We start from the raw sequence: 141,981 nt of genomic DNA, 5'->3' as shown, positions 1-141,981 counted from the left end.
ATGGGCAGAAGGATTATGTTTGGCCTTAACAAAGACTGAACTTCACAGACTGAACAAACTGAGCGATTTGCTTGTTGGTGGAGCTTTTAATCATCGGAACGAGCCATAGATTCATATTTAGGTGGAAGAGGCCTCTTTAAAATTAAAGTCTATTCTTTGTGCCTGAAACTGTGTTAAGATAAAAGTCGGTACTTAAGCTCTTCGGCAGTGGTGTGCACAGATTCTCCGGATGTCAAACATCCCAAGGGTTTGCAAAGTTGAGTCAAACCAACAAAGCAGCAATAGGTGGAATTAGTGTCCTTCCTTTCAAAATCTAATTGTGTGTGTGTTTTTTTCACTATCTCTGGTGAATACAATGCTTTGTTTTATCTTTTAAGGATGGCTGGGAGTACCAGTATGAAGGCAGGGAGTCCTTTGTCACAGAGGTGAGGAGAGAAATTGAATTCATTCGTGTTGCAAGTTTCAAAAGAAAAGAAACGTGTTGGTCAAGTCACAGTTCAGCAATGAAATCATTCAATATTGAATAGTCCAGACACAAAGATATCTCGCATAAAGACATGGAACTGTTATGCGTTTGGTCCCAGTTTAACTTGGTGTGCTCAGATGGATGGTTTGTGGACTTGAACCAGTCCGCTCTCAATCTGGGCTTCCTCATTGGCAGCTTTGCTTTTGGTTTCCTTGCTGACAGGTAAGGCGCTGAATTATTTCCATAACCACCCATGGTCAATTAATTCAATTAAACTTAGATCTGTTTTACAAATAGCAGTCAGGTTGGTCCGGATTTATTCCTAACGGACTTGTCTCGCTGAAGTTGCATCCAAAGCTTTTAATACAAAATGGAGTGAACAGGTAAAACATGACTTATATGGCAAGGAGATTTTGGACATGCAGTGAGGATTTTCTGATGTCATCTTCACAGCTTTTGGGGAGAAATCCTCATGCACGGATTTCACGTTACACATTTATGTGTTTACAACTACTACTTTATGGATTTGCATTTATCAATTTTCCTAAATACACCAGTTAGGCATAGCCTCAATTGCATATATTTTCAAAGAAATAATCATCTTGCTATAAATAATGACTGCAGTTACATGGCACCATCACCATCAGTGGCATTTTTTCACATTATTGTGTTCAATCAAGTTTTATCTTATTTTGAAAGGAATCGTGTCTTTGCAGGTTTGGCCGCAAGCTGAGTTTCCTGATGTCCAACGCACTGAATGCGATCGCAGGGATTGCCGTAGCTTTTGCTCCAAACTACATCTCCATCCTGGTTTTGAGGTCCATCTTAGGCTTCGGCGCTAAAGGAGGCTGGATGTCCTCATACGTGCTGCGTAATGACGACTTTCCGTGTTTCCTAACACTGAACAAACGTTTCCAAGTCATCTTCATCTCTTTTGTTTTGGTGCCATATAGTTCTGTTCTAACGTGCATCCCGTCTTCCTGTTAGTCACAGAGATAGTTGGAGTGCAGTACAGGCGGACGGTCAGTATTTTGTTCCAGATGTTCTTCAGCGGGGGCGTCCTCGTCCTCCCTCTGCTGGCCTACTTCATCCATGACTGGCGCTGGCTGCAGGTCGTCATCAGCGTCCCTTACATCTTCTTCCTGTTCTACTACTGGTGAGAAAGCTCACATTGGTTCCACAATCAAACAGTTTTCTTTGCAGTCACATTGATGACCTTCACGCTCTTTAATTACTTTTTTGTGGACTAAAGGAAGTCATGAAAAGGTTTTGGTCAGTTGCAACCCAGTCTCACAGCAAAAATTTGGTTATTGTATAACTATATCCAGCTATATATCCAAGAGCTGCTGTGAATGAGAATGCAAATTTAGCTTAGTTGTAGATCTGATGAATAGGTCCTCTGATAAGTGAAAAAAATATGCACAAACATACGGACAGTTATTCTTTGGTTATGCATATTTGATAGATTTGGACATTTTTTAAAGAATCATGTTCTTCCTAGAAGATTATACAAATTTACCGCAAAAAAGGGAAAGGGTTAGAAAAAACTAGAAACAAATCTTTCTTCTCATGAAAACGCGGCAGTTACTTATTACTTAAAGGGAAGAAGGAAGCTGTGTTCGTTGTGTTAGATGCGAGGTCGGGGTTACGGGTGAGAGCCGCCCTTCCCCGAGAGGGAACGGTGCATTGATTCAGTGCATTCTCGTGAAATTCACCTCAATAGTGACAGTGCACTGATGTTTGTGCATTTCACTTAATTCATATAATTACTGATGTATTTTTTCTTTCAATTAAATTTAAATTTAATCAATATGCTATTTTTTTTTAAATGTTATGTCTCATAACAACCCAGTCTCACCGCAAAACGTGTAATAGCTACGTTGTGGAACGTGGTATTCTCACGCTTTCTCCCCAAAATCGTGACAATACTACGTTTTATTTCGGCCCATTCATTTACATTGCCTTGCATAAACGGAAGGTCTTCTACATTCTCTGATAGAAGATTATGAAAATAAAACGCATACTTCTCGAAATGCATACAAATTCTTAAAACATTGTCTCCCCATTACACGTTTTTCTGTGAGACTGGGTTGCTATTGCTCACCTGCTCCTATTAAATATCTAAATATTAAATATGTCTTTGTTAGAAAAATTCTCACTCGACGCCGGTGTAAAATCATCAAAAACAGGACATTTAATGTTTGCAAACAGGAGACAGAGTGGACACACATACAAGTCATGCGCCAAGCCTGCTACAATATATACTTGAGATTTGGTACCATAAACACAGACAGAGGTCTGATTGTTCCAGACCTCCTGTTATCTCAGCTGACACGTCATACGCCCAACTTATTGTACAAACGTTACATTATTACATTACAGGTCATTTAGCAGACGCTTTTATCCAAAGCGACTTACATTACACTTTAAACCCATGGCTTTAATACATTTTGCCCGGGGAGCAATTAGGCGTTAGGTGTCTTGCTCAGGGACACTTCGACTTGAGACATGGGGCAGCCGGGGTTCAACCTTGCGGTTCCCAGCGCGCCCGCTCTACCCCCTGCGCCACGACGACCCAGACACAGACGTCTTGTTTTGTCTAAACTCCCCTTCTTGACATGACATTTATGTCGCTGGCATTTGATCACTCAAGTTTCTGGCAGCCGTAGTGTCCCTGGAGTCTGAGAAAGAGGCCGAGCTCAGAGTGTCTGTTAAAAGCAGGCGTGCAGGTGAACAGTTTGTGAGTCGTTTGCAGACGTCAAACGTTTTGTGTCTCAAGGTTTATCCCCGAGTCTCCGAGGTGGCTCGTCTCTCAGAACCAGTCGGCCAAAGCTCTGGAGGTCATCGAAGCCATGGCCAAGGAGAACAAGAGGAAACTCAAGAACTCTGCGGTAAAAATCGATGTATCTCGATCCTCCAGAGAGGAAACACGAATCCTTCTGCGAATGCACGTCCTCATCTAACGCCACAACTGGGCGAAGTTGTTTCAGACTCTGGCTGACGAGGAGGGCGACTCTTCCTCCGCCTCTCTGTCGGACCTGATCAGGACTCCAAACATGAGAAAACACACTTTCATCCTCATGTTCAACTGGTGAGAGTCCTCGTGGGTTTTGTCCCAAACTGCACATTGACCATTGACTCTTCTGGGGTTGCTGATCTCTTGCAGGTTCACCACCGCTCTGGTTTACCAAGGCCTCATCATGCGGGTGGGGATCACGGGCAAAAACGTCTACATCGACTTCTTCATCTCCGGCCTGGTGGAGTTCCCGGCCGCCTTCCTCATCCTCTTCACCATCGAACGCGTCGGCCGGCGCGTTCCCTTCGCCTCCGCCAACATCGTTGCCGGCGCCGCCTGCTTTATCACCGCCTTCGTCCCCGACAGTGAGAGTGTTATTTGTCAGAATAAAGAAGTACTAGATGATAACAAAGCATCTTCATGAAAAGAAAGAGAGTTTAAAGTGTAGATCTGCACGCCATTCTGTAACGGCTCTTTTGTCTCCGTCCCTCAGGCATGATGTGGCTGAAGACGGTGTTGGCCTGCGTCGGTCGACTGGGAATCACCATGGCCTTCGAGATGGTGGTGTTTGTGAACACGGAGCTCTACCCGACGTACATCAGGTGAGGTCCGACTGACGCACTTTGGCGTTCACTGCACAGCGCCGCTGCTGTCTCACTCCCGACTCGTCGTCTGCTGTCCGATTTGGACGTTTGGGGGGGTTGGCAAGTTTTCTCTACTTTGCAAATGAATGCATTTCTAAACTACTTGGTTAGGTTATTATCGGACATAAGTAGGCGTTTTACACAACTGTCAAAGAACGGAAGTTACTTCATCCAAAACTCCAAAGAAGTAAGCATTGACTTGGTTTCACATGGGACACAAATGTGTGTCTCCTGGTGAAAATCCACGTCTTTTATGACCCGTGCTCCACTCCACTACGCTACCTCATCGCTCTAAGAGGCTTATGATGTACAGCTTATGATGTAAAGCCTGAAGCGTCCCACGCAGAGGAAGAAGCTTTGGTGTTTGACCCATCAAAGTTGTGAGTGCGTCCGGGTTTCTGGAACTTGCAGTGTAATTGCTGAACGTTGGTTGTTGATAACTAAACACAGGAACCTGGGCGTGTCCGTCTGTTCCACGCTGTGTGACGTCGGAGGCATGGTGTCTCCCTTCCTGCTCTACAGACTCGCCGCCATCTGGCTGGAGCTGCCACTCCTCGTCTTCGGTAGGCTGCGACCCAAACGTGAAGGGAGGGGGAAATAGATGGTGGTGTGTTTTATCTTTGTCCCCCATGCTTTTACTGACGTATGGTCTCACTCATTGTCAGGTGATCATTGGCTCTCGGATCACAGGTGTCATTTATCAGTGTTGTCAGTTCTACCAAATCGTTATAGATAGGACACATTATTTCTCTAATTATAATTGCATTCAGGCTTATAAGTTAAGTAGTTTGAAGGAAACGTTTTTGAAGACATTCATGCAAAAAGGTACAAGACTTTCACTGCAGCTGTTAAAGAAATGTAGGATTTAATGTAGGATTTGAATTGGTCTTTGAAATTATCTTGTTTTTTTCCAAACTGAAGTGTGCAGCATTTAAAAAATGTTCTGAGATAAAATAACTAAATATATATTATGATATTTACTAGGGAGGCCCAATGTTTGTAAATTTAGGCTGGGTCGCACCAGCAAAAAGTTTTATAATATATGATTATATATAATTAAAATTGAGAAAATCTAGGTTTACAATGAATAAATCCAGATTTGAAATGTTTCCAGAGGTCAATAGCTTGATTAAAACTAATCACCAAATCCATATTTAATCCAAAATTAACAGATTTAATCAATATGGAGATGCAAGCTTAGCCAGATTTAATCATTTAATTTAGTAAATAAATAAAAATAGCTAAAAAGTAAAACGTAATTACGTCCTTGTAATGGTTAAGCATAAAAGCTTTGTTTTTTCATCCTTCAAAAAACCCTGACTGAATTAAAGAAGCTCTGGGCCAAAATCATAACCTCGTAATATCTCAGTTGGATTTGATTATTTGGCTCAATCCATCTCAGAAAGGCAGTAATTTCACTGCGCTAAGCCTCCTCAATTAGAAGTTCAGACTTTGCAACCCAAATAACTGTTTAAATTACAGTTCAAAGTTTTGACAAGTTTAAGCTACTTTTAAAGTTTGAATAATGTCTCGAAATGAATCCCTGTTGCATCCTAAAGGTTTTCATTTCTACAGGGGGGGTCGCGCTCATAGCTGGAGGTTTGGTGTTGTTCCTTCCTGAAACCAGAGGAGTTCCTCTGCCTGAGACCATTGATGATGTTGAGTTTCCTAACAGGTGAGAAATCTCTTCCAACGCTCACTCAACACATCGAGGGAACTGATGCTCGGAGTGAAATTGCAAATGGTTTGCACGCGTTTCATGTACAGCTACTAATTCAACATTCTTATTATTTCAATAGCGTGTGTTTTTGTTCCCAGGAAAAAAAAGAATGGAGCCGAGAACCAACAAATTGAGGAAACTTTAAAAACGGACCTGACAAACAACAAGGAGGAAACAACAGTGTGATGATGCATGTGTGCGTGTGGACTTCCTCACTGTGATACAACAAGGACGTTTGTGTTCATGAACATTTTCTATAAAATCACCACTTCCCCAAATTCCTTTGCGTTCACTTTTATTGTTGAACTCTGACAGAAAAAAAAAAAAAAGTCCACTATATCAAAAGCAGGAACGTGATCTACCTGTTATATTTTCTCCTCCAAACCCCTGCTAACATCAGATTATACCAGAATAACGTACGTAGTCGCTTTGGAGCACAACAACTGTGGAATATAAAGTATCTTCAAGGAGCACAATGAACCATCACTCTCTGACTAATTCTCCTTGATGGTTCTTTCGATCCAATCAACGAACTTGGAGACTCGGGCGTAGACGCCGGGCTTCATGGCGTTGGCGCATCCCAGGCCCCATGAGGTCACACCCTGCAGGACGTACCTGTTCTGGGAGTAACACACCAGAGGGCCGCCGCTGTCGCCCTGCAGGGAGAACAAACGTCACGGGTCCTCAGGTCAACTGCTGCCGAAACGTATCGATCTACAGTACAAGATGTTTCTTTGCTAAAGCAGCTGTGCGCTGCATCGCATCCATAAAGCTTCATAGAAGGTCTTTATATGGTCGTCATCGTCTGGATTTCTAAATACCGAGCTGTGTGGAAACAAACTTAGTTTGGCCGTTTGGTACCTGGCAGCTGTCAGACCCTCCCGCGATGTTACCGGCACACAGCTCGTGATCTTTGACTCTGCCGTTCAGGTACGACGGACGATTGCAGACCTTGTTTTCGATCACGGGGAAACCGGTTTCCTTCAGAACGCCATCACCGCCGGTACCTGCGACGCACCACCTCACATTTATTCATTTAATCTCTGAATTTAAACCAGAAATACTGTCTTTAGTCTACTTGTAGATTATAAGCAACAAAAAAACTGTACTCATGAATGCAGTTACTTACCTTGAGTCTCACCCCATCCGGTCACATAACACTCAGCTCCACTGGGAAGAATGTAATCCTTTTCTGGCAGACAAACTGTGAGGACTTTGTCATTTATTAGTGCGGGGCTGAAAGAAAAGAAGTACTCAGATCTTCTACTTGAAAACAGCAATACCACAGCGTTAAAATACACTGTCACGACCAAAAGAAACGTTTTCAAAATGACATTTTATTATTTTAAGGGGTGTTAACAGTGATGAATAAAATGAATATTCAGATGTTAATTGAAAAGTGATAATTTTATGTGAATTATCCAGCCCCTCTTGAAGGATTTAATACAGTTGAGGTAACTAACTAACTTTAATTGTATTTTTTAAGTGTAATATTTTTTCAAAAAAAATGAGAAAAGTCACAGCAATATTATATATATTTTTTTCAAATTTCCTACAGATATTGCATCAATATCAATACCGTGAATTATTTTCTTGTGGAACCAAAAGTACAACATCTTCCTATGAACTGTTATGGTGTAGAAATACAAAACGTCAAATGACGGCCAAAAACTCCACTTACGTTCCACCACTGCGTGGCAACAGTGAGTAAAGTCAGACTCACCTCTCCAGTTTGAGTAGAGCGATGTCGGCTCTATTGGGTCCCAGGACCAGTTTGTTGAGGTTCCTCTCTTGTTTGGACGGCTCATTGGCTCTCTCCGTGTTGATGCCCAGGAGCACCTTGTAGGCTGAAGGCCGTTTGGACCTAAAGCACACAGCGCATTCATAAATATTACCACTTGTGATCCAGTGGTTGTATCATTGACTGATGTGTTTTCTTCTGACCTCTCCAGGCAGTGTGCCGCGGTAAGGACCCACTGGGGGTGAATGAGGCTTCCTCCACAGAAATGTATTCCCGTGCTGGTAGAAAGAGACGCACAGGAATGTAGTCAAGTGGGACAAAGAGATTTTTTTGAATACCTGATTTTATTTAATCTAGTTTTCAAGGCGGGGATACAAAACATGAACTTTAACAGACATTTAAAGTTAAGAAAACAATGAATTCAAAATACTGCAACATACCAGTCTTAGACCAATGCCAATATAAGGCCAATATAATATTTTATTCATTCAAAAACTGTAACTTATCAATGCTGGTTTCTACCCTTCAATAGGCTTTTGCATCAACCTGTCCTTGAAGGGATATTATAAAGTGGGGTTGTACGACGTAGGCTACTGATCCATCGTCAGTGGAGAGTGGACAAAAGACGTAATTTTACTTAACAGAATACCAGAGTTGCTCTTTAACCCTCGGCTCACTCCGTGACTCACTGCTTGTGTTAGTTTGTGGTTTTAAAACACCAACGTCACCTCATGCTACAAACTATGTTAAGACTGGTAAACCCACAGGGACAAACTGGACTTGTATCTGTCTATATATATATATATATATATATATATATATATATATATATATATATATATATATATATATATATATATATATATATATATTGTTAGCACCAGTTTGCGCCTTTCATGTATTTGCATACATTCCGGTCACAGAGTTTAACTTCCACTTCTCTAAAAGGAAACATTTTCTGTGTGTATTTCAAAAAGACTGAACTCTGAAGACTGAAGACAAAAAATTTCAATTTCAATTTTCCCAGTTTTCTGAATTACATTTGGCAAAATGGCTGCATATGTGACCCCTGAAACATTGAGTCAGCCTTTGCAAAGTTTTTGCGTCAATACAAAGTTGTATCTTAAAGAAAAAAAGAAAAAAATCACATGAACGTTTCTGATATTTTGCAAATATCGCACATCCATTGGAATAATATCTTAATATTATTCTATGTCACGATTTCTCCGTCTTATTAGTTTTCATCCTGCCTGCTTGTTTAATTAACTCTCCTGTCATCAAACACAAGATCATCTCATTCCCTTTACCTGGTCCTCATGCCCTTCTCAAGTGCAACCCACCCCCTCATTACTCCCTCACTATTCAGGTCCCCGTACTTACACCTGCCCTCTGCCAGGTTGTCTTGTGTTTTATTGCCAAGCTCTCCCGCGTATCCTGATTTAAATCCTGTTCCGACCCTGTTTTTTCACGCCCCCTTTGTGGACTTGTTTTCCTTTTGGACTGATCTCCCAGTTTTGACCCTGGCTGAACACGAGCAGAGGACTTGACTTTGCATTTCTGTTTCTGGGTTGGGCTTTTGGGTTCAAGTATCTGTCATCCTTACATACTCACTTGGTCCGGAGGCTAATTTGCCAGGGCCACGAGTAAGCTGTGGACACGCAGCCTCCCACGATCCGACCAAAACAACGCCTTGGTTTGGTGACTGGCGTCCCGCATTTCAATAGATCTGCTAAAACAAAATTCATAATCAAAAAGACCAAAAGTTTACTTTTATTTTATTAGATTTCATATGGAGGTGTTCCTGGGAAAGCCTCAGGGTTCCCCAGGAACAGCTGGAAAGCTTTTCCCCGCGAGAAGGACATCTGGAGTACGTTGCTAAGCCTGGTGCCCCCCCGGATCCCGGTCCGGGATAAGTGGAAGCTAATGAATGAGTGGACTACTGACACGTTTCTACCGACACACCAACCGACCGCCATTCACGTACCACAGTCGGGGATCTGGCAGTGGTCCCATTTCTGGTTCCTGTCAGTAGTGTAGCACCACGGCCCGTTAACGTCGCCATCTGGGTTTCTGCATTGCTGACGGTGTCAAACAAGGAGAGAAACTAGACAGTTATTTCATTCATCTTCATTTAAGCTTCCACGACCAACACGGGATTCCCTGCAGACCAGGGAGGTCACCGATGACAGCCATAAAGAACCATGACATAGCAACAGTCAATGTTCTTGGCCTTGTTTCCTTATATAAGTCGTGTAGAGGCATCCTCCCGGTGTGATCACAGCGAGAGCTGAGGGTTCACAGAGGAACACACACACACACTTACATTGCCGTCCAGACCGCGACTGGGGTGACTTAGTTGGGTGAAGCTCGTGTGTTGGTGAGGGCTCTGAGCATTCCAGGCCTGGCAGGTCACACCCAGATTGGTGATGGAGGTTGGGCCCCGGTACGTTTCTCCATTTCCAGTCTTACAGTCTAACACAGCAAGTAGACCATTTCATGTAAGGACCAAAATCAAACAAAACACGCAGAAAACTCAGACAAATGAGTGGGCGTTTACCAATCTCTGGTGGGACCTCGGTGGGGTTTGGAGTGCTCTCGGGACTCGGAGGTCTGCGTTCGGGATTAGTGGAGCATTTCTCCAAGTTGCAGTACTCCCAGCGGACTCCGGGGTCTGTAGTGTAACACCAGGGAGCTCTGTCTCCGTCAGGGTTCCTGCACAGATTCCTCCTGAGGTCCCTGTTCAAATACAAAACCTGGGAGTTCAGCTGGCCAGTGACCAATATCCTACAAGGTTCTATATTTTACTCCTAGATTACAAATGTCTTGCGGGAAACCTGGAAATGAGTTATGCACTTCGGACTCTAGTCTAAAAGTTGATGTGTTATTTTGAAATGGGTTTTTGTTCAGAAGCCTTAAATAAGGTCTGTGCTCGCTAAATTGAAATACCACTTGAAAGATTCAAAAAGATGTTTGCTAACGTGGGGCTAAATGAGACTACTAAACCTCATCACTTGAACACGTTGCCCCCCTTTAGTTTAACAGTGTCGATGTAAAGTCACGGGACTGTGGTGTCCTTTAACTTTCACGTCCATGCTTCGAAAACATTTAAGCGGGTGTTCATTTGTGTAGATCGTCTTGTTGGACAAAACCTGTAAGGATCAGAGATTGTTTGCTCGAGATCTTATTGTTGGCAACATGTGAAAATGTAACACATATCCCATTGGCTTTTTCTTTTTTGTCAGAACCATGCCGACAGAAACTACAAAAAACACATTATTCCTGCCGCTCTCAGCAGTGAGGTAAAGGTTTACAGATGCATTGTGAGATCTGAATTTGTGGATATAAAATGCATCTGTAAAATCCCGAGTCTTTATTGTTACGCTCACGCTTGGGGATAGATCTGTGGAGTTTTTTGGTGCTTGTGAGGAGTCATGGCACTCCAGCTTTGACATTTTTTCCCGCTGACGGTCTCTGTTGTTACGCCGCGGTAACTTGTTCCGTCCCCCTTGTAGCAGTCCTCCTCCTCCGGGGGGATCACTGGCTCACCTGCAGCAAGAAGCGCAGCAAAAGTCGTTAACATCACCGCAAAAGAGAACACAGAACAGCAATGAGCCTTTACATAAATCATGCCAACACACAACATGATCCACGATCCGTGTCGTACCTGGTCCGGCGGCGTCCCCACAGCTGGGCACCCTGCAGTACTCCCAGCGGGTCTCAGGGTCAGTGGTGTAACACCAGGGCGTCCTCTCGTTGTCGGGGTTCCGACAGTAGTTGCTGTCCAGTCCTCTGACAAGCAGATGGGAAGACGATGAAAGCAACGTGCCGAAGGTCCCACTCTCATGGAAAAACTGTTTTCCCATCGCGGCTCTTACTTGCAGGGGTAGTTGTCTGGCGAGCGGTTGTGTTTATGTGGCGTCTGGGCGGACCAGCTCTGGCACCTTTTGCCAGATTCCGTCACGGCGATGGTGCCTCGGTACGCTCCACCCTCGCCGGTGGCACAGGTGAGCTCTGGGACGATGGTGGGAGGCTCGGACGCTGAACAAAGGAGGTGAGATGGACTGGTTAGGACTTGTAAATGCTTGTAAACGTATTCCTGTATTGTAGTTGTTACAATGGTGAAGGAGGTCATGTATTAAACAGGAGGAATTACTGCAACGGGGTATGGAGCAGAAGTCCCAAGCTTTGGAGGGGCTGGTGGTGAAGCACCACGGTTTGGTCTCTCCATCTGGGTTTCGGCAGTAGTTCTCCTCAAGATACTTCTCTGGAAGACTAGAGGAAGCGACAATGGAAACATGGAACAAATGCGCTGAGGTCCTTCTTGTGGCACATCGATGGGTAGATGTGCTGATCTGAGCGGCCTTACGCGCTGGGGATGTAGCCGTGGTTGTGAGGCTTCTGGGAGTCCCAGCGCTGGCAGGTGTAGCCGTTTGCCGTGGTTGAGATCTTGCCCCTGTAGTTCTCCCCGCTGCATTGCATACACTCCTCTGTAATGGACAAGCGGAGACACGTCACACTACCTCTTTTGCGGTTTCGTTTGAGGACACTCAAAAAGAACCAAAAGGGTTCCTACAATACAATTTTACACTCCAGAATAATATTGACAATCATTTTATGTATGTGCCTGGGCATCATTGACATCCCAGACAAACAGACAATAGATAAGAAGATGGATGTTACCAGTGCAGCTGGCAATTTCGCAGTTTTCCCAGCGGGTGTTGGGGTCGGTGGTGTAACACCAGGGTCCCCCGCTGTCTCCATCGGGATTCCTGCAGAAGTTAGACTCCAGGTCTGCTAGTGGATGTTCTTCCGGTGTGAAGCTGCAGCAGATACATTGAAAAAATGTGCAGTAAAAGAGATGAAAGGAGACATCGTGATCGTGCAAAGTGACCGGATAATAAATGCATACTTGGGTTTGTGTGGGTATCTTCCTGCCCATCTCTGACATGTCTTCTTTGTTTTTGTTTGGCTCTTTGTTCCTCTGTAGTCTGTTCCTAATCCATTTACACACTCCATGAGGTATCCTAGGCAAAATTAAAAAAAAAGACAATCAACTGACACTATCAGCATCGTATTGAACAGTGTTACTGCAATAAGCCAGGAAAACATTTGAATTAAATTAATGCATTTTTAGCATTTCTAAAATGAACTCAAAACGTTTAAAAAAAATGTCACAAAAAAAGTCAAAATAGTATTTCGTATAAGACGAAACCTTGAGAATAACCTGAGAAGAAAACTAACTCCTGTTAACACCCATATTGAAATCAGGACCGACCCTGTTACTCTTCCATAGCATTCACTGTATAACGGACAGCTGGATCAATAATTAAATCCTCATCACGTTTATTTATCAGATTTCACTGATATTGTTTTTTTGTTGTTGAAATAGTGTTCATGACACCTTCATTAATCGCACAGTATAAATATCATGTCAGTCTACCTTGACTAACAAATTGTTGCACTTAAATTGTACTTATAACGCCAGTTAACTAAAGCAAATTGTAAATTGGCTTATTTGATGAAATTGCCCTTTCTTGTTTCTTGTTCTTCTGAGTTTGTACCCCTGTGGTTGAATGCACTTATTGTAAGTTACTTTGGATAAAAGTGTCAGCTAAATGACATGTAATCTAATGTTGAATGTAGACTGAAGCAGCGACTGGACCTTTCAAGATCTCAATCAAATAAAAATAAAAGGTAATAGGACTTACCTTTTTTTTCATACAATGCTGCGCTACTTCTTCGTAGGATAGTCTCTGTTTTAGAGTTTGCTGCTGCTGTCCAACACTCTTGATCCTTTTCAATGTACATGAAAGACCTGTCGAAACACAGCAGGTGTCACGTCAGGACAACAAGCCCCAAATCGAAAAGTTATATTTCGAGTTAAAGGTATGATTCTTTAAAGGTTCGCTCTTACCTGCATGTGAAGGACGTTTCAGCTTCACACTTGGCGGCACACTCAACCACATTGTTTGATGAATACTCTCTTCTATGCAGCGCGATGATCCATGCGCCTTCAGTTTTAGCGTAGCCTTCCACCTCAGTGCCACCAACTGAAATCAGAGAGCAAAATACACGCTTACTTTCAGGTGTACAGCCTGTAATTTAATGAATGAGTCTTGAATATTATAACAATCATGTAATTATTATATATCAATACATTTGGCAATGACATGATTATTACAAGACTGACGTGTTAGATGAGATTAGAAAGGATGAGTTGTAATCCAAACTTTCAACTGGTACTGTTATATATATATATATATATATATATATATATATATATATATATATATATATATATATATATGTATATAATATATATATATATATATATATATATAATGTCCACGCTCACCAAGCTCTACGGTGCCGGTGAAGGGTTTTTATTTCTGCCTTTGTTTGGAAGGCAGAAAGGCATTTACCATCGAGTCATCAACAAGAATTTGATTCATCCAATTTGTGTTCTGGAAAATACGGTGTTGACTGAAATACCAGTATTGGAATTGCGACATTAAACTGTCAAACGACGTGGTAGGAAAACACCAAAGTCATAGAATGCGTTCCTGTGAGGTGCGTACATTCCTCTCAGAATCCAATGTAAACATCTAACAGTAGCTAGTTTTACCATTTAATTCTTATGAAGAAATTTGTAATAAAAAATGCATTTAGGTTTGCATTAGGTTTCTGGGAAGGACATTTAACACGAGTAGGTCCACGCTCTAGAGTTCACCAGTGTCAGGGTCATAACTTTTGAACTGTGTAAGAACACATTTTGTCCTGATGACAAAACAAATCTCATATTCCTGCTGCTGTGATGGTTTGACCTAAAGCAGAAATATGTGACATTTGACAAGTTTAATTCTTAATCTGACTTTGGTAAACGGCAGAATATGCGTTTAAAGTTTAATGTTTAAAGTTATAGTTTTGACAACAGCGTTTGTCTTCATAAGTAAGTATATCCGTGCATCAAAGGCATAACAGTTGTAGTGTTTAGAAAAATAGTTTCTATAATCCATTTACCTTAAAAAAAAACATTTCAAATGGACTTCATTGCGCAATTGAATCCATGTTCTTCAGAGACAAGTGGTGATCGGATTTTATTATGACTGATTTCCATGTCGATCGAATCACTTAAAAATCACCTAAAATTTGAATTAGATCAGCCACTGTTGTTGAGTTGTCTTAAATTATTGTAATGTTATTTCCAATTCATTTTAATGTCATTTAAACACATGTAAACACCACATTTATCTAAACTCTTCATGAAGCTATTCACTGTACTGTTGTTGGTGTGATCACAACTCCAGACTAAATTTTAAATAAACGTGAAAGTTGGTGTGAATTGAGAAAATTGTGTTATAATCCAAGCTGATATATCTTACCAGAGCATATGAGGGCACCCAGGAGTAAAGCTAAGTTGCACAGTCCCATGGTGAGGCCCTAATACTAAGAACTCGACGATCTCCCAGGTATCTCCGGGGATGTTGTTGGGCTCCTTTCAGCATATCAGGAAGATAAAGAGGATCCCCAAATCACTAGTCAATCATTGGCTACAAGGAGTAAAGGTCGAAAGACTTGTTTATGGGAGATTTTGGACCATTGAATCAAACATTGTATCACCCTTTCTGCAATTTGTTGCACATATTGAACGTGCATCAACTCTTCGTTGATTGCAGTTATGACACACACAAGTTGGAGAGTAGGGAGAGATGCACGGCCTCACTACCTGCTGCATTTATGCAACTAATATGAAAGACATTTTTGGAGACTGCTCATGACCTTTCACCTTTTACTCTTTTACTGCATCTGTTCTGTGCACGCTTATATTTCTTTGCATAATATAATATAATGTTTTTATAACATTAGTAGAAGGTTGCATGCTCTTTAATTGTGTAGCGCGTGTGTGAGTCATCACGTCATAATGTAAAACCATTACCTGGTAAAAATAATTTAAAACGACGAGTTCAAATCCGATCGATATTCATAGTTAATCTTCTGCTGAAACAGGGACCAATGTCCTCAACGGCAAACATGTGGTTACAACACAGGCTACTTTCAGTGAGTTCTGGGGCAAAGTAACTACTGCTCAAATCTGGGAATTTGGGAATCTGTGCCATGTGTTTTTACAAAACAAATTGTAAGGCCAATTTCCGTCAGAACTTTTGACTAAGTTAATAGCGAAAGATTTCTTGGTGTTTAGGAATAATTTTAATCTGCTGTTGTTTTTAAGAAAAGGAGCTGGGGGATGTTTGCCTTTAGAAGAATATTAAAACAAACTAAAAAAAAGAAAAGAAAAACACAACCTGCCAGGATCTTATCTTCTCAACGATACCGTCTCAGCTCATTTTCATCCATCCCCCCTTAAACACATCAGCATCCGTCTGCTTCACACACACAAACTCCTGGAAAATTAAATCGTAAAAGCACCACACATGTACATGATGTTCTGCACAGAAAACCAGCCTGACTGAGACATGCTCTACATTACAAAAACTTTACAAAGATCAACCTTTCATCTGTCTCGTTTCTATCACCTTTTGTGTTGTGTTGATACTTTATGATACTGATAAAATGGCAGCGTTACCACATCGGTTTCCTTGAACTGTCATGCAGAGACTTCCATTGTTGACCGACACCTCATTGTAACTGCATCTGAAGAGAAAGTGAGGCCAAATCGATGCAACTGTGGAGGTTCACAGTGGCAAGAATGGTTATAATATACTGTAGTTCTATTATATACTGGAAGTACAATAGAGCTATTCACAATGAAATCCACAACTCCAATCAACTTTAGATTTACTTTAATTTGAATTCATTGAACATTATTTGTCATTGGTGAACCGTTTAAAAATGAATTACATTTAATTTACAATTCATTAATTTACTTTACAATAAAGCTCATCCAACATTTATAAATTACCAAAGGTGAAATCATTTTAAGAAAATAGTAGTGTGTGATTGTTTCTGTACAGAATGCATACCGGTGTTCATCTCTGTGCAAAAATAGAGTCATTTCTTCCATTAATACAAGCTGACGCTTTTATCCAAAGCGGCTCACAATAAGTGTAAGTTCAACCATACGGATACAAACTCAGAGGAACAAGAAACAAAGTGCAATTTCATCAAATAAGCCAATTTACAATTTGCTATAGATGAGTGGCGTTATAAGTACAATTTAAGTGCTACAATTTGTTAGTCTTTAGTCGAGGTAGAGTCTGAAGAGGGGTGTCTTTAGTTTGCGGCGGAAGATGTGAAGGCTCTATGTGGTCGTGGTGTCTTCAGAGAGCTCGTTCCACCATTTATGAGCCAGGACAGCAAAGAGTCGTGATCTAGTCGAGTGTTTTGCTCTCAGTGAGGGAGGAACAAGCAGTTTATCAGATGCAGAGCGGAGAGTGCGGGTTGGGATGGAGGGTTTGACCATGTCCTGGATGTAAGCTGGACCCGATCCATTCACAGCATGGTACATAAGCACCAATGTTTTGAAGTGGATGCGGGCGGCCACCAGTAGCCAGTGAAGAGAGCGGAGGAGTTGAGTAGTGCGGGAGAATTTCGGAAGGTTGAAGACCAGTCGAGCTGCAGCATTCTGGATGAGCTGCAGAGGTCGAATGGCGGTAGCAGAGAGACCTGCCAGGAGAGAGTCACGGTAGTCCAGGCGGGAGATGACAAGAGCCTGAGCAGGGGATCCCAAACCTCCCCTTTCTGGGGCCGCATCTACCAGCTCCTGATGAAAGGCTGAGTGTCTCACCCTCTCTCTAAGGGAGACGCCAGCCACCCTCCTGAGGAAACCCATTTCGGCCTTTGGAACCTGTGACCTCTTTCTATCGGTCATCACCCGTCCTTTATGACCATAGGGGAGGTAGGAACGAAGATTGACCGGTAGATCGAGAACTTTTCCTATCCGGCTTAGCCCCGCTGCTCCAATTGTCCGGCCAAATTCACACTCTGTCCAGGTGTGCAGGTGTGTCCATTAAGATGTACAAACAATACCCATGACGTGTGGATTCAAAGGTAAAACGACATCGAAGATAAGTTCTCTTTTAAAATCCTGCTGACTGGGACAATCTCATGAATATGTGCATGATCTCCAATCACACTCACAAAGCCTCTTTTTGGTGAATCTAAAAAATACTTAATTTTCCAGTCAAACTTACTTACTTAAGTTGGACTATTTGTGATCCTAACCTCATTAGATCAACAAGCAAGCTATCAGAAAATGTTTGCATAAGGGCACTTATCACCTTTACGAGGCCAGTCGGGAAATGAGCCAATTAAGAAGAATCCTTCATTGCTGAATGTTGCTCCATCAACAAAAAAATACTCTCTAGTTGTGATTCAACTGATGCTATTTGCGCAGTTTTGTTGTCATAGATTTTGGTTAATGACCAAATAACTGCAAAACGAATAGTATCCATTAGCACCGTAAGCCGTAAACCGCTTTGTACATATTCCTTAAAAAATGTTGTTCTTGAAATGCTTGATGCATACAAATGGAGCAAGAGTAGAACAAGATATGTCTGGTCAAACTATTTTGACATGTGTAGACAGTGACAAACAGGCATATACATATAGGCTGGTATCACAAAATAAGAATATAATAATAGTTTAGATTTAGAGCATTTGTGTGGAAATACTTACCTTGTTTGAAATTGGGTTCCAGATTTTGGTTCAAAAGGGTCTTTAAACTGCAATCAAATCATTTCTGCTGAATATTGAATCCTTGTAATGGACTTCAGTTAAAATAATATTTTAAACCAACAATTCCATTAAAGTGCCATTTCTCTGCACCAAAGCAGATGGACGTTCTGAGAAATGACCGTTGATGAGCAACGATAACAACATCTTATTGTTTCACCACGAGACGCAGTGCGTCTGTTCTGTAGTGATGAAGGTCAGCCTGTTCAATGCAGGGGGACCACAACAATACTTTGCACAGGACATGGCGAGCACGAGGCGTGGGCTCTGTGATGTCCAAGGAGGTTTGCTTCCCAATCAATACCCCACTGTCAGACCTCAATCACGGAATGTCCCTCTCGCTTTAGAAAAGGGAGGAACAGCTGCTTTATTTTGTCCGATCAAAAGAATCCATTTTTCTTAATTCACATACTTTGTGTATTACAGCTGGATGTGTTGAAATGCCCATTGTGTTTCCTTTTTCCTTTTACTCCTTTTTCTTCTACAGTTGTTGGTTTTATAAAGGTTTGTCTAATTTTGTCTTGGTTGAAATTCCCCTGAAAAACAAATTTATTTTAAGGAATTTTTAAGAAAGGCCAAACAAAAACTCAACATGCACTTAAGGAAGTAGTAAGACAGACGGTTGATTGACAAGTGACTAGTGACAACATATAAATTGTCAAGGATGCGTGGGAAGGCAGGACTCAAACGCAGACTTAAACGCAAAAGACTTTAATAGTCAAAAACGCCAACAAAGTAAAAAGGCCAACGGGCAAAAACGGGAAAAGAAAAATGGCAGGCAGGAACGAGGAACATCCAGACGGTAGACAGGGACATCCGTGACAAAAGACAATGACGCGACGCGTGACACAAGAGACACACGGCTTAAATACACTAGGGAGGTGCAGGTGATTGGAAACAGGTGGAAACTATCAGACGATCACAGGGGATGACGGGACAAGGCAGGAAGTGAAGTTACCCGGGGACACGAGTGGCAGAAAACTACAAAATAAGACAGGACGTGAACCACACCGTGACATAAATACTGCAATCCTCGTTTGGGGTGAAGATAGAACTCTTTTTCTCCTTCTTGCTTATCGGCAGAGATGTAAAATGCCATGAGAAACGCTCAGTTAACTCATCAAAGCAGCTTATACAGCGGAAAGTAAGCGAATTATAGCTGTTAATGGAAAAATAAGCTATAACAAAAGGACGTGGAATAATTACGGATATTCAAATCAGTCACAATAAGTTCATTTCTTCAATTGGAAACAAGCATGTATCAAGCCAACTCTGTCTCCAGTATAACTCACAAAATGTAAGCAAACAATATGATTGAGTTAATGTAATATATGCTTAATTTAAAGTACAGTGAACAGCATATTAAGACGTTATGCGCACGTAACGTACAGTATATTGGTCACTATGAGAACTATGCGTTGTAATATACATTTATCATCAACTGGATTTCGTTCCTGAATTTTTTTAACCATGTTTTTTGATTAAATCTTCCCAACTCCTACCTGGACACCAGGTTTGAAAGTTCCACAAACTTACTTTTTCGCCCAAAACACCCTAGTTTGGATTAAAATCATAGACGGCACATTAGAAGTGGTGAAGACCACCGTGTTGTCACACATTGGTTTGTTGAATATAGTTTTGAAATCTAGAGTTTTTTGATGGTTGGAGCTTGCAGAACTAAGCGTGTAAAAATGCAAAATTTAGTCAAAATTTACTTTCATGCACTGAAAACACACTGAAATGACTACGGATCTAATAACAAACACACAAAGGACAGACAACAATGGACATTTGCTGCATGGAAGAAGATGATCGAATAACGGGGGCGCTGAGGTCGAGCCAAGCGTCTGTATTTGATTCAGCCATGGAAAGTCGTCTCTGTATTTAATGGTGTTTCAAGGATTCACTCAAAAATAATTTAAACATAACTTCAAATTCAACTCATTACAGCTTTTTTTGACTTGTGAAAATACTACAAATTTTATCATGAGATCATCTCAGAACTCAACCTGCTGTAACTTAAAACATCTTAAATCAATGAAGAAACCGCACAAATATTCCATTTGGAGAATTCACTGCATTTAATGGAACAAAGAAGTGACGACACGCAGAAAGAAATGGACTTCAGATGCAGAAAACACGCAAATAAGCAGTGTAAGTCACAACAAAAAGTGTACAAGGTACAAGGATGGGTTACCGCAGACCGCAAATTACCTTCACCATAATCCTTTGCAAAAAAATATTGTAAAACTAATATAAAACGTTATCTTCATTATTATGCAATTGATATATGTGTTTTTTGTGATTTTATATCACTTATTTTCAGGGTTTCTTTTTCTGCATGATACCCATGTGTTGTCAAATTGGTGATCTTTGGTGATCTTTAATCATCTTTATTTGCTTGTATCTTTGATAAGTTGCAAGTGATTGAGTCTTTTCTTCTGACCAACAACCCGATCAAACACCAGAAACATCTCACGGTCATTTTTAAAGACGGACATGAAAAAACTAATTCATTTCTCCCCCAGCTCTTTGTGTGTTTTCAATTACGGTCTCTTCGGACAGAAGGTCCCGGCAGATGGACACAGAATGATGGTCCATTAGAGCCAGCTATGGTAAATCACCCAACCCGTTGATAAAACTCCTTGTTCCGTAAATTGAATGCATTTTTCCTTTTATTAAAGCATCGCTTAAGTGACTTGCCCTTGACTGGACCATTCTACAGCACTGTGGTTTGGAAGAATGTGTGATTAACACATGCTTCTAAAACTACACACTGTATAGGTATTTTATCCTCGGTGTACCAATGGATTTTTTAAAGCTGTTGCACCGCTTTCAAGCCTCCGCATCCCACAGCTTGTTCTTGTCTTTGCTGTTTTGTCTCCTGCGTGGATAAGAGAAGCACCGCCGAGTCTTCTTGACTGAGAAGGCCAATATTTCCTCTTTTGTTGAAGGTCTGTTAGAGAAACCTTTTCTCTATGTTCTGGACACACGTCACAGAATAACGATACAAAGCTGTGCAGCTAAAAGAGAGACGATCGGGTGATGTTCAACAAGCTCATAGGCAAAGCAGGTCCATTTGCATTAAACCTTTAAAGAACGAGGAAAATCATGAGATAAAACACCAGAAGATATAAATATCACTCATGACTTGTGTTTTAAAATGTAAAAGAAGAGTAGTTAGTAGTCAGCAGCTACAGTGCAGTGTAATTTTGGACTGTATGTAAGAAGTGGACGGCTAGCAGCTAGCAGCCTGTGATGGCATGCAGCTGTCACTCAAAGAAACCACTCCCTTAATCAGGCATAACTTTAAGACTTAACCTCATTTAACTCGCGTGGTCTTTCCTGATCTCCAGGACGACTCTTGCAGCATTGACTCGCAACCATCATCTGCATAATTATGGGAAGACGTTTTGTTGTTTTCCATAATCGAAGGAAACTTCACTTCATGTTTCGGCCGTGGCCATGTGAAGGTTTTGGGACTGGGGATGTTGCGTGTGTACAGACTGCGAGGCAAATTTGTAATTTTGCGATTTGGGGCTGTACAAAATAAAATGAATTGAGTAGAATTGAATGTGTCAAATGCAGCACGGAGATCGAAGAATAACACGCCTGAAAATGTTCCCACTGTCCTCGTTGGTACTTCACATCTTCTGTTGTTTCAGGAATAACACAATGCATCTTCTTATAGACGAGCGCACACACACGGCGTTGCACAAATATGCACACACACACACACACACACACACACACACACAGAGTCGAGTGTACAGCGTCCAGCTGTCTCTTTCTCGGCCATTGCTGTAAGAGAACACCCGCGACCGGCGCTCTAACCCACTCCATCAATCTCTCTGTGTTTGACAGAAACTATGCCCACCTGTTCTCCCACACTCCACATGCAGAGGCTCAGAGGCGGAAGCTCAACGTGGGACTTCAGGCTCCAGGTTCGAGTTGATGGAGACCAAATGTGATCAGCGTTGATCAGCGCGTTGTGCTCACTTTTATGGGAAATTTACTTAAATTATTAGTTTATTAATTGTATTTAATTTCTGTAATTACTTTAAACATCAGACAACAGTTTCTTAACATTTCAATGAATCCATTCGGTAGCTGTTTTATATTTAATGTGGAATTAACATTGTCGTCAGCCACCTTTTCCAAAACCTCAAACTGAACAATCCTTTTACTGACAGTAACTGGATCTTCTTTTCTCCAACTTTGAGAAAACATTTTACACAATCCATTTGTTTTTACATTACCAGTTTTTGCGTTCGTAAAGTTACATTATCTACATGTTGTTACATGTCTACATGTGAATGTTTTGAATGGGCAACTGATATTTTGGCCACTTGGGGCAGCAGGGACCAGCAGCAGAATTAGCTCCTAACACACATTTGCAAGATGTGTGGAGGAATCTCCTTAATTATAGATTTGCTTTAAAGCCACATTCAGTCTTCCAAATATTCACATGCAATTGCTGTGAACTTTGTAAATAACTAACTGAAGATAACAGAGAAATAAATGAATGCGTTACACACCGGCTGAAACCAATCTAAGGTGGACAAGGTGTATCGGATATTATTCAACAGCATCTATTTCTATAAAGTCGTCAGAGCTTAAATGTTTTTTTTATCTCCTGATGCAAGAACATTTAGATTAATGCACCTTACGAATCCTTTAAAAGAATTCCCATAGGATGTTAATTCCTGACACAAACATTCTTCACAGGTAGTGGGATTTGTGAGATTTGAACCAATCCTGTGATCTCCGACCTTTAGGCTCTTGCTGCCCCCCCGTCTAAGTTAAAAAATACTTCAGACAAAGAGTGACGAAATCCTTTGAAAGAACTCTTTTTAAAAGGCTTTTCCTGTGACCAGAGATCACCTGTCCAACCAGATTTCGGGTTGCCTTCACACCTCACCAATCACTTTTCATCCCCTCGGCCTCTTTTCTCTACCTGTTGGGTCCTCTGCTCCATCAAGAACACACACACACACACACACACTCACACACACACACAGACACACCCACCCCCCCGAGGCCCCGTGGTGGTGCTCACTAATGCTTGTGGGTGGGGAGAAGGGTCATGGAGGAAGGGGGTTGAAGGTGGGTTTCCTCTCAGGTTACCTGTCCAGGTAAGTCTGTGTTTGTTTAGTGTTACCTCCCAGTAGTCCGGAGGTCCAGGCGGAGGCGCGGCGAGCTCTCTGTTCGAGTGTGTGCGTGGTTTTTGTTGTGCGAGGCTCTGTTGACGTTGGAAGGAGGTGATACTTAATCCGACTGTCGCGGGAGACTCTGCGGATCGTCCTCGCTCGCTTTCTTTCTCTCTCTCTCTCTCTCACTCGCACACAGACAGAGCTGCAACAGTGGGCTTTGTGATATTATAAGAACAGTCATACAATGTATGCATATATAGACATTCAAACTGGAGAAATTATGCTTGGATAAGGTCTTAATGCCGTCAAAAGATTATCATGTTGTTTTAATTGTCTTTCATTAGAAGAGACGCAGTGAAAATGCTGCAGGCGAGAATCGGCGGTGAAGCAAAAAACAACAAGTTTCCAAGTTTCCCGGCCCTTCAAATATCCACGAAAGACATTCGTTCAGCCAGCGGCTTTGGTTTTCTTATCGTTATGGATTTTAATCTCTAAGGTGTCTGGGAACTTGCATGTTCATGCTGAGTAAAGCTTCCACACGGCCCGTAGGCACCAATCAACAGAAACAACACATTTCTATCACTCTTTTTTAACTTCAAAAGCAGGTTCATCATCAAATAGTAGTTTTTTTTCCTACCAGAGAACCAATGCTACAGATGGAGAGCAATCTTTGTATTATTATTGAAAAATGTGTGCACGAATTGGATTACCCCAATTTAGATATGTACACACATATTCTCTCAGATAACCACCACAATACTTTATATAATACTTTTATTTTACCATTTTATCAGGGATGCATATGAATCTTTGGGAATTAAACTTGCGGCTCTATACTTTTTGTCCAGAGAAGCTATTTTTTGCGAGTTTGTCCAAGCTGTTACACGTTTCTTCTCCAGTTGAAATCGATGGAAATCGAGCGGGAGGTAAACAAACCTCAATAAAAGTCACTCGGTGTGTATTCAGCACCAGGATTTGTTTGAGCCCACAGCCGACAGTTCTGGCGGTCGGAACCACAGCTGTGTTTCCACTTGACTCCGGCCTCTCCAATTAAATGGAAAACGCATTCCGTCGGTTCATTATGGGTCCATGACGAGCAGATCAACCATTTGAAATGATTTTCTTTCAATGCTGCGCATTGTTTGTTGACGCAAGGTGTTTGCTTTGACATCCTGAGACAGAAAAGGACAAACTTTGACTTTGTTATTCCAACATTCCAACACACATCTAAACATATTAATTCAGGTGTCGTATTGATGTTTTGGGATTTATGTTGCTGATGGATGAAAGTTTTCCACATCAAATTCCTCCTTATTTTTGTTGGGAATTAGTTGGAGAGCAATCCCAAGACATGGTTGTGTCAATAACTGCCGCAGCGGAGGGGGCGACGGGGGATTTCAAATGCTCAGCGGAGTCTTTGCCCTCGTGGGCCTCTGCAACAATACAACTGCGGCTGTCGGATGCACTGACTCTTCCTCACTCCCCCCGTGTCAATGAGCGATGAGCGGTTTGCGACCACGCGGCGAGCGGCGGGTCCAACGGCCAACAGACCGACCCTGCACCAAACGGGCGCCCCGTCCAGTAGCCGATTGGTGTTGTGTTCACGACTTGGTATCCATGCCGAGTGGTGTGAGAAAATTGGTCATCGTCATCCACAGAGCTATTTAATGCTGTGATGACATTTATCTTTGTTCTTAGCTTCTCTCTCAGTGAGTCACACTCTCTCTCCATTTGTTTGTAACACGAAGTCCGTCGTTCCCTCGTGTCCTTCTTCTGGCCACAAGAACTGTCGCACCGTCCGGGGGAGAAGTTTGGGGAATGTTGCAGCGCAGAGCAGGAGGATTCACTCGGCTTTGTTAAAGGGCTGTTCCGCACCGTCTGTCCTGTAAACGCCCGTCGAGGGAGGAGAAACCCGATAGCTTCACTTAGCTGTGATGGGCTCTGAAGGCAGAGATCACAGGTGAAAGGATGGAGCGGTGGAGGGCGAGTGGGACGGAGGCGCAAGGCGAGGCCGGGAAGCAGAAGAAGAGCCTTTCCTTCACATCATTTTAGATGTTGACCGATTTATCTTGTCGTTGAACGAATGTCAAGCACTTTGCCAGAGTTGCCGGAAAGATTTCTTGCTCATTCATTTTGGCGAATGTCAAATTCATCCTCTTACTCGATTAATAATGTCTTTAATTTGTGTTTCCGTCCTTCGAAGCGACCACTCAACAAGCCATAAGTTGTTGCATTGAACGACAGGGTTTTAGGAGGAGAAGCAGAAGAACAGCGGCCTGCTGCTGGTGCTGCAGAGATGCTCGAAACAAGACTTATTAATGAAGTAAATGTGGCCTAAAAGCCATAACATGAAGCTAAAAGAAGCTTTAAAAGAGCACAGTGTTGTTTTTTTACGTGTCTATTATTCAGTGTTGCATTAAGTAATTTCATTGACCTTTACAAAGAAAGAAATTGATTATTATAGCCTCATATTTCTTGACCAACTAATATGGCCTGATGAAAAGCAACAAGAACGGGCTGAATATTTGCATGCAAATGTTTTTTGTCTCAGAACTATTCATAGTGACAGCGATGGTGATTTATAACAGCTACAACAGTCAGAGGTCAAACTACCGGATCCAGCGTCCAGCAGTCTGAGGTCAATTTATTTATAGGCAAAGCTACGTTAGGCTATTTTGTTAAGTTTTCCCCCTGTGAGGTCTTCTGGTTAACACACAGCGCATGTATTTTATTAGTTGACACATCAGCTTGTCGTTTTACTGGCCGATGCACAGCTTTGGATCTCGGCTTAGAGACAAAGAGTGTTGTGTAACATTAATGTTTCACTTGTTGCTGCTGTGTCTGATAGTGTGTTACACTGCTGAGCTTTGTTGTGTTTAAATCTGCCACAACGGGTAAACTTTATCTTTATTAGTTCAAGGTGCAGTGTCGTGACTTCAGAGAGCGAGTCCACCATCTGGGCTTCTGTAGGATCGGGTTACAGTTACTGTGTTATACTGAAGATTAGAATTGAATGAATTCTTCTTTTCCTTTCTGTTTCAACAACCGCCTCCCCAACACACACACACACACACACACACACACACACTCACATGCCAGGAGGACGATCGACTCGTGTGCCTTTTTTATGTCGTATGTCTTATTATATGTATATATATATTATACTCGCAGCCATTGTGTAGCATTGCGTGATTTATCCCCTTTGGTTACGCGCGCCATCTTTCTCCTCTTCTCTCTCCTCCGCCCTCGTTAAGGCTCGCGAGTCATTATCACTTACGAGATCTTTTTTTGTTTGTTGGAAAGCCTGTTTTCATTATAATGACAGACCCTATCATTATCACGATGTAGTAACTTAGCATCTCATAATAATGAGATGTTGTCTCATAATTATGAGCTGGAGAAAGCGTGAGAGTACCACGTTTTGTTTGCAACTAGGTCACGTGACCATCAACTTCCTGTCAGCTAAAAGAAGAAAATGGCGGACTTTGAAAAACACAATATTTTCAGAAGGCATCAGCATTTGTATGCATTTCGATGTCATTTCTAGCGAGAAGTATGCGTTATATTTTCATAATCTTCTATCAGGGAATGTAGCAGACCTCCCGTTTATTAGTTTCTAGTGACGTAGTTGCAAAGCGATGTAAGTGAATGTCACGATTTTGGGGAGAAAGCGTGAGAATACCACGTTCCACAACGTAGCTATTACACGTTTTGCGGTGAGACTGGGTTGTTATGAGACATAACATTTAAAAAAAATAGCATATCGATTAAATTTAAATTTAATTGAAAGAAAAAATACATCAGTAATTGTATGAATTAAGTGAAATGCACAAACATCAGTGAACTTTTACTATTGAGCTGAATTTCACGGGAATGCACTGAATCAATGCACCGTTCCCTCTCTGTGCTTTGACTAAAGGGCGGCTCTCACCCGTAACCCCGGCCTCGCATTTAACACACAACGAACACAGCTTCCACTAAATTCCTGGGGGTCCTCATTGACGACTCTCTTAGCTTTAAATGTCATATCGAGTATCTTGTAAATAAATTGTCTAAGTATGTTGGCTTGTTTTATAAGATCAGACATTTTCTACCTCGGCCTGCACTTCTCACTTTATATAAAACTCTCTTCGAACCACACATAACTATTGCAATGTGATATGGTGTAACACTTTCACCAGCCATCTCAAAAAACGTATATCCTTGCAAAAGAAAGTCATACGAGATCAATTCCCCCACTAAACCTCTATTCCACCGTTTTGAGGTACTAAGACTAACTGAGCTAAACGCATCCCATAATGCTTGCCTTATGTTCCAAATTGTCAACGGACTGAACTCTAGATTGAGTCGTCTTGTTTCCATCACCAGCCCCCAGCACACATACCATACGAGAATCAAACCACGTATATCAGGAAAATGCCGCCGACATGTGCGTGCTAGTATGAGTGTGGTCTGTAGGGCCGCAAAACGGGATTGACGATGGCCTCAAGGTGTTGCCCGATATCTCCAACTTTAAAAGACAACTAAAACAATATTTCTTATCAACCTACATCTAATATAAAACTGTTTTTTCATGGACTACTGGGATGTATGATTGTATGTGTATGTAATGTTTTGTACTGGTGTGTCTGTCGTGAGCAACTAGTCATTATAATTTGTGGTAATTGTGTACTTTACAGTTTTGTGCTACCACTATGAATTGAATCATGGGCCCCCACCTATAAGCCTTTCTTTAGCTTCTTCGGGGGACCCATTCACCTTACCCAATTAATCTTGTACCTCCCCAGCTGTATTATGTTTCAAGTGGTATTGTGTGAATAAATAAAATTCATTCATTCATTCCTACTTCCCTTTAAGTAATAAGTAACTGCCGCGTTTTCATGAGAAGAAAGATTTGTTTTTAGTTTTTTCTCACCCTTTCCAGAGAGCGAAAAGCGAAGAGAAAGTGATGTGTTGGAGAGTATTGACCGCGACAGAGAAACAGCACCTCTCCACCCGTCTCCTGTCCGTCATCGCTCAAGTCAGAAGTCGGCATTAATCCACAGCTGTGTCGCTCTCAGCTGAAACGTATTCAAACACACGCCTTCAGCTCCTGAGAAAGAGAACAGAAAAACCAGAAGAAATGAGTCTTGTGTTTGACTGCATCTCAAACAAAAGGAGACGCTCCGATCAATCAATCAGAAACATTGATTACCAAGAGGAATTTGACTTGGCGGCTGGTGCATAACATCAGGCAGTAAGACGATGGACAACAAGACAGATAAGACAACATAGTGCAAGAAAATGCCGTGTTAAATTGACAAATTGACAAATTTGACTTTACGGTATAAAATATAAGGCTATGGGCTATAAATAATCATATCAGCTTTCTATAAGGTTTTGAACATGTTTTTGCATAAAGGAGGAATGATTTTAGCAAGCACACACTTGTTTCAGTGTTACATCTAATTAGTTAACATTAAGCAGGAGCGACACTCATTGGATAACGAGATGCTCGGTGGAATCAAGTGTATGAAGTGTTAAGCCTCGACCGCCTGTTACCATATACCTCCATCCTGGTTGTGGCTCAACTAAATGCAAAGCAGGTGGTTTACTGTGAGCGCTTTTCCTCTTATGACAAACAGAATGGTCTGCTGGGAAAAGGGTCTCTTGCCCTTGATCCTAGTGAAAAAACATGCTTCGGGTAAAACGTTTTTTATTAGATTATTTATATTTCTTGGCTTTGTGCTGCGCTGCTGTCATAATCTCAGAAGGATGCTCAATATCAAAATCCAAACACCACTCACTTCATTTAGGAGATTATGCGCCTACATCACAACGGTATTTTACACTAATTTTGTTTCACGTACATTTCAGTACAGGAATTCAAAGTTGCATTCAGGCAAAAGCTTTACAACTAGCGCGTAGTGACATATGACGAATATAACTAGAATATAAAGAGGTCCAGTTAGAGAAGTTTTCAAGAAGCAACGGTCTGGGAAATCATAATGTAACAATTTAGTGTCATTTAATAGGGATTTAATAGGGACAGAGTTGTATCAATATCTGCATGTAATCAATCCACAACTAACAAATGGCATGAATTCAATACAATTCAAAACTCTAAATATTTTCGCGTAAATTACCAATCACTTAAAGCCAAAGTGTCATAACATGCAACTGATCGAATGTCATCTGGTGAATACAGGTTTATTTTGTGAGGTATTTGGCAAACAACTTTTCAACTTGTGCATTTTCACTAGTTGTGATGATGTAAAATGCTGCAATATTGTCACAATGTGAAACTCTAGTCTTCTCTAAAGAGCAATTTGTGATTTGTTGTGTTGGAATTTCCAGGATGCAAATAAACAACCTCCAAAATAATGGGCAACCAATCAAAGCAACGCTACTTAATGCACTCATGTCGGATAAAACGGCACCAACTAGAAGTCAGTGGTTGAATGTAACATTCAATTATTCAAGCACTTTTTTGCAGCTCAAACTTGGTCAATCTGCCGCTGTGACGTGACTTCTTACCTGTCTGCTTATTTTTGTTCCCCTCCGCTCAACCGTCCAGTGTGTCTCTTGCTGTTTTTCTTCTTCAAGGAGCCTCCAAAGGAAAGAGGCCAAAGTGGGTTTTTCCAGGTATGAAAATAACTTGAGGTTAATTACAATCGCATTGTGGTATGATGCGTAAGTATATGTTAGTACATCTGTCAGTTTGATAATAATAATTGTTGTTATAATCATATTATTTTCATTACATGTCATTTAGCTGACGTCTTTATCCAACTTACATTGCGTTTTTAACCCACGGTCATACATCTTGTTCAGGGAGCAATTAAGGGTCAGGTGTCTCGCTCGGGGACACTTTGACATGGGACATGGAGCAGTGACGTGGAGTCTCTGCTCCGTGCGTCACCGTCTCCCAAAGCGACTCATCATCCATACTTTAATCTGAATTGAATTTTAATAAAGTAGATAGATGGCAGAAGAAGAAAGGACACGTTATCCAAAATGTAAAGCAAGAATTCTCTGTGACGCTTGACAAGATCGCTGGAGGAGAGACTCAACTGGCTGCAGGGTGCAGAGAACATTGTTCCGTGCACCGATTGATATCGTGCTCCAATTCGGCCTTGAATCCCCTATCCTGCCGAATGACCGCAGACATGATGATTTGTTGTTTAAAACGAGTTGTTAGATATCATAAAAAGGTACAAACCTATGCATACAAATAAAAATCGGAGTGATCAATAGTAAGGATGTCGGTCCCCTTTTACGTTATGTTTCAGTGTAGGTCAAAGTAAATGTCATAGCATGCCTCGCCGTTCAATCAAAGAACTATGCTTTTAAGCGTTTGAAGCAGAACGAGAGCTCCGTGTTGTTCCCTGGAAAGATCTTAAGAACCAATTCTACAATCACATCTTGCCAAAAGAAACAAGCGTTCTTAATTTTTCGTGTACGATTATAAGCAGCTGGGTAAGTGTTGTGTTATGAAAGTCCCAGATCCAGCTCTTAGTAAAGTGCAGTTACACAAGTAGAAATGTCAGATCAGCTGCTGTGAGCTCTGCAAACTTAAGTCACTTTCATACATCGGCTCTCGTTATAACAGCAGCCGGATCGCCGTAATCTGGAATTTAAAAACCTGTTCAGAGCTGGCGGAGGACACATTTATTTCTTTAAACAAAGCCAGCCAGCAGCTCTTGTTTATTTGCCATTTTGCGTAATGAACACGCTTAGTATGTCATTGCTTTAACACTTATGACAAAATACTTGCTCGTGTTTGAAGCACTATGCAGGAATATTTTAAACAAATAAATTCACAATGTATGTGGTTTGTGGGTGGCTAAATTGAATTTTGAATTTTTGAATTTGAATTTCAGCCTTTTGGAGGTTAATGTTACTAACAGGATACTTGCTTAGTCTATTTAATCAGTTTTGGTCAAAACAGTTTGGATTTTAAATCATATCAAAGGCAAATTATGTGAACGCTTTGACATTAGAAATAAGTTTCAAACAGGAGAAATAAAAACCTCCCGTCCAAACGAGTCGATGATGAGTTGCTTTGAGCTCACTAAAACTGAAACCCTTTTATTAACAGAAAAACATTTAAAAAAGAACCAAATTTGCTTAGCAACAGGGAGCGGTCCCCACAACTAGAGCCACACAATCTATTTGTTCTTTTTGGTTTCATTCTAGCTTCATTGGCCCTCACAAAGAACTCAAAAATCACGGTGTGTGCTCGGCTGTGTGTGTGTGTGTGTGTGTGTGCGTGTGTTCACTGAGTCAAAGAGCAGTTGTCGTTGACAGCTGCACGGGAGCAGAGAGGGAAAGAGTCAAGCGGCTTCAAATAGCCGTCGTTCTCCTCATTCGTCGGGGGAACGCCTCCCTTCTCCCTCAGACGCCGCCAGTGAGAGGTTTGCATTTCTTTGTTGACACAGTCAGCGTGATGTTTCACGTCTAATGGCGGCTGCTCCAGTGAGAACGGTTCTCCATAAAAATCCCTCATCCGGTCTGCGGCAGGTAGATGGGCTCAGCCACGGCAGCCTCAGACACGGCTGCTTGCAAGGTTTTTCAAAAGTGAGCTTAAACAAAAATCCCACCACATAAAAATATCTTTACAGTTTACACCTGACAGTGTCTTTGAAAGAAAGAAATGTTGAGGTACAACTGGTCTCATCCCTCCTGTGATACGACAAGCAGGTGTCCCCATTCGGCAGAGAGCGTATATACAGTTTAAACAATATTTAAATAAGGGCAAAAGTGATGTCATATCCAGAATCGTACCTATGCATTAATCTGTTGTTATCCAACGGATTCATTGATAGTTTATTGTATAAAATGTCAAAAAAAGAGGGTGAACTTAAAACAGAGCGAAGCAGCAAACGTTGTGTTTGATCTAATTCAAATCAGTAAGATTATCTGTGTGCTCTATGGTACAAATCAATTAGTAGTCTGTGAACGTTTGCACGTTGCATTACAGGACAATAGTCTGATGTCACCTGCTCACAATGGTGTATGCATGCGGAATTATTTCCTTCTATGTGCTTAAAACGTGCCCAGAGTTTGCACACCGTCCGTCATTTGGACACAGCCGTGGTTGTTTGCAGCTGTTGTTTCAAACACTTTGTGAAATCATTACTTAAATAACGTTTGTCATCGGTCAAAACTGTTTAATTTAACTTTTACAGTGCCACAGAATGCTGAGCTTTTCGGTCGACATTGAACCAACGGACTCCGTGTAAACCAAAGCTTTTGGCCTCCTGCTCTCGCAGTCCCCCAAATCCCTGCTGTGCGGCCTCCTCGACACCAGCGCGGCCTTTTCCTCCAGCCACAACACTCCCAGTGTCTGTTGCCCAGTTGTCCCGGCGAGACAAGTCCTGCCAAGTCTTCAAGCGCTTGCCTTTGGGAGGTTGACAACACATGTTTCTGTCCGTCTGTCCCCAGACCTTTTCTTTTTTTTTCTTTTTTTCCATTAAAGGAATGTTGTCCCTGCACAAAGAGTCTTGTCTTTCTCCACATCCGTCAAGAGCAGATTCTCTGTCTCTCCACTTTTGTCTCCGCGCTCGTGTCTTTTTGCATCCACCCGGTGGGCGATCAGCTCAGCAGGGCTGCGCTGCCGCTGCACAGACCTCCGTGACACCGAGCTGCAAGTAGACCAGAAGCAGTTACGCCACAAAACTGTCAGTTTGTCTGTCAGTCGTCCCGTAACCTCAGCGCAGCGACAACAGGAGTGGAGGAAAGAGGCTAAAGCTGAAGTGGGTGAAGTGTAGGGGGGGAGGGAGGGGGTCGGGGTAGAGTCTCAGCAGTCTCTAAAACCAATACAAGTCCTTGCTCTTGTCTTGTCCCTGCAGACCTGAGAGAGGAGGACAGAAAGGAGGAAAAGAAAAAAGGCAGTGGAAGGAAAGAAAAGGCAAGAGAGGGGAGATTAGAACGAGAAGCGCAAATATTCCCGTCGATGAAAGCGGGAGGAGCTGCCCCGAGGCAGAGAGGGGATGAAAGCAGGACGGCAACAGAGGAAAGGAAGTTTACAGCTGGTGTTAAAGTGCTGATTGAGCGTCAGTTTGTTGGTTCAAACCACTCGCGGTAAGTCGATCTGAGGGCACGTGGGGATCTTCATTTAAATCTTAAAAAATATGCTTTCAAGTTGCTTATTGCTGCTTCCATTGAAAAGCTGCAGGAACAATGCCTTTTCCTGCTGAATGCTGAGCGTTTAACAGACAGGTTTTGGCCCAAAACAAGCGGGACATTTGGAACGTTGAATTTGCAGCCAAATCTGGCTGTTATCAATGATGACAGGTGTCAGCTTGACTTTAGCGCAAGCGTTTGTAAAGCTTTGGGCCGCTTTCAGTGGCGGCGTTTCACATGTGTTGCAGATGTAACGAGCTTCAATAATTCCAATGTTTCCACCACATTGTGCGGTTCGCCTGAGAATTGTACATATGTACAAACGTTTGGTTACACTTCAATGTCACTGGCGTTTTTTTTAAATTTTGGGCTTTAAGTTTACATATCCCAAAAAAAGAACTAGTGGCAAAGAAAGTTGCGAGGAGGGAACTTGTGCTCTGCTGCACAAATGCGGTCATGTGAGCGCGAGGCTTCGATCAGGGAGAGCAGGTCAGGTTTACTTTTGATGTAATTTTGTAATGCTGACAGTTACTGACGCCTCGGCTCCTTTGAACGCACTCCACCAGTTGCCAATGGATACGTTCAGGTGACCATTAACATGAACAAGAATACATTCCTGTTCTGTCGCTTGACTTTCTAAGCTCCAATAAAATGCTGCATATCTTGTTGTTATTGTCCGTCAATTCAAGATTGACAGACAGACAATTCCACGTTGACACAACGTGGCCTAGTAGACAGCGCTGACTGAGCCCAGCTAAAAGCGCTTCAGACAAATAAGGATTCGGATCATTTTTCCAATATTTATCCAAAAGAAGAGGCATATGACCTCAAAAGATATGTTCATTGTCGTCTATTGCAGAGAAGAGGGATTTTAATGGGAGGATAATACTTCTTTCCATTTTTTCTACGCAGTTCATCTTCAAGCAACGAAAGTACCTGTGTCCATGTTGAGTCCAATCTCGGTTCCGGTGAAGGCGCCACTCCAGGCCGCTCCCGTCCCCGACTCCCCCTTCCCTCCCAGGTCACAGGGCGAGCTGCTGGGCCCCGGGACCGAGCTGCCGGACGCCAGGCGGTGATGAGGCCTCACCGACGGCACCAGCAGGGAGCTGTAACGGGGGTCGAACGCTGTGCCGTACATCTCGTGGACCCCCGGGCGCGGATAGGCCGAGCCCTGGCCGCCTATCGAGCCCCCTAGGGAGTACGGATGGTGGTGGTGGTGGTGGTGGTGGTGGGACGGGTGCCAGGAGTCGGGGCTCGGCTGGTGGAGGTGGCTGTGCAAGGAGGCGGAGGAGTACGGGTCTCCGGGGAACGGAAGCTCCGCGTGCGCAGCCGACAGAGCGCCGCCCAATGCGGAGGAGACGGGCGGCTGATGGGAGCTGTTCCAGAAGGACGGAGGGAAACTTCTCTGGCTCATTGGGAATGGTCCATCTACGAGGACGGGAGGCCACACGGGGAACGTTATGAAGGAAGCACGTTCACTGAGGCTGAAGCTTCAGTCGACTTGCTGTTTTTTATGAAGAGCACCGACAACATTTAGTAACTCTTCCTCTTGATGTGACTTCCGGTGATAACGGATGAAAAAAGAAGATTATAATAGTTGATTCCTCATTTTCAAGGCAACAATGTGAGTGACCCCTAATTTTCTGCTTTTCTCTTTTTGTCGTATCATTTTAAATGAATTATCTTGGGTATGTTGGTGGAAAGAATACGTACAATAAATAATGAATTTATTTATGGGTGGTAAAATAAACTACTTGCTACACCCCCAGAAATAGTTACCACAACTTTGAGGTTGTTATTTTGTAATATAATGTTATTATTTGTGATAGAAACACTGACACTTAAAGCAATATAAAAATACCAACAAATTCCCTGAAAATACTTTTTTTTAAAATACGGTTGTTGATTAAAATTGTTAAAATCCATATCACATGTAACTTAGCACATGCAGCCGTCCAAATGATGGTAGTATATTTGCTATATGAGTTGTTTCCACCATCTCACTGATTTAACTTCCTATTTGACTTTAACATGAATTCAGAGCACAAGACAACTGCCGGCTCAGTAACAGCCGGGATAATAAACAAAAGCTATGGCAGCTGTTATACTTATAGATAGAATATAGTTTCCAGCCGATACATAATCTAACACTATGAAAATAGAATTTAATTAACCACTTCTTTATGGGTAACCCTCAACTTTAACTCAATCCAATTTTGATTACATTTTAAAACAAATCTAAATGGTTTTATACAGAATTCTGGTTTGGGGGAGTTTTAATTTACACGAATAATGTAAAACTGCTTTGAGTTAATATTAAAACACACAGAAGAACAGAGCAAGATTAAAATCAACAGCTTCAACTCTGGAGTGCAACACCAACATCACTGCAGCTCCTCACATTGTCATTCAGATCAATACTGGAAACTCTATCTTTACAAGTAAATGTTGAGTCAGATGTTACCTGGTGGAAACCTACAAGACGCATTTAAAGCTACTGAAACCTGGGAGACAATATTGGCTTCAGCCTCAGTCCCACAATATCAAATGTGAAAAAAAATAATAAAACACACAATGACAAATTCATACCGCAAACACACTAGAATTTCTCAAAAACCATGAAAAGCATTTTAAGTGATTTGGTGAAACTGAATGTCCCGGTGATGGTCAAAAAACAGACACGCACACACACCCACAGACACACACACACACCCAGAGACACGCACCTCTCCCGGCCTTGTGGCTGCTCGAGTACACGGTTGTGTGGCTCAGGGCTCGGCTGAAGTGCTCGTCCACTACGGCGCTGATGTCTCCCTGGAAGTAAGTGAAGAGGACGCAGCGGGAGCTCAGGTACTCTGCTCCGGGGGGCAGCTCCTTGTCCTCCTCTTTGATGGCCGGGGGGCCCGAGGGGCCGAGCCGGCTCACGCTGTCCTGGGGGTCTTGCATTTTGGAATACAAGGCCAGTTTCTGAGAAGGACATGCAGATGCATATATGTGTGTGTGTCATGAAAGTGAGTTTCTTCGGGTGTCCTATTGTCACACTATCATTTTGGATAGATTTGCTGCCGGGCTTTTTATGGTTTGACCTCTAAATCTCGTGGAAATCTTTTTATATCAACACAAAAGATGAGGAATGGATTTGTTGCCACAAAACAGGTTATTATTTCAAAATGAACAGTGCTCCCATCTTTTAATTTACCACTATATCACTGTTTTAACTGCGGTTCACATATTCGATATCATGTAGAGTACAATCTCTTTCCGACTTCTCACCTCATTGCTTCTGCTCACAGTGACTGGAAAACTCTCTCCAAATGTTTTACTCCCTTTTACGTTTATGTTTCAGTAAGATGGAATAAAATAAAAAAAAGTTTAAAAAGGATATGATCATACAAAATGAGGGGTCATGAAAATCGTGCTAAACCTGAAACTGATCCTGACTCAGTTCGGGTGACAGACAAGGTAAGTTTTGGCACTATGTGAAAAATGCCTGGATGTTGACTGAGAGATTTTAAGCGAGTGGGAAAAGCCCTTTAACTGTTTTAGAAAGGATTCACAAAATCTGCCTTCCTCGAACTGTTCTCAGTCTTTATGGACGAGGTCTGCTGAAATGTCACGTGAGGGGAAATAATTACGTGAACAGTTTATGTGGCGACTAATGCTGTGAATCAACGGACAAACCAGATCAATCATTGGGTTTAATTCTAAATGACGTTTTCAAATCATGCAACATCGTTACGCATCGATGGGAATAAGGTTTAAAGACGCCTGTTGTCCATTTATTGTATAAGTTATATTGTTAAACCTCTGCGCAACTCTTCTAAAACTTGTCAGGGAACAATATGACGCACGGAACCGTTAGTGTCGACTTGAAAACAGATCAACAGCGTTTGTTTCTTTATTTTCTTAAAAGTAAAAAATAAATACATCATTTTTGTCTATACTTTCTCCTTTAAACCGCCGTAGAAGACTCGCAAAAGGAAGTGGAAAGTTTTAGATTCGCTTTAATTATTAAGCTTTGCGCGCTGGATCTATTTTTTTTTTTTTTGGAGACACCCAGTGTGTTTACGTTTTATAAATCATACATTGTTTCCAACGCTAATCCCTGCACGGCAACAGTATCCCGTCTGGCACAGAATTGCTTGAAATGAAATGACTGAAGTTAGAGTTTTCTTTCCATTATAACAGCGCGGAGATAAGAGCTATTCTAAAACTTGACATGATCCATACCTGGTGGTGATAAGGGCTGTAGGAGGTGAAATAGGGCTGAGGACCAAACACTTTGTACATCACATCCAGGCAGCTCATGGCGAAGAAATCACGTCGAAGAAGCAAGCTTCATTGAGAGAGCGCGTCGTGTTCAGCAGGAGAGGAAACGGTAATCCCGGCGACGGGGGTCTGTGCGCTGGAGAGGGTCTCTCTGCTGTGCTGCTCTGCGCTCTTTACGCACTCGACTGCGGGGGGGCGCACAGAGGGGGGACACCCCCCCCCCCCCCCCCTTTCCATCCTCCACTCTCCACACCCCCACCCTGTCGGCTCCCTCCCGCCAATCAGGGGTCAGAGCTCCACCTCTGCCTTAATGGGCTCTTAATTACGCGGCACGAACGCGCAGCATCCATAAAGCCGTTTGGCTCAGAAAGGTCGGTGGCTTACAAAGTGTTTCGTAATGTAGCATTTCTTTTTTACTTTGGCCAATTCCACCTGAATTCGGCTGCCTTTGTGTTTCTGTATAAATTATTGTGTTTCCGGACAAAACCAATGTCGATGGATAAATTGATTTCTTAATTGACTCACTGAAGAGGTCACGTGTAATCTACTGCATATTCATGACAATCTCAGAGGTCCAATATTCCCAGTCGTTTGACACACTAAACTGTGTGTATTTGCCTTTAACTTTATCAAATATAACAAACGATAAATACCTGCTTTCAATTCTGGATTCATTTGATATCTTATTCATTTTCAAGGTCATTAGATACTTAGATACAGGTGACGGACAAATATGCTCTTGGCAGGAGATACATCAGAGCTCCTCGGAGCTACAGGTGTTTCCTCTTTTTTTGGAACATTATTTTAAAAGTTGTAAAATGTTACTGGATCCACGATGGGCAGTAAAATAAAGGGAGGCTGTTCATAAATGGTGACAAGTAGTCCGTTGCTGCTGTTCATCAACACCACCACCCTGTTCCAAAGAGGTCCCCTCTCGAATAACAGAGGTCAGGATGACCAAACTGATATTTCCCCGTGAAGGAGAGCTATTGCAGCCGAAACGAAAAAACGTGAAAAGCCCTGAAGCTCTAGAGCTATAGTGCATGGTTTGCTGGCCGCCTGCTCCGTTGGAGGACCGACCCCTTAGATATGAACGTCTAATTCTCAACTAACGTAATTCCTTTCAGGTTATCAAACCGGAAAAAATAATACTCTACTTCTTCTGTCTGCTACACACTTTTTCTTTAAGCTCTGAACGTATTGGGTGGACGTGGCGCAGCGGTAGAGAGGATGAGCTGGGAACTGCGCGGTTGGGGGTTTGAGCCCCCGGCTGCCCCATGTCGAAGTGTCCCTGAGCAAGACGCCTAACCCCTAATTGCTCCCCGGGCCTGTATTGCTTTTTATTGTGATCAATCTTTTCCATAATCACAAATCAACCCACTGCTGTGACATGAACAGAGCAGTGGCACAGGAGGAACTCGGATACTTTCCTCGAGTACAAGTGCGAGTGCATCATTGCAATAGTACTACAGTAAGGGTAGTATTGACATCTAGAGAATGCATCGTTTTTCTCCCCTTTGACAGCACAGTTCAGAATCTAACAACTGGCACTCGTTACTAATTGAAATGAGTAAACAAATCCAGCCGACCAATGAGAGGAATGTTATGCCATCGAGTCCCACAATCCCTCAGTGGCCTCCCAAATTCTGGAGGTCAAAGGTCAAATAGTTTGCTCCCAGTTTGGTGCTATTACTTGCGGTCGGAGGTCACCGGCAGCTTACTCAACAATGATTATCAAGCCACAGTACAGGCAGTGGTGGACAGAATGTATGTCCGTTTTGTCCTACTTTATACTTCCACGTTATCACATCTCTGGCAGAATTATGGCACGTTTACTGCATTAGATTGCAAATTTTTCATTTAATACGTGTTTTAATGAACTTTGGAAATGTGGACTTTTTGGAGTTCTTCAAATACAGTGCGGTTTGTCCCCGAAGAAATTGAAGTAACCAAGCAATGCAATTACAGAGTGAAATACTATATGAACAGCATAATATTTGGTGAAGCAGAGAATCCCCTGGACGAGTCTATCATGAGCATCAATAATGGTTCTCAGGAGGCTTCTGTCCGCCTCTTCTGGCTTCATCTGCTGGCCGAATCTGATCCTCACCAATCCTTATTCACTTAATATTACAATGCATTCAGTGACCTGTGGTGGCTCTGTGTAAACATGACATGTGCATTCTCATCATCCCCTCTAGCTAATGCGATCTAATCATAACCTCAACATTTCACAACACCATAACCATTATGTTTGACCCGCATTATATAATCCAAAATCAAAATATTTGTCCTACATCCTTTGCTCACAAACGGCCTGACGGGAAAAACCTGCATCTGGGAGAAAATATGGAAGAAATCCATCCAAGGAGCTTGAAGCATCCTTCCCCCAGGCTTTAGCTGTACATGTCGGCTGGATGTCAGGTGTACAGTAACTAAATTACATAGACATTGTGTTTAATTCATATTGCAGTTATTGATCTGTAATAACTAACATCCAATAACACACACACTGTAATTCTAACACTAATCGGTATCAAACACATTATAAAGTCTACACTAGCGTGCTCTTCTGCTTAAACCCCCAAACATAGCTGTAAGATTAAACCATGTGTTTCTACAAACGTAACTTGAAGAGCCTTGAAGGCCAAACCCAACCAAAAAACAGTCATTATACGCAGATATTGTGAACAAAACATTACAAAACATTTTCATCATTTCTATCGTTTTTTTTTTTAAATGACAAGAATGTTCGGAAAACATTTTGCAACTTTGCAGGAACATCACAATAATGAGCAATAACTTTGGCCCGTGTGACAAATGTCTGTAACAGAGCAGTCGCCACGCGTTATCGATGAACATCACCGCGAGTGCACTTGCACATTGATATAACGTGTGAACAATCTGCTGTAGCCATTGGTGTCGTCGTGGCACTTGGCGGTCCACTTGGCTGACCCCTCCAACGACCAGCACACCTGTTCCCCGCCGCAAGTGGCACAGAGACGCTATAAAAACCCTAAATATCCGCCATTGAAGGGCAGTGCAGCTCATCTCCGCGGCACTATTCAACCATCGATCTGTTTGCACTGTGGACCTCAAACCGCCTCCTGTCGGATCAGCGAGTGTGAATGTTTCACATCTCCTCTCTGCTGCCATGCAGGGTTGATGGATTTCAGAGACGCTTACTGCAATAATCCCGTTTCAATGCTTGTTGAATTAATATTTTCTTGCAACAAACCAAAAAGGTTATTGTTATGATATATTATCAAATGGTCATTTGCGCCCATGAATACAATTGGCTGAATCAAACCCGATGTAAAATACTAGGATTGCACAATTAGTTGTCTATGGTTACAGCTGAAATGCAAAACAAATTAAAGAGCTGAAAAAGTGAAACAATTCAGTTGCTTTTGTGTTGTGGTCTATTCACCCAGCTAATAGTGCTTCCCTGATTCGGGTAAATTGTTTCGTCACGGCACCAGAGGGTTAAAAACCAATGAATTCTTATGCTTATACAGGTATATCGAGTCCTCCTCCAATTGCAATTTTGAGAGAATTGATCCACGGCCCTCGAGTTCACAAGTTGAATAGTTGCTTCTCTATCTACGTTGTTCAGTGATATCATTTTCTTACAGTAGAAGTGTAGACTTTATTAAAAATGATATTTAACTGATGATAAAAACTACATTTAACCGATAACTACGAGGGAAATGAGACAGTTGCTCATCGTAGCTCTACGTGGTTCCAATGCAACGTGTTTAGAAAAAGGATTTCATTCTTTGGCTTCTGTGTGGTACATGCAACCGTTTGATGAAAGCCAATTAATTCTGTGACTTACATCCGTTTTACAACCGCAAAGAGGATTCCGAGTGCTCTTCGACACAGTATTAGCTGCTCAGGCCTGAGTGGAAAACTGACTTACGCTTAACAAATGTGCAAAAACTCACACACACAGTGGTCACATTGCAATGCGTTCAAAACCACATTCTTTTGGCTGATCCTTTTGTTATGTCTACCCAAAGAAAAGAGTACGCTTTCACTTTTGTCAACACTGGAGAGGAACAGCTCCCGTTAATTTGACTCTAGCTTTGAAATTTCAAAATTGAAAAGACCAAAGATTCCTGGGTGAGTTTGACCCCCTTTCTGTGCAACAAAGAGTTATTCCAACAACACTAAACAACTGGAAACATTCCGACATCCCTGTGAGGCCATAACACTCTCCACAAACCAGAGGTGAATGGTGGATGGATTCGGAAATGTAAAGTTTGAGTTGGGGGCAAAACATTTGGGTTTTTTCTCAATATCCACGCAACATGATTTTTCTTGAAAACTGTATAAAAACACTCAACTCAATATTAATTTCTGGCACATTCCTTGATTGTCAGTCAGCTTTTAAAATCATCCCCTGTGTTTGTCAGTGTGCACAGGCGCAGGCTGGCGGCTAAATGGTTAAACGTGACACATTATCTGACTGATAATGTACGGCGCTATCGGGCTGTGTTCTAACATCTTTTATGGCATCTATTTACACTTTTTGGGGGGATTGCGTATCTTACACTTGCAGTTTGTGAAGAAAGCAGCATTTTCATTGCCGGGTACTTGATGAAGGAAGGCGTCAGCCTCCCAGAATTCCTTTTGAAAACTTTCTCTTTGATAAGACACCTTATTGTTTTCACACTGACGGGTTCTGTCAGAATGAGGGAGAACAGCAATGACAAACATAAACACAAAACACTGCTGAATTCAGTGCATGCTGCATGTTTTCATATACTGTGTTAGGTAATAATGACTTTACTAGAACATGATGAATACATTCAGATAAGGGTTCAGCTAAGTGTTAATCATATATTAAGTCTTAATAGCCATACTATATAGTATAGGCATACACATTGGAAGGGCTGAGCAGATGTGTGTAATTGTTAAAGTGCATCCTGTTGGAGCCCATTCATCCTTCTCCATTTGCCTTTTCCCCTCTTGATGGAGGAGTGTGCAGGTTTTGTTTGGCCAAATGATGAGGAAGACCTGAACATGACCCTCTATTTCTCACTAGTCTTCCAATGTCCCACCAAGGACAGTGCTCTGTGTGTGTGTGTGTGTGTGTGTGTGTGTGTGTGTGTGTGTGTGTGTGTGTGTGTGTGTGTGTGTATTTGAGAGCATGTCTCATCATCCGTTGTGCAATTCGATGTTTCTAAATCCCTGTTTGTGTGCAAATGCATGGACAGTGTTGGCAAAGATTTACTGCTAAATGGTGTCCACTTGACAGCTTGTATTTCATCCAGTATAAACAATAAAGCACACGCATGCATGCACATACTAAGAAAGATGCAAAAATGTGATCCATTTAAAATGCAATTCGTCTTAATATACTATGGACATCTACCGCTATCTACAAGCAATACACGTAAAAAGGGAGAGAAGTAATATTAGCAGAAAAATAAAAAATAAAATACATTATAATAATATAAAATGCTCACCCTATTACAATAATCACAGGCTCTCCAAATATCACAAAGGGAGAAACAGCAAGACTCATTTTTCAATTTGTGGAAAAAACATTAGAGGAAGTTGAATTCAATTGTGATTAAACTTTCAACTCATCATCTGTCAAATCTCTAATAGGGTGTAAATAAATATTACAATCAATCTATAAATAAATATAAAGTAGAATTATCGCATTTCTTTTAATGTAAATGTAAAGAAAATTCATGGCAGAGCTGTTGCATTTGTATACAGGTGTATATCATCATAGCATTAAGACTCGATGATTCTAACTTTGCAAGATGAAAGTGTGAGTACGAGAGTAGTTCTTGCAGATGTTTTTAAATCTGCTGGTCATAGTTTTAGAGCCTACGTATATTCCACATGTGTGAAAGTCTTTATGTAAACGCAGTTTTTCCACCTTTGTTCTCAGAAGAAATCCACATAAGCACTTAATAAAAGACTCCCTCTGCAGATAAAAACATAGTTGATGCGTTGTCAAGGCCAATGACAAGGTTGAGCCATTCACACACACACACACACACACACACACACCAGCACGTTGGCAGTGTGGTCTAAGTCATATAATTCCATTGGGCTAAGTATTAATGACCTCTGTAGCCCATTCTGACACTGTTTCTCAATATAGTGGAAAAGTGACTCTACATCTATGTGTAGAGATTTAAAAAGTAATCTTAGTACACATTGTGGACAAAAACGCAGAGAAAAAAATGTTTTTCCTCAATTGCTTACGCACAATATTGATGGTTTTGTATGTTTTATTTAAATGGTACACACAATTAGCACACCCACAAACCCAATTACCAAAACACCTCAGACCCTTTGCAAAATGAAACACTAATTCATCAAAACATTTGCACCACTAAGCACAATGTCTGCTCACACTTTATGCAAAACAATACACACAGAAATGTGCAAATAAACACAAATGAATACGTTAGACACCACACAAGACCAATGCTGCAGATGATGAAAATATCATTTTTTATTCTTCATATCCTCAAATTAATCGAGCTCTACCTCCTTCTCCTCCTCTGACCCTCACTCCTCCCCTTCCTTCCATTTTGGTTTGCAAATCATGGTGCTTAAACATTTTATGCCATTGATGAATGATTTTTATATAAACTTAACCAGCACTTTCGTTGGACAAATTGTTATGTTTTTGTGTATATTCACATTATTTTAAAACACTCACTACAGTAAGCAGTCCATCGTATGCGGTTAAGACTGACGGCTGTAAATCCCTTTCAGCCCACAGTGGTAAAATCAGAAACACTTGTTGGATGGATATAGCTATTCAAATTATATTAAAAAAAACTCTAAATGTAAGCACATCTTAAGCATTCAACAGTTTGTGAGCCACTGCCATAAGAAAGCCTGAAACATACAATACTAAACGTACAACACACAAAAAACTCTGAAACACAACTGTGGCGCAGTGGTGGGACAGCTGGAGTCTCCCCAGTGAAACGAGTCTTTAACTCCACAGCTAACTTCTCTCAGCTGTGTGTGCGTGTGTGTGCGTGTGTGTGTGTGTGTGTGTGTGTGTGAGTGACTTCCTACTTCTTCCTTACACTACTCCATTCATCCAACCTGTCAGCTCTTTAGACACGCCTGACATCCAACTCACAGGATTTATTGGTATATAACAACCAACATGAGTACATTACAGATTACTGTGTTGTTTCTCTATACTTATACATATACAACTACACGTGCTACTCTATTTTTTATAAAAAAAATACTAAAGATGCCATCCATACATTGTTTATATATGTGTTCAAATTAGCATTCTAAAAAAACTTTAAAACATCTTGATCCACATCGAAACTATTCTTGACGCAACTAGAAGCAACTTTTACTAAACCCTTCACAACCTAAAACCTATTCAAGACAGACAGAGAATGTGAGCAAGAGAAAAGAACAACTTGAACATTAGAAAAATAGGAGCAATAAGAAGAAAAAGATCTAGCACACGAGCAAGATGACAAGAACAAGATCGAGGGCAACCACAAACAAGAACTTAAACAAGAACATGTCAAAACTAAAACATGGGCCAAGAAGAACCAGAGGAAGGAGAGCAGGAAGGACATCGTGCACATCTCCTTTCAACAAATGACCAGAGCGTCTCAGAACTCACTGCAGTCCTCCTGCGTCTCTCTTTTACTCATGTGTCTGAAAATGGGATTTCACTTCATTTCAAAGAAAATCTGAATACAAAGATAACAAAGAACAATCAATTTAATCAAGTGCCCAGATATTCAAACATCATTTAGTCAAATACGCTTCATTTAATAAAAAAAAAACAATTTCTATATTTCTATTTTTTAATTTTAGGCTGGTCAAAATGAAAAGGTAACTTTTTTTCACCTTTACTCAATTTAAAAGCAGTTCATTTTAAATTAATTTAGATTAACACACTGGGTACAGAAAGGGCAATGTTTTGAAAGTGTGTCTGAATATGAAAAATGTGTATTCATCATGTAGTTTTGAAAGAAAAACTTCTATGATGAAAAGAAAACCTTGGAGGTTCAGGGTCTATTTGCTTTTGTGAGATTGTTACAAATCCATTGTCAAGCAATGTGGGTGTTAATTATTTGTAGAAACCAATCATGTGCACATTGAAAATACCATTCTGGCTCCTTCTTTCACCAAACATCAACCTATCAATCTTTTCCTCTTTCTCCAGCTTTTTTCATATTTTGCATGGGCACAATTTCTTGCATTTAAACTATGTATGAACACCATTTTACAGGTGTGTCAAGTATGAACCATTATAGAGTGAGAACTGTGGGTGAAGTTTGTGGTGTGTGTGTGTCTTTCAAATAACTGTAGATCTTAGGTTGAATGGTCTCATTGCTGGATGTGAAATGCGTTACACATTGTGGCAGACCGGGGGATGTGGAGGCGAGATTTCAGGAACAGTAATACACCCCCTCTATCACCTCCCCCAACCTGATCCACCGTCTTGGCTCGGCCCCTCCTCCTGGTTTGCCACAACATGTATAACATTGAAATGTGCAGAATCTTTGGCGATTGGACGCCATCCTAAACCGGGATAATCAAGGGGCTGTGATGCCGAGTTCTGCTTGACAGAATCCCCCCCTGTAGTCCAGACACTGGTGGTGGTGGTGAAGAAGACAGTTGATGAAAACCAAGGACAAGTGAACAATCCCTGATAGCTGCTGGCGGTGCATCGGGTGGAGGAGGGTTGCATCCGGTTTCACACTGAAATGACCCCTGACAGCAACACAGAGAGAACCCCTCAAAAAAGGTTTGACGGCAACTATATGATTGGTTTAGAGCCACAGCGTCGACTCTGTTGGCCGCATACACCTGGGTGCAGCCAATCTCCGCTGATTGGATAATTCTGGGAGACCAGCTGAAGCATATCTAAATTACGTGTGGATAAAGGGGGTCTTCATTCTAGAACTAGAACCGCTTAAGCGCAATTTCAATTCAATGCATTTTTTTTTGTATTGCCCAAAATCGCAAATTCCAAATTTGCCTCAGAGGGCTTTACAGTATGTACATATGCAACATCCTCTGTCCTGAAACCCTCACATCGCCACAGGAAAAACCCTTCCATGGGGAAGAAAGGGAAGAAACCTTAGGGAGAACGTCAGAGGGATGGACAGATAACAACAACAACGTAGATTAAAGAAAGGCAGTCCTTGAAGTCTTCTTTATATGAGAGTTAAAGTAAATATCCTGGTCGAAGAGAACTCTTGACGGTGTTACTGGAGCAATTCCATCCATAGAAACTGTATCACGTGACAGCTGACTTCAGTATAACCAACTTTCTGAGTTTAGCATCAAGAAGTTTCCGGTCATCCAAGTTTTGATGTCTCCAAGACATTCTTGAAGCTGGTCGGTCTCTGGCTGATCAACAGATACAGTTGAGTGTCGTCTGCATAACAACGGAAGTTTATGCAGTGTTTTCTGATAACGTCGCCCAAAGAAAGCATATATAGGGTAAATAAAATCGGTCCAAGCACAGAACCTTGTGGGACTCCCTGACCAATATTGGTGGTTATCGAGGATTCACAGTTTACAAGCACAAACTGGGATTGATCCGATAAATAGGATTTAAACCAGCTGAGTGCAGTTCCTTTAATACCAATCAAATGTTCTAGTCTCTGCAACAGGATCATGATCAATAGTGTCAAATGCGGCACTGAGGTCCAGCAAGACAAGAAAAAGAGAGTCCTTGGTCCGATGCAAGAAGATCATTCGTAATTTTCCCCAGTGCTGTTTCTGTGCTACGATGCGCTCGAAATCCTCAAACAAAGCATTGTTTTGTAGAAAGTCACATAATTGATTTCTCAAGGATCTTAGACGAGGAAGGGAACATCAATTTTCTCTCTGTTAGTCAGAATCTTATCCTTGGAGAAATTTAGGAAATAAGTTAATGCACTTGAGTCAATCAGAGAGTTGTTTTTGTTAACCATAAGAATTGTTTTTTTCTGCCTGCACAATGCATCATAGGGGCGTTCAAGTGGCATTTTGATTTTAAAAGGCATTAATTCCTTCCTGGTTCTTAGACTTGTGACCTGCAGGTAAATCCTGGGTGTCTTTGCTCTGGTCCCCACTCCAAACGGTCCAGTGTCTAATTATACACCTACTCAATGTAAAGCCATTAGCATCAACACAAACACAGGCGCACGGTGCGGATAACAGCTTAAGTATTTTTCTCTCTATTTAAATCCTTTCTTCCATCTTTCTTCAGGCTACTCACTTTTTACATTAAGTGTTCACATTTGCTCCTCACCCCACCCCTTAGGTCTTTACAACTCAGTGCAGTTGACATTAAACAAAACTTTAAAAACACTTATTGCGCCCTAGCAGCTTTAATGTATCACCAAACCTGACACACGGCTATGAAAATATTTATCAATCGCCCTTTGTTTTAGATGATTGCGCACAGCTAAACGCCAATTTAGATTACAAACAATCTTTGGTTAATATCCTGATGAATAATAAGATAACTATTGAATATAAATGGTCTGAATAGAAATAGGACTATTGACAGAGACAGTGACTGATTAAGGGTCAGCAGCTTGATGGTGAGAGGTGTAATCGAGATAAGTGCACATGAAAGTGGTGCTTTGCAATACATTAATAAACGTGTTTATTCATTTTATTTATTTAGGTTTCATATGTGTCACATGTGTCACAACCAAGGACCTTCATGATGAGTCCGGTGTTTTTGTACCAAATCCCCCGACTCACCACACTCAGCTACAAAAAGCTACAAACAGTTCATGAGACCAGCCGGAACTAATCAGTTGATTCATGTTCAATCAATTTCATACTGCAGCTATTTTGATACTTTAAGACATGCTTTTATAGATGGACAGTTCTGCCGCCAACACAATAAAACAATATTGTCTCTGTTATCTCCATTAGTAGTAGTGGGGCTAATATTTTTTAATGTTATATATATATATATATATAATAAGTATTTTGAGGCGACTGACCCTAATGTTTTCTGCAATTTTTCATTCAAGGGTACACAAAATAATTGTGTTTACATCAATACTATACAGTTGCATCATTCTCCCTTCATATTGTATTTTTAGATGTATTTCTCTTGAAGAATAACATTTTCAAAATTCCCCCCTGGGATGAATACAGGCCATGAATGCGTTACCCCTTCTCTACATGCCGAGGGTCCTCTGTCCTCTCACTCCACTCCCTCGCCTCCACACCGGGGCCCCGGGTGCTCGCTGCTCCTGTTCTGGGTGCTGACAGGCCCAGCTGTCTCCTCTTTTTTGCCCTTGGCTGTCGCTCATTAATTTCCACCAAAGGCCCCTAAGCGACAGCTCTGCCTCATAGTGACCATACTTGGAAAAGAGGTGCTCAGAGGACAAACATACACACATACCTCGCACAAACACACGAAAATAAAGGCACACGCAAGTTACACCGCGGATACGAATGGATGCAGAGCATGTGCATGACAATGTTTAGTACATAGAGGAAAAATAGGATCACGTGAAGCATCACACTAAAGTTACTAAACATGAAATGCCACCTGATGCAGATATGAACGTGTACACTGCACGTACAGTACTGTAATATATTACAGCACAAGCTATTTATATATAAATACAAACTTCCACAAAGTCTTAAAGGGCAGGTACTTGAAATCAGTATTAAATTCTGCCAATTTATTGTTTAAAACTAGTGCGCGTGTGTGTGTGTGTGTGTGCGTCTGTGTGTGCGTGTTTGTTGGTGTTAATCAGCCCCTCTGCAGAGCCACGCGCCCATCACTGCGCAGCTATGTAAATTAGATCTGTTAATGAATGTTTTCTCTCATCACGAACAAGTGCAAAGTAAGTATGCCATCTATGCCCACCTTGCCTCTCCGTTTACCGCCATAGTGTGCCAAGTATTCAGACTAAATGAAAATATACACAGACGCAACCATGCCCGGCATCCCCTTTTAACAAGCTGCAGAAACACTGCGAAGCACGGCTGCTATGCTGCAGGGAATCTTGAGAATCTCCCTGCTTAGAGCTGCGAGCTTCTCCTGTCATGATGCTGATCACCTGGTTTGTATCACGCAGCAATTTAAGTAAAATGTCAACAACAAAAAATGAAGCAAATGACCTTTTCAATCAGATTCATGAACATCAAGAGACACCCGTGAACGTGAAAAATGAAAGACGAACAAATTATTTTCATTAAACTTTAGAAGCTATTTCAAAATATGCAAAATCAGCGGGATTTGTTGCTCGATTGTAGTCTTCAACATCGTATCGAACTTTCCTCGATATTTATTCCATAAATCCTACATAATAATTGCTTCACAAATTCTGCTTTCCTTTCAGCAGTCTTGCCTTTTGTACAGTATTACACACATTTTATTTTCTAAATTTGCTAAACTAAAGTTTCCAACAGACTTTGAATCGGAACACAACAAAATTAGTTGAGGAGGGTTTACAGTGAGTGGGAAGAAGAATAGAAGGTGAGAACAATATTCTAGAGGACAATGTTGATAATCCATGACTCGCAGGGATCAGTCAGGAATAGTACTTAAACAAATAATAACTTCTGATCAAGATGAGGCGACAGACATTTAGGGGCCGTTTAGGTTTAGTTTAATTGTTTATATGTGTATGTATATTATGAGGCTTGTTGAGTGCACTTACAGAGACTATATAACTGAGAGACTAATAGCTTCACATGGATTTAACAGCAGTAGGAGTAACAGAATGCAGACATGCGTGGAGACTGGGATGGACAGAAACCTTAGCAGCAGTTAAAACTGTGCCGCATTCATCGGATTGTGTCCTGCGTGACACAGATTCCTGACACAAATCCTCTGTGGGTGTCTCCATAAAAAGTCCACAGCCTGGTCTGCAAACTAGGAATCTGAAGTTGCGTCGAACAGGAGGAATTCACGGCTTGTCACATTTAATTTCTGCACGAGAATATGAGACGCTGAATATTCCACGCTCACTTGTTCCAGATCCGTTTGATTGTGTGGAGAGATGCGACAACGCTGAGGAAATATTCCCCTCGTATTTGCATTCATGTCTCAAAATTACCACACATAACTTGTGCACTTAACGTGCATGAAATTCCAAAGCTAAAAAAAATGTGTATAATTTCCTGTCAAAATCGTCGAAAAATCATTTTGAGAATGTGTCTTATTTTAATTACATATAACCTCGACATACAAAATACAAACGTCGTGCAGTGCAGCATAAAAGAGAGTTAACTCCAGTCCCATATGGTGCTACTTCCTGTGTGTAATTAAGTATACCGAAATTAATTTAAGTTAGTTTAGATGTATTTACTTTAAGTTGTGTTTAGTTAATTTACCTAACACTAAATTAAGTAGATTAAGTTGTGAAAATTAAGATGCGTTTGATTATTTTGTAAATTTAAAATTAGATAAGTATGTTTATTTGAGCTCTGTTTAAAGGTTTAATTGAGTCAACAACAAAAAACAATTAGGATTTCATTGAGGTTTAGAACATTTATTTACAAAGGAACTTCAAACAGACAGCATTTATAGGGATGTTTTGTAAAACACAAAAAGGCATTTAAACATAATAACTGAATTAAAATTGACATGAGACATGAAGGTGATTTGCATTCAGGAAACTACTGGTCACTTGGCTTAGAAGATCTTCACTGCTGCTTCTATTATTACCAACAGCCTTGTTTGTTTGTATAAGTCAGCTCATCAAGACCAACACTTTATAAATAATCTCCTTAACCACATAAGCCCATAGCTAAACACAGAGACACGATACTCGCTGCTTGCAAAATCAAAGCACAACAACAAATTATTTTTCTATCTTTGCTTTTGATATTACAATTTCTTTAGTTACGTTGGATACGCTTTGTTAGCCATTGATGCTAACAGCTTGATTTAGAACAAATGTAACGTTTGTATTGTTGGTCAAGTCTTTACTGTTTGGGGGGGTTCTGCTATTATTATTATTATTAATTGATTGAATCTTTTTGACTTTTGTGTATCTGAAAGCTCTTTTTAAAGGTGCCGCGCTGCCAGGGAGCGAATGGTGCAGCAGAGGAGCCATCATTCAACAGGAGGGCCATAACTTTTAATATGATATCGTAGCTTCGCCAGCTGCATCAGGTTTCAACTCACTGTTTAGAAAAGACCTTCTATGTCAGCGTGTGTGCGTCTGTGTGTGTGTGTGTGTGTGTGTGTGTGTGTGTGTGTGTGTGTGTGTGTGTAAAGCTGAGATCCTGTGACTCTTCTGCCAGTCATCCAACCACCATCTTGCAGCGTTTAGAGATGAGGTCAGACTCCGCTTTTCTCTATTGTGTGTGTGTGTGTGTGTGTGTGTGTGTGTATGTGTAAAGCTGAGATCCTGTGACTCTTCTGCCAGTCATCCAACCACCATCTTGCAGCGTTTAGAGATGAGGTCAGACTCCGCTTTTCTCTATTGTGTGTGTGTGTGTGTGTGTGTGTGTGTGTGTGTGTCTGTGTGTGTGTGTGTGTGTGTGTGTGTGTGTGTGTGTGACAGACGGGGAGAGAGGGAGAGAGAGAGAGAGACACCTGCCTCCAGTGTGACAGCTCTATGCGCGTCCTCATGAATCACGAGTCATGTGCATGTGGCTGCCCTCATCTCATGTAGCCGAGTTAGAAATGTTCCTGAAATCTGGCCCTCCATGCGGGCATGTTTGTGTGTGTCTGTGTGTGTGTGCGCTCAAGAGACTGCGCTAGAGCCAGAAAGGGACACAAGCACTAAGGCAGAAGCAGGGTTTTAACCCTAGTGAAGCAGCAGAGGAGCGCGGGAGGGAAAGGGAAGTGGTTTGGGGGTATTTATGTGTGTGTGTGAGTGTGTGTGTGTGTTTCTGTGTTTCTGTGTACATTTGTGTGTGTGAGAGAGACAGATAGTGAGGCTGAGGTCATGTGAAGGTTTACAGTGAAACCAGGAGAAATCAGTGGTTACTCGTATGTATTCTGTCTACCATGACATGCAACATTTGAGAAACTCACATGTTTTGCTTGATAAAATTAAAACAATAATAATAATCGATGACGTGAATAGTTTAGTTCTCTGTCAATTAGTTTTGCTCTAATCGAAATCCCCAACTAGTTAGTAAGTAAGAAAAATCTTGCACTTCTCAAAGTGTAATAAAAAACGTTAAGTGCTTAACAGGAGAGGAAACATAAATGACACAAAGGGGCCATGCAGGGCCGATAGTGGAATGGAACAAACAGATAGATATAGATTAGACTCCTGACTTGGCATTGTACTGTTTAAGGGCCAGTAATGTCTCCTTGGTTGTTTTCCTCTTTCTGCCATTCTTTTACAATTTGTGCTTTTATCTGACTTTTAATGCTTTGCCTACATCCTCATTCATTTACTAATTTTTGCATTCACATTTTTTGTATCTTTATTATCATACAGTGCCATCTATATAACTACAACTTGTTAAATCACAACGCAAACCAGCTATGCTGCAAATGCAGTAAACAAACAGGCCCATTAGGATGGTCTTTTTTTTGTTGCTGTGCAGATGCCTGATCACATCAATGTCAAGTATTCTTCCTGCTCTACATCTCCTCAGCCCGCCCCTTGTCTTTTCTTGCTTTCACACGCGTCTACCTGCCGTTGATTAGCTGAATGCTTCCCCGGGATAAAGGCAGAAGGGGCAGCAGCTGCATTCTTGTTACTAGGTGTCGGGCTCTGGGGCTTCGGCAGGAGGAGAAAAAGGCTCATCGCTTGTCGGTGGAAATATATTCCATCACCCGGGAGTCTTGCTTTGGCAATTGGCGCCGAGAAGTCATTTTGAAAACTGGTAATTAAGGCAAAAGCAAAGCATTTGATGAGCATTTCTTGCATTTCAGCTCTCGGCTCCTAGCAGTGTGGTATGCTTAACTGAAAACATTTCTTTGTTTCTCCCGAGTTGCGCTTCGCAGCATCACCTCGTCCCCCTTGCAGGATGCTTTTAATTAGAGCCGCCTTGTTAGCTATATTTTCATGGCTCCTTAATTAAAATAAATCTTCACTTTGCCTTTCTTGCCATTTACCCCTTTTTTCTTTATGATAAGGATTTTTTCCTCTGTTGACGGTTTTCTTTGAATTAGCAGATAAAGGGGGGGGAGGCCGGCTAATGAAAAGACCCCCGTTCACCGAGGATCCAGGAGCCACCTGATAAATTGGCTTGTTAAGAGGAGAAAGATCACTATGTGGCATATTCTCCCCCATTCACTCCCAGCAACACAGGTGCAAAGCAGACAACAGACAAATGCGAGTCAATCACGACGCGCTATTGCTGGTGCTTGTGCTGATGGACATTCAGCTGGGGGGGTGAGGTGGGGGGGGGGGGGGTTGATCAAGTCTGTTTTTCTTGTATAGACTCAATTCAAGATATTCTCACATGTGCATAAACACAGCAGCGGGAAGACGGCTCAAATCAAATGTTCGGAGGGCAAAGGGGGCCTGACGCGCATCCATCCCAAGGCCAACGTGTCGCGCCGTGTGAATGAGAGAGTGGGGACAATGAGAAGCTGTGAATAAAGAGTGTGCGTGCGTGTGTGTGTGTGTGTGTCTGCACACCCTATTACCCAGACACAACCAACATTGTATGGGAGGATGACTTGGTGCTCTGAATACTGGGGGACACTGAGAGCATGTTTGATATCTGAAGGGACGGACAGCAACAAAGACGGCGGGACGCGAGGGGGAGGATTTGGCAAAATGGAGGTAAATTGGGGGGATGGATGATGGGTGTATGAAGCGGAGGCGGGGGAGGGCGGGGGGGAGGGGGCGGGGTATATAAAGGGTCGGACAGTGCTTCTTTTCTGTCAGTCTCTAAGCAACTCACAATAGAAGGTCAGAGAAGATGAAGGGGAGGGAGACAACAATACGGAACTACAGAATACTCCTTTATTCCTCCACAGATGGACAGGTAGACTCAACACACACACACATGTCCAAGTGTGTGTGTGTGTGTGTGTGTGTGTGTGTGTGTGTGTGTGTGTGTTTGACCAGTCCTGCCATTAAAAAAGAAGGTTGGATGACATATCTCTTATCAAAAATTCAAATCCAGAATTTGTAACTCTTTTTTACTCTATTTCACAACACTGATACTTACAAGCTTAAGATGGAAAATGACCAAAACCGTCAACCACATTAAAAGAATTGAAAGTACACAATTTGATCACAGTATGCTATATCATCAAAGCATCTGGAATTTTTTTTGTTCCACTAATATGACATGAAAGGCATTATTTTACTTTTCATAGGTGACTCTATAACCAAATGCTGCTGCCTGTGGTCTCCGTGGGGGGTGTTGGTAATCTCTGTTCTTCCTTATTGTCGCCCAAACATGTCGGGGTTTTTTTATGAGGAAAATATGATTAAAAAAAGAGTCAAACAGCCCAACGTCAACCTCTGATTGATAAAAAGAAAAGCATGGATGTTTTACTCTGGTTAATAATTTAAGGTCAATCTCCCACCTTTGTCTGCAGCGGGCTGAAGCAGCTTGAGCGAGGCAGAGGCTGTGGGGAGCCTTGAATTTGTTTTGCCCAAAGAAGGTGAAATTCATACATTCATTCATCAAAAGGCAAATATATTCTCAAGGACCTTAGCCGAGGAGCGCAAAGGTGTAAGAGTGTAATTATGGAGATAAAGGAACCACCCAACACAGTTAATAGAAAAAAGTGTTCATATTCCCAATCAAATCAGAGTTGTACGGCACTGCTGATGTGTGACCACTAAGTATGAATTACGTTCGTTACGAGGTTCTTTTCCCTGAATCTTCATTTGTTACTTCTACACCACTTAATTTCAAGTGGAAATACTGTTATCGTTTTGTCTTACATTTCTTCCTCTGATAGCCTTGGTTATTTTTTGAATTGAATGTTTCCATAAATCACACGTGGACAGCTTTCAAAGCAGGGTGTTTTGTTATAAATTAAACTTCCCAACAGTTTCTACGAGTACATTAAAATGATTTCTTGATTATTCAACTATTCGAGGGAAAGAAATTAAATCAGTAACACTTTTGATAACCAGCCTTTTTCATGTAAATACACTTCATGGTTGCAACTCATCAACAATCTGTTGATGAGTTGGTTGGTGGTTTTCACATCTTTATTTCACTGAAACTCAAAATCTGCCCTTAAGTGCCCCATTGCTCTGCTTAAACAGGGCTGTTGTTTGCTGAAGGACAAATAATGAATAATGTAATCAATGGTACTATTGTATAGGTCTTTGAAAAAGTATGATTTTTGTAATTCCCTTTCACCGGTCGTCTGGTTTAATTTCCAAAGCTGAAATGTATTTCCGATGCATTTAGTGGAATTCTGAATTGTAAACAATTTGCTCGAGGTTGACGGGGAGAAGGTTTGTCAAAAGAAAAGAACCACCATTCATGCAAAAAGCCCAGTAGACAACAGGACTATGTGCCCTTGGGCCAAATATTATCTTCCGTGAATTTGTTCTCATTTTTCATTGTCGCTTTCATGGTAGAAGTGACACATCAATCGTTCAGTTGCTCTTAGCTTTTGTGGTGGCTCATCTATTCGGGAGCACTTTGGATTTTCAGAGCCTGGCCTAGAGTCGACCTACCTGTTAGGTGATGAACAAAAATGAGACTGCCAAAATTTAAGTGGAATATGAAAAGGTCTCAAATGTATTTGACACAATTTCTTTGAAAAAAAATTAACAGGCAAACAAATTTGAACATATCAGTGTCACACTTTCCCTGTGGCCACATGTTTGTATCAAGCGACTGAGAAAATGAGTAAAAGTGTTTGACAATTGTTTTTTGGAGATTTGTTTTTTGTTGATGATGAAAGTTCAGTGTCTCTTTGAAATCGTGTTTCTGCAACAGAAAATATATTTTTGGCGTAAAGTAAGAAAAATGTATGTTTTCGGCTGCACAAATGGGAATATTTGCTGCAAAATATGCTGCAATTACTTTTCATATGCACACTAGAACAGTTTGTTAATGCATAACTGTCCCATGAGATTTTTCCGTAATGAGTTATTTTATTTTTAAGTACATTTTCTTGATTATATTTACATACTTTTACATTTTGAATGTTGTACTTTTACTTTGCATAAAAGTGTCTTATTCTATTATTGGTAATATACTTGTGTAAATTAGCATTGTGCAAGATTTAGTGGCATCTAGTGGTGACTGACTTAATACTTAATACTACAAGAAGCTATCAATAATCTTTTTTTTTATTTTCACAACAAAGTCTTAGCTTTTCTGCATTTTCATGATGTTGATCCATTCTGATTCAGCATGTGTGAGCAGTGAAGTCTTTTATGCATCTTTTCTGTCTTTCTATGAAGGATGGGGCTTCTCTTTACTGGAGCTCACACCCTCACTCAAGTGCACCTGCTGTGTCAGACACAAGCCCTCGTTACTTTAACTCAAACTATGAGAAAAATGTGCGTCAAACTGTCTCAAAAGAAGATATGTCACTCCATGAAAGTAAGCGATCAAATTAAACAATGGCTTTTTTGTATATTAAATAAAATGTGGACCAATTCAAAAGTTATGTTCAGGGAAGTCATCGACCTGGAGGTGGAAGTTTTATAAGTTGGTTTCATTTGTACGTTATCTTTCATTTTCAGTGAAGGTATTGCAATATTTCATATATGTTCTTGTTTAAATCAGGAAATGAAAAACACAATACATCATTCCTGCAAGAGTTCAGATATTATCATTAACTGAGCATCACCTTTTTAATTAAATACAAGCTTTTAGTGGCCTACAGCGCATCAAACTATTAATAAAAAAAACTATTTAATGGATATTATTTCACCAGGACAAAGAATAAAGGTCTACCGGATGTGCTGAGGATGCATGTAGTAACTGTCACTGCACACAAAACAAAAAAATCTCAAACACATAGACACACAGTTGTGAGGACATCAAATTGATTTACTTTCATTTCCTGGAGACTTATCTTAACCCTAACTCAACCTAAACCATAAACCTCACTGAAACTTAAACATTACTCACTCGTAATGTAGTTATGTGCTTTTTAGGAACTTTCAGCTGAGTTACATACCCCCCCACATGAACACGTACGTACCCACAGTTTCCTTATAGCTCCTTCTGCTGGTGATGTGTATTCAGTGTTTGCATATTCCTCCCAGTTATTCACCACCAGGGAGAGAAATACTTGCAGAAGCTGTCAGACGTTGCAGAAGTTGTGTGTGTCTGCACACACACACACAGTTAGGCACTGGGACAGTCTGACACATGGTAGTTTGATCTATACGATATGATGTAGCATAAAGATTGGGTTACACTATACTTATTGAACAAGACAAAATCAAACAATATGCTAACCTTTAATACTTTGTGAACTCGCTACAATGTGATTCCCTCAGTTGTGATGTATGAAGGATTCCATCAGAGGGTCACGTTCGTCATGTTTTAACAACGGATTCGTTTGTTGTTTAGACTGGCACCGTCTTGTGACAACGGTTCATTCGCGTTTGACCTACTCTGTAGGACGATTAAAAGCAACAAGTGGATAATACAAGCCACAGTCTGTCTAACTGTCCTCGATCCTGGGAGATCATCTACTCTGCTAAACTGTTGCGTCTCAACGAATGGCGGTAGGAATAAAGTAATAGAACGCTGCGGTGGATGAAAACATTGATCTTTGGCCTCCAATTCCAGTTGAAACGTCTACCTGATTGTGGAGACAGACAATGGAAGCTGCCTAGTTTCAGAGAAGTATCTTGCCAGTGAATTAACTAATGGAGCGTTGATATTGTGGGTTGTCGTGAACAAAGCATAGAAAGTGGCAGCTGAAATACCTGTAACTTACAGAGAAAAGATAGCTGACTGAGGTAAGAAAGGGTCACTTATTTTTGATTTGTGGTAACTAAGTAAGACTTACTCAAGCACCGCTCATCGTGACAATTCTGAGGTATTTATGCACAGTACATTTACTTCATTACAATTATCTGACAGATACATGGCTGTGTCAGCTTGTTTTGTTGCACACAAACCAAACCATCATAATTATAAATCGCATGTTGACAGACCAAGCTACCCACTATACACAGTACAGTGAGGTTATGGTGTTAAAGCTTACCTTGTTTAACCCGTCGCAAAACCGACGTGCTGTTTACACAATAATTAATGAAATTTGTCAATTTAATATCACAGTGCAAGCTCTACTTATACACTGTTCACAGGTACAGTATACCTAGATGGGTAGGTAGGCTACTGGAGCTGAACCCAGCTGACATTGGGCAAAGACAGGATACACTTGGATAGATTATCACATAAACCTAGACGCTGACATTCACAATGTAGAGTCTGGACTGTGGGTCAAACCTGGATGAGACCCAAGCTGGACCGGCCAGAACATGCATCAACCCCCTTGGGCACAGTGGAGTCATTACTCCACCGTGCAGCCAAAACGTTTGCTTTTTTGCAAATCAAGACATTGAGTATTCTGCACTGAAAGACATTTTGAAGGACATTTATTAAAATGAAATCAATTCAAAAATCAAAAGTTTGTGACCCCTCTTTCACTCCTCAGCAAACACACACACCTTCATCACTGGTACGCGTATCCGACCGCAGAGACTCTTTACATCTTCCGCCGCAAACTAAAGACAAACCTCTTCAGACTCTACCGACTAAAAACACTAAACGGATTTTAGCACTCAAATTGTAGTTATAATGGCTTTATCTATAGCAAGTTATTTGATGAAATTGCACTTTCTTGTGTGTTCTTCTTCTTGGTTTGTATCCCTATGGTTGAAATTTGGATAAATGTGTCAGCTAAATCACATGTAATGTAATTTAATGTACACGTAATAACAATAAATATGTGAGTTTGTCGCTGCCTAGTGGATTTTTTGAGAACTACATGTAATGGTCGCCCCATGGAAAGACGCATAGGAACGAGAGAATACACTAAAATCTGGTGCATATCAGTAAAAGGGCATGCATTTTTGAATATTTTTGTTTCAATATAAGTGACTTTCTGTCTTTCGCTATATATGCTTATCCAATATTTTACATTATTTGGTCAGATAAAGCAACATCAAAATTACAAATAACTGAACAAACTCCTATTTAACCACACATTGAACAATGTGACATCATACAGATCAGCTTATTGTACATATTGTATAATGTACGTAAATTATTTTGTGCTGTTCATCTGTCCATCCCCTTTATCAGTAGAAAATAATAATAATTAAAATTAAAATAATATAATAATGGTGTAGTTTTTATAATTTATTTTTTAATTTAATACTTATATATAATACATTTTATAGATATAAATATATAAAATTCAAAATATGACAATTAAATATGAACATTCAACAATCAAATTGGTAAATTAATATAACTTTTCCTTGATATTGTTTTAAAATGTTAATTTAAAGTTAAATTAACAGCAACATGATTTCAATCATCCCTTTTTTAAATTCTTGACCACAATAGCAGATACATATTTCATCAGAAAATTAATTTAAATTTAAATTCCAATATTCCATTTGAAAAAAAACACAAATGACTTCCATCATTTGTAGAATGATAAAAATCTACCAATGTAACATCCACAAGTCTCTTGGAACGGTAAAATAGAAATATATATTTGTATTGTTTTCCATTTGATATTTGAAATTTAGGGTGATACTCCCCATGCAGATACTCCAGGTTTGTAACAGCTCTGCAGTCTGTGTGAGATATAGAGGCTGTCTCGTTCGCCTCTAATGCAAAGTTCTGGTTAAACATTGGCCCAAAGTTTGCCTTCCGCCTTCTGTTGTTTTTACGCTAAAGGTCCAGCAATTGTTGCAGCCATTATTGACTTAGTAATTAAAGTATTTTAACGTGGGGATTCTGTAATCATTACATATGCCACCATCTGTCCCTACGCCGCTGCATGAGCACCTGAAATGGATTTTTCCTCCTGAGTAGATAACATATAAAAAACGATGAAGGAGGGAGGGAGCAAGGCCACGTCACCATTCATCCATAACAGTCTGACTTGTATTCATTGAGTTTTAATTAGATATAACAGTCATCTGTTATTTGTTATTATTTACTTTCTCATGAAAGTGAACCACATCAAGTTTATAAAGGTTAAAATTATGTCTTATATAAGTTTTGTCCTACTGTTTAGTAGGAAAAGAAACATATTGATTACATAGAATTACTGTATCCACAGGCCAAATTGGACCAAAATGAATATAAAAATGGAAATCTAAGACAATACGTATACAAGTTAAGACATTAGAAAGTCTTCAATTATTGAAATATGGGTGATTTTAGTAAAATGCCATCTCCATTCATCAAAAGAGGATTCCAGGTGTGTTTTGAGGAAACAACCTGTCCTGTGTCAGTTTCTTTTGATGCTATGGTTTTATGATGTCCCATCTGCTGTACTATACAGACAAACTCAAGGGGAGACATGCGTCTACCATTTACTGAGGTCACCACGGTGTGATATTAACAGCTTCACTCTCATCCCCTCCCTCCCTCCCTCTCTCCCTCTCTCTGTGTGTTCTCATAACATTTTGGTCAACACGTTTATCTGACCCGTATCTCCCCTCCATTGTGCTGCAGAGAAAGCAAATAATTACGAATGAAAAGCTCCCAACTTTGATCCGCAGTCTTCGATTGTGATCCCTTCCTGTAATCTCAGAGTTTGACCATTAAAGAGTCATGGCTTTGGGGCTTTGACACATGGTCTGAAGCGGAGGAGATAAGCACTCTATTGGGCTCTGTTAATGACTGGAAGTCAATCTGCTGCAGGAACAGACAAAAGAGAGGAACACAAACTGTGTTCTGTTCTTTCCAGTCTCTTCATTATTACAGCTAATAAATAAATGGACACACATGCAACTAGAAAAAAAAAACAGTCATATGTACTTTGGTCAGTGGAGCTTGTGTTTTCAGTGACGTTGCTGTGTCCTGCGCTTCGGCCCAGACTTTATCTCAGCAATTACTGGATGGATTTTCTGGAAATTCTGTACCAACATTTATGATGGCAATCCTCTGACTTCCCCTCCAGCGCCACAATGAGGTTGAAAATGTTTGCCTTCAAGTGAAATGTCTCAAAAGCTGGTATTTCGGATGGACGTTCCTGAAATGCAAATCCTCAAGCAAATCCCCCTGCGTAAAAACGATAAATTGGATCCGTCGTTTGCGGCTCTTAAACACACCATCTAAAGTTGGCACCTCCCCACAGAGTTGGCACGAGTCAGGGTTCTGCTCAGTGTGTGACAGGAAAGCCCAGATTCATGGTTGATCTGGAACCAGCTTTGTCTGCCCGGCGTTTGGCTTTACTTTATTGTCGTTATTTCTTCATAGCCTCCTCCTTAATGCAGGCTTTCCATCTGGCACCTTGTTGCAGCAGCGCAACATGCCCGTCGTATCCCGTGGGGCAAAAAAGTGTCCTGGGCCGTCGCGTTAACAGGGGGCACGCTTGTGTGCACAATTGCTATGCTATTAGAGGATCACCTCAAGAACCAGCGATTGATCAGCACCTTGGACAGCGGACGAAGCCTTCAAGTTATCAGAGTCTGTAAAGCATCATTTTCATTGTGCCTTTGTACAAAACAAAAAGGAAGATGGAGAACATTGCAAGCATTATTGCTGCTGAAAATCTGCATGTTAGCATTGTCATTGTGATCATGTTAGCATTTAGCTGCTGTTGCTCAAACCACCACTAAACACAGGGATTGACATTCAGCATCCACATAGACGATTATTTATATTATCAGTAATTAGTTTTTCTGGAAACTATTGAGGCCAAATATCAAAGATCTAAAATGACGCAAAGCAGGAGGGAAACCCGGAAAATATTCACATTACCGTTGTCTCAATGTAGCGGTTTTGTTTTTTTTCCAAAAAGGTTGGAGTTTCAGACAAATATACGCAGTTTGTTGTTTGCTGGTTTAAGTGAAGCTCAATAGGTGTGTTACGCACTTAAGCAAAATAAATTGCATAAGCTAACGTGTTACGTAAGTGACGTTAGTAAAGAATGCATGTGAATTATTAAGTTAACATTAGACAGATCAAGTTAAATGTCAAGTCCTGTGATTCCTTCCGTCTCTCCTTATACTACGTCACCTCATATTCAGCCACTGGAGATCACCTTCTGACAATAAATGCATGGGTTGTAATAATCTGCTTGTACAAAACACATAATTCATGAAAGTGTTTCTAAAAGCCCTCAAAAAGAAATCTAAACATTAAATAGTTTCATCCTATATAGATTAGGATTATTCTCTGATCTGACACAAAAGCACATACAGTTCGATGGCAGTCGGAATGGAAACGTTTCTTAATGAACAAAATCTGACGAAAGTCCGGCTCGCCTTTATTTCATAATAAAAAGCGGCGTTGTGAGGATAAGTTTCACTTGCTGTCTTGCCAAAGATTGATTTACAACAATTTTCACACAGAAGAAGTGGAAGCCCTCAGGCGTCATTTATCTGGGAACAAAAGTTTGGCTGCAACAAAAATTACTAATTGACAAATACAGTTGTGGATAGATATTTGTATCATAGTGACTGCTGATATATTATTTATATCTATAAATATATAGTTATATATAATCCACATTTTCACACAAATAAATATCCTGACGTTGCTCCTCTCTAACTGGTACGAATACAAACAACTGGCAGCCGGTGCCCTGTCCTGGCTCCGTGGTCACACAGTCGGGACAGTTGCAGTTGGGATATTCTGGGTTTGATTGGGGCGGAGGGCTCACTTATCCAGATCGCAGCCTTAGTGCATGTGTACGTGTTGGATCTGGTCAGCTATGGGGACTGGACTCCAAACATCAGGACAGGTCTCTAGTTTGTGCTTTCTGCTGTCATTGTACTCCGGCTGCTCCCATGAAGACGGTGTTGATGGGAGGAAGTGAAGACACCACGTCCTGCACTTCCGATGACGAAGGCCCTCGCTGCTGAGAGAGCAGTGCATCCTGGGACGAGAACGGAGAGGAAACTCCAAACATGCAAGGAGCAGATCCCGATAAGGGGAGCGCGTGATCTGAGGGGAAAGAGCAGTAATGTGTGAGATTAAACTGCCTTACAACAATTCAACATGGAATGGAATCTTTCTCTGGTCTTCTTAAACATTTCTGAGTTTTGCCCATATTGACGTTTGAGGAGTACAAACCTGCTCCGGTGTTAGCCTCAGTGAAGTAAGCTCCCGTTGTTTTCCTTCCCGGTTCGTCCAGGATGTTGAGTGGATCGTGGACTTCAGAGTACGTTGACTGGAACGGGCGTAAACTGCTGATGGTGCTGATGACGGACACATGCTGGTCCACAAGTGATGTCATCCGCTGGCTGTCAAGGTAACTGCTGTTGCTGTAGTAACCTGCCTCAGGGGGAAAGTTTGCCATTGAGTTTCTGTTGTCTACGAACCACGTTAATAATTCGGTGCGATTGGGTTTGTGCATCGAACGGTGGTCAAGGCCCCTCAAAATGAAAGGGTCACAAGAAAAATCAGGAAGGTCACCAGATGATTAAATGATAAATTAACAGATTTTTCTTTGCAGAACTGTATTCTTTCACCTCTGAACATCTCAAACGGCCTTCAAATCCGACAGGCAGACATTTGTTTTTTCTGTGTTGAAAATAAAGTTCTGTGAGTTGACACCAGATGACACCTTAATGCCAGTGGAATTTGTCCTTACCACTGTGTCCTGTGTACGTCTGTCCCGGACACCCACTGCCCGCAGAGTTAAGTCCAGACCCAACAAAGCCGAACCCCTCCCCTGAATCCAGAATCTGAGCTGCTGTCTGAGCGTCCAGTCCCTGTTCAGTCTGAACTGGATCCGAGCCCGAAGTGTAGCTGGGTGCGGGTCGGACTCCAGAACCGTAAGACGTCATGGAGCAGTTTGTGCTGTTAGGCGGCTGATGAAGGCTGTAGAGGACGTCTTTGCTCAGGTGTGGGTCATTGAAGGAGGGGTACCGGGAGAGATGGTAGGCGAGGGTTGACGCTTGAGACTGAACCGAAGCCAAACACTGACTCTGGGCCTGAGGCCTGAAACAAAAATGAAACAATTAATCTTCTGACTTAATAATGACAACAATAGATCTGTACGACACACTATATGTCTCTATTTTTAGCGAGTCTTAATGTTTTGAATATTATGAAAACTGCGATTTTAGTCTTTGTGATCTTCGTTCAGAAGAATAGAACAGAATTAGATTTTAACGACCATATTTTACTGAATTCATGCCAAAAAGGAATCCCCGTCATTTACCGTATTATAAGAATGTCCCAAAATATATCAAGGAAAAACAAAGATAAACATCTGTGCCTTTACGCAGCGAGACTCTAATCAAAAGGACGCACTGTGGATGCACTAAATGAAGCTGACCTCAGTGCAGCCTGGTAGCTCGAGGCCGAGGAGTGTCCCGTCTGGGGGAAGTAACCGGAGCCGTTCTGAGGTAGACAGTGGTACAGGGTCTCCGGGTATGAAGAGCAGGGGCCGGGTTGGGTCATTGCGCTGAGAGAGGACGGGCAGGAAGAAGAGGACGAGGAGGAGCACGTGGAGGAAGACGAGGCGGGCAGAGGTCTCCCCGTCATGGGCGTCTGGTTGATGACGGAGCCCCTGTGGACTAACGCTGCTGGAGAGACGGGGGGCGTCATCAGGGGGCCGCTGGCCTGGGAGTAGTGCATCTGACCTCCTGTGAAGAGGGCAAAGACCGGGGACAAGATGGTTCGTTTAAAGCTGCACTGCTCTTCAGCATCCTTTCCAGCAGCTTATTAAATCCATCGTTCTTATTCTTCGCTCAAACTTGGTGATCATATGTGGGCGTCTAGTGAAATGACTCAATGTGATTTAGTTCCGTTTTACCTGAGACCGTAAAACCAGCAGACTCTGTCCCCTGGTAGAGGACGCCGCTCGGCTGCAGACTTTGCTGATGGTTGTTGGACAGAGACATGTAGGCGTGTTCTCCCAGGGACTCGTTCTTCACCGATTGGTCGATGGGAGCGCTGGCTTTGTTGCGATTTGCTAGGAAGCAGGAACTAGGAGAAGCCATGAAAGCCGCTTTACTCGCATCTGAAAGTTGACATCACAACATCAACAAGTACATCTGATGAAAGTCATTAAACCAGAGAAGGATATTCATCATTATTGTTGCATCCATTGTGTTGACATTAGACCCCAAAGGTTTAAATGTTAATTTAAACTGCTGTTAATGCACAGAAATGCACAATTGCTTCTTAACATTTTTTTCTGATATCCTAATATAATCATTTTTTCCTACTCTGATTTTTAAATTATGCTTTAATAACTTTGTATTGTAATTTAACAACTGTTATGTAAAACTGCACTTATCATGGTATTTGATTATATGTAAACTACCCATTCACTTTGTACATTTTATAACAAAAGAACGATTCTGATACTTTTTCTTCCAAAAATGATTTAGTTTATTGTATTTCTTATTCATCATCTTGGTTTTATGGCTCTTTGTAAAGCAAGTGTTGTCAAATTCTCTAAATTGCTGTGTAAATAGAATATCCTACTACAAAGTTTGTAAATGGTATTACGTGGCAGTGATGAAATGAAGATCTTTACACAGACTACAGACCTGCTGTAGTTTCGACAATAGTCCATGTATGTCAGCAGCAGAACGTCTGTTTTGATGCTTCATACCTGCATTTTTCATGTATTTGTCCAGCAGGTTCTGCAGATCCTGCTCCTTGTCGTTGTTGAACTGAGTCTCCAGGGCCAACAGAATGTATTCATCTAACAGCATCCTGATCAGATGGAAGGAACCTTCCAGTTCCCGAAATTCAGGTGACAAAAAAAGGAGGAATTAAACCTTCAAATACGAGGTAAGAAGTTCTTCTTCTTTATCTACAGTCTGACCTTTAGGATCAAGCTGCTCTTTGTTTGACCTGCTGGCTCGCAGCTTTAGGACCTTCTGTGTGTGTGTGTGTGTGTGTGTGTGTGTGTTTGAGCTCCACTGGGACTCCTCAGACCAAATGGTTAGTGTTTATTCACGTACACGCACGTACCCTGCGTGTGTGCGTGTGTTTGCACAGAGAGCACGCGACCCGCTGATAAGACTTTGTTTAATCAAGGCGAGCCTGGCCATTACAATTTATAGCGCTATTGTAGCAATCTGCTCTGAGCTGGCTTGTACTGTATAAGACTTGCGTGTGTGTGTGTGTCTGTGTGTGTGTATGCGTGTGCGTGTGTGTGTATGCGTGTGCGTGTGTAGACTAAGTACTGGAAAAGAAAGGAGCATCAAAATGAATTAGCTGGGTGACAGTGTTTCATTTCTCAAAACAAGAAATCACCATGTTGTTACTGTGTACATACTTTTATAAATTGTCTTTTAATTAAATTATTTTAGCACCAGTCAGACTACATTTCCTATAAATTTGGTAGCTTCCTTTCCTCGTTTTTGCAATATTTGATTGGAAAAACAGTTGTGAACAGAATGTGACCTGATGGCAAACAAGATGGATAGTTTTGTATAACACTATAACTCTGAATGGTACTAATTGCTAAGATCTGAGTGCTTATTTCATCACCACCGCTTCTTACTGCAGGAGTCTAATAATGGTGTTCCTGTAGAAGAGAACATCTCTCTCTCTCTCTCTATAAAATGTACTTGAATACAAAAAAAGACAAATAACTTGTAAGGTTTCATACCAAAGCTGGACGCATTGTTGAGCGTGAGGTTGTGCATCACTCTGGCACCAAAGAAACTCCACCTGAGGAGGAAATCCTGAGCTCTCTTCTTCACCGATCGACCGCTCTGCTTACCGGGCTGATCGGGTACGGAAGACGGAAAAGAAAAGGCTGCTTGGTGGCACAACAGGACCCTTTTCATGTCAAATACACTCATCCACACAGTATATCCGGTGGAGCAGCTGTTACCTTGATGACTTTATGCTCCACCACCGAGTCCAGCCACTCAATGAAGGACTCTACTGTGGCGTTCTTCCTCAGCAGCTCCTTCAGCTCCTGAAAGACTGTGATGGAGTCATCTGGACAAAACAAGGCAAAGATACTTTGAGGAACCGACGGGTTGCTTCATGGTCGACACAACAGATTCTCATTTGTATACTAGAGCAACAGAAACAGCTGCTGGATATAACTAAAAAACATTTTTCACACGTCAGTCTATGGGTCTACTGACGCTAATCACACATATCATTATGTGAATTAAAAGATCAAATTCAACATTGCTTTCTTTCTTAGTTGGGACAATTCATTGAAATATGAAAATATTACATTTTCATCTGGTGAATTTGAGAACACGTGAGTTAGTTGATCAGCAGTAGTGAAATGTAACACTATATTTCTTTAAAAAATGCACTGAATTAAAATGTTGAGGTGCTATTTGACAGTGTATAAAAAATAAATACAGATAAAATGTTACTCATGGGTCATGTATGTGATTCCAAACTGGACTACCCTTTTCTGCCCTTTAGTATTAGCGTTTTAAGAGATTTAGATGCTAATACTTTTGTACTTTTTACATATTTTTAATGCAGCTCTTCCTACGTTGTAGTAATTCTGCTTTTGCTTTTTAAAAGTTGTACCCCTTTGTCTTACACTCCGAGTAGACGTCCGGGTCCTGGTCTCCGGCAGAGTTTATGCTGAGCAGCGGCTGCGAGCTGATGCTGCTGAGATCCACATTGTCGATGTCCAACACCATGCTGGTCACTACCGCCTGGTCGAACAGCGCCGGGCGCGCTATCTGCAACACAGAGCATCATGGGAATCCTTATTGTGTTTATTTGGAAACATTAGAGTAGAAGGTAACGTGTGGACATACCTGGGCCAGGTGTAAGAACGAGGTCTGTCTCTTAAGGGAGGAAACAAAGTGGCGTGCTATGGGAAGCTTCTTGGCCGCAAGGCATTCTGGGAGGTTCTCCAGGGAGGAGGCCAGCCAGTGCTCCCAGTGTTTGGCAAAGTTACGGATATCAGCCAAAAGACTGTTGGAGAAATGAGTTCAGGACAGCGTGAAGGTTTGCTTTGAATATCTTGATACCACATTGAGGTTCTTAATTCTGCTCTTGGGTTCCACCTGTTCTCAAGAGTCAAATCGTGATCTATCCAATGGCAGTGATGGTCAGAAATACAACATTGGCCTTCACGCATCTCCAACTGGACAAAAGCTTTCTGTCAGGAAAGTTCCTCCCAACATGCTATTCCCTTTCCATGAGGAACGCTTTGAAACTTTGAAGATTCAGATTGTCTCATGGTTTGTGTACCAGGTGAGCAGCATTACTAATTAGACAATAATAAAGACAAACCTTTCAGGCATTTCCTGCATTGTAGCAGGAATCAGAACATCAGTCAACACCTGACAAAAGAAGAAGAAACAGTGTTTACAAACCAGAATCTGGGTTCTGCAGGTTCTACAGGTTTAGCAATATCAAAAATAAAAGGTGCAAGGCAGCAGTGCATCATCTGCGATATGGTTTTTTATGTATATGATGTCATTTAGTTGTTGTTTTTTTAATATGTGAAGATTTCAAGACTACTGCTAAATTATATTCTGTATATCAGTAATAAAAGCCACGCATTTGACAATAAACCTTATAGAGGATGGAGTCGCAGACGCAGAAGATGTCGACTATAACGGGGTTCTCCAGCAGTGGCAGCAGGTGGTCGGGCATTCCCTGCCAGAAATGGAGCAGAAAATTCTGGATCTGAAACAAAGCATCTGAAGAGTTACATCTGGTTTGCGTGGATGACTGTGCTGTTTTCAGTCCCTTCAGCAGTATAAGAAAAACGAAATGATCTCGGGTGGTTTTAATCACCTCCTCAAAGCTGACGTTAATGGCATTGTCCAGGATGCATTGGCAGTGTGTTTTATACATCATGATAAGAGTGTCAACCTGTGAGGGGCAAAGCAAGATCAGACATTAACTTAACTTACAAACAAACTATGATTAAAGCCAATGTAATATTGTAAAGACTTATTAAAACTGATGATTATAGCATTTCTTATACATATCTCAAAATGTAAAGAATTCATGCATAACATTAGTATGAAATTGATTTTTTTTTTTACCATCGGAAGGTGTGCATACACTGTCCAGCATTTATGCTGTATATTAGTTTAGCACTTAATCAATCAATCAATTTGTATCACTAACCTTTTCTCTGGAGATATTTCCCTGCAGCAGAAGATGCTGAGCATTTGGAAAGTCTGGGAGCAATGTACCAGTTTTAGAGCTCAAAGAATATTTCCTGGTGAAACCTCCCTGGAAAATAAAACAAAGTGAGGCCACATTCTCTTTTATTTATCTGAAATCTTCATTTTAAGAGTAAATTAATAATCTCTGAAAATCTTGTTTCTGCGCAACTTGCTTCAGTGTAATAACGCATTGCGAGAAAACACCACACATTTTTCATACTATATGTAATAAAACCAGCCTCTTATTAAGCTTTAATGCAATACACATAATACATAAATATGTTTAATTGACTTATAATTTTGAGTCAAAATGATTCATAATAGAATGCAAAAATGAACATTAAGGCAAATGTATGAATGACAACGGGTATTTTGGTTGGAATAAATTAAAAGCGTCTTACATCTTGTTTAGTTATTATATAGCTGTATGTGCTGTTGCACGCAGTGATGCAGAGGTATACTCTAGGACTCTGCGGCATCACCTTCGGCTGTGGTTACAGGTGCAACAGAACATTTTAGAAAGTAGTTTTTATGACTAACCTCATTCTTCAGCTTGCTCCCGGAAAATCTGTCATTAAAGAGAAACAGATTTCATATTTTAAATCTGCAAATACTGAGACAGATAAATATAACTGACCACAAAACCAACACCAACGATACCACATAATGATCAACAAACAAACGAATAAAGAGGAATCATTTAATATACAAGAATAAGTCATGTAAAATGTTATTTTACCTCGTCAAACCTTTTCCAGAATACACAGAGTGATAGTAAGCGCTGCTCTCTTTGATGCCGATGCCATAGTAATGATATCTGCGTGATGTAAAGGGATCAATATTCAATAAGTCCAACAATATTTTGGAGCATGAGCTTGCCTGACACCTTCTTTGCAAATAGTCAGAGAGAATGTTTTTTGCTTTTACTTGGAGTGTCCTCTGGTGCCCAGTCGTCTTGTTGTTAAAAGAGGAAACTTCTGTCGAATTGTCTGATGAGAAATGATTGTATGAAGCCCTGGTTAGATCGGTCATGCTTCATGTTATGCCAATTAATCAATGGTAGAAATATACAGTATCGTCAAAATGGAAACTATTACATTTTATTACATATTATAACATTACATATTACAAGCTTTAAGCTTTGAACTTAAGATTTCAAGGAATAAACTAATATCCACGAAGGCACATGTAATTGAAAGCGTTGCACCTTTAACTACGAGAAAAAAAAACGATAAGTAAATTAAATCTGCATATAGATATTTTTTGGGGGGGATTTTAAAGAACACATTTTTGGTGTGCAAACACATACGCGCACTCACACACACAAACCTTTCCAAATGTAGCAGCGCAGGCCGGCTCCAGTTTCTCCTTCCTGCAGAAGTCCAGGTAGTGAGCGTAGAGGATACATCGAGGCAAACACACTCCTTCACACACAATATAATTCTCCTCCAGCCTGTTGACACACATCAGTGAGAAAGAGATTAGCAGTGAAAACCATTGCAGAGAGGAAATGCAAAAACCCACAACAAAGACAAAGCCGATGCACATATTTCATATATCTAACAGAAAATGCACATATAAAAGCAAAATAAAAACACAATAGCAAAAATAGAGTTTGCAAATACACAGATTGGAACAACAACACCCATACAACCTAATTAATTAGAAACAATTAAAATCAGAAAAGGTAGAGCAATAACAGTGTTAATTTTACTGAGATTTAAAATAGGTCACTGAGTCAAACATGTACTGAAGAACAGAACCACAGCTTTGGGAAGTTTTCTAAAGTAAATGTCCATTTGCCAAAAAGAGGAGGACGTATTCACCTCTGGTTGGCATTTTTTCTTCATTTAGAATCAGGAGGCGGAAAAGCCGGTTCAAAATATCTTTTAGGTTGCAAACCACAGAATAATACATTTTTTTGTAGTCTGAAACATATATTAGTAAAATATGAGTATTGACAAACGATCTGTACATTTTGTCCAAAATGTTGACTTGTAAGTTTTTATGTCATTGTGTATCCAACATTCAATTCATACAGAGCACTTTCTATTCCGCTTGGTTTTCTTACACCACCCTCAAGCTTCTTGTGGGTTGGAGGAAGGAGGATATCTGCGATGCAGAATGATGTTGTGGAGACATTAGATGTGTCCCCACCCCTCACATACACACCTGTTAATGTGGATTTTACTGTCACTCGTGCGGAGGATAGTACATCTTACCACTGCAGGGTGAGTTGGGTCTGCTTCTTCTTGTCCTTGATGATCTGACTGATGGTCTTCCTGGAGGACGCGATGCTCTGTTCCATGGTCAGATCCGAGTTTATGTCCATCAGGTCCTGGTCTTCCTCAGAGGATGGTGTGTCATTACTGTCCTCTGCTTCTGAGAATACACAGAGATAAATATAGTTAATAGCTCCAAAAATGTCTATTTTCAACATAACTCTTGCATTGACTCTTGCATAATTTTCAGCTAATACCTTCTTCCTCTTGGATTGGTTCTGCCCTGCACTGATCTTCCCTTACCGTTCCAAATGGAATATTTTGGATGTAATCTTACAGTTATTTCTGTTTCCGTGGCTCAAACAACCTGTACGGGAGTGAAGCTCCGCCTCGTGAGATCTGCAGCTTTCACTTACAATCCAAACATTTGTTTTGAGGGGAAATTAGTTTGCGGTTTTGTTTTCTCTGCTTGATGAACCTCATGTGTTTGTATGAAGCTTAATAAGGAGATTTGAGCTTTCGTTTGTCATTTAGACTGCCCTCACAGTTAGAAATGGACAGGATATAATATATTATACTCTTTATGTATTCATATATTGCGCATTTGAAATGCTCTTGTGTTCAAAGGGAATGCTTTAACTGCAAACTAAATCAAATGACTCTTTACCGCGAGAATAGATTCCAACCTGAACACTATTAATGTCGTGTCATAATGATAATATCTAACAAAAATATTACTGCAATTATAAATTCCAACACGGCAATGATGAACTATAAAATTGCAAACTACCAATTTAATTAGAATAAATGTGCTGATACTCATTTCAAAATAGCACATAAATATATTTATAAAATTACATTATATATATGGTAACCTGTTGTGTTGTGTGAACATGTACACAATATCTATCCACTGTAATATTATAAAATAATATATTGCCTGAGCTATAATATATAGCCAAAGAAAAAATATTCTTCCACTTCAAAAGATACGAAGTTGTCTGTGACGGCTCAACAAGATTTTTGCATATGTTTCCAAACTTTGTGAAACAATATTCAAACGTATCAGGTGAACTGAACTGAAATAAAGGAAACAATTGTGGAAGATGAAAACTGTACAACTTAATAAAACGATTACAATTTCGATTGTGACCTCATGTGACTTCAATCCTGAAAGAGCTCTCAAGCAAAATAGGAGCTTTTAAAGCGAAGTAGGTTCTGATGATCTGATTCATTGTTATGAAAAACGTTTAGGGATTTCGAGTTGAAATATTTTTGCTGAAATATTCCCTAATATTGCTATTAGGAAAAAATCCCTTTGTGATAATCCTGAATCTAGTCTAGATATTTACCAGCTCTAATAACAACAATATTGTGAATTCAGGCCTTTCTTTTTATTCATGGTAAAACGTGTCGTTGAAAACAGTGAAAACCTGTTTCAATTTAGCTAAATAATTGTACTAAAAATGGTGCAGAACTTTTGACATTAGGATTCATTCTAAACTACATAATATATATAGTTATGCTGTAGATGTGAAGCTGTATTTCGAGTTCCACCACAGTTCCGTCTAACTTTGTTGTATTTATTAACTCATCTTCTTCACTGATTCCTCCATCACTTTAGTCATGTACAATTCACAGCCTCCCCCCCCCCCCCCCCCGTTTGTGTGTCTTCACTATCACTCTTATTCTCATGTTTGAGGGCCAAGAAGTTATTGAAAAAAGTGCATGGGATCTTTTCGTTGTAGCGCCACCATGTGGTCCGTTTGTGTCACTTATCGCTTTTACCTGCGCATGTTTGAAATGTTAGCACAGAAAACGTTCCCATTCAATGACTGTGAGTGAAGATTAACTCGAGAAAATCGAAGAAAAGGATGAAGACGAAGACGAAGATGCAGATACAGTATTAATATAAAAACAGTGACTCTTCACTTTTAATGATCTGAACTACCAGCAGCAATTTGTTTGATTACCTGATTTGATCCCGGAATCTTCCTCCTGATGAAAATGTGTCCGTCCCATAAAGTCTGTGCGTGTTTCCTCTGGTGAGCTGCACAAAGTCCTGGTCAGAGAGTGTATAAGAAACACTCCATCTCTGGCTGAACTCTCACTGCTGCGTTTCATTGGCATGGTCAAATGGAATAAATGTTCAAAAACAAATCAACCAAAGACAGTTAAAAAAAAAAAACTGAAGTGAGCCTGCCGGGAAAACAACACTCCACTGCAACTCATTTGTCCTTAAGAATGAATCTCCAAGCACCGTCTGGCATTCCCAAATTCACTCAGATCCAAGAGACGGTCAAAAATGATCACAGAATAAAAAGCAGCTCCAGCAATTATTTTGTCCAACCGACAATTCTGAAGCTAAAGAAAAGAAACGAGTGCACTCTGGTTTATCCTCACAGAGCAACTTCAGACTAATAAAGCTGAGCTGTGGAAAGGCAGAGCTAATGAACCTGTGGCTGCATTCATCATATTTACAGAGGACTGGGGCTAATCCAGGTCACTAATGATTAACAGAAAAACCCCTCATCCATCTGTCCATCCATCCATCCTCCCTCACACACTCAGCTGGTCCATTAGGTAAAGACATACATGGATAAAAGCAATTGTCTTTTCTTATTTTTCCTTCAGATAGCTTGGTCATAGTTCCAAGTACGTGCAGGGTATAACTCTAATGTACTTTTACCTACTTAAATTACGGCAGCAGCATCCCCACAACTGCAACTAATAATTGTTTTTGTGATCAAGTAACCCTTTGATTTATTTTTATTCATCCTGCAGAATGCCTTCACTGCTACTGTGACCTTTAACGTTTAAACTGGTAAATCCGAAGCCAATTTGTAAACTACTATACATGGGTAACTTTTCCACACAGATCAATAACATTTCTTATCTTGACCCGTAATAATACGTAATCATCATGCACGTCCGTATTATATTTGTTGTTATTAATCCGAATCTGAAAAAAATGACTTGTGAAAAGTGGGTTAAAGACTAATCTGTAGGATTGTGGCAGAAGTATAAACTATAGCAGAAACATATTCAAGCATAGGCCTGCCTCAAAATATGTAATGTGCTTCAGTCACTCCCCCCCCCCCCCCCCGTTCTGGAGTGTGAATATGGTTTTAATTACGTTTTTATTTAAGACAGAAATACAAATTAAAAGCCCGTTTATCACATTAAAATACATTTAACGTGACCCGCAGTGTCTCTCCGTGTCCCATTTGCATTTCAGATCAATATTCATGTTGAAAACATTAAACAAAGGAGCTCGAGGGGAACCTTTAATACGGAGGAGAAACCGGAAGTGAGGTCACACTGTGATTCTCAACGAGGGTCGATGACGTGACGTGCGGCTGCGCGACAGGTGAGAACCACCTAAGAATGTGCCTCTGATCTGAAAGATTTTACTATTTGCAAATATTGACGGTAATCTTACATAAAAAAGAACATGACGTAAGCTAACCTTTGAGGTGAACCGTGACGTAAGCTTCAGCCTCGTGTAGCGTTAGCATAGCGGACGTTGTTCTCGGCTAGTTTTTGCCGCTAACTCGTGCTGAATGTCATCGGAAATCGCCATGAAAAACTCTTTTGGTTTCTACATTTAGAATTTGGTCAGTAGCATTTGTGAATAATAACGTTATAAGCTAGCCAATGTAACAATGACAGCTAATATTATCACCAAACGAACAGAAAGAAAACCGCACATGCGTTTTTAGTCCTTTACGTCGTGCTATTTAGATCGAGCCCGCCTGCCAAGGTGAGCACCTGCTAACGTTAGTTTAAAACAAATATAAATATAAGTGACTAACTTAAGTTATTTTTCGATCATGTGTTAATGAAACGTTTGATAGTCTTTGCAGTAAAGCTCAGAACTCTTTGCTAAATAAATTCTGACAACTTCTGATACCTGACATAGTGGGAATTTCCCTTTTTATGAGATAAAAAAATATGAGAACAACACAAAAAAAACAAGCAGAAATAAAATCTTTCACCAGATATTTCTAAATCAGGCCACGATTGACTTTACATAATTGGAAGTTTAAAAAAGCCAACACCATAATTTGAATTATAATAATGATCTTTTTGGCTTTGTTTCTGTTTGCGTCTGAAGATATAAAATACTCTTTGAGCTCTGTTTCTCCTCCAAAACTCATTTTGATTCATGTTGATGTGCCCTTGGGCAACACACTTTGTGTGGGTATGAATGATTTGTTAGTCCTGATGGTTTTTGACTTCAGCATACCAGATATTTGAATGCACCTAAGAAACATTGCGGCGCGGCTCTAGATTGATTTTTATTGTCCCGAAGGGAATTTGTCATAAGAGCATACACACAGGCAGATGGTTTGAATAATTAACCATTGTATGAAATAATTCCTAAATAAATAATGTTAAAGCAGAGATGTTCAGGAGCTAACATTGTAGTGTAGAAAACATTTAACACTCAAATACTGTAATAATATTTGCCCTAGAATTATGCAGGAACATATTCAATAGAGTGGAAGAGAAGTAATGTTGATTTACATTCGTGATCATCAATGTCCTTTCGACATTAAATAGTGATTGAAAACATTCATGTGGTGCAGAAAATAATTCTGTTTCTTCAAAAAACTTGGAACACCCACAGACGGTCGTCCCAATTAAAGCTTGTCCAGCAAGTCTCGACAAAGCTCTGGCAGGAGTCTTCATGGCAACTAATAATTAATAACTAGCTCGGTGGGTTTCTGTCATTTGTGATTGCGCCAAAGTGGCGTCACTGTGTCTTTATCGCAGGCCGAGAAAGGAGATTCGGAAACTTCTAAAGAGGAATTTAAGAGCCATCATTTTTTGGCTGCTCTTCAGTAAATCAGGAGCCAGCAGCATAAACCACAAATGTAGTTGATCAACTGTTTACCGTGTGCTTGAACAACATTTTGTACCGTGGCTACAATGCCAGCGAGCATCTGTTTACACTGATGAAATATAAGGAAATAAAGCCCTTTATCTATTTCTATAGCCAGACATCTGTAGAACCCAATGTTGCTTACTTTACAATTCACCAGAGATGAGCACTGACACAAACAGGCCCACTGATAAGAGTAAAGAATTTTAATTAGTAATTAAAATAATCCAAATAAATTACATTAAAAATGGTCTGTGTGTTATAAAAGTGTGAGTATTTTCAAATGCTTCAAAAACAATTGGGGATGCACCTTTTTATTATTTATATTTTTCCAGCAGAATAAAATAGATGCAAGATTTTTAGTACATCAGCATTTGTGGTCATACCCTCAGTCTTGAACATACATTAACCATATGTTGCTAAATGTACCGTCAAGGACAGTTCTGTACCGCCATATGTGCACATGATCAGGATGGTACTCCGACATTCAACATTTTGTCACTAGGTAAAGTCATCTCAGTTTAATTTATCCGCAAAGGGTTTACATTTTCTATACCTTCCATCTGGGAAGGAAAAACATTGCAAAGAAACCATGTTTTCAAATGGAAAAATGCATCTTTTAAAGTTGAGCCTTGTTTTCAGGTGATAAAGCTGTAGTGTAAAGGTGTCGTTTCTGTTCTTGTATGTTTATATTTGATTAATGGTCGCCAACATTTATCTCTCAGGTTTATGATGGGACCGTTACTGATTCTGTAGCCATGCAGTCTGTGCTGGGCTCCGAACATCAGAAGTAAGTCAATTAATTTGGTAAAAATGAATTGGTGTTTGCATGTTGTTCTTTTATAGTACAAGATAAAAAGAAATTACAGAAGATTTTTGCGGTTATTCACTGTGTCAGTAATTTTCAGTTACTGGCATAAATATCAGTAGAGCAGCACATCTGGATATTCAACACTTATTTGGCCTCCTATTTAAATGGAAAAGTATTAAGGATGTCAACAGATTAAAAGAAAAAAACAAATTAATCCCCCATTCTAATTCCATCATTTGGCGTTTTCCAAACCACTGTCTTTTAGGGCAACAGTGGTAGTCCTCTGCAGACTGTGGTCCTCTGCAGAGTAGATGTTGAGATGGAAGTAGCCTAACAGCCAGCAACATGTTGCAGGCACCATCAGTGCCTGAAGTGGTCCGTTTGCCACTCATCCCCCTTCTGTTTGACACGTGGAGGAATTCCTCTGTACAGTTCTCCTCAGTATGTTGCACCTCAGTTTGTCTTACTTCCACAATGTCATTGAGTAACACGTTAACTTTGACAGCTCTAGAAAGTATACTTTTTTTTTTCTTTACAAAAGAAACTAGCAGCTTTTTTTAATATACTACGACGACAGAAAAAATATAATTTATGTATAAATGTTAATGAAAATATCCATTTTATCTAAAATGACCCTACATAAGGAAAAGCAATGGAGCTCATACTGGGTTGGGGAACACTATGCTATATTTTCTGTCTCCATTTTAATTAAGTGTCCAAAATATGTGTCCCTGGCATGAATTCCCACAAAGCATTGTGCTGCATTGTGTTCATCTGAAATCACTGATGTTATTCCACTGTAGGGATGCACCAATCTGACTTTTCAGACCCGAAAGCTGCCGATGTCTAGGACAGATCCAATACCCGTGTTAAATTAACAATCCTTATGCCTCTCCATGCGGAAAAGACTGGGATCATTTGTTAATGTGTTTGGCAAAACTTTATCATATCTTCCCATTGATACCAATACAACATCCATCTATTTGAGTCTGTATCTGTCCCAACATCATGTGCACATGTGCATTGCACACCTGTGATGATACATGACTCATGTGTCAAATGTTGGCTAAAACACAGTGAATGTATGGAATAAAAAACTCACCAACTTATTAACACATTTTAAGTTTCTAATACAAATCACTTTTTTTTGCAGATTCGTTACTTCTGCTTCATGTGCCGTTTGGCCAGTGGAACTCAAGTTAACTCACTTAGACTGGAATTCGGACGCAACCTTAATACACTTCCAGGGACATTACCTTACCATATCTGACCATGACTATAACATCTTGCAAGGAGAAATACAGAACGTACCAAAGACTAGCGCTGAAGTGGATATTGGAGAGTTTTGTATTGTGGAAGATTTGTGTTCAGGCCGCTGGTACAGAGGAAGGGTTCAGAACCGCAAAAAGGACTTGTTTGAGGTTTTCCTCATCGACCACGGGAACGTTTTGAGTGTCAACATCGCTCACATATCTCCCTGTTCAAATGACCTGTTCATCCTGCCTCCCAAGATAATTTGTGGCTTTCTTGCAAATGTGCTGCTGCTTGATGGCGGTTCTCATTCTGTGTTAGAGAAGTACTTCTCAAGCCTGATGGGAAGAAATGTCACAGGGTACATCCAAGCCCTCTTGCCCCACAAAGTGGTCTTGTTGGAAGCCCCTGACATTAACAATGACCTTGTTAGACATGGCTTTGGGAGGCATATGGACACAGATACTTTCCTGTTCTTGGTTGGAATGCTCACAGAGGTGCCGCTCAAACGAAACATGAAGCCAATTCCTGACTTACTCCTTGAAAAGCCATGTGAGCAAGAACTTAGCTTCAACCCGTCTGGTTTGCAGGGATACAAAGACGTTCTGTCTCTCTCTGGGCCTAGATTGGGTTGTGGGACACGTGCTAAAGTGCGTGTAACTGCTGCCATTAACCCTCAGCTGTTTTATTGTCGGAAGACCAGTATGGAAACAGATCTATGCGAAATGTCAACGAAACTGGCTGCAGTTAATGAGCAACAATCCCAAAAACACGACCAGAAGACTTCAGAAAACCTGGGTTTGCTCTGCTCAGTCAAAGGCAAAGATGGAAAGTGGCACAGAGGCTATGTGCAGTTTCTCCCAGTCAACTCTCAACTTCGAGTTTTGTTCATTGACTATGGAGTCTTTGAATCCGTTGATGTTGAGAATGTGCACAGGTTGCCAACTGACTTGTTTTCAACACCTGTCATGGCATTCCCATGCTCGCTCTCCTCGCTGAATGATCAGGATGAGGCTGTTAAAACTCAGCAGTTGAATTTTCTCAAGGCAGGCTTGCTTGGAAAAGTGTTGGATGTGGAAATCCAAGGTTTTGACGAAAGGCAACACCTGTACTCTGTCAAATTGATTGGTGCTGAAGATAATGATATGAAGGAACCAACACTTATTCAGGAGCTTCCTAGCAAGACAGTTGAGTCAGTTCTTGAGGAATATCCGTCACCTCGCTGTGGCCATTTTTACTATGAGACAGTCATGGCAAAAGCAGTGTGTAAAACACTTGAAGCAGAAGGGCTCCAAGTAGACTCTGACTTTGTGGGGTATGTCGAGTATGCACAGAATCCAAGCCACTTTTGGATCAGAACACAAAAGCGTAATGATGAGTTTCAAGAAATGATGAAAAAAATGGGAGATTCCTTCAAACAAGTGAAACTGGATGAAGACGTGCTGTTGAATCCTGACATTGGGACACTGTGTTGTGCAGTGTATGAGGAAGACATGCATTTCTACAGGGGTGTAGTGACAGACACTCTTGAGCATGGATCTGAAGTTCTTTTTATTGATTTTGGGAACATTCAGAAAGTGCCACATATGTTGATCAAGAAGATACCTGAGACATTTGCAAACATACCAGCATTTGCCTTCTGTTGCAGTCTTGTTAATGTTTCTCCGTTCGATGAAATGTGGACCAGCACCACCTCAGACATTTTCAGACAAGCCGTGTCAAACAAAGCCCTGCTTGTCCATGTGGTGGAAATAAAAAACAAACAATTGGTTGTTGATCTCCATGACATGGAAAGTAAAAACCACCAAAGTATCATGGAGTCCCTGATCTCTTCAAAAAAAGCTGAATATTGGAACAACATTGCCATAACACCTGTGGTGCGAAACAGCATACATTTGACAGAAGAAAAGGAGCGCCCAAAATTAGGTGTGACATCAAACACCTGTGAGAATACAGATTGTGAGAAGGAAGAGAAAACGTGCAACATTCAAACTGAGAACGGCCAAGCACCTGCTCGCTTCAAAGCCTTGAGCATCACGCCAGGGTGTAATATTGCTGTGACCTGCTCTTGCGTTAAGTCTCCATCAGAGATCTGGTGCCAGCCTCAAGATAATCTTCCAGGTTTGGAGGAACTGATGAATAAAGTCAATCAATATTACTCAACTCGGATGGTTCCCGTCCGATCAGGGGATTTGTGCTGTGTCGCCAAGTCACCTCTAGATGGAAGATGGTACAGGGCCTTCATCACAGATAAATACAACGGTTATGCCACGGTGATGTTTGTTGACTATGGTTTTACCATCCAAATCAAGGAGCAACATCTTCAGGCAATAATACCTGAACATTTCTATTTGGAAAAACAAGCTTTCAGGTGCTGCCTTAACGACCTGATTGAACCTGCTGACCCAGAGAACAATGGGGATTGGGGTCCGGATGTGTGTAAAACACTGAAAGAGTTAGTCCTCAACTGCGCCAGTGGTTTAAGTTGTAAAGTTGTCTCACAGTTGAATGTGAAGAACAAAGGGCTCTGCAATGTAGTGGAACTCTACAACACCCGAACCCGTCAGAGGCTAACCAATTTGCTCCTGGACTGGTGTGAGCCAAGGGAAGGGCCGAACTCGGGAGAGCTGTCAACTGTGATTCCGGAGTCCTTTGTCTGCTCTTCACATGGTCTAAGTCCTGGACATGAGGAGCAAGTCTACATCACTCATGTTGGCATTCAGTGGGAAGTCTACTGCCACCTTCAGAGAAACGCTGAAATCATTGACAAGCTCGAACAGAAAATCGCAGAGGAGAGTGAGAAATGTATACAAGCCAGTACGAGAGTTGTTGGGAGTAGGCTAGCCCTGGCAAAATACTTCGATGGCAAATGGTACAGGGGCTTGGCACATCCTGTTCAGTCCCCTCGCCATCTAGGTGTGTTTTTTGTGGATTATGGTAACACAAACGTATCTGAGAAGACCAATGTGATATCCATCCCCAGAGATTCTGTTGATTTGTTGGACACACCCATGCAGGCTGTGAAATTCCACCTTGCTTCAGTGTCCACGAAAGAGTTCTATGCAGATGTGAAAGAATGGCTTGATGCTGCAATCCTCAACAAGGAAGTCAGAGCTGTCATAGTTGGAAAGGGCAAAGATGGTTCATTTGATGTTGAACTGTTTGATGGGGATGTTAACATCAATGAGAAGGTAAAGGACCTCGTTCTCAGTCTTTCACCAAAACCAACGACAGTTGTGAGTTCTGACCTGAGCCGCACAAAAAAAGAACCTCAAACTCTCCAAACAAGATGCACAAAGCCTTCAGTTAAGTGCAGGGAAGTCAGCCAAATCCCTAGCAAACAGAGGGTTTCAAAGCGCCCCGAATTGAAAGCATCGGGATGTGCTCAAGTTAAGAAAAAAAACACAAAACATGTTCGTAGTAAAGAGCACAAACATGCAGAGGAAACGGAGATCCCTCAGCTCTGTTTGCCAGACATGACGATTAGCGCAGGTTTCAGGGCGATGTGTTTCGTCTCCCACATTAACTCTGTCAACAACTTTTTTCTTCAACTGTCTGAGGATGAACCTGCCATTTTGAAAATGGGCGAAAAGCTAAACTTGAAAAACTTCAGAGATTCCTTAAACCCTGCTCCATCTTTGAGACTAAATGACATGGTTCTGGCTGAGTATGAGGAAGACGGAGCTCTGTATCGTTCCGCTGTGAAGAACTGTGGGACCCGCTTTGAAGTTGAGTTTGTGGACTATGGAAACAACGCAGTCATGGGCAAGGACAAGATCTACTCCATACCAAAGGAGTATCTCTCTCATCCACGGTTCAGCATATCGTGCTCCTTGTTGGACACAAGTATGTACACAAGTGATGTTTCTTTCACTGATACTGTAATGACGAAGCCTCTCATGGTTGATTTTGTCCGTCATGAAGTCCATTGGAAAGTGAAGCTTGAGATTCTTGATGAAGCGGTCTGTGTTCCAGCAGCACTGGAAGCAGCTTTGGAAAGTGGCCCCGAAAATGAAAGGGGAGAGGAGTCTCCTGCAGATTCATTTGGAATGGAAGAGGAATCAAGATCCTGTGAGCAGAATCTCCTCACAAAAAAAGTGAGTGAGAAAAAAACACGCCAATCCGAAGGAACCACTACTGATGAAGAAAACCTTGTGCCAAAACCAACCCACGCCCCACTATCCACTACAGTAGGAGAACCAAGAGAAGCCACCTTAAGCAAAGGAGATTCATTGGAGAATCCAAGTACATTCACAAAAGGCCTAGTGAATACGAAAAGTGATTGGGCCGATGCCATAATACCTCCGTCTATTCAGGCCAACGACACAGAGATTAGTACAGTTTTGTCTGTAATGAGTAACAGCAACTTTTACGCCAGACTAAATAAGACCAGTCTACTGCTAATCGCATTGGAAAACTGTATCGCTGACAACCTACACAAGTGCAAGATGGTAGCATACGAGGATGTCAAACAAGGCCTCAAGTGCTTAGTTGAGGTGGACCAGCGGTGGCACAGGGCTGTTGTTCAAGGTGTAGGCTTGGAAACATGCCAGCTCCTCCTTGTCGATCGTGGAATGACTGAGCGAATTCCAAGAGGGTCGATCCGGCGCCAGTGTAGAGCGCTGACAAAAATCCCCCACCTTGCAGTTTTGTGCAAGGTGAACTGCATTGGGTTCAGTGAGGGAGAGGCTTCTCCTGGGCTGTGGTGTGAAATACTCAAACCAATGATTGGCAGAGAAGTCCAACTGGTGTTTGTGTGCTTTTCAGAAGCTGACAAACTATGGACGGTTGAAATAATTATGAATGGACTGTTTGTTCTTCATCAAATCCCAACCTCACTGCGGCAGAATGAAGAGCTGGTGCCGTCAACTGCTGAGACCTTAAGAAGTGAAAAAGCAGAAGCCGAATTAAACGCAGACACGAGGCCCCCTCAGCGTCTTACCTTTGCTCCTGTAGATTTAGACACTCCCTATTCTGGGTTCGCTGCTGCAGTGACGACGCCCTTCAAGTTCTGCATCATTCTGGAGGACTTTCTTCTCGTCATGAACAAAGTATCCTTATTATTGGACAACCTCCCTGAGGAAATGTCTCCCCTTCCCGAAGCCCACCTCGTCCCGGGCACCTGCTGCCTGTTTAAATCCAACACGAAGAGTAAGTGTTGCCGGGCCGAAATCACAGAAGTTAACACCACAGCAGTCTTAAACCTGGTGGATTACGGCCACTACGAGTGCATCCCGTACCACGACTGCTCCAAGCTGAAAAGGGCTCCTGAGGAGATAACAAACCTCCCAAAGGTGGAGTACCCTTGCGTTCTGCGAGGGGTGAAGCCAGTTGGAGTAGATGGACAGTGGACCAATGAAGCAGCAGTCTTCTTCCAGCAGTGTTTGTTCCAGAAAAACCTTCAGATCATCTTTAGGGAGTTTGTATTAAACACACACTGGAAAGTGGACATCCTGGCAGATGGTACCCATGTTGCCAAGGAGCTGGTGGATGCGGGACACGCCAATTACATGGACATCACGCTAGGACTGAGGTAGGCTGCCACTCGGTAATTATATCTTTGTCAGGGCTATTTTTTTTATTTCACATTTTCACAATAAGACTTAAATACAACATACTATTTTGAGATGCAGTGAAGCAGTATAAAGTTAAGACAAATTGTATTTATTAACACTGCTTACGCTCAGTGTTTATTCTTTTTTTTTTATCAATTGATAATAAAAAAGAATAATTGGTTCTTATGAATATATAATTAATTTAATATAGTCCTTCAGCATGCTACCATCATTTTTTCAAAGATATGTTTACATTAAAACACTTAACACTTAAAAATAATGAAGGCACTTGACAAATGTTACAGTAGTACAAATTATAAGCCATACTTTTTTTTTTTTTTACATCTTTACTGAAGATTATTCATTCAACTTATTTTCTTCTTTTCACAAAATGTAGCAGCATTTCTTGATCGTCAGAACACACCGTATCAACCGTAAACTTAAAAAATTTCAGAAGAGATTTCTCTGGAAATCAGTTCAATCCGGACATTTTCAGCCGTAACATCTGAAATAAAAAGCAATAACTAAGCCAAAGAAATAGGAACAATAGAAACTTGAGCGGTTTCAAGCTTAATGCATAAAACTTTCTTGTTGTTTATTTGTGATGCATTCAGGTTCCAGGAGCAGGGCCCCCGTAGAGCAGCTCCTGGTAGCCCTGACAGTGAGGAAGAGTGTGGCCAGGAACATGATGGCTTCAACGGGAATCGTGTAAGCACCCCACCCTTAACCTCTACTAACATTACTTTTTACATTACTTCTCATTTAGCTGACGCTTTTATCCAAAGCGACTTACAATAAGTGCATTCAGCCGTAGAGATACAAACTCAGAAGAACAAGAAAGTGCAATTTCCTCAAATAAGCAAATTTACAATTTGCTATAGATGAGTGCCGTTACAATTTAAGTGCTACAATCCGCTCTGACCCCCTCCCTGTGTGAATCAAACAGCCATCTGCTAGCATCGACTCCTGGTGGGCGGAGAGGACGGGGGCTGCTTTCAGCAGGCTGAAAGGCGCTAGCATTTGTTTGTCTGAAAGCAGCTTGGCTGCGCCGCCAATCACTGGTGTGCAGATTGAAATCAGCAGGGCGGCTAGTTAGCTGCAGGAAGCTAATGGCTACTTTAAACTATGTGTTATGGCTCTGTACCAATGGCTATTGAGCAAAAGTTAAACATTATTGTCATGTATTAAGATGTTATTTTGTAAAATTGTTAAGAAGTATAAAGATTTATTTATTTTAAGGACGTAATTATGACCTGTTTTACTTGGTAAAACTACATTTAAGCAGCTTGTCATTCAGTAAAGATGCAATGGTACGATTTGTCAATTAAATGAACAGATCTGTAAAACTGACTTTGCAGACAGTTACACATTGAACTAAACCATCATACCTACAGTATTTCAAGGATGTCTTGGAAAATTCTTGGTTTTGTAAATGATTATTTTTTTCTTCTGTTACAGGTTGAGCACCGACATCACATCGATTCCATTCGTTCTAATTAATATTAATCCATGTGGGACAATTGTCGTTTCTCGCACTTTAAGACAAGTGGCCGTGTAATGTTGCTCTATTTATTTTGTTGTGTTGACCTAATTTGAGTTCCTTCCAATAATGTTGCTTGAAAGAAAAGTATAATTGAAAGGTTTGTAAAGACTTCTATTTGGTGTTCTCCTCATGCAGGTTCTTCACAAAAATAATGCTTTACTACATTTTTTGTAACTACTGTTCATAGTGTTTGTTTAAAAATATATATGAAGTTGCTCATTAAGAACTACAGTGTTGGTTTTGGCAAGGTGAAAAAATCTACAATTATTTTCTTATTTCTAAATTACACCTTTTTATAGGAAGTTCCTATATTGATCTTTGTTCTATTTTAGTTTTTAAGTATTCTTTTCAGAATAAAAAAAAAAGGTTTGGCTCAATCTTGGAAAAATTAATGGAAAAATGCTTTTCAGTTGCAACCTAAATGTTAGTTTATACTTTTGCTTTCATACGCTTTGTTCTCCTAACAGGTGGAACGGTTAATTTAGCAGTGTGGGATAACGGAAATGTACCGACATTACCCGTAAAGAAATGTCCTGTTTGCTTCACCTCCAGAGAGCAGTGTTGAGCCGTGGCTGGTTCATTGTAAGATGCATTCAACCAGTGTTAACTAATGTCTATTTAGATCAGTTTTAGTGAATGTACAACTAACATTATAATATAATATGCAATGATTAACCCCAAATAAACAAAGAAAAAGGATGAATAACGTCACTTCTTTAGTTCCACTAGTTGTTTGATTTATAAGAAAAATATTACCAGGAGAGATGGTTTGGATGAAAGGCATACGTTGCTGCCCCCTGCTGTGCATTCTGGGAAAGCTGAACGGACTAAATCATTTAAAATGAGAGTTTTAATACTTCCTGTGGCTGCTCAGTATTTCCCTTTTGTTACATAAATACTGTTATCCCAGAAAACACTGACAACTTCAACAAGGTGAACCGTCAGACCGGCAGGACCAAAATCAAACAACAACAAAAAAACTCAAATCGTATTTAGGACGGAAATGCACAGGAAGAAGTTAAAGGTGAAGCTGTCTGATGAATCTAGAGTGTAAAACTAAATGAACTGTGTGTGTATATATATATATATATATATATATATACAAATACACACAGTTCATGTGTTCAATCTATTTCTAAGTAACTTCATTTTGTAGAGAAGAGAAAAACAGTTTACAATAACAGAATTCATTGAATTATTCCATCCATTGTCAAACCGCTTATCCTGCACGCAGGGTCGCGGGGGGGCTGAAGTCCGTCCCAGCCAACTTCGGGCGATAGACAGGGTCATTGAATTATTATTAAATGAAAAACTTTAAACCTATTTAGAATTATTCCTCCTCCTTCTTCAGCCTGTACGGTCCATCTCCTCCTCCCTGAGAAGATGCAAAGAGCTTCCTGTGTGTATGAGGAGCTTCCCAAACCCACCAGCACAGAAGATGCTGATGAAGACAAACAACGCCTTCTGGGCCTCACTGGGGTGCTGAGAGGGATTCAGGGGTCTGTGGTGGGTCCTCCTGGGATGACGGGTTGGTTGACTTCCTCTCTCAGCCGTCCCAGGAGTGAGACCAAAGCCCGGAGGAGTCTCGCCCTGTGAAACAAAAACACAAGTGATGAGAACTTTTGAGCTCAACTATACAACCTTTTCATTGTTGTGTTAAATCGTTATTGCTGATACTGAAGCAGTTTTAGTGAGGGATCACTTGGCCCAATGAAAGAAAGGCGCCTGCCGCTCTTTAGTCGTCCGTCCTTCTCATCTGGACTTGTGTTAATGTTCTAAGTATTGACTTACCTTTGTCTGGTAAAGAAATCGACATTATGAATGAAACAGAATAACAACCATATACTGTAAACTTACAGTGGGGCAAAAAAAGTATTGTGCACGTTCTCCCACTTGAAAAGATGAGAGAGGCCTGTAATTTTCATCATAGGTACTCTTCAACTATGAGAGACAAAATGAGAAAAAAATCACATTGTAGGATTTTTAATGAATTTATTGGTAAATGATGGTGGAAAATAAGTATTTGGTCACCTACAAACAAGCAGAATGTCTCTTACAGACCTGTAACAACAACTTTAAGAAGCTCCTCTGTCCTCCACTCGTACCTGTATTAATGGCACCTGTTTGAACTTAGCACTATAAAAGACACCTGTCCACAACCTCAAACAGTCACGGTCCAAACTCCGCTATGGCCAAGACCAAAGAGCTGGCAAAGGACACCAGAAACAAAATTGCAGACCTGCACCAGGCTGGGAAGACTGAATCTGCAATAGGTAAACAGCTTGGTGTGAAGAAATCAACTGTGGGAGCAATTATAAGAAAATGGAAGACATACAAGACCACTGATAATCTCCCTCGAGCCGGGGCTCCACGCCAGATCTCACCCCGTGAGGTCAAAATGATCACAAGAACGCTGAGCAAAAATCCCAGAACCACACGGGGGGACCTAGTGAATGACCTGCAGAGAACTGGGACCAAAGTAACAAAGGCTACCGTCAGTAACGCAACGCGAAACGTGGCTGGGTCTTTCAGCATGACAATGATTTTTGACATGTTGTCCTTATTGTTTTATATTTATGCTGAAATATTTTTTCCCCACAGTTTTTTTTTTTTGCATTACTGGGTAATCAATTAATGCAAAAATGTATTCAACCATATTCCAGGGGTTAATCAAAAAGCAGGACACTGACAAAAAGACAAAGGTCATAAATGATATAACATTAATTTGCAAAACGTAAGTAATATATATACTGTGTCAAATAGTTGTCATATCATGTCGTGTTGTATTCTCTGACGTATGACAGCGTAAAAGATGAAAACTGGCTTCACATGAACTGTGGGGATCGTCGTTCTTTGGATTGAACAGCTGATCGTTTGGACGTTGCCGGAACATCGTGTTTGCTTCGAAATGTAATTGGATAACAGAATCACCACCACGTGGCCATTTTAAAGTTATGCATACACTTTTATTTAGGCTGCAAATCCTACTGGTTCAAATTTATAGGCCTAATACCAAATTTTTTTTTCTTTATTTTCAACTTTTTGTCCGACGGTTTTTGGGGTTTTGTGCATATATATATATTACTAATCTTTAAATCACTCTGTCCGCCCTACTGTATTTAATAATGTATTCTATTTTTATGACATACGTATTATATACAAGATATTTTCACAATTACCGTATAGTGAGACTGGGGAATATTTTATATCTCTCAGCATAACCAGACGACACCAAGTCAGGATGGCCGAGCGGTCTAAGGCGCTGCGTTCAGGTCGCAGTCTCCCCTGGAGGCGTGGGTTCGAATCCCACTTCTGACATGTGTTTTGCGAACATGCTGCCGGGTTACGAAGATGTTATAGTGTAGAGTGCACCAAAGATTTAACTTTTGTCAGGTTTCTTTGGACCTTTAAGACGGATCATATGTACACTGATCACAATGTAGAAGCATCCACTTTGTACAGGGCTGAACTGCTCCAACTAGTCAACAAAATTAAATGAATACCAGATGCATTTTTTTTAAGGGTTAATGTGAAGATAGCATTGACAACTTCGTCCCTACATGTATTTCCGTTTAGTAATACCATCACGAAACTGTGAAGTTTACATTCCTGAGGTAATAGTTTGATGCATACGCTGTGAACAAGTGCATTCTCTCATTCTGCAAAAGCTTTAAAAGTGAGGGAAAGGTAAAACACTTTGAACAAATCAGGTTGAAATACTATTCAGATACCATGAAATTGAATTCCTTTACATTGCTGAGGGAATAGATTGATGAAAACACTGTCAACCAGTGCATTCGTCCATGCTGTCTCTTTTAGGCCTTCTATCATTCTGCAAAAGCTTTAGAATTGATGAAAAGGTAAAAACTAGATGGAAACATTTTCCTAAGGTTGATGAAAACACCGTCAACCAGTGCGTTCTTCCATGCTCTCCGTTTTAGAGCTTTTCTCAGTCTGCAAAAAGCTTTAGAGGTGACTAAAATGTAAAAACTTAATCTGAACAAATCAGGTGGTCAAGCTTTTCAGAAATCATATCATGAAACTAATGTAAGCAATGTGGGTGTATGCTCGTGAAATAATTCAGTCCAACACGTTCTGGGTTTTCCTCCAACTTTTATGTCACCTAACTCACAGTAACTCCAGAGTCTTGCCCAAATCCACACTTCTCCCCCAACTTGTCCTCTTTACTTTGAAGAAATCTCCAAATATGTACAGTAAAAATACTTTATTTACTTCAGCATGATGAAATACATTGTTTTCCAGAATCAATGTACAAAAATAGGTAATGTATGGAATTTGTAGGCCAAATCGTTTAAAATGATGATAATGCATTGATACATTTTGGCCCAAGTATACTGTAAGAAGATGCAGAAAGAAAACAATTCCACCTAAACAAATTTAGCAGGTTTATTTCTATAAGAGATAATCAAATCATATCAGAAAAAAGAATGTGCCACATAGCATAACGTGACTGCATTGTTGTCCAAGAATACACATTTTGACAGTAGATTATGGTTTTAGATTTTGGCTTTTTTTGAAACCTCTTGATCCCAGTCAGTGCTGAAAATGTCATTACTTAACTCTGCAGAGTCAAACAGTGACAGCCCTGTGAATGGACCCCTGGCAGCACCGACACTGCTGGTAGGGCCCAGCCCAAAACACTTTCTCTTCTTCAGATTGCCATTACTGTGATGGGCAACCGGACCCTCACTTGCCACTTTAGTGGGGGACTCTGTCCACCGTTCACGTTCACGTCCCCGTCCGGGGGGCAGCTTTGTATCCTCGACTTTTCCCCTTAAAACGAGCTCTTGCAGGTATTTTGAATTAGCTCTTGAGTGTTCAGCACCATCAATCTGACCGGGCCTTTTTTCTACTTCAGGAGGACGATTTGTTTCCACTTTGGCTTCAGTCGGGCAAGTAAATGAGAATCTTGCGAGTTTGGACAGGGTAGAAGAGGCCACAGCGGACTTGGAAGACGCTGGATCATTAACCAACGCATTTGGTTTTACCAGAGTCCCATCGCTTGTGTTAACTCTGGGTCTTTGTTCTAGGCACAGAGATGTCGCATTAGACCTTCGCTCTCCTACATCAGTGATACAGCTCACTTGCTTACTACCGTTTCTGCCTTTTGACAGATTTAGGTACTGCGTTCTTTTCTTTCTCTCTTTGTCTGTAAGTGGATCGGCTGATTCTTGTCGACAAAGTGGCTTTTGAGGATTGCTACCCGAGTTACTCTCAGTTTGGATGTCTGCAGTAACCGCTGAGCCGGCGCGGAGGCTGTGGTTGATTGAAGGCCTCATCTTCCTTGATTTGAAAACAAATTTTGACAACTTAGCATGCAGCTCTTCACCAGTTTTAGTTTCAGCTGCCATCTTTTCTTTTAGTACAGTACGTGTGTTCTTATCTCCTGTCTGGTCCTGCTCGCCTTCCTTGTCGAATCTTCTGTCTTTGTCAGACGGTAGGTTACCCTGAACTACGATCCTCAAGGGGCTCTTAGCTGAAGAGCTGCTAGTGTGGGAATCTACAACCGCAATCACATCTTCACTTGAATCTCCAGTCACCACCTTCTCTCCAGGCCGATCATTCAGCTCGAGACCCTCAGACGCGTTCCTCTTCTTTTGGACTATAGAGCTTCGTTCTTTCATTTCTTGGGAAACGGCAGAGGTAATTGTTCCAAATGGGTGTGAAACCACATCGTGTTTCAATATTGGGCTAGTGTTACATAGCAACTCATTCTCAGTTGCAGCACTCGACCGTTTGGTTGCTGTTCTGTGGAGGTTTTCTGGAGCTGACGTGATAACGGACGAGGTCATGCCATCTGGCGACGGTGACGAAGTGATGGAGTGGAACCAGTCTAAGCCACTGTCCGGTGTGACGTCACTATTGTTACCGCGGATTCCCTGGCAGGGTTTTTTTCCGATGGCATTCGGGTCTCCGAGTTGATATTGGGAATGATCGGTTGGTGGGTCCACGCGGGAGGCCTCCGAGGTGTTCAGCCTATTGGAAGAAGACAATGCACATGAACTCCTTGGGTGTGAAGTGAGCAGCTTTACTAAACGCTCACACATGTACCATTAATGTGTCAGAGCACCAGTCATAAAAGGCTTAAAAAGAACATTAACGATGACATTGCAACTTGTACTAAGTATTAAGGGGACACATGAAAATTCCACTTTGACATATGTGCAGAGATGTAGTGTTTGTGTATCAAACTGCCGCAGTCCGACTTTGCTATTGTGAGAATTACAGACTGGTCGTAACGCATGCGCGGTCGCTTCCGGGTTTTTTTCTGCTATAGATTCGTCGCGCCACTAATTTGCATCATTGTAATGGACGGCGACCTGGTAGGAGCGGTGACTTGTGGAACAGTGAAGAGACTTTGTAGCGTCAGGGGAGTCAGTGGAAGTCCCTCGCTGCAGCCACCTGTAGCTTGTCTGTGTGCCAGTAGATTGGCTTATGATCAGCTGCCCGGATGGCGAAGCTTGTATGACGGTGGAGGCACGGTGAATGTTGATGATGGGAAAGCTTAGTGGTTTCATTTTTCCGAGTCACACTGGGTCACTTACTGTAATCCAGTTCTCTCCTGTGGGGAGTCATTTCCTTTCAATTTCAGAAACTGCGATACTTAAAGGAATCTTATTGTAGCACAGAAATCTGTCGAGCCGGTCTGAACGTTGAGACAAAGGTCACGACTACTTTCTGCACAGTGGACATCAGCACTCTTACCTGTCCATCTCCTTCCGAAGGAGCAGTGGCAGGTTCAGCCCTCCGAGCAACTTCTGACACTGAATCTGATACTGCGGACTGGGCTCATCAGGGAATGCGGTGAGTAACGCGTTCACGTTCCCCAGCAGAGCTCCACCCTGAAAGACAAGTGCACCACAACGTTATTACTATGGCAGATTACTGCGAGTCCAAAGGTATTATAATGTGTGGAATAGTAATCTGTAGTTCTGCTGAGTATACCATCGCTCTGTGGTTGAACAAAAAAGTTTTCACAATGATTACTCGCGTAAGATTACTCAGACTATATGCAATTATTTTTGCGTCCCTTTCATTTCATTTGTTGCATACTAATACTTCTAGTAGTGACTCTGCAACTGACAGTACTACTCTTACTACTAGAAGAAAAAGTAGTAGTATTTCTACTGCACTACTACTACTTCTAGTGTTTCTACTGCTATTAATACCAAACCTACTATAACTTACCACAATTACAACTATAACTAATAATACTATCAATATTACTACAAACAACTTTAAAAAAAAATTGTATTTATCTCAGCTTTTGTTATTTCTGTTTTTTATTCATTTCAGCTCCTGCAACTTCTGTATTTTCAGAAAATCTATTGACATTCAGCGTGTCTTTTTTGGCTTTCTAATGCCTCAATTAGCAGCAATGTTTTAATAATCATTTCTGTATTTTTTTCAGCTTTTCTCATTTCTGCCTTTTCAGCAAATCTATTGAAATTCCCTTCAGCTTCTCCCATTTCTGTATTTTCAGCTTTGAAAAAAAAAATTCATTTCAGCTTTTAGCTTTCCAACACATTTTCAGCAGGAAGTGCATTTTCTAGTTTGCTCTGCTTTTGGCGTGAACGCCGTAGGACTCTTCTCGACGAGAGCTGCTGTGTGCAGCGTCTGCTGATGTGACGCCCCTCCCTCCCTCCCTCCCAAAGCTCGCCCACTACTCGCACAGCGGCCCCTCTCAGCTGCAGCCAGAGCAAAAAAAAACCTGTGACCCACTAAAAACAGGTTCACGACCCACCAGTTAATAACAGGATTTTGTTTTATTTGAAACAACATAAGCACAGTAAAAAGAGTCCAAAAGAGTGTAGTAGTAAAGCAGTAATCCAAGTTAGTTATCATACCACCTAAACCAGCGGTCGGGAACCTATGGCTCTTCCGGTGACGGCATATGGCTCCCAGACCATTTTGAGTTGAAAAAAAAAAAAAAATCTGTTTGATTTTCACTGATTTTAAAACACTTGGGAATGATCAAGTATGATATTTCTTAATAATACTCTCATTTTAAAGTAAACAGAAATGAGTTTTGAAGATAAATTTCACGGGTCAAGGGTCACCCGTGAGTCGGGTAGGGAACCAATGGCTCGCGAGCGCGTCCGGGTCATTGTAAAAGGTGCAGAAATCAATTTTATCAGACAGCCAAGTAGTTTATCCGCTTCAACCCTTGTAACGGAAAAGAGGGCGAAAAGAAAAAAAGACGATGATTGCCGTGTGATTCTAGGCTGCGTGGACAGACAGAGGAATTTGCATTTGTGGACCGAGCAGGATCTGCGGAATGTCTAATATGCAATGATAAAATTGCCAAATATAAAGCGGGACTTCGATACGCACCATGCTTCATTTGCATCGAAGTATCCCGCGGGGGACAGCAGGAAAAGGGCATGCGAGGAGCTACAGCGGAGCGCGCCGACGAGTCAGCAGAATTCCGCTAGCTTTGCAGCACCAGAAGCCGCATTAAAAAGGAAGACATATCTAATTTATTACACGTTAAAAATACTATATGGCTCTCAATCAAATATATTTAGAACTATTTGGCCTTTATGGCTCTCCCAGTCAAAAAGGTTCCCGACCCCCGATCTAAACGGTTCAGTATATATTTTGTACTATTGTCCATCTGAGTCTTCGTCAAATGAAAACCAAACAATTAACAGACAAAATACACCATAACACCAATATAAGGGACAATTTTTGTAATGCGCTTGTAGAAAAGTAGGCATTGTTGTTTTCTCTTACCTGCATGGAGCACTCCATGACGGAGACCGCCATGACTGCGTCCTCTATGGTCACGGTCTGTCTGTACATGAGCCTGGCGTGAGCTGCCGGGTCAAAGGAAACCACTGTTAGTGATAAGAGCAGCTATTCATACACAAACCGTATGAATGTATTCACATTTTGGGTTTCCCCCCCTAGACAACACTGCACTAGTTTGATTATTTGGAGTTTCATGCCAATGAAAAGTCCCATGTTTACAGCACAGCTCGCTCGGAGCGTTCAACGTCATTACTGTAAAACTTCAATTAATGTTAATAATATTTGTCTCAATCACTGAATGAAGCCGGACATATTTGGGACAAGAATCGTGACCTTAAATTTCTTGCACAAAACACTTGATCAGCGCTCAGCATTTGTTTATTGTTGCCGTCACGATATCAAATGTTTATTGTGCGATTATTGCAACATTTATTTAAATGCAATATTAATTTTCAAACCATTTTATGCCACTGATAACATGACAATATAATAGCATAGTAATACAAATTTGTATTATGAATTAAACGTAGTGTACATCTTTTACGTCGTTTATTCCCTTTTCGTCTCTTTGAAGGTTTTTTTTCATTTTTGGGGTAGTTTCATTGCTGATGTGAGGGTTTCGGGATACAAGACGTCCATGTGTACGAAATATGAAGCTCAGAGTCTTTAAATGTCTCTGAAGACACCAGGACCGCAGAAAGCCTTCACATCTTCCGCCGCAAACTAAAGACACACCTCTTCAGACTCTACCTCGACTAAAGACTAACAAATTGTAGCACTTAAATTGTACTTGTAACGTCACTTATCTATAGCAAATTGTAAATTGGCTTATTTGAGGAAATTGCACTTTCTTGTTCTCCTGAGTTTGTACCCTATGGTTGAATGCACTTATTGTACGTCGCTTTGGATAAAAGCGTCAGCTAAATGACATGTAATGTAATAAATGAATGGATCACAACAAATAAATGTAGGCTGACTAACTTTTACATTTATATTGATTGAAAAGAGTTCATATTCCACCCCAACCTTCAGCCAGTCTGCTCAGGCTCTCCAGCATGCGGACGGTGGTGCGGGCAGCGTTGCGGTCATCACTTTGTCTCTGTAGCTGGTAGTAGCGTGTTAAGATGATGTTGGCCTCCTCAGACAGCTGAGGCTGGAGGCGTTTAATCACGCTGAAGTACGCTTTCATTTTCTCCATGGACCACAGGCTGGCAGATTCAGCAGGAAGCCCTGGAATTAAAACATGAGCACTGACATTTTACAGCAGAAATCATTCCTGATACTTTCATATACGTTCTCAATAACCACACTGAATCATGCATTAACGAAATCTAATTAGCCCACTGCTAAATCCAATATCTGCCATTCCCAATACATATATGTTCATTAGTTAGTTTTTGCTGGTTTATGATTTTCTACTGAATTGTGTCTTCGTTAAATTTAGATGGCACTGAGGTCGTTTCTGGGTCTGTTGGCTCTACATGCAAACTGCTGAGGGTCCCGGCTGGTTGGGATGTTTCAGATTTTGTCTGTCAAATGTTGCCACAAGGCGATAGTCTTGTGAACTCCAGATACATTTCAACTAAATGAAGGTTGAAAATCCTGCAAACAATTTAGTCTAAAAATATTTAATCAACAGGTTTGCTGTACAATATGTATCAACGCGACACATGCTCGCATAGGCGCGTACAATCGTTTTTTAAAGGAATTGTTCAGATTTCAGCTTTTTTTTCCTTCTTCAAAAGGTTTATCGTCTACCTCGGTCCTCCAGAATGAAAGTTGAGATGATCTGGTCCCACTCTGCGTTCCTGTTGTCCAGCAGAACTAGAACCAAGTCAAAGCGGCTCAGCAAGGGGCTGGCCAGAGCCACGTTGACGGAGAGCGGCTGGTTGGGATCGTAGTGGCCTTTGGGGTTGGCAGCTGCCAGGATGCTGGTTCTAGTATTCAGTTTACACACCATACTGTGAAGGGAGGAGACAATGTAGAGCAGCACAAACAGACCCATACGGCCAGCTTTGCTTCCTACAACCAATAGAGTGCAACTTTGTGACAACTGATTGCCAGGGTTGCTTTAAAAATATAATCAAGTTACCTGCAAAAACACGTATCAATGAACATAATCCAAATATATAAACAATGTAATTAGATTCATTTAGTTATCTTTTGCATTACCTCAATACCAAATAGGAGAGAAAGAATTACTACTTTTACTACTTAATATGTTGAGTATATTTGAGACAACCACTTTTAACCCTGTAGTCATTTTGTGTTGAACTCAGAGAGAAACCACTTGTAACAGTTGTGTTGAGCTATTTAAAATGTCTTTGTTTGAGTAGTGTGTTAAACAGATGAGTTTATATAGAAGTCTATACATTATGCAACAAACATAACTTGCACAAATTGTTTGGAAGTCAAAATGTGTCTCTTACTTCTGACTAAAATGTATCAATTTAAAATGTGCACTTTGAATTGAGCATCTCACATTTGTTGGTTGGAGAATTAGTTTTCTTAACGATCCTCCTTTTACCACTTTGACCTAAGACAGTGTCCCGACAAAGTAATTGGTTTCTGTCAGCGTACAGAAACTCCCTCAACCTGGTTCTGGTGGTTGGTATAAAACACGCTTTCACATTTTAAATTTAAAAAGAGAATTCCTTCTGTATTTAAACTCAATATAACTGCTAACCTGTGATATAGCACCTTTCTGGGTACAAATGGGACCAGGACTTCATACGAAGCGAAATCAAATTGGTCTTAGAAAAATGTCATAAAATTTGAAAAACATGCTGAACAAACATTTTGATTATGAAATGTTTTGGACCATGACAGACTAAACGTTGGGGTTACTTTTTACCCTATTATTGTATTTACTGACTAATGAGTGTTTTCCTGTGTCGATGTTGAAGGTTTTGGGATGGAGGATGTCACATCTCTACAAAATGCATTTAGTTTGTAAATTTGGGCAAAAAATTAATAAATTGACATGCACATTCTTGTTTACAGATTTTACACAGAACTTCACTTACATTTATCCAAGTCTCCCTTGATAGTCAAAGACAAAACAATGCAATGCTTCTGTTGGCAGCACAATATTCTCTAATCTGGTAATTAGCAGCAATGGCATCTGCTTTTTTTCAAAAACCTTGTAAATGGAGTTTTCTCTTCCGTCAGTCAAAAGTGTCTCAATACTACATGTCATGTATCCATTGGCACACCTTCGTACACTGATGTTACCTGCCCATCAAGCTCCATGCAGACAGTAATAGCCATTCATACAGTTGCTGCAGTAATTTGGGACACAATGTACTAACAGGGACAAACTTACTGTACCACTGAACCCGTCACACCTCTACTTCACAACAAAACAATTCAAAACGACATAAGTTGGTGTTCTTTGCATTGATCAATAACACGAGCATGATGACATAAACGACTGTCCTACCCAGCTTTGGCCACACTAATAGACTGCTGCTCCATGGCTTCGTGGATGCTGATGCGGTCGTGCTCCTTGATGCTGTTGAACTCATCAATGCAGCACAAACCACCATCTGACAGGACCAGGGCTCCTGCTTCCAGATGCCAATCCCCTCCGTCCTTCACCGCTGCTACAGTCAGTCCTTTAACGAATGACATGGCGTGTCTAGTCAGTTCATCCAGTAAAACACGACGTGATTGGAAATTCATATAAATATATTTTCAAAAATCTCCCGACATTTAGCCAGGACGTTTTCCAAACTACTGCTTACTCCTGGCACGCCAGAGGTCCGAGATGAATGTATGTATCTGTGGGTAATGTGCAGCATGAGAGCTCACAGAGACCACAGCCTACCTGCACTTGTTGAGCCAATTCCGGCTGTGAGTACAGAGCGAGGCACGATCTTCGCTGCATACTTAAGGAACTGAGACTTTCCTGTACCAGGGTCCCCGACCAGCAACATATGACACTCGCCTAGAAGGGAACAGAAGTCAGTGACAGAATCCTGCTTAGTTCAACATTTCAATGCAAGTTTCTGTATTGTCACAGCAACAGGTTCAGCCTGCCAGAGGACGGGTGATCGAGTAGAGGACGAGCTCTTATTGTTGACAAATTGATGATCAATGAGCAATAACACTAATCCTTTGAGTATCTTTTAAGCCTAGTTTATGCTTCCGCGTTTTCAGAGAGACGCAAGGACACAGACGCAAGAGCCCCTTGCGTGTCTTTTCACACCTCCTTGCATCCTTGCGTGCGTCAACACATTTTTCTAGACTAGCGTCAAACGGTACGCAAGCCTGCGATTGGTCTGCTAACTGCATCCTTTACGGAGTCTCACATTTCCAGTTTCATCGCACAATACCGTCATTATTAAAACAAATATTTTGTATGAGAGAATGAATCAGATTGAGGAACTTTTGTTGGAAGAAATGCGTAAATATGAGCACTTCTACAAGCCGTCATTGGCGGACTATAAAGACGCGCGGATGGCCTCTGATTCATGCAGGGAGATCTCCACAAACGTCGGTTTACCGGTCGAGGGGAACAAAGTTGTGGAGGAAAATATGGGACAAATGTGTCCGCGATGAAAAGCAGCAGTGGCGACGCACGAGACAATAAAGTCTATGATAAATAAATTAACCAACCAACGACTTCCACACACAAAGACGTGACTCTCTAGGTCGTCTTCAACTGAACACGTTACTCCACCTGTTGTTCTGGAGGTGAATTGCTCTGCAACACACGCAGAATGAATTGAAACGAGTGCGTCTGCAGGACGCCAGCCTTTATTAGTTAGTGAACTGAAAATGCACGCAGCACTGACGAAACCTCCAGGGGAACGGCACTGTGCGAAGACAGTGAGAACGCTAGCTGAGCTCAAAGCCCATATCCTCGTGTCCTTGAACAGCGGCACAACAAAGCTGTGCTAACTGCGGTAAAGTATTTTATTGCATTAATCTCTTGCCAAATTATTAGCAGGCTAAGTAGCATCACGTAAAATGATTTACGATGCATGTAATGGGTCAGTGTGCTTTCTGGACAAGTGAACCGAATGCAGTAAAGGCGTGAACAGCAACAAACAACAGCATCGAACATTGACCGTAAACTAATAATTTCAGTAGTTTTACCTGTGCCGTGACAATGCAGTACATTGCAATAAACATGTTTAAAATACTGCTATTGATAACATAATAGGAATGAGAGTTACCCCTGATCTTGGTCGCAGAAGAATCTACTCTCTGCACACCACCGGCCAAGACCATGGCAACCGCCAGCTTGATCACAAACATGCCAAATACCTGTGGGCACAAGCTCGACAGGATTGCGTTCCTACCTACAGAGCGAGGGGGGAGCGTTCAAAAGACAAATACAAACTAGGTTGAATATAATAAACATTGGGGTTTTTTTATGTTGCAAGGCAGTTGTTACTCACCAGCTATGGGATCATGTTTGTAGTTATTCCAGAAGTCATCAAACTCTTTCTGAACATCCTTCATGAGATGAGAAGCAGACGCCTGCTGGTTGCTCACTTCTATGTTGTTCGCTTTAAGGACCAGCTCAACATCACAGCAGGTTCCATCATAAAAGGGCTTCCAGCGCTGGTACATCACCCCATAAACAGTCACATCGTCTCCTAGAGATACCCCATAAACAGTCACATCGTCTCCTAGAGATACCCCATAAACAGTCACATCGTCTCCTAGAGATACCCCATAAACAGTCACATCGTCTCCTAGAGATACCCCATAAACAGTCACATCGTCTCCTAGAGATACCCCATAAACAGTCCCATCGTCTCCTAGAGATACCCCATAAACAGTCACATCGTCTCCTAGAGATACCCCATAAACAGTCCCATCGTCTCCTAGAGATACCCCATAAACAGTCCCATCGTCTCCTAGAGATACCCCATAAACAGTCCCATCGTCTCCTAGAGATACCCCATAAACAGTCACATCGTCTCTAATAAATACCCCATAAACAGTCACATCGTCTCCTGGAGATACCCCATAAACAGTCACATCGTCTCCTAGAGATACCCCATAAACAGTCCCATCGTCTCCTAGAGATACCCCATAAACAGTCCCATCGTCTCCTAGAGATACCCCATAAACAGTCACATCGTCTCTAATAAATACCCCATAAACAGTCACATCGTCTCCTAGAGATACCCCATAAACAGTCACATCGTCTCCTGGAGATACCCCATAAACAGTCACATCGTCTCCTAGAGATACCCCATAAACAGTCCCATCGTCTCCTAGAGATACCCCATAAACAGTCACATCGTCTCTAATAAATACCCCATAAACAGTCACATCGTCTCCTAGAGATACCCCATAAACAGTCACATCGTCTCCTAGAGATACCCCATAAACAGTCACATCGTCTCCTAGAGATACCCCATAAACAGTCACATTGTCTCTAATAAATACCCCATAAACAGTCCCATCGTCTCCTAGAGATACCCCATAAACAGTCCCATCGTCTCCTAGAGATACCCCATAAACAGTCACATCGTCTCTACTAAATACCCCATAAACAGTCCCATCGTCTCCTAGAGATACCCCATAAACAGTCACATCGTCTCCTAGAGATACCCCATAAACAGTCACATCGTCTCTAATAAATACCCCATAAACAGTCCCATCGTCTCTAATAAATACCCCATAAACAGTCCCATCGTCTCTAATAAATACCCCATAAACAGTCACATCGTCTCCTAGAGATACCCCATAAACAGTCATATCGTCTCTAATAAATACCCCATTAACAGTCACATCGTCTCTAATAAATACCCCATAAACAGTCACATCGTCTCCTAGAGATACCCCATAAACAGTCATATTGTCTCTAATAAATACCCCATAAACAGTCACATCGTCTCCTAGAGATACCCCATAAACAGTCACATCGTCTCCTAGAGATACCCCATAAACAGTCATATCGTCTCTAATAAATACCCCATTAACAGTCACATCGTCTCTAATAAATACCCCATAAACAGTCAAATCGTCTCTAATAAATATCCCATAAACAGTCACACCATCAGCTTTCTCTACTAGAAAGGTGGACATGAGGTATAAGAACCTTGTGTCCCCGGTTAGTTGGTGATGGGACGTCACTATAACGTCTATATAGTGACAAAGCCTTTGGCTTGCTGGGGTAAACTGGCTCACGCATTTGGAGAAGCTGATTCGATGCATTATTGTTGACAACGCTTCCTCTTTACAGTTCTTACCAGACTTACAACTGTCGACAAGGTCGTCCTCCAGAACCACCAGCATGGCGCGAGGGATACTGCCCACTGACAGCCTCTGCACCTGTGTGTGTGTGTGTGTGTGTGTGTGCGCATGCATGAGGGGGGGGGGGTCCAGACATTTATAGTAAGTACAATCCATACACACTAAAAATGAACAATAACTTAACAGCATAACTGTCCTACCTGCTCTTGTATCTTAATCTCTTGAAAGTCCTTGCAGAAAGTAGGCTCAGACCCTCCAGACAGACAGCTGAACTTGAAGGAATTACAGCCTTCAGGATTAGGACAGCTCTCCGGTGGGACGAAGATGTAGAACTGGACAAAGTCAGCCTGCACCGTGAAAACGTGCCGACACTTTGTGCACATGTAGTCACGCTCGTATTCCAAGACCTACGACGAACATCGTATATTGGAAGCAGAACAAAGCAAAAACATGGAGCTACTTCATTTATTTCCACTTATCTATTCTCGCCTAGGTAGGTAAGTGTTACATTGAGCTACTAGGACTTAAGAAGAACACCTATGAATAATTATCCTGTGAAGAAGCTCTGTTCCAGGCACAGACAACACGATTATCTCACTAAAAACCCCTCCGTGTCAGTCGGACCGTTCGGTTCAGGCTTGTGTCCTGCAGGCTCATCAGTGTAAGAATGCGTTTGATTCTGATGGGCAGGTCGCACCTGGCTTTGTAGGGCCTCTCTTCGACGTATGCATGCGAGTGAATGGATGAACGGATTCCTGCGATGCGGTTACCTTGGTAACACTGGTGCGTATGACAGTACCAGTGACAGACAGAAAGTGTCCTACATCTCTGGACCTGGGAATGGTGTCTCTGGTCAGCTCCGGACACACTGGCAGACCTGGGCGCACAAAAAAGGCAAACAGAAGGGCAACTTGTATCCAACAGGGGTCGTATTTAAATTACATTTGCATTGCATATTACACGGTGATAACTATCACGCATCATGTAAAGGCCCAATAGGCAGACTATTTGTGCCACACATTTTACCAAACTACTGAAACAGCAAAAAGCAATGAGAACGGAGGAAAACGATGAACATAGTGTGCACATGACGGCAGTCGATCCCACCCTCCACACTTATCAGACCGCATTCCAGAAAGACCATTCGGAGGACATGGGAACACTGATTCCATGAGTTGTCATTACAATGAGCTTTGGGGCATTTTTAAAAAGGAAATCATGCATTATCCCATCAAACCAACAGCTACAAGCTAGTCATGTTGAGTACACACAAAGTACATTATACTACCCAATAATGACTGATACTTCAGAGTGGAAGATACTAGAAAGCGAATGTACAAAACCCCTCACAAAACAGGTTGTGAGCAACATCTGGTAGCATCTGACCATCATTCCCAGTAGTTGGATGCAGAGCTTAACATTAACATCTTTGCTCACCAGCCACTGTGGCTGGTGGTTTTCCAACTTCACGGAGGACCAGGGACCTTACTGCGACACTTTGTTGTCGCCCTCCGTTTAGTCGCAATGCTTCTGACATGGCCAACGGAAATGTCATGGTCCTTTATTGCCCCCACTGTAAACTCGCTTGTCCCCACTATAAGAACAGACCCCCTTTAACCTGTTCACTCATGTACGTGATAGAATCAGTGCAACACATTATTTTCTTGGCTGGATCACAAACCAGACATTCTCGACTGGACCTCGACAGTTTCTTTTTCTCCTCTTCATTAGCAGATGTCTGACCTGTGATGCGTGCATGAAGAGTGGGTCCCATTTTTGCTGTTCTTTGTCCTCCATAACTCGATAACTCCAGTGCTTTTTTATGTAACACTTTATCAAACAGAGCCAAGACATCGTCGGGATTGGAGTTGAAATAATCTCCAACCTGTGGATTGATATGAATACCATGGAATTAGTTATACATGTATCCATCCATGTTGGTGCACTGTCAGAACAGACGTATCATGCCATGGCAGTCTTGGCCTTAGGACTTCTACATGCCAATTAATTATATATTTTAAACTCAGTCAAAGCACAACCTACTGGCAAACCATGGCTGTAAGCATGAGTATATACTAATTACACAACTCTAAAACAATGAAAAATGTAGAATGTGTATTTTTAAAAGCATGGTTTTCCAAGTAAAATGTTACGTGTTAAATATTTGAAGAATTCTGCCTTATAAAATAAAAAACACAGTTCAATGAAATGACATTAGGTTGATTATATCCCACGTTATCCGTGTAACATTGTGATATATTGGTACTGGGGAAATATGCTGCATAATACCATACAAACTTATTTGTATAGTAATGTAGTCAGTATATTGCTCCACCAGAATTGAATACATTTCAAGTAGACCAACATATTATTTAGAATACAGTAGGTTATGTTTAGACTTGCATTCCCATTACCTCCATATTGGCTTCAAACAAAGTCATGGCATTAACCAGCACAGAGCGATGGGCCTCTTCGCTGGTGTCTGCAAGCAGCTGCGCGATGTCCCCATGATGATGATCGGTCAGATAGGTCTCAAACACCTGGCTGATCAAGGCCTCCTGACTGGGGTTCGTCCACATAGTGAAGGGATGTGACCTGAACCCTTGGGAGTATCAGACGGTCATGGCTTCACGTTTATAGTCGGTTGTACCAGCGTATCCTAGTTAATATCATGTTTATACTTCATAGTAAAAGTCACCGTTCCCCAGTAGCTCCTCGTCCAACAAGCAGCCGCGTTCACGCGCCGTCTGTCACGATGTCAGCGGCATCGTTTGGCTGGAACTAGGACGTATAACGGACGTTCAAACTGTCTCTTTTGCCGCGCGGGCCGAACCGGAACCGGAAGCTGAGCGGGTGTGACGTTCTTCTTCTGCTCGTGCAGCAGACGACGGCAAGAAGGGCGCGTTGCTGCCCTCCACAGGCCAACTGGAGTAATACTGTATCGTTTAATAACATGTTTAGGTTACTAGTTTATCGAAAGACTGCGTGTCTTAAAGTTGGTAACAGAGAGTTGCACTCAACGTTAACCCTTTCATGCATGAATTAATTCTAATATAATTATTTACCAGGTGTTTTTAATGCTCTTTAGGCATGACAGAGTTTGACTTCAGTTTTTTTTAATCTATTTTTTCCAAAAATATTTTAACATGTCCACTCCGGTGGACAGCATGCGTTTGGGTTTTCAACTAATTGGCAAAGCCCCCAAGACTCAAAGCCACAAAACAACTGCACACAGCTGTACTTGGTTCTCCGTGTACATGCAGCATCATGGCATCTGTTGGCATTTTTTGCTTCAGTGAGCCGGGTCCAGTGGTTTCCAGAACCAAACTGGATCTCAAGAGGGCCTTGGACACTGCTCTGCACCTCAAAGGAAGTGGGGTGGCACTTGGTCTTTGTCTTGCACATGTCTGGATGGATCCTGCATTTAGGAGCACACAAACTACAGATGCCTTAAAGGGCAGGAGATCCATCTGTTCCAGACCAAACCATTTGTAGAAGTGCTAGGCATTCACAGTGGTGATGTCCAAGAAGAAGAAGAAGAAGAAGAACACTCTGATGTACCACCTTTTGTTGTTGCATCTGGATACCTTGTGACACATTGATCCATGAGATATTTCCCTCCCATATGCTGATTATCACAACTTCACAGAAAATGTCCTTGTGTTTCTATGCCCAAAGGGGTGCAAAGGAAGTAAAGAAATTGTCCAAAAACACCTTTGGTTTCTTTTGCTGTATGTTGTCACAGAGGCGCATAACTACGTCAGTGATGCATGACGTCCAATATAGTGGACAGATAAATAATCATAATTTCCTCCCTATATAAATGCAATACTTGAAAAATGTGTGACTTATATGATTTCTTAGATATAAGTTGACATTTTTCTACCTGGAAAGGTCTCTTTGAATAGAAGGATTGGCAAGATATTGATGAGTGACTCGACGTTTCCGATTGTCTGCCAGCCATCTTGGCTTTGAGAAATTTATCTTAAAGGGATTTTGTATTTGCTCATATAGCCGGAAACTAGACATTTGGCCAATGTTTTGTAAAGCTACCATTGCCTCCCTGGAAAATTGGTTCTGCTTAATTAATCATTCATTTGTCCCTTTCTATTGTTTTAGCGTGCATGGGAATAACCTTTAATTAGCTCCAATCCGATGCAAAAATGTGCATATGTGTTAATATTAACTTTAAAAACTTTTAAAATCACCTGCCTTAGGATTGCAACATTACATTACAAAGTTCATGGCTTCAATTTTAATTATTGTCTCCTCTCAGGCTGTTATATATCATGCTCCGGAGGTGAAGCATATCTTCCTAAATCAAATTAAATAATAAGATTACCATCTCTATTAGCATTTTATACGTTTTTCGAGTTATAAGGCTTTCCCTGTCGAGCAAAGCAGGTTGCTGAGCAGTTGAAGCTCACTCTGCTATCCATTAGTCGTCCTTGAAGCGAGCCAGACCGGAGTAATCGCCTCGAACATACAATCGCTTGTCTAATGTGGGACTTCCTTGTTGGGCAGGCGATTTACACAACTACCGGGAAATATATGCTAATTTTTCGGACTTTTCTCTGCTAACACAATACGAAGTGTAGTCATTGGGTTCCGACGTTGTCTCAGCCGTAACGGGAAACCCATTCCCCGACGTTAACGTCATCATCAACGTTAGCTAGCTAGCTAGTAAGCTAACGCCAACGTAAAGGCTCTGTTACGCTTCACATTAGCCATGTCCGCTTCGGCTGGATGCTCCCCGGTGGCTCAGAGCTCGGGCCTGGGACCAGGCATGTCTATGTTTCGCTGGTTAGAAGTGCTGGAGAAAGAGTTCGACAAGGCCTTCGTGGACGTCGATCTGCTGCTCGGAGAAATCGACCCGGATCAAGTGGATATCACGTACGAGGGTCGGCAGAAGATGACCAGCTTAAGCTCCTGTTTTGCTCAACTCTGTCACAAAACCCAGACGGTTTTCCAACTGAACCACAAACTAGAAGTAAGTAACTATTTTCGGTTGACTGAGGTTATTCTTCGTCTGGACCTCGTTCAGTTGGCAGAATACGTTCGTGACCGATGAACACGGTCAACTAACGTATAGTTTTATTCATTTTAAATATTAAAAACATTAATAAATAGATACATCAACTAAATTCAAGTAAATTAATGAATAAGACAATTATATGTTAAGAATACTAGCTTTAAATGCATTTTTGAAGGTAAAATGTTATTTAAATTGTGTAAATACTTACTCAAATCTACAGAATACATTTACACAGACCAGACTTCAAAGTGAACTACACAGAATTCAGATACTTCCTGGTTACTGTTTTGCATTTGACATCACCTGTGAATTAACCACCTCAGAGAATATCAGGATATTCTTATGTATAATTTCAGTCCCTTTTTATGTCTTTCATAAACCAACTTTCCCAAAGCTAGTTTGCACACTTTATTTTAATTAGGTTTTTGGTGGACAAGCCACATAAAGGAGACATTATTTTTAAGCTTGTCTGCTCTCTTTACCACCCAAAGGGCAAAGCTGAGCCTACAGTGTTGAATTAAGAACAGATGCAGGTTGGCCTAATGTGGTGACAATCGTTCTTCTACCTCGCTCTTTACTCGTAGGCTCAGCTGGTGGACCTACGTTCTGAGCTCACTGAGGCCAAAGCCGAGCGGAAAGTGATTGAAAGGGAGGTCCATGACCAGCTCCTGCAACTTCATGCCCTCCAGCTGCAGCTCCATCCCAAGCAAGGCCAGGCAGAGGACTCCGACTCCATCAGGGACAGACTGGTAGGTAGGAGTAATGGTGCGTTCCCACCAAAAGCCAAGCGAATTATTTGCGCGAGTAGATTCCATGTAAAGTCAATGCACAGATGCGTCTGGTCGCGAATGAGGCGAATTTTAAACGGCGGCGCAAATGACGTGAAAGACGCGGCACCTGGGACGCAAATAAGGGAAACGAGCGAAGCGAATTAATCGCTTTTTCGCCCGACGCTGTCTTGCGAAAGCCAATCAGCGGTGAGATGCTCCGCTCGTCATCACCGCCGTCCTGCTGCCACAGCGTGAATACACTTTATTAAACGGCCGCTCACCGGAGACACAACAGGTCACACAACGACACAACAGGTCATCAGGCCGGCTGAAGAAAATTAATCTAAAAGAGGTTTCTAATGTTTTCATCAAAATGGGAAAGTCATTATTTCTAAGATAATTGAGCTGTGTCAACTCTGGGCTCTAAATTGAAGAGAGATTTTCCATTTGCACACCAACATGATATTTCACAATGTTCATGAAAGATTATTGAAAATAATCCAAACCAATAAAATAGCCTTCTTTCATTGAGAGCCTTTGACCAAGTGTAATTTGTTGAATTACATCAGATAATTTAATCATTTCAAAATAATGTAATGATTTCAAAATGAATTCAATGAACATGGTGGTCTGAGGAAAATTTCAGTTGCAGAATGGCTGCTTTTGCTTGCTGCTCCCTACTTCTTTTTCTAATGCTTCCAACTGCCTCTATTATTTATTTTTTTAACTGATATGCATGTTACTTACAATGAATGTCTCTTGAATTTAATACAATCTTACAATCTCTGTTTCCTGAAACAATTAACCCTGTCATTCTTCTCCTCTTCATCTGCTTCTATTTTCTCAAGCCTGCACCATCTTTGGAGAAAATGGTAAGTTGCTGTTAATGTATTTTGCCTGAAATCAGTTTTTTTTTAAACAAGGGCTTTGGATTGAATGGAGAATGTTTAACTACACCTGCAGGCCTGAGTCCACGCGACACCTTCATTTTTCAGCTGCTGGGGGCGCGCTCACGTGTGCATGCAACGTGTCTGATTGCGCCCATCAGGACGGAACTCCCCCGTGTCCAGACATCAGTGAATAAATGTAAAAAAAGATATATGAAAAGAGACATTCTTGGGTGGGCGGGGTGGGACGCATTTTTTAAATGTAATGATTTAAAAAATGTTAACCCCCACCCAGTTCAGTTTACCAAGTAATCAATACGCTAGGTAATGGCAAAGACGTTACCACACAACATTTACGTTTCTGCCAGACAATCTTCCCAACTAGCTGCATCCAGGGTCCAGCTGAACTACGTTGGCATTGTTTTCTTTTATTTCAATTATATGCTTTTGCAAGAAGAAAAAAAAGGGTATCAAATATAAATGCAAAATAAACAAATATGACTGTAGTGACCCCTTTGCCCATCAAAAGAACTACAGCGCTGCATACGGTGCTAAAACAAGCAAAACGAGTTAATATTATAAAATCAACGAACCTCTCTGTCAGAAGGAGGGAACCGTCACAACCATTCCACCGATTGGTCCACTTTTGAATGAAATCCTTCCGCTAGTAAGCAATTCGCATTAGTTTTACGTTAGCTCCCGCGGTCGACCACGCATGGGTGACGTGACGCGATTCTTTTATCGCTGGCATTTACTGGCACTGCCTTGGACCTGTTGGGTCATACACCATCAAACTACTCTCAAACGCTCTTCCACGGTCATAAACAGTTTGCTCCCCAAACACATCTGTGGTGGCATATTGTCCTCCTAATTATTATATGGATGTCGCAGCCGCCCCAGAAGAGGCACCTTTAAAAAAAAGGGTTAATTGACAACAATATTGAGCCCCTGTTATGACGGGTCATGTAAATAAGCAACCTGTACCTCAGTTTACAGGACCGTGACATATTAATTTGTCTGTGCTGCCAGGGGTCAGAACAAGGTCTTCTCGTCTTGTCTGGCATGCTTGTTGTGTTGTGTAGGTGTGTGGTGTTCACGTGTGTTCTGCTTGTTCCAGGAGCAAGAGCTCAAGGTCAGCAAGAAAGAGAAATTTGAAGACGCGAGGCTGGAGGCAGAAGTGAGACTATTCAAGAAAGAAAACGAGGCTCTTCGCAGACACATGGCAGTACTGCAGGCCGAAGTGTACGGCGCTAGGCTTGCTGCCAAATACTTGGACAAGGAGCTTGCTGGGAGGTACGGCGGTGGAGATCAGAACACCCAGAGGTTTCTGGGAACTAGAATGAAATGATCAACAAATATAGCACTAAAACGACCGGGGGGGGGGGCTGTACCCAAATGCATGTTTTAATTAACGATGCTACACAAGCTTCGTAATAGCAGGTTTCCAGTTTGGGGTGGCTTCTTTGATAGCATAATCCATTTTGTCCTTGGCTAAGACACTTAATTCTGTGACTTTGTGAATGTTCGTTACTGATGGGCAGGTGTCGCTCTATGTATCGTAGCTCCTGTCATCAGTGTGTAAAAGAGCTTTGCTAGTCCGAAGACTAGAAAGACATTTACAAGTGTAAGGCCATAGATAATCTATATTCAGGTACATTGATGAATGAAAATGCCCAACTTCTCTTAACCAGAGAGATAAAAGGCAGGAGACCTATAACTAAATCAAATACGTTTTCTTGGCTGAGCCCTGAGAATGTTTTTATTTGTCCTCCAGGGTTCAGCAGATTCAGTTATTGGGCCGTGACATGAAAGGGCCCGCACACGACAAGCTGTGGAACCAGCTGGAGGCTGAGATTCACCTCCACCGCCACAAGACCGTCATCCGAGCATGCAGGGGGCGCAATGACCCGAAGAAACCTCTTCTCTCTCCAGTTGGGCATGTCAGTGTAACACTAGAAAGCAGATGAAACCGTTGATGCCTTTCATTGTTTTCTGAGGTTTAATGTGATCTGTGATGTGTCTAACTATAGGACCCAGACATGTTAAAGAAGAGCCAGGGAGTTGGCCCCATCAGGAAGGTTGTGCTAGTCAAAGATGATCACGAGGGGCTTGGAATCTCCATTACAGTAAGGCGGTTTCTTGCTTAAAAGTCTATAAAGCCTGTAGAAATCAGGGGAGGTCTGAGAACCTGGCAGGGTACAGTACCAATTGAGCCCCGCTGACTTTTTTGACCTTATGTGCCTCAAACTATAACACCCAATAAGCAGCTAACTATCCCTGCAACAGCAGTGCACCAAATACCTGTATAACTCACATTGCCTTTATAATCAGAATCCAAAGCGTTTTGTTGTCACATATGTTACACATAGAGGAATTTATATATGTATATACCCTCAACAACAGCCCTTTCCAACTTTAGACTTCAGGCATTCCTGAGAAACGTATACAACTGGTAAAGAGTAAAAAAAAAAATTAGAATAATTTGCTTCAAAGACCAGTTCCCCTCTAATGATTTCTACTTAATACTGTATCTGATCAATGTAAGCAGTATTTGTGACAGATGTGCCTCCTTATGTTTTCATACATTTACCTTTGTTTGTGCTGTGGTATTAAGCAGGTGGCGACCTTATCAATCTCTCTCTCTCTCAAACATGTATTCTAAACGCATTTCATCAAGCTTTACATAGCGAACACAACTCCCTTGTGTCTCCTGAATAAACTAAACCGCATGTGTGCGTTATAGAGAATACGCAGCAGAGCACTGCTCTTAGCTGGTCAGCATCTCTCACATTAATAAAAAAAACATTCCTGGCATCGCCGCACTACACATCTGGCTGATGATAGTTGCATGTGTTCTGTGAACAGGGTGGGAAGGAACACGGCGTTCCCATTCTAATCTCGGAGATTCATCCGAGTCAACCTGCAGACCGATGCGGAGGTCTGCACGTGGGAGACGCCATCCTTGCTGTCAACAGCATTAATTTGCGAGACGCCAAACACAAGGAGGCTGTCACCATTCTGTCGCAGCAGGTACGCCACACAAACGCCACACAAACGACGCACACTGACGCAGCAAAGTGTTCATCCGTGGTTCTTTTTGTCAGCAAGGACAGATCGAGTTCGAAGTGGTGTACGTGGCTCCAGAGGTGGACAGCGATGATGAGAATGTGGAGTATGAAGACGACAGTGGGCATCGTTACAGACTCTACCTGGATGAGGTGGACGACTGCAGCACAGCGCCACCCAGCAGCGGCTCAGCAGCCCTGCATGGTAAGTTTGTATGAATCAAGCATTAACATGTGTTTTGTTTAATAGTAAGGATTCATTAGTTGAGCTAGTATTTTTAAATCACCCTGTCACTTGTATAAAGTTTCTGTGTCTGGTGTGGATTTATGACAGAGGAAGATTCAATGTGACTAAGTTGGTCAAAGCAAAGCAGAAATCTATTTTAAAAATAATCTTGTGTTGGTCTGTTCTCCTAGAACCGAGGTGTGAATAATTGATTGTTCCGATCAGAGCTGACATTAAGTGACAATCACTTATTATACATCTATGTGTGTTACCCTGTAGCGTTGGAAAAGATGTCCTTGAGCAATGGTGCAGAGAACAGAGACACTGGGATCTCCAGTGAGACGACTGCAGAGGAAACCCCTTCAAAGCCCCCCGAGACTGACTGCTCCTCCTAGAGGTTCCGCATCATTGTTGGTATTGGGAGATTTATTGAGAGGATTGTGGGTACAATCCCTCTTTAAGAACTGAATCAGAGAATTGTTTGACAAGGAAAATAAACCCAAGAATGTCTTAACAACACTATAAGAAGACCATATGTCCTCCATCACATGACATGTTCAATCAGACTGAGAAACCAACCCTGGGACTCGCTCCGGGCCCAGGGGCCTTTACTGCATGTTGTCTCCCTCACCATCAGAAAAGGAAGAAATGTGAACATGTATGTGCAGAAAAAAAGAAAAACCCTGCAAAATACATATCAAGTGGAAAAATGCTTTATATTTTGCCTGTTACCGATAAATCTGATCAACCCTAAAAAGTGGAACAGGGTAAAATGCTCTGATGTTTTTACCTACACAGCACATTTTGTTTTGACTCTCGATTTACCAACTCTTAGTCCACATAAAGTTCTGTAATACAGGTGTTTGAGCTGATCTGTCATGCAATTTGACAACTGTGATGTGACTCCTCGGTAATTTCCAGCGTGCGCCTTAATGCTTTGACAAGAACCATTTCAAAGGCACCTCTTAATCCCAAAAGTGTCGTCCACTTACCGTAACAATCGGTCAATAAGACTCCTGAAGCAGCGCAATAGTACCTTTTTTTTTTTTTTTTTTTTTTTTTTTTTGTTCAGTGAGTCTTGTTGAGACATTAAGCTCTCCCAAGCCGACATCAAGCCAAACAATCTTACAATGAACACTATGCTGTTTGTCCATTTTAGGCTGAAAGGAGAAAGTTATCTTGCATCTTAAAAGTGGCAAATATCCTTTTGAACGTTTTGATCAATGCTGTATTACAGGGGTCCCCAACCACCAGGCCATTTGCTACCGGGCCGCAGAACAGAAGGAATACTTTTTTGTTGTTGTTGTTGTGATTTGGCAGTTCTGCCCAAAAAAAGTTGGGGACCACTGCTGTATTAAGGTGTGTTGTTATTGTGTCACACCTCCTGGTATGTAATGCATTACAATACATCAAAGCACAAACTACTGTTGAGTGGATTGAGAATGTGTGACACAGATCTATCTGGTCTCCAGTGATAGTTTTGGATCCGCGGCTCTGTGACCTTCCAGTATTCACACGTCACTCTTTACCTGCTTTTTATTGTTCCGCTTCATTGCTTTGTGTCTACCAAGTCTTCACACATACAGTGCTATGAAAGCGTATTTGCCCCCTTCCTCATTTCTTATTTTGTTCTTATTTTTATTTGTTATACTATACAACTTTTAACATGACACAAAGATAAATCAATGTACTACAAAATGCATTTTTTTTTAAATGATTATCAAGTTTAGACTTTTTGGAAAAAGTAATGCCCTCCTCCATGCGTCCCCTTCCATCTGGCGTAAAAGCATGACATAATTTCGATTCAATTCATTTTATTTTGTATAGCCCAAAATCGCATATTACAAATTTGCCTCAGAGGGCTTTACAGTCTGTACACATGCAACATACTCTGTCCCGAAACCCTCACATCAGCACAGCTTCACCCTTAAAAGAGCTGACCGAATCTGCCCCCCGGACTGAAAGTGGAAGCTGGTTCCACAAAATAGGAGCTTGATAACTGAAGGCTCTGGCTCCCTTCCTACTTTTTAAAACCATAGGAACAACAAGTAACCCATCATGGGCTGATGATCTCAGGTGATCATCTGTGACGATGGAGCCCACACAGGGTGATGGTGGAAGGTGGGGCTGCGTTCTTCCTAAAATCTACAACCATCTCCACTGTCTTTAGAGCGTTGTGCTGCAGGTTGTTTTGGCTGCACCACGTCACCAGATGGTCAGACCTGTAGGTGACTCATCCCCACCAGGTCATTCCAATGAGCAGGCACAGGCATTTTGGGGGGCAGGTGCTCAAACCAAAACCCATTAAAAATAATAAATAACAAACGGTAGGATATTTTCAACTTGCATATTCATTTTTGTTAAACTAACTCAAATTGAATAAATAAATAAATTACGGGGAGGGAGGAAGGGGAGCAGAGGGGGCTTGTCAGCCCCCGTAAACGCCCGGAAATCTCCCTAATTTCCGACAGTTTCCGACAATTTCCAACGCGCGCACGTCGCGTTTGTCTGTGCCACAAATTGTCCGAAACGAACCGTGACGTATGCGGAGAGCTGGCGGAGGTGCGAATGGCCCCAATTAGCATATGAATGCAGCGAAACCGCGAGTGGCCGAGCGGGCTTGAGTTTCCTTACTCCTTATTGGATGAAACCAACTTTCAAACAAGAAAAATCACTCGTGATTGGTTGGCAGATCTGTCGCTATTGGTCACCCGCCACATATATAATCATATTATGCTGTATATTCATTTCATTGTTATCCTATGTAGGCTACTACACTATTATTAGGATACCATCCAGGACATCAATGAATTTATAGAGCAGCGGTTCCCAAACTCAAGAATGCCGCGAGCCCAATTTGAAATCTGAAAATCTTTCGCGGCCCACACAAACCTTTAATCACAACTCTGATCAAAACATAATGATTAAGAGACCTTAAGAATTTAACCAAAATCAAACATCCGCGAGCAAAAGTCCGTCCCCGCGAGGTATTTGCTCGCTTGCGAAACGTGAGGAGAATCTCTGCTCGCGCTCGAAGGAGTTTTCTACGCGCTCGCCGTTGTTCTTTTTGACAGTAAGGTGGAGACGGTGCTTTCAGGGTCCGATCGATGCTGCGAGGTGCGTCCGCTCCCGCCGCCCCCCTCGCCATCCATCCCCTTGCCATCCATCCAAAATGAGGCAGGTGACCAATAGCGACAGATCTGCCAACCAATCACGAGTGATTTTACTTGTTTGAAAGTTGTGGTTTCATCCAATAAGGAGTAAGGATATTCAAGCCCCTCGGCCTTAAATCTTTGGCTGCTTTTAGAATAATTTATTTTCCCCGTTAAGATGGTTCAGCTACTGTAAAGAAAAGTGCGCCTTGGAGTGCGGAAAATGCGGTATATTTACTTTAATACTACAAGAGGGCGCCCCATTGTTGAACAACGACAGGCAGACAAGAGCAGCGGTTTCGAGCGAGAGCCTTATTGTTTTATTAATCTGTCCGTTTAAAATGTTTGTGCTTCATCAACTAATGTTTCACATAACTAATGTGCCGCATCATAAATATTTTTATATTAATTTCAAACTTTTAAAAATTGAAAATTAAAAAACTTTATTGTAATTGTAATCTCGCGGCCCACCAGGGGCCGCGGCCCACACTTTTGGAATCGCTGTTATAGAGGAAATGAACATTTGCCAGGAACATGTTTATGCGAGAGCTTTATTAACAACATACAAACAACTATATACAAAGTGAGGATCTTCCCACACTTGGGTAAAGGCGGTTTAAAAAACTACAGCTCAGTAAACTGTCCGTTTGCCTCCTCGGAGTTGTAGACGGTCACTGGCCGCGTGTTTTCCGGCAGCAGGAGCTGGCGCAAATCGTGGCACTGGCAACCCGACGAGGCACTTCCTGTTGCAGGTTGCGGTGCCGCGTCGAATCGCGGCAACTGCGATTTCACGAGGTAGTTGCCACGGCTTCACGACAGCTACCTCGACTTTGCGCCATAGATAGTTGGCGTTTTATTTCCCAAATATGTGATATGTTTGTTTTATAATTTGCCAATATGTGACAATACAATACTGCCTTTAAAAGTACTAGTGTTGGTAGTTATTTTATTAATAAAAAGCCAATAAGTGATACAACGGCTTCCTATTTTAGTGCAGCTAAGCGAATATGGACTAAGATCACTTTACAATCTCTACTTCGAGAACTAATCAATTTGTATGTGATTGGAGATACAGTTCTTCTGAATATAGTAACACACGTGTCTGTTTTTTTGCTCGTCTTGCATGTACTGCTGTATGAGTCATGCCTATGACCTCACACGTGATTGGACGAGGAGTCTAAGGGTCCTCCAATCACATACGAGGTTATTGTTATACGGAAAGACTCGCGAGGCCAGCTGAGCTCGCGTATAAAGACCGGTGTGCCTGCCTATGCTGTGAGTTGAAAGATGGAAGTCCTAACACCGAAGAAAAGACCGCGGCGCTACTGTGAACATTGCAACGCTGAACTCTGTCATACGCAGTATTTTGACCACAGAAAGCGCTACTTCAAAAATGGAGTTTGGGAGAAAAAGCCCAAAAGGACGAGGTCAGAACACGCACAGAGCCTGTTGCTATCCAGCCACGAGCCAACCGTCGGGAGTTATGTTCAACCTGGAGTTGGAGAGATTGATGAAGGCGAAATCAAGTCCGAAGACCAGGAAAAAGAAGTGACGGAAGAACACGGAGAAATGCGGCCAGCGACTGGCGGTTCAGACAACGGCGAGCACCACATTCGTAAGTTACGCCTGTTTTATGCTCCTGCGTCGAATCGACGGCGAACCCTCGACGACCCATTCTACAGGCCTCACAGGCTTCTGCGTCAAAGCTACGCCGACACAGCTGCGGCGTCGTTGCCGTTTTAAGGTTCTGCGTCGGGTTGGTGTTCGCGAATCTCTTTGCTAGTTTGTTTTGGTTCCGTGCGCCGTTTCCGCTTTCTCATTTCTGACCATGGCGAGCGAGAGAGAGAATGTTGTTGCAGCTGGAGCTTATCGACGTTGAACAACAAACGATTTTATTGCAAATGTTAAATCGCAGACGAAAAGAAGACGACCAAACGTTCCTCAGCTTGGTCCATCGTTGTTGTTATTGTGTTTGCAAATTGTCCGAAACTGTCGTTTCGCTTTAACAATGGCGGTATACCGGAAGTGGAAACCGGAAAAGCGACCAAGGTTTGTTTTCAACGATGGACCAAGCTGAGGAACGTTTGGTTGTCGTCTTTTTCTTCTGCGATTTAACATTGGCAATAAAATCATTTGTTGTTCAACGTCGATTAGCTCCAGCTGCAACAACATTCTCTTTCGAAACTAGCAAAGAGATTCGCGAACCCCACCCCCTTGCGTTCTGGCGGTGAAATGCAACGCAACCCGACGCAAAACCACAAGACTGCAACGACGCCGTAGGAGTGACGGCGTAGCTACGGTAGAGTTGACGCAGAAGCATAATGAGGCCTTTACTGTCTAGTGTGGTTGCTTCTCACGGTTAAGGTTATTCTAATAATTAAATACGAAAATCGCATTATAATGCATAACTATATGTATATGCATGGGTTGTTTTCCAGATGAATCAGCAGATGACCAAAGCATTAGTCTTTTCCTGGACTCCTGTAATCCCGAGTCCGTGCAAGATAATCAAGACATCTCCTGTTATGTGGTAAGGCATGAAATTACCTTTTGAATATAGCCTACACGTATAAAGTTCTAGCAGCTGTACATGCAATCCAGAGCTCAACCGGGAAAATCCAACATGTTTCACCTGCACTGTTGTTCTCCATTCTCAGTACTACTACTGGTACTCTGTGTATTGGGCATTGCATGCATTTTTAATATGCCTACCTTACATTTGCACAGGCTGCGTCTGTGAAAAAAGAGGAGGAAAGCCTTGATGAGGAGCAGAGTCAAGTCTATCCTCGGATACAAGATTGGAGGGGGAATGGAAGTGATCAGTCCATAAGTGTAAAACCAGAAGACTTGTTCAACTCGCCTTCAACTCCTCTCCACGGTCAGCAACTTTTGGCCAGTCCGCAGACAGACGAGAAGAAGCTGCTGAATGCTCTCAGTGGATTGTCTCGTCAACTCCAACAACAAACCGCTGATATCAACGAGCGGTTCGCTCAACTGGAGAGTTCGGTACTCTCCAGGTTGCTGTCCATAGAGGAGAGGTTGGCGGCTCTGGAGTCTCACAACTGCACGGGAGGAACTGACTCCAAGAAGAAGAGACGGGCGCACAATCCCAAGATAGCGGTAAGAATATGTTCGATGACTGCTAGCTAAGCTAAAAGTAGCGTAGCCTAAAACGAAAGCCAAGAGTAGCCTAGTAGTCTTTCAAGTGAGCAGAAACTGCTTGATTAAAGTGTGTTTTCTTTGCCGTGTCGTTTACAGGAAGCGGTGCGCCGTCTTCACAACTCCGAGACAAATAACAGGCGCTACGCACCGGAGCAAGGGTAAGATTTAAAGAATATGCTTTCATTCTGCGCTATAAGGAAATGTATACGTATGGATACCGATCATAACTGTACATTTTGTTTTCACAGACTAACCTCTCCTCATAATGAGGCGGTGACCTCGTATTTGCTCCGGGAAATATCTGCAAGTCCAGATTTCGATTTAGATCAAGACGTCATTGTGTGTAAGTGACACGGTTTACTGTTTCTCCTTCCTTGTTAAATGTTACTGTGCCTTGCGTTTGATTTTTGTTATTCATACCACACTCATTTAATTGTTTTCCAGCCGCCTGTAAGACTTATTTTGAGACGGTACGCAGGAGCTTCAGGTTTTCCCAGCCGGAACACTCATTGCGGGCGGAAGCTGCGAAGGATTCAGCGCGGAGTCGAGCGAGAAGAAAGAGGGTCAGAGTTTATTTGCTGACTTTTTTTCAGGTGCATTGATAGATGTGTTGTGTCCGTACGCATCGCACAGTACTGATTCATTGTTGTTTTTACAGCTGCTGGAATCGAGACAAAGTGTGCTGGCTGATGACGAGGTGGAACTCTGGAAATCCGCCACCGTAGAGCTCATGTCTGATGAAGAGGATGGCGTTGTTGGCGGGGTCTCGGGGTGGATTGTACGGTCGCCGCCATTTCGTAGTCCTGAGCTCTCGGAACTGTGTACAAAGCTGCAGTCCCGGTTAGAGGCGACTCAGAAATACAGAGCCACACACACTAGGCGCCTGCACAACAGACCTGCCTCGGAAAAGAGAGAGGGGTAGCGCAAATCGCGGCACCGGCAACTCTCTGAGGCACTTCCTGTTGCAGGTTGCGGTGCCGCGGCGAATCGTGGCAGCTGCCTCGCCTGTTGCCTCGGCTGAGTGAGGTACCACCTCTTTATAGCACGTGTATATAGTACCTTCCTCTTTTTCCTTTCCACCCCTTTCTTGTAATTTACACACATTCGCACCCCCCCTTCACTTACAGACACACACACTTAATTACACCTGCTCATTCATTCCCAGCTGCTTCTCCTCTCTTCCTGCTTCCTCTAATTAGACACTATTTCTAGCCTCCCTCTTCCCCATGTTCTCCGCCAGAGCATTACCTGTGCACCCAACGTACCTGAGCTCGCTGTCCTGTATCGCCTGCCTTGTTGTGTCCTGGCGGGTCGTGCTGAACTATTATTGTCCCGTTGCTAGCCTCTGCTTTACACAGCCTCCTGTTTGACATGAGCTGCCTGCTGTCTGGTGCGCTCTCCCTCGGCCTGGACCTCGTTCTGTTCACTGGGATTCACTGTTGCCGGCCAAACGCCCGTATTCTTCTGTTTGTGTGTTTGTGTTCATTAAAACACTTTACGTTCCCTTGCGTTTGGGTGGTCGCTTCTTCACAAGCACAACAGATATAGTCAAAAGGAAATAAATATATTTTAAAGGATGGAATTTTTCCTTTTCACGGGAAAAGGAATCACTGGATATCTAAAAACAGTCATGCACACAATCAAGCTCAGGAAAATTATTTTGTCAAGACAACATTAATTTAAATGGAAATACTGGTAACTCCTCTTATATACCGGCATTCAATTTTAGACCCGTCTTGCTGGCATCCATCCAGTGTTATGGTTTGTTCGTATAATCACATACCCATTGATTAGTTCTCGAAGTAGAAATTGTAAAGGGATCTTAGTCCATATTCGCTTAGCTGCACTAAAATGGGAAGCCGTTGTATCACTTATTTGCTTTTTATTAATAAAATGACGTTGCAGTACTGTATTGTCACATATTGGCAAATTATAAAACAAACATCCCATATTTGGGAAATAAAACTACAACTGTTTGGCGCAAAGTCGAGGCAGCTGTCGTAAAAACTGCAACCGTCGAGGCACCACTGCGGCAAAGTCGAGGTAGCTGTCGTGAAATCGTGGCAATTGCCTCGGCGTACACAGTAATCTAGCATATTTGAATTAAATAAATCTATTCAAGCTAACATGTAAGTCTATAATTAGGCTACTGAGCCTGATCTATTTGTACCAGAGATTTTCTTACCTTTTAAAAAAATGTCACCTGGGCTAAAACTCCCTCTGCGACCCTGGTTTGCATTTGTTTAGCTCACAGCATTTCATTTACATGTCAAAGCCTCCCCTAGAATTAGGAGGAGGGGGGTCATGGGGGGGACAACTACCAAGGGAGGCCCACATCAATTTCTGACAATTTACGGCAGTTTTCGGCGTTGCCCGCAAATTGCCGTGAACAGCCGTAAACCTGAAGTTCCACGACAATCTACAGTGCTGCATACTGACGAAAATCCCACTTTTCATGCAGTGAGAGTAATTTTTATTCTTAAATATTGATGAATGAAGAAAAGAATTGGGCTCAAGCAGAAGGGCAACTTTGCTTGTCCAGGGCAAAAGGGCAGGGGCTTGAGGACCACTAGAGGTCTTATCTGTGCACGTGAACCGCAAACCTCAGCAGCTTGACGGACTGGTGGCTGGAGGTGCAGCTGTTGGTGTACAGGTAGAAGAGCAGAGGGGATAGAACGCAGCCTTGGGGGGAACCGGTGCTGATGGTCCGAGAGGCTGAGACATGTTTCCCCAGCTTCACATCCTGCTTCCTGTCAGACAGGAAGTCTGTGATCCACTGTTGATGCAGTTAAGGGTCGGCAAAAGGCTCTCACCTCCCTTCTACCAGCCTCAGTTTCGATGGTGAGGAACTCACCTCCTTGTCGCCGCTGGAGGAGCCGGTGCTGTCCCCTACTCATCCTCCTGCAGGTGAAGCGAAGCGTAAGGAGCACAAACCCTGCCAGTCCGTCTATAGTAAGCCCTTCCCCAACGTCAGCCCCCCAAAGATGCAAACGTCCGCGTTTCTCACTTCTGCAAAAAGCCCACCAGGTCTCAATCTTGGTCAGAAATCATAAAGAAAGTTATTTTAAATATGAACCTACAATATATGGATGCTAATTGCCGTCCTTTATGGATTTCTCCCAATTTTCCAGTTTTTTCTCTGTCAGGTAGTGAATGAGCAATGGATGTACGAATATTTTGATTTTGGACCATATAGAACTGAGTTAAACATGTTTAAGATGTGATGAACTATGATGATTTAAGATGTGTTATTTAAGGGTACTAGCTATTAGATGATGTCATTATGCATGCTATATTATGTTTACATGAAGCTTTAGGGCAAAGGTGTGTTCATTGAATACGGTAGTGTTAAGTGAAGAGGGATTGGTCTGGTCAGTGAGGGATTTCAGATTTGACCATCAGATGGAGCCAGGAGGGAGTCATGTGATGCCTTGGAGCAGAGAATGTACAGGAAGATGTTACCTCCTCCGATTAGGTGTTCTTCCCCCAACACCTTCCTCCTCAGCCAGAGCCAAAAGCTCCCTTTCTCAGCCTCCTCTGCCACGTCCTTTGTTGCCCTCCTTAGCCTCCTTCCGGTCACTCCTGCATCCCTCAAGAGGCGTGTGGTTGACAAACCCAAGAACCCTCGGCCTCCGACCTCCACTGGGTAGATGGTAGCCTTCCAGCCAGCCTCCCGGCACTCAGCAGCCGGCTCTGAGTACTTGGCCTTCTTACGTTCCAAGGCGGCCTCAATCCTGTAGCACCCCTGTGAAAGCGTGATCTTGCAGCCTGATAAGATGTGCTGGAGGCTTGCGTTTGGGGCATTGCAGATGTGAGCAGCATTCTTCATTCCCAAACCACTGGTGAACCACTTTGCTTTCCCCTGGTGGATTCGTAAGCCTGTAAACGTGGTCAATTTCTCCCATCCGCATGCACACTTCCGGAGGATCTTCTCTTCATTTGCTGGAGTTCTGGTGTTCTCATTGTCCGTTTCCGTTGCCGTCGTCACCGTGTGGCCCGTCATCTTTCATCCCGCCTCTCAGAGGGCCCAGAAAGGAATTCACCAGAGAAGAGCTGGGCTCGAATGTGCAGCCAATCACATACAACGACAGCACAGGGGACACCGGCGGGAGATTGAAAGAGCTGAGCTGGAGAAGGAGCAGGCAGAAGCCTCCTGAGAACTGATATTGATGGTCATATGAGACTTTGACCAGGGGATTTCTCTATTTCGCAAAATAATATGGGCTCTGTGAAAAGTCCTGGTAATCAATCTGGGGTGTGAATCATTTTAGGCAGCATAGGCACTATGACATTATAAACATTGACGCGTAAAGATCTTTATTTAGATTGATCGAGAACACATATAACTCTGACTTCCTGTCGTTTAACTAATATTGACTGGGGTGAAACACTACTTTTCCCTATAGTAAGGGTATCGAGTGATGGATGCCAACTATATATTCAAAACAGCATGCTTCCCATTCATGTTGAAAGAATCCAGAATTCTTAGTCCGCCGCCCTACGGCAGATCACGGCAAAAAGTCTGAATGTGAAATAAACTGTCAATCAGAAAGGGAAAAAAAAGAAAACTAGTCAAAACTATATTGAACCCAAAAATACTTTTTGTCGACCTTATAGTTGTATTGTTAAAGACCAAAAGTTAAACATTCCGGTTCACATTTGTTTTTCAAATTATCAAAACATTTGGCCTGAATTTGGCGCAATTAAAAGGCTTTTTAAAAAAAATACGTAATGCTCTTACAGCTGTTGCTGCTAATAATCTAATATTTCTAGAGGAAGTAACTTAGTACTTCAACTACTACTACGGGCACAAAGACTACTACTACTACTACTACTACTGCTACAAATTATATTACTACTGCTACTACTTATTCATCCAGCCCGGATACCACCAATACTACTACTTATACATATAGTATGGCGTCTCCGGGCAGCGGCAGCCACACTGTCAAAACCTCTAGTTATTTTAACAGCGGACCTATGACAGCGGGAGACAACAAAGTTGCCTGAGCGGGGGAGGAGCAAACAACACTCTAGTGACGCGGCAGTTTCCCAGCATACAGTGGGGCATCATGGCGGATACAAGGGAAAAGGCTTTGCAAGACTACAGAAAAAAATTACTCGAACACAAAGAAATTGACGGAAGGTTAAAAGAATGTAAGATACCCCTTTATCTTGACGTTTGTGGTGTGAGAAATATACGTTGTATGTTTTGATCAGACTAATATTATTGGGTAGTCTTCATCAACTAGCTTGCCATCCAGCTAGCTAGTGCTTTGTCATGCAGTTAGCATCCTCATAGAAATGAATGGAAGTAATGCTAAATTGGTTCACGTTAGTTGTGCTAGCTCGTAGCTTAGAAGTAACGTAACGTAAACTGTAAGTTAGACAAACATTCATAAGACTAATTCTATGGCAAACAGTAACTAATGTTCGGTCAATAGCATCTAAAATTCAGTGAATGTATTTTGTTGCCATTATTTCCATGGACATTCTGTTTTGTTACCTTAAAGACCACATCTCCTTAAAGCTAACGGTAGCTTTGACCAGGAGACGTGAACTGTTATTATACAAAGTGTGTTTGGCGGTGTGAGAAAGTCTTCCTTTATTTTGTGTTTGTTAACGCACACATAGACACTCCTGACAATCCATCTTTGTTTTCTAGTGAGAGAACAACTGAGAGAACAAACTAAACAGTACGAAAAATCCGAAAATGACCTGAAGGCTCTGCAAAGTGTTGGACAGGTGAGAACATTGTCTGTAACTTGTTTAAACATACAGGGTAAGACATTTACACATTATTTAGGAGACAATTATTTCCCCCACTGGCTGAAAACTAGGGGCATTTTATAAGAAATTGATTTCTTTTTAAACCTTTCGTTAAAAATAACAAATACACTTAATTGGGCTTAGTGTAAATGCTACTGTCATCATGACAATAATTCGACTATTACATTACATGTCATTTAGCTGACGCTTTTATCCAAAGCGACTTCCATTGCATTATATATTGGGCAGTAGTCTACAGATTCAAAGTTTTTTCTTGGAAACAGAAATACTCGTACTCATTAAATTTTATTTGTCTTTCTTTGTAGTTTCTTGTGTTTAGCATTATGTTAAGCAATGTCAAACAGCTTGACCGTTTTGCAGAACGCTGTCTTCTGCATCCGATTCACAGCTTCCACAGTTTGCTTTCTGTTATTGAGCTGATTACTCCATGCTTCTGGAAAAACAAAGAACAAAACATTTAAACCTTGAAACCCCCTGTCAACTGCAGTCTCAACTAATTCTATTTTACCCAAAATAGAGAATTGTCTGTTAACCACAAGATTGCAGTAACTTATGAGAAGAGGAAACTTCTCTTACTGACTGCCCTTTTTCTAACGTTGGCTAGCTTGCAAGCCTTCATAGCGTGTTAAATAGCTATAATTATATAGCATGTTGATCAGCCGTCTGGTGACCAAAGAGCACATATTTCTTTATGTTTTCGCTCCCCTTGGAAATGGGCAGTATTTGGCCCTTTACCGAAAACAAGTTTGACACCCCCGGTCTAGAGGAAAGACTAAAGTTAATTTTGTAATGCTTTTAACAACAGTGAGAAAATACTTTGGAAACAGGATATTATTGAACACATATGTGGTATGCAATGTATAATTTTATCTGAACTTTCACCACCCGTTAATCTTTCATCCAGCCGAACATTGAGTTATGTGTCTATGAAATCCACACAATTTTGATCAGTATCTTTGGAGTTATGAGAAAGGAGATCATTTTGTAAAGACCGCAGAAGGGACGCAATTAGACAGTTAGGAGGGAGAGAACAAAATCACCCTTTACTGACTACACCTGTTGCTCCTTTCCCTTCAGATTGTTGGAGAAGTCCTCAAACAGCTGACTGAGGAGAAATGTAAGTGCATTGGTACATAGCTCACATTTGCAAGTGTCACAGTACAGGTAGTAACAACTTTCTCTGCAGTCATCTGCATAGTGGTGCAATGGGTAGCGATACAATTCACAGTTAGAATTTCATAATATATCTTTTTTGCTGCTGATACTTGCTGATCATAACGAACCATGTTTGGTAGCCGTTAGTGGCGAGCCAAAACGGCTGTTATGGCTATGCACCGGTACTCCGCTGCTCCATTCTGTTTTCTCTCCTTTAACTGCTCTGTGACAGGCTCATATTAAGCAAGATCCACCGTCTTAAAACTCTGCAGATAATTCAAAATGACTGATAGCCTGTAACTGTGACACATGTCAGACCTGTAAAGCTAATGTATTTTTGTTTTTAATCCAGTCATTGTCAAGGCCACCAACGGCCCCAGATATGTGGTTGGATGTCGCAGACAGGTAGGTGAAGAACACACACATTAGATTCTCTTATTGGTATGTTGCAATATTTTATGGTTACATATTTTTTGTTATTTGAAGACATGCATGCAAACACAAATAATTCAAAGCTGCCTACAAATCTGTTTCTGGACTCGGGTCAAAAAACACTCGTAAGCTGTGCAGAACATTAGGATAACCAGAAGTGGAATGTTTTTAAAGATTACCTTGTACATGTATGGAATTGTTAAAAATATGATTTTTTTGTACTTCGGCAGAAAGTGTTATTTTTCTATGAACGCTCATTGCGTATAACAAGGAGATTGGTTTGAAGATGAGTCTTTTTTGTGAAAAAGGACAGCGTGATATCAAAGATATCTTGAGATCAAATGACCGAAGTCAGTGTTTTTACGAGGAGATGATCAGGTCCCCACATATTCCCAACACATTTTGATTGATAAATGAAGTCCAGCTGTGTGCAATTTAGCGGGGGTCACCATTCTCTAATTCTCTGTTTTGATTCAATCTTTGATTAATTGATTCGATCTGTTTCCATGGCTCTTGTAAGAATCCACTCTTGAACATGAGCTAGACAATATTTAAATCAAATAACCTTAAAAAAATGATGTCTGTTTTTGGCCATATGACGTATCTTCCATGTTGGCATATACATTTAAATCCAAACCTGTTCATCCCACACACCAAACATACCTAATTGTTCAGAATTTGAACACTAATCTATGGTGTTTTTCATCGCAGTTGGACAAGTCCCAGCTGAAGCCAGGCACCAGAGTGGCGTTGGACATGACCACACTCACTATAATGAGGTAGGCTAGATGTATTCTTCAGTCAGAATTGGATCCAGTTAGGATCTAAGGTTTAAGCTATAATGAAGACGGAACAGGTGTGACCCGGACGGACCGACACAACACATTTTCCGACACGCTCTCTGTCGAAAAAGGAGGCAGCTGAGGTGGTTCGGGCATCTAACTAGAATTCCTCCTGGACATCTCCAACTAGATTTTTTTTTTCTTCCCCGGCACCTCCTCACTGGAGTTGGGCACACCCAACTGGTTGAAGACCAGGATACACTGGAGGGATTATATGGCAATTCCTCAGCATCCCCCAAACTGAGCTGGTTATTGTTGCGGGTGAGAGGGAAGTCTGGGTCCACCTGCTGGGCCCGGTGCCACAGCGCCCCGGCCCCGTATAAGCAGAGGAAAATGGATGGATTTCAATAAATCCATATTTCTGCCGTAAAAGAATGTAAACGGCGAACAATACGGTTTTCATTGTGACGACCGTTCTGCGGGCTCATAATGTGTTTCCTGTTCTTTCCAAGGTACTTGCCCAGAGAGGTGGACCCTCTGGTCTACAACATGTCCCACGAGGACCCTGGCAGCGTGTCCTACTCTGAGATCGGAGGCTTGTCCGAACAGATCCGTGAGCTGAGAGAGGTACAACAAAGCCAGCAATTCAACTTCTATTATTGTTATGGTTGGGCTTCGAACGGCTGTACGTGGCTTAGCCGGGTAATTTTCAGGATGAGATGACATAGATCAGGGTTTTCGGTTCCCCGAAGCAGGTTTGTCAAAATCACCATAGCAACACATGGATAAACTTGAACCTGCTCCGGCGCAGGTTGATTTGAGCTGCTGGATTAGTTCATCACTCCCCTGGAAAAAAGGGCAGCTCTCTTCCTCATTGATGAAGGAGCGATATCAGTTAGATTAACGTTTCATAGGGAGACTCTTCTCCGACATCACCAAGACCCGTTTAGCCGCGATGACGTCCTGTATGAGCGCTATAGATGCTGAGGACAAGGAATCATTTATTTACAAGATTTCCCCGTTACGTGATGAACACCACACGCTGCAGCCGAACATCCACTGTCCCGCAGACTGTCTCCCACTTTCTCGCATACTCTCTCACACACACACACACACACACTCTCTCACATACTGCCTTACACACTCATGTCTCACACACTGTCTCTCATACTGTTCCTGTCTGCACGGTGTTGCGATGCAGAGAACATCTGGAAAGCCGCTGCACGTCTTGCTCTTCGTAAAGTTCTTTTGGTTTATTTGTCGCTTAATAAACTTCACTGCTTCAATTGATCAAATGTCTGATTATGAACAATGGATATATAATGATTCTCGCATACACATTCACACACATGTAATACAACTCCTATGGTCATTTACACATGAATATGATACATCAGGAAACATTTATTGCCAAAATATGTCAAACATACAAGGAATTTGTCTTGGCTGATACAGTACATATATCCTATTCATTCGTATCAATTTGATTTGTTGAGTTGAGATCATTATTCTCATTGGATGATGATCATCCATGAAGCTTCCTGCCAGCAGGCACATCTTAAAGAAATCTGATTGATTAGAGACTGATTTTAATTTCTGTCAATTGAGTCCAAAACAATGTTTCTGTTCTCTTGTGGCAGGTGATTGAGCTTCCTTTGACCAACCCTGAGCTCTTCCAGAGGGTGGGCATCATTCCCCCTAAAGGCTGTCTGCTCTACGGACCTCCAGGTCAGTGAAAGAACACAACTCAAGCTTTTCCCACTCCTGTAAAATGTATCTAAAACGCATACCCAAAGTAAATGGAAAGCCATTTCTCAAACTACTACATATTTTTTGTCTCTTTTTGTAAGGTTACCCTCTTAATGTTCCTCCCCAACAGTCAGAATCACTTTAAGTCCTACTGGCTTTGGTAATATAAGTTTGAACACTGTAAAGTACGTTTTTATTTCCGCCTACGGTAATTTCCGGACTATAGAGCGCACCTGAAGCCCTATATATATATATATATATATATATATATATATATAATCTTTTTTTTCTCTCTGCCTTCATTTCTCATAGTTCAATATTGTAGATAACGTCTTTGACTCAAGTATTCCAACTGACTCTCCGGCGTGTGTGTCTCAAACTACAATGCTTAAGGGAGTAAACATTTCATTGGCTGAGTATCATCACGTCAGATGATTTACAACATGAGCAATTTGCTGGTTTTCTTCCTGGACCACTGAACAAGTCTCCATTCGTTATTGGCCCAGATACAACAGCGCCTGGGCCCGGACCTGGACCCACCTATTGATGCCCCCCCCCCGTCTGAGCCCTTTGTGAACCTATTTGTATATGGTTCATATTTTATGACACCCATATATTCAATGTATTTTGTTTTGATGTAGATGAATGATTTTGTCTGTAACAGGAACAGGAAAAACTCTTCTGGCCAGGGCAGTGGCCAGTCAGCTGGACTGTAACTTCCTCAAGGTGAGTGTCAGTGCCATTTCAGGTCTGACTGCTGCACTGCAGTCCGCTAAGTAAGTGTGTGTGTGTATGTGTGTGTTACAGGTGGTGTCAAGCTCCATCGTGGACAAGTACATCGGTGAGAGCGCCAGGCTGATCAGAGAGATGTTCAACTATGCCAGAGACCACCAGCCCTGCATCATCTTTATGGATGAGATTGATGCCATTGGTGAGTGACACTGAGGTTTTGGTATAACTTGGCCTCACACGGGGCACCATTTTGTTGGGCACGGTGTAGGGGCAATGTGTTTAGTTCGACCCATCATATGCCCATTCTACCACAAGTTGATATGGTTCCTTGGGGTCTTAATGAAATGTCTAACATACTTTGGTCAAAATACCACAAGGATCATTTAAAACAGCACCTCTTTTACCCTGTCTGAAACAGAGTGACCTGTGAGTGTAGGGGGGCCGGGGGCGAAGGCCATGTAAGAAAGACATTACATTGTATGACGCAATGTTAAGGAAGTCCATTCCAGTCACTCAAGCGTGATGTTTCTTACTTAAAAGAACCATAACAAATCGTGGGAGTATTTTTGTTGGGGTTTTGGGGTCGGTAGACATGCCACATACAGGGCTCCACCCTAAAAATGCACTAATAACCAACCTATAAATCAAGAGTCCTATCATTAAGAGCGAGGAATTAAAGGTTTGCGTTTGTACACTTTCTACAATGTTTCCAGCCAGCACTACAGTCCATTTCCTCTTTTCGAGACCTAAAAAATGCATCCGACTAAAAGAGGACGCCTGATCACCCGATGAAAAGCTAGGCTAAGGCTACTCGTGTTGGGCTGTATGTGGCTGAGCTGTCTGCTACATGAGGGCACGTCTCCCCTGATAACTCGCTGTGAGTGACGGCTGCCTGTTGCGTGTGTGAGATCTGTGCAGTCAATGCGTGCAGGCAGCCTGACAGTGAGTGCGCTCTCATTGCGTGCTTTTTTTAATGTACTGGTACTAAAAGTGTTCAGAACCGTATTGTTTTCAACGTAAGGGCATCGCAGATTTGCATCGCTCAAGTGTCACCGCACCTGTGCATAGACTTTGTATGAAATCCTGTGGCGCATAATAAGGGAAAGGACGTCAACCAATACATTCAACAAAAATAATAAACAAGCAAGACTTTGTATTTTGTCTTTCGTAGATTAAGAGCTCATTTAACCATAAGCTGAATTGCAGATATTACATAATACATGCAAGCTAGAGTAGCTGAATGTTCAGAAGAAACCGTACTGAGGGACTTTAGTATAAAGAGATATGACTTTGAGCAGTTTATTCTTACGTCTCATGTTTATTTAAAAACACGTCATTGATTTCCAACTTTAAAAAAAAACAACTGATGTGATTAAGATATTATAAAATTTCTATCGCGAGATATTTGAATGAATTCCAGGACTTTCATTCAAAAAAGATTACCTCGCGGACGGCTCACGTGTCACCATGTTGAATAAAATCAAATCTTCATCCTGTATGATGGGACATGCTGGGCCGCAAAGGTTACATCAGATGTGTCCTCTAAGTCAGTGATTCTTAACCATAGGGCCGCGGCCCAAACTTGGGCCACCAGCGCCCCCTAGAGGGCCGCAAAAAACTTTCAGTTTTGCACCTGTGGGCCGCAAGGGCCGCGGGACTGCGTGCAGCTTTCGACCATGTGGTGGCGGTAATGCATCACTCGGTTGTTTAAAAAGCGCCAATACACAGAGAAGAAGACTGTCTACTTCGCAGCAAAAATGGATACGTTTTTAAAAAGAAAAAATGAAGACGAACGTCCTGCCGATACCCCCACCCAGAAGACAAAGTTTTTGCGGAAATACAATCTCGACTTCATTAAATACGGTTTCGTAAATGGAGGAACAGAGGCAGTGCCAAAAGCCCAGTGTGTGGAGTGTGGGCTAATGCTGTCCAACGAAGCTCTCAAGCCCTCAAAACTACAGCGGCATCTAGAGACCAAGCACCCGATGCTTGTGGGAAAGCCGGTGGAATATTTTAAGAGGAAGGAAATTGGGCTGCAGATGCAGAAAAGGTCTGTCGTGTCACTGACAAACAACTCTAAATGTGCATTGAAAGCCAATTGACAATTGACAATTTTTTTTGCTTGTTAAACAATAAGTGGATTTGGTTTATTATTGAATACAAATCAAACCGAGAGTGAAGTCAATTAAACCTATACAGTGTTAATATTTAATGGGCCCCGGGCCACTTTGTACTATAAAAATTGGGCCTCAAGGTCGAAAAGGTTAAGAACCCCTGCTCTAAGTCACACTTGGACTGGAAGTCTACATTCATGGACAGCATTCGAAGCAGACGACGTAATGGGACAGCTGCGTCGTCGCCGTGCAATTTGCAATAAATTGGCATCCAGTGGTTGAGCTTGTCGATTGAGTTGAGACCTGCCAGCATTGTGTCTTAGGAATGGTCACTGTATGCTTGTGTGTTCACTGTAGGCGGCCGTCGTTTCTCCGAGGGAACTTCTGCAGACAGAGAGATCCAGAGGACGTTAATGGAGGTAACTGACCCACTGAGCTGTTTGTTGAGCATTTTTTTGTTCACCACATATTTCCATATGTTCCTTCATAGTTTTAATGTCTTAAATATTAATCCACAATATATATATTTTTTAAAGGGAATATGATGTGTGCAAACTTTTGACATGTACTGTACATATTTGACCGGCCAACGGGAGGGAGGGAGGGGGGGGACTTAATTCAGGTATGAACGGATGTCAGTAAACTGCATGCACTGCATGTGAATACTGAAGTCCATATATAGGGAGACTGTGGTGCATGTAGTACAGAGGGTGCTCCAGGAACCACAAGGTTGGTGGTTCGAACCCCGGCTGCTCCATGTCCCAAGTGTCAAAGTGCCCCTGAGCAAGACACCTAACCCCTAATTGCTCCCTGGGCAAAAATGTGAAAACCCTGAGTAAATGCAATGTCAGTGGCTTTGGATAAAAGCGCCCGCTAAATGACCTGTAATATATGGTGCAGCCTTAGACGATGTCTGTGAGAACTGTCCTTGCTTGCTAATCAGCAGAAGAATGATGCAGGACTTTACTAAATGATCAGTAATAGCTCTGTCTGGGAGTGAATCCTGAATGGTTTTCATTGTTAATCACTGAAGACATTGCAAAATAAACGCTGATAGTAACTCGCGCTACTAGCAATGTATCACAATGAATGTGAATGTGTTTAATTATCATGGTCAGCAGGGTTAAGACACATCCCTGGTTTTCATCCTTTGTGCGTCTGTCCTGTCAGCTGCTAAACCAGATGGACGGCTTTGACACCCTTCACCGAGTTAAGATGATCATGGCCACCAACAGACCTGACACCCTGGACCCGGCCCTGCTGCGCCCCGGCAGACTGGATCGTAAAATCCGTGAGCGCTTTGTGTTCCTGTTGCTCATTACCGTGTCAGCGGTCTGACCGCACGCGGCGCCAAGCTAACGCCCCGTCTTCTTCTACAGACATCGAACTGCCAAATGAACAAGCTCGTCTGGACATCCTCAAAATCCACTCCAGTCCCATCACCAAACACGGAGAAATAGGTGAGTGAGCAGAAGGTCTCCTCGTCAGTGTTAATTTCGTCTACGAAAAATGTTCGTTTAGGACCTTTTCCCCATGACTAAGACATGACGAAAACGGATCTTTGAAAATAAAAAATATGACTAAATCTATGTATGAATGAATTCGTTGAAAGACTAAATAAAAAATGGCTGCCAAAATTAACACTGCTCCTCGTACTGGACGCATCACACTTTCTTTCACCGCTGTGTTCCACCTCTTGGACATTAGATCACGTGTTTGTAGAGTTTTGAAGTTGTAGTGCTTCCTCTAGGACCTGACAGTGGAGTTGTCCGACTATATATTGCACTTGACTCTTAATCGGAGCGTAGTGAGAGTCGAGCAACTCTGTTCTGCTTGATGGCGTAATGTTCCTATCGTCTGTGACCCTGCACCTCCCCAACAAAGCCAACCATGATTATCACAACTCAGAATGGAGTGAGACAGGGAGAAAAGGCGATGTGGTCTTTGCAATAAAACACATTTAATGTGACGGCATGAGTCTTAGCCAATCTGCGTTTATTGCTACAGCGTCTTCATTTCCCCTCCCAACTTTTCATCCTAGCCTTCCAAATTGAAGTTACTGCGGACACTTGATTATTATTATTACTGCAGGTGTTTTGGCGCAATCAGTGGTCTTAATCAGATCTGTTTATTATTTTGGTCAGAACAATCCAAGGGCCGTGGTTATAAAAGCTTGAGGGTTCATCAGATGACGTGGATGTGATATGGCGGACAAACATGGGCTAACTCTTCATTTGCATCAAATGCAAAGTCATACATGTTATAAAATGCAGTTTTCTGGATTTTTTTGGTTGATATTCCCTTTCTCACTGTTGCAATACACCTACCATTACAATTATCGATCACACATTTCTTTGCAACCGGCCAAACTTGCGAAATCGGCAGAGGTTCAAATACTCATTTTCCCCACTGTAGGTTACCATTTTTGTCAAAGACTTTGACTATTACATTACGTTCATGCAGTCAACATTTGCAGTGTTGACCCTTGTTTTTCAAGAACTCTGCCATTGACCCCGTCCTGCTGTCAGTTCATTTCTGGGCCACATCCTGACTGACGGCAGGCCATTCTTGCATTATAAAGGCTTGAAGTTTTTGTTTGTCCACCTGCCTCTCGAGGATTGACCACTCAATGCGATTAAGGTCTGGGGAGTTTTCGGAATACGGTCATTCTCAAAACGAATGGCCATGGCTGTTCAACCTGATGCATTTATCATCTGTTAGTAGAAATTGTCTATGCATTGTGTGTGTATTCATTATTCAACGTAACATTTCTTGTGGTGGTCGTTTGTTTCAGATTATGAAGCTATTGTGAAGCTGTCAGACGGTTTCAACGGCGCTGATCTGAGGAATGTGTGCACAGAAGCAGGTTGGACATCATTCAGTCATGTAATTAGTTTCATTACCTCAATGCGTGTTGTTCACGGGTTGGTTTGTTGCAGGTTTGTTTGCTATCCGCGCTGACAGAGAGTACGTCACTCAAGAGGACTTCATGAAAGCCGTGCGGAAGGTGGCGGATTCCAAGAAGCTTGAATCCAAGCTGGACTACAAACCTGTATAAATCAAATGTCATTGGCCTTTTCCCATATTTTCATTGATTTGCTGTGTTTGTTCTCCAGGTTACCAATTTAGTGATTTTTACTGAGTAACCCCTGTTTTGCCTTTAATTAGTACATAAGAATTGGCTCATAAAGGCTGATCATTCTCCCAACTCACAGAACATCTGTTAAAAGAAACTTGTACTAAAAATACACTGTTATATGGAAAGTCCTTGTTTTTTATTCTTTGATCTCATTGCCATAAAGTGAGTGTGATGGATATTCAGCAACTCACTGACTGCATTTTGCAAAACCCATTAAAGGTAAACATTACACAACATTAAAAGTAGTGTAAGTGGCTGCAACAACAAGAGCTGTTTGAATTCTCTAAACGCTAAGGCAGGAGCTTCAATGCTTCCCTACTTGGCTCCTTTAGCAGAGGAACCGCTGGACCATCCTTCACAAAAGGAAAGGAGATGATTCCATCGCATAATCCCTTGCGCCGGCAACATTTAAATAGTGATCATTTGGCGTTCACGAGGGGAAAAAAAAGGATCATGACTGAGAAACGCAGACTCATTTATTCTTCATGGGTGTAACCATTCATCCACTGAATCAATTAATCGATTTATATTCCTGCGATCCAACTGAATCGATCTGTGCTCCGCAAATCTGCATTCCGATTACATATCGATTGAAATGGTACATAATTGATTTCTATCGATACTTGGAAACTGCACATTGGATTTAAGCACAAAACCGGTATGGATGTGTGTTTGTTTTTTGGCAATTTAGACACGTTAAACGTTACTGGATCCAGTCTGCCTGTCTGTGACGTCATCAGTACGCAGCGGCAGCCGCGTGAAACAACAACAAAACACAAATAAAGACAAATAAAAACCACGGAAACACAACAAATCTTTCCGGTCATCTACTACGGCGCCGCAGGATTAAACAACGGCGACAGTCAGGACCTCTAGCAGCGTCACCGCTGCAGCAGCAGCAGGTAACTCAGCTCTGCAGACGCCTCAGGCCTCGCCAGCACCAAACATCACAGTAACAAGTTTATCTGTAAAGACATGAGACCCTACGATGTGGTTGAACATCCGGGGTTCTGTGAATTGATCCAAACATTGTGTAATTATTATCTAATGTTTACATTGAAAATGGCACCTGATTCAAATAAAAGGTTAATACATTTGCCATTAAGTGTTGTTTGCTTGTTTATAATATCCATCATTAATTTAAACCTGATTTCCTTACAAGAAACAACAGGGATCTCAGAAACTTTGCCTGCACTGTCCAGTAAAGTTACTGAATCGAATTTAAGTCACTGAATCGAATCGAATCGTTCTAAATTAACCCAGATCGCCCATGAATCGAATCGGCAACCATGAATGGATGTTCAAATCTAGCCATATTTAGACTATTACCTGTAATACACCTTTCCACTCTAAATAGATTTGATTTTGGTGCGAGTTTTGACATCGGCCATAGAGCCTCCTCACCAAGGTTATAGGACTGCATGTATATATTTTGATTCTAAAGCAGCTCAACAGACGTAAAGAAAAAGCCTGCACAGGTCCCTTTCCATGGTCTTTTTCAGGGTCAAATGTCTGCACAGGCTGCCTGTGTTGACTGACTCTATATTGCATGAATAAAACAGACCAGCTAGGCTACAACTACTTAGTTATGTCTCGTTGAATGAATTTCTCCTGTTATTGACGCACGTAATGCGCTCGATATTGGAATATATTTGAATCTAGTTGCGTAGATATATTTCTACAGCTGCAGAAGAATCAAAAGAGTCAACTTTTAAATTTATTAAAGAATTTATTAACTAAAAGTGATGAATACAGTTACAATACAATGTGTAGGATATTAGAAACAAATTGACAATCCGGTTCATAAAATTAATAAAATGCATATAGTTTACACCAGAATACAGCCATGATTCTGAAACTGTGTAATCAATAAAGTAATGACAATATTGTAAGACCACTGTAATTCTGCAACTGTACTAGAATAATACCAATGCAGTTATGATTGTATTTGATGTAATGTGATCAACTGGAATGCATGCATGTAATACTTGAACAACAACTGATATTGACTGAGGATCATTCGAAATCCGAGTTACATTGAACTCACCAGAAGACTCCCAGAGGTGTGGACACTGACTTTCACACCTTTAAGCATTGTTATAAATACCTGTAGGAACCATTGTTCTGGAGTTCACAGGTGGAGGCGACAGACGGGCACTAGGGATGGTCAAAGGACTGACCTGGGGCCTGTTGGTCGCTGAGACCAGCGGCTCCTCAGCTGAGATGTTCTTTTTACCGCAACGCCATCTCCTTTATTAAATACATTTGATTTTAACCTTTTGATCAGCGATGACCTCTGTCTGTCCGGCGTTTCTTCATTTTTGAACACAACAAATGCAATGCAAACATACAATACAAACAGTCCACAAAGGTCCCACGGTGCTCGTGTCCCATCTTTAAATTGTGAAGTGTTGGGAAAGCCCTCGAATGAGGCCTCACTTCTTTGTTCTCGAAACAAAGAATCAAAAGAGTCAACTTTTAAATTGATTCAAGTTTTTTAATTTTGTTTAAAAATTAAAATTTTTAAACAAAGTGATAAGGAATACAGTTACAATACAATACAATAGTTACAATACAATACAGTTACAATAGTTACAATACAATACACGTTACAATACAGTCCACGAAGGTCCCACGTTGCTCCCGTCCCACGTTGCTCCTCTCCGATGGTGCGTCCCACGTTGATCTCGTCCCTCGTCTTTCCTCTCCGATGGTGCGTCCCACGTTGATCTCGTCCCTCGTCGTTCCTCTCCGATGGTGCGTCCCACGTTGATCTCGTCCCACGTCGTTCTTCTCCGATGGTGCGTCCCACGTTGATCTCGTCCCTCGTCTTTCCTCTCCGATGGTGCGTCCCACGTTGATCTCGTCCCTCGTCTTTCCTCTCCGATGGTGCGTCCCACGTTGATCTCGTCCCACGTCGTTCCTCTCCGATGGTGCGTCCCACGTTGATCTCGTCCCTCGTCTTTCCTCTCCGATGGTGCGTCCCACGTTGATCTCGTCCCTCGTCTTTCCTCTCCGATGGTGCGTCCCACGTTGATCTCGTCCCACGTCGTTCTTCTCCGATGGTGCGTCCCACGTTGATCTCGTCCCTCGTCTTTCCTCTCCGATGGTGCGTCCCACGTTGATCTCGTCCCTCGTCTTTCCTCTCCGATGGTGCGTCCCACGTTGATCTCGTCCCACGTCGTTCCTCTCCGATGGTGCGTCCCACGTTGATCTCGTCCCTCGTCTTTCCTCTCCGATGGTGCGTCCCACGTTGATCTCGTCCCACGTCGTTCCTCTCCGATGGTGCGTCCCACGTTGATCTCGTCCCTCGTCTTTCCTCTCCGATGGTGCGTCCCACGTTGATCTCGTCCCTCGTCTTTCCTCTCCGATGGTGCGTCCCACGTTGATCTCGTCCCACGTCGTTCTTCTCCGATGGTGCGTCCCACGTCGATCTCGTCCCTCGTCTTTCCTCTCCGATGGTGCGTCCCACGTTGATCTCGTCCCTCGTCTTTCCTCTCCGATGGTGCGTCCCACGTTGATCTCGTCCCTCGTCTTTCCTCTCCGATGGTGCGTCCCACGTTGATCTCGTCCCTCGTCTTTCCTCTCCGATGGTGCGTCCCACGTTGATCTCGTCCCTCGTCTTTCCTCTCCGATGGTGCGTCCCACGTTGATCTCGTCCCACGTCGTTCCTCTCCGATGGTGCGTCCCACGTTGATCTCGTCCCTCGTCTTTCCTCTCCGATGGTGCGTCCCACGTTGATCTCGTCCCTCGTCGTTCCTCTCCGATGGTGCGTCCCTCGTCGTTCCTCTCCGATGGTGCGTCCCACGTTGATCTCGTCCCTCGTCTTTCCTCTCCGATGGTGCGTCCCACGTTGATCTCGTCCCACGTCGTTCTTCTCCGATGGTGCGTCCCACGTTGATCTCGTCTCCCGCTGCTCTCGTCTCCCGCTGATCTCGTCCCCCGCTGCTCTCGTCTCCCGCTGCTCTCGTCTCCCGCTGATCTCGTCCCCCGCTGCTCTCGTCTCCCGCTGCTCTCGTCTCCCGCTGATCTCGTCCCCCGCTGCTCTCGTCTCCCGCTGCTCTCGTCCCCCGCTGATCTCGTCTGACTGTTCTTCCCTATAACTAACATCGTCCGTGACGCGCGTCCGTGACGCGCGACAGTGACGCGCGACCGTGACGCGCGTCACGGTTGCGCGTCACAGTGATTGTGACGTGACTACTGAATGACTATTACATGAATAACATAGACTAGAGGCTACAACAGCTTCATGCACTAGTTTGATTATTTGCCGTTTCATGCCGATGAAAAGTTGCGTGTTTCCAGCGGAGCGCGCAGCGTTCAAAGTCGCTACGTTAAAAGCTTCAGTTTAATCACTGAATGGAGCTCGCGACATTAAATTGCTTACACAAAACTCTTGATTGGCACTCAGCGTTTGTTTATTGTTGTTTATTGTTGTCGTTCATTCAAACCGCTCTGCGCAGAGAGAGAGAGAGAGAGAGAGAGAGAGAGAGAGAGAGAGAGAGAGAGAGAGAGAGAGAGAGAGAGAGAGAGAGAGGTCCGCGCTCTTGTCCGTCAGTTAATTTACTTATTTGTGTGCAGGTAATATGTTGTTAAATCGGTTTAAACTTCAATAAACGACCTATACAAGTAGTTCTGTCTCGTTGTATTCATTTGTCCTGTTATTGACGCGCCTAATGCGCAACCAGATATTGGAATATATTCGAACGTCATTTCTGAACAATTTTGACAGCGGTAGTGTTGACAGAACAGAGTGAAGACTTCCCAGTACAGCTACAAGTTACAAAGGAAAAATCAAAAATCGGCACGGCTCTGGACTTTATGAAGACACTGGGCGCATTAACTAATGTGCTTATTATGGTCACTTTGATATTGAGGGTTACAAGCCAGGTCTAACTTGTTCCCCCATTGCTTTTATGGGTGCAATATAACCGTGGATACTATACAACATGGAGATGGTTGTGGATTTCAGGAAGGACAGAGCCCCGCCTTCCACCATCACCCCGTGTGGGCTCCATCATCACCCAGGACCTCAAGAGGGAGCTGAACATCAGCTCCATCCCCAAGAAGGCTCAGCAGAGGGTGTTCTTCCTGAGGCAGCTGGAAAATAAATTCAACCTGCCAAAGACGATGACGGTGCACTTCTACACGGCCATCATGGAGTCCATCCTCTGCTCCTCCATCACCGTCAGGGGGGGACAAGATCAATAGATTCAATTCAATTTTACATTGATTTTATTCTATTTTGTATAGCCCAAAATCGCACACATGTGACATCCGCTGTCCCGAAACCCTCACATTGGCACAGAAAATACATAAATGCAGTACTTTATATCCCAGATCCACACTCTACTAACTGTGGCTAGTTCACATGCAGATTAAAAACTGTGCTGTACAACATTGTCCTGCAACAAATACAACAAAAATGAAATATCGACTGACCTTTTTTTTTTTTACTCATCAGTTCCTTATATTCACAGCATTTTTGCATTATTTCCTTAGTGTCCATGCTTCACTTATTTGCTTTAATACTCCAAATAAAGCAAAACAAAGTAAAGTCTTTTAAGATGCACCATTGTCGCTGTTCTCGTTGCTGAGACCAATTGGAACCCGGCCAATAATCGGTTAACCCACAGCTGTAACCAGTTTGGCGTGACGGTTGCCATCGTACCGATCCTGCTGCATGTGTTGTCTTGAGTAAAATAGAGCTCAGTATTGCTGTGCAGGTGGTCCCTGTACCAGTGTGAAGGACTCCTGGATGAAGGCCCTGCACATGGGGCAGTGTTGGAAGTGTGACACACAGCTGTCACACACACAGGCGTGTCTGCAGGGCAGCAACACTTTGTTCACTGCTGCATTCTGACAGACCACGCAGTCCCGGCCCAGCCCGGCCCCCCGTCGCCCTTCCTCTGCCGCCGGACCCAGCTGCCCTCTACTTCGTTGGGTACTCTGCTCTGAGTCGGGAGTCTCGGACACGCCCCCACTGTCAGCTGACATGAAGAGAGGCTGGAATGACACGACGCATAAAAGGTGGTGTTGACTGTTGACAGGGAAAGTTTGCATTACAAACTACACTGTGTGTACAATTATTAGGCAGATTATTTTCCTCAGGCAGAGTAAGCGAAAGGGACAAAAAGAGATTTAACTGACTCTTTACAGCAGTGGTTCCCTTTTTCTGTCAGGGCCCGCATTGTAAGACTGATGTACAGTTGGGAAATGTATAAACCAGGCGTTTGTCACAATAAACATTTCCATCTCTACAGTTCTGAAGTGTGCCATGGTGCGACATGGCCCAACATATATCTGTATTTAATATTTCTGTGTACATCAGTCCGGTGTATACATAACAAATGTCTTGTTTGTGCACACGTACGTGGCTAAAAAAGGGGATTCTGGGTGATTTATTAACCAATATTAAGAATAGCTTTTTGAAAAATAGCCCTCAAACATCACCCTGGTGTTATTTTAGCTCTTGAATTCATTTCATAGACTCCTGGATTGACTTTCTAAAAAGAGCATCCTTATAAAAAAATACACTGTTATATGGGAAAGTCCTTGTTTTTTATTCTTTGATCTCATTGCCATAAAGTGAGTGTGATGGATATTCAGCAACCCACTGACTGCATTTTGCAAAACCCATTAAAGGTAAACATTACACAACATTAAAAGTAGTGTAAGTGGCTGCAACAACAAGAGCTGTTTGAATTCTCTAAACGCTAAGGCAGGAGCTTCAATGCTTCCCTACTTGGCTCCTTTAGCAGAGGAACCGCTGGACCATCCTTTACAAAAGGAAAGGAGATGATTCCATCGCATAATCCCTTGCGCCGGCAACATTTAAATAGTGATCATTTGGCGTTCACGAGGGGAAAAAAAAGGATCATGACTGAGAAACGCGGACTCATTTATTCTGCATGACTCAGCACTGTAGCAGCTCATGAACCGAGTGATCTAAGATGCGCTTCTTTATAGTCCATCTCCAGAGAAATCTTAGTTTCGCCGCTGCACACTGATGTCACGAACATGCTTCTCCCGTTAGTTTGGTGAAAGCAGTCGGATTACTAATGACTAGGGGTGTAACCATTCATCCACTGAATCAATTAATCGATTTATATTCCTGCGATCCAACTGAATCGATCTGTGCTCCGCAAATCTGCATTCCGATTACATATCGATTGAAATGGTACATAATTGATTTCTATCGATACTTGGAAACTGCACATTGGATTTAAGCACAAAACCGGTATGGATGTGTGTTTGTTTGTTTTTTGGCAATTTAGACACGTTAAACGTTACTGGATCCAGTCTGCCTGTCTGTGACGTCATCAGTACGCAGCAGCAGCCGCGCGAAACTCTGAACAACAACAAAACACAGCGTGGAGGAGACGACTGCGAGCGAGACATTTACAAACCAACTTATCGATCCAGCGCGTGGAAACATTTTGGCTTTTACAAACACGGAGTTGTTCTAAATAAGTCGGTCGCTGTTTGTAGAATATGTAGAAGCCAAATAAAAAAACACGGAAACACGACGAATCTTTCCGGCCATCTACACTGTAAACCCGGATTTTGTTTCTAA

The 141,981-nt window shown here is 41.9% G+C and overlaps 9 protein-coding genes and 1 non-coding gene across 15 annotated transcripts in view; 6 read left to right on the top strand and 4 right to left on the bottom strand.

Moving 5' to 3' along the window:
* Positions 1 to 6,505, top strand: part of LOC120807801 (solute carrier family 22 member 2) — a 7,742-nt gene extending 1,237 nt beyond the window's left edge. Inside the window, exons 2-12 of one of the 2 annotated variants that reach the window (XM_040160182.2) lie at positions 378 to 425; positions 585 to 688; positions 1,183 to 1,337; positions 1,454 to 1,622; positions 3,246 to 3,357; positions 3,457 to 3,557; positions 3,633 to 3,847; positions 3,976 to 4,084; positions 4,577 to 4,689; positions 5,702 to 5,801; positions 5,945 to 6,505. In XM_040160182.2, coding sequence (XP_040016116.2) covers positions 378 to 425; positions 585 to 688; positions 1,183 to 1,337; positions 1,454 to 1,622; positions 3,246 to 3,357; positions 3,457 to 3,557; positions 3,633 to 3,847; positions 3,976 to 4,084; positions 4,577 to 4,689; positions 5,702 to 5,801; positions 5,945 to 6,032 — 1,314 coding nt within the window. In that variant the 3' untranslated portion in view covers positions 6,033 to 6,505. Of the gene's footprint in view, positions 1 to 377; positions 426 to 584; positions 689 to 1,182; positions 1,338 to 1,453; positions 1,623 to 3,245; positions 3,358 to 3,447; positions 3,558 to 3,632; positions 3,848 to 3,975; positions 4,085 to 4,576; positions 4,690 to 5,701; positions 5,802 to 5,944 lie in introns of both variants that reach the window. The other variant, XM_040160181.2, reaches the window with a different exon arrangement.
* Positions 6,125 to 15,132, bottom strand: plg (plasminogen). 2 transcript variants are annotated; one of them, XM_040160178.2, is made up of 19 exons: positions 14,970 to 15,132; positions 13,502 to 13,637; positions 13,296 to 13,402; positions 12,497 to 12,611; positions 12,268 to 12,407; positions 11,954 to 12,074; positions 11,741 to 11,859; positions 11,463 to 11,625; positions 11,252 to 11,376; positions 10,974 to 11,133; positions 10,145 to 10,323; positions 9,911 to 10,059; positions 9,572 to 9,665; positions 9,199 to 9,316; positions 7,791 to 7,865; positions 7,570 to 7,710; positions 6,976 to 7,082; positions 6,708 to 6,853; positions 6,125 to 6,502 (listed from the first exon to the last, which is right to left on the bottom strand). In XM_040160178.2, exons 1-19 carry the CDS (start codon positions 15,016 to 15,018, stop codon positions 6,341 to 6,343), a joined length of 2,406 nt encoding a protein of 801 aa, XP_040016112.2. In that variant the 5' UTR covers positions 15,019 to 15,132; the 3' UTR covers positions 6,125 to 6,340. The 2 variants fall into 2 exon arrangements, with proteins under 2 accessions (XP_040016112.2, XP_040016113.2); XM_040160179.2 differs by having other exon boundaries at positions 9,199 to 9,313.
* A 17,431-nt stretch (positions 15,133 to 32,563) lies between these two features.
* vgll2a (vestigial-like family member 2a) lies at positions 32,564 to 38,009 on the bottom strand. 2 transcript variants are annotated; one of them, XM_040161433.2, is made up of 4 exons: positions 37,770 to 38,009; positions 36,266 to 36,506; positions 34,476 to 34,967; positions 32,564 to 33,267 (listed from the first exon to the last, which is right to left on the bottom strand). In XM_040161433.2, exons 1-4 carry the CDS (start codon positions 37,845 to 37,847, stop codon positions 33,224 to 33,226), a joined length of 855 nt encoding a protein of 284 aa, XP_040017367.2. In that variant the 5' UTR covers positions 37,848 to 38,009; the 3' UTR covers positions 32,564 to 33,223. The 2 variants fall into 2 exon arrangements, with proteins under 2 accessions (XP_040017367.2, XP_040017366.2); XM_040161432.2 differs by having other exon boundaries at positions 32,564 to 33,058.
* A 25,160-nt stretch (positions 38,010 to 63,169) lies between these two features.
* On the bottom strand, positions 63,170 to 75,567 carry rfx6 (regulatory factor X, 6). Its single transcript, XM_078093965.1, has 20 exons — positions 74,145 to 75,567; positions 72,172 to 72,331; positions 71,279 to 71,402; positions 70,877 to 70,938; positions 70,689 to 70,766; positions 70,490 to 70,517; positions 69,909 to 70,016; positions 69,570 to 69,647; positions 69,345 to 69,458; positions 69,060 to 69,109; positions 68,579 to 68,738; positions 68,356 to 68,500; positions 67,675 to 67,784; positions 67,447 to 67,564; positions 66,439 to 66,561; positions 65,632 to 65,838; positions 65,152 to 65,458; positions 64,462 to 64,811; positions 63,942 to 64,142; positions 63,170 to 63,812 (listed from the first exon to the last, which is right to left on the bottom strand). The coding sequence occupies exons 1-20, from the start codon at positions 74,299 to 74,301 to the stop codon at positions 63,634 to 63,636; spliced, it is 2,859 nt and encodes a 952-aa protein (XP_077950091.1). The 5' UTR covers positions 74,302 to 75,567; the 3' UTR covers positions 63,170 to 63,633.
* Positions 75,568 to 77,783: 2,216 nt separating this feature from the next.
* On the top strand, positions 77,784 to 86,922 carry tdrd15 (tudor domain containing 15). The gene is made up of 4 exons (XM_040161472.2): positions 77,784 to 77,849; positions 79,024 to 84,654; positions 85,291 to 85,384; positions 86,135 to 86,922. The coding sequence occupies exons 1-4, from the start codon at positions 77,818 to 77,820 to the stop codon at positions 86,174 to 86,176; spliced, it is 5,799 nt and encodes a 1,932-aa protein (XP_040017406.2). The 5' UTR covers positions 77,784 to 77,817; the 3' UTR covers positions 86,177 to 86,922.
* Positions 86,923 to 89,454: 2,532 nt separating this feature from the next.
* On the top strand, positions 89,455 to 89,537 carry trnal-cag (transfer RNA leucine (anticodon CAG)). Its single transcript has one exon. It is a non-coding gene; the product is annotated as a tRNA-Leu (tRNA).
* A 778-nt stretch (positions 89,538 to 90,315) lies between these two features.
* mcm9 (minichromosome maintenance 9 homologous recombination repair factor) lies at positions 90,316 to 105,072 on the bottom strand. Of its 2 annotated transcripts, XM_078093963.1 has the most exons (15): positions 104,914 to 105,064; positions 104,630 to 104,817; positions 103,959 to 104,100; positions 102,986 to 103,092; positions 102,416 to 102,622; positions 102,212 to 102,293; positions 100,403 to 100,603; positions 100,178 to 100,303; positions 98,824 to 98,943; positions 98,437 to 98,611; positions 96,753 to 96,955; positions 96,021 to 96,224; positions 94,977 to 95,059; positions 92,946 to 93,082; positions 90,316 to 92,216 (listed from the first exon to the last, which is right to left on the bottom strand). In XM_078093963.1, the coding sequence occupies exons 2-15, from the start codon at positions 104,792 to 104,794 to the stop codon at positions 90,737 to 90,739; spliced, it is 3,432 nt and encodes a 1,143-aa protein (XP_077950089.1). In that variant the 5' UTR covers positions 104,795 to 104,817; positions 104,914 to 105,064; the 3' UTR covers positions 90,316 to 90,736. The 2 variants fall into 2 exon arrangements, with proteins under 2 accessions (XP_077950089.1, XP_077950090.1); XM_078093964.1 differs by having other exon boundaries at positions 96,753 to 96,931; positions 104,630 to 105,072.
* A 1,465-nt stretch (positions 105,073 to 106,537) lies between these two features.
* On the top strand, positions 106,538 to 113,896 carry gopc (golgi-associated PDZ and coiled-coil motif containing). 2 transcript variants are annotated; one of them, XM_040160853.2, is made up of 9 exons: positions 106,538 to 107,205; positions 107,835 to 107,999; positions 108,869 to 108,892; positions 110,025 to 110,200; positions 110,682 to 110,847; positions 110,938 to 111,033; positions 111,773 to 111,937; positions 112,012 to 112,177; positions 112,478 to 113,896. In XM_040160853.2, exons 1-9 carry the CDS (start codon positions 106,945 to 106,947, stop codon positions 112,591 to 112,593), a joined length of 1,335 nt encoding a protein of 444 aa, XP_040016787.1. In that variant the 5' UTR covers positions 106,538 to 106,944; the 3' UTR covers positions 112,594 to 113,896. The 2 variants fall into 2 exon arrangements, with proteins under 2 accessions (XP_040016787.1, XP_040016788.1); XM_040160854.2 differs by lacking the exon at positions 108,869 to 108,892 and having other exon boundaries at positions 106,620 to 107,205.
* Positions 113,897 to 116,558: 2,662 nt separating this feature from the next.
* On the top strand, positions 116,559 to 120,015 carry LOC120808326 (uncharacterized). Its single transcript, XM_040161168.2, has 7 exons — positions 116,559 to 116,965; positions 117,789 to 117,880; positions 118,078 to 118,470; positions 118,609 to 118,670; positions 118,761 to 118,855; positions 118,957 to 119,075; positions 119,171 to 120,015. The coding sequence occupies exons 1-7, from the start codon at positions 116,638 to 116,640 to the stop codon at positions 119,432 to 119,434; spliced, it is 1,353 nt and encodes a 450-aa protein (XP_040017102.2). The 5' UTR covers positions 116,559 to 116,637; the 3' UTR covers positions 119,435 to 120,015.
* Positions 120,016 to 123,418: 3,403 nt separating this feature from the next.
* Positions 123,419 to 134,530, top strand: psmc6 (proteasome 26S subunit, ATPase 6). Its single transcript, XM_040160199.2, has 14 exons — positions 123,419 to 123,669; positions 124,178 to 124,257; positions 125,380 to 125,419; positions 125,810 to 125,862; positions 126,601 to 126,668; positions 127,184 to 127,298; positions 128,312 to 128,399; positions 129,085 to 129,146; positions 129,228 to 129,351; positions 131,624 to 131,685; positions 132,437 to 132,557; positions 132,646 to 132,726; positions 134,061 to 134,132; positions 134,206 to 134,530. The coding sequence occupies exons 1-14, from the start codon at positions 123,585 to 123,587 to the stop codon at positions 134,322 to 134,324; spliced, it is 1,170 nt and encodes a 389-aa protein (XP_040016133.1). The 5' UTR covers positions 123,419 to 123,584; the 3' UTR covers positions 134,325 to 134,530.
* Positions 134,531 to 141,981: the final 7,451 nt, after the last annotated feature.

The sequence above is a fragment of the Gasterosteus aculeatus genome, chromosome 18 (assembly GCF_964276395.1).
Source record: "Gasterosteus aculeatus chromosome 18, fGasAcu3.hap1.1, whole genome shotgun sequence".
NCBI classification, from domain to species: Eukaryota; Metazoa; Chordata; class Actinopteri; order Perciformes; family Gasterosteidae; genus Gasterosteus; species Gasterosteus aculeatus.
This window is presented reverse-complemented; position numbering and strand designations above follow the sequence as displayed.

Coding starts and splice junctions, on each gene's coding strand:
- mcm9 (XM_078093963.1), bottom strand. CDS start 104,794: ATGTGGACGAACCCCAGTCAGGAGGCCTTGATCAGCCAGGTGTTTGAG. Junction 104,101..104,629: donor TGTTTGAAGCCAATATGGAG/GTAATGGGAATG, acceptor ATCAATCCACAG/GTTGGAGATTATTTCAACTC. Junction 98,612..98,823: donor AATTGGCTCAACAAGTGCAG/GTAGGCTGTGGT, acceptor CATTCGTTAAAG/GACTGACTGTAGCAGCGGTG.
- plg (XM_040160178.2), bottom strand. CDS start 15,018: ATGGGACTGTGCAACTTAGCTTTACTCCTGGGTGCCCTCATATGCTCT. Junction 12,075..12,267: donor CGAAATTGCCAGCTGCACTG/GTAACATCCATC, acceptor TGTCCATTACAG/AGGAGTGTATGCAATGCAGC. Junction 11,134..11,251: donor TGGGGACGCCGCCGGACCAG/GTACGACACGGA, acceptor TTCTTGCTGCAG/GTGAGCCAGTGATCCCCCCG.
- rfx6 (XM_078093965.1), bottom strand. CDS start 74,301: ATGCCAATGAAACGCAGCAGTGAGAGTTCAGCCAGAGATGGAGTGTTT. Junction 69,459..69,569: donor TTAACGTCAGCTTTGAGGAG/GTGATTAAAACC, acceptor GCTTTGTTTCAG/ATCCAGAATTTTCTGCTCCA. Junction 64,143..64,461: donor GACGTACACAGGACACAGTG/GTAAGGACAAAT, acceptor CCCCTGAGGCAG/GTTACTACAGCAACAGCAGT.
- tdrd15 (XM_040161472.2), top strand. CDS start 77,818: ATGCAGTCTGTGCTGGGCTCCGAACATCAGAA. Junction 77,850..79,023: donor CTGGGCTCCGAACATCAGAA/GTAAGTCAATTA, acceptor TTTTTTTTGCAG/ATTCGTTACTTCTGCTTCAT. Junction 85,385..86,134: donor ATGGCTTCAACGGGAATCGT/GTAAGCACCCCA, acceptor CTTCTGTTACAG/GTTGAGCACCGACATCACAT.
- vgll2a (XM_040161432.2), bottom strand. CDS start 37,847: ATGAGCTGCCTGGATGTGATGTACAAAGTGTTTGGTCCTCAGCCCTAT. Junction 34,968..36,265: donor CAGCCACAAGGCCGGGAGAG/GTGCGTGTCTCT, acceptor CCGTCCTCGTAG/ATGGACCATTCCCAATGAGC. Junction 33,059..34,475: donor TGGACTCAACATGGACACAG/GTACTTTCGTTG, acceptor GTCTACTTGCAG/CTCGGTGTCACGGAGGTCTG.
- psmc6 (XM_040160199.2), top strand. CDS start 123,585: ATGGCGGATACAAGGGAAAAGGCTTTGCAAGACTACAGAAAAAAATTA. Junction 129,147..129,227: donor TGGACTGTAACTTCCTCAAG/GTGAGTGTCAGT, acceptor TGTGTGTTACAG/GTGGTGTCAAGCTCCATCGT. Junction 134,133..134,205: donor GAATGTGTGCACAGAAGCAG/GTTGGACATCAT, acceptor GGTTTGTTGCAG/GTTTGTTTGCTATCCGCGCT.
- LOC120808326 (XM_040161168.2), top strand. CDS start 116,638: ATGGAAGTCCTAACACCGAAGAAAAGACCGCGGCGCTACTGTGAACAT. Junction 117,881..118,077: donor AAGACATCTCCTGTTATGTG/GTAAGGCATGAA, acceptor ACATTTGCACAG/GCTGCGTCTGTGAAAAAAGA. Junction 118,856..118,956: donor AGATCAAGACGTCATTGTGT/GTAAGTGACACG, acceptor ATTGTTTTCCAG/CCGCCTGTAAGACTTATTTT.
- gopc (XM_040160853.2), top strand. CDS start 106,945: ATGTCCGCTTCGGCTGGATGCTCCCCGGTGGCTCAGAGCTCGGGCCTG. Junction 111,034..111,772: donor GGCTTGGAATCTCCATTACA/GTAAGGCGGTTT, acceptor TTCTGTGAACAG/GGTGGGAAGGAACACGGCGT. Junction 112,178..112,477: donor CGGCTCAGCAGCCCTGCATG/GTAAGTTTGTAT, acceptor GTTACCCTGTAG/CGTTGGAAAAGATGTCCTTG.